The sequence below is a fragment of the Dendrobates tinctorius genome, unplaced genomic scaffold, assembly GCF_039654945.1.
Source record: "Dendrobates tinctorius isolate UK_male_01 unplaced genomic scaffold, ASM3965494v1 ptg000216l, whole genome shotgun sequence".
NCBI classification, from domain to species: Eukaryota; Metazoa; Chordata; class Amphibia; order Anura; family Dendrobatidae; genus Dendrobates; species Dendrobates tinctorius.
Genome location: NW_027361883.1, coordinates 50,465 through 194,643, shown reverse-complemented (window position 1 = coordinate 194,643; position 144,179 = coordinate 50,465). Strand labels below are relative to the sequence as shown.

The window sequence follows — 144,179 nt, the reverse complement described above, 5'->3', positions numbered from 1 at the left end:
AACCCCAGGGCAGTGTGTAGGCGCAGGTAGTGTAAAGGATGATACCTAGATGTAGCGGTGCTGATGGTGTTGGCGCACAATGACTGGAAGACACCAGGGCCAGTAGCTCCTCCAAAGCTTTACTCACAGTTTGTGGTACACACTGGTGCCTGCCTCCGTGCTGTGTCCTCCGGGGTAGAGACTCGATCAACCTCCCGGGCAAGTCAGGCTTCTCTCCAACACTCCGCCAACATGTACCTGTCCTGAACGACTCCTGTTATGAATGAGTCACCGTAGGAGGCAAAAACAGAAATACTAGCTAAGTCCAGAAAACCAGAAAAGTTGGCAGCTATCGGATTGCAGACCCCTGAACCTATCAACAACAACTAGCAGTAGCCGTGGGGGGTTCCTACGGTGCCCTAGACCCCTCGATCACAGCCGGAGAACTAAATAGCCTAAAGACAGAAAGAGAAATCTAAACTGCCCCAGAGCAGACCCCAAAGCAATAGGCAGCCCCCAACATATAATGACGGTGAAGCAAGATGAATAAACACTCACACAGATAGAAAGATAGGCTGAGCAAATGATGGGGCCCAAGCTAACTAAACAGAACAGGATAGAAAAGCTGCTGTCTGCAATCCGCCAAAACCCTATCAAAACAAGAGCCAACAGACTGATAGGGAAAAAAGCCCTGAAGACGCTAGGCTTCAAAAAGACTATATCAGTACTCAGGTATTTTCTGAAGACAGAGCAAAAAGGAATTCAGCTCACCCCAGCAGGGAATGCCAGAAATCCAGAAAAACAAGGCAAAACAAAAAAAAAAAACACAAATGCAAAAAGCAGAGCAGAAGACTTAGCTTTTGAGGAGCAGGAATCAGACTGGTCTCCTAGAATCCCTCAGAGAATCACCAGCAAGGCAGAAGGGCGTCGGCTGCCTTATATTCAGTCAACAATTCCAGTCACCCAGTCATCATCATCCTGCTCAAGTGCTTGGTAATCAGCCTCACTACCTTCCTTCACCAGAAGAGGGAGTTCATCAGACCTCAATGGTGAAGGGGAAAATGAACTCACAACAGAATCCTCTATTGCGCCTTTAGTGTGAAGAGCTCCAGTACCGTGGTACTCTGAAGTTCCTCCTGTCAGATGTTCATAACAACTCTTCCTTGTACAGCAGACAGCTGTAGCCTACTTCGGGGACTCCCTTTCTCCTGAGTCCTGGCTCTCTATACAGATGCTGTTGTGCCCCAAGTCTTGGATGGGAGTAATGCATTTACAGCCAACGACTCCACCGGTGTCTGCTGCAGAACCATAAGTGCCATACAACCTCGGGGACCGGGCCCCGGCCTTGCACTGAGAACCTATAGGCAGGGTTCCTCTTCCATCCCACAACTCCTCTCTGTTCTCCTACTCCTTCATTCCGCGCTGTTCCTTCTCTCTCTTATGGAAGCTTAGGTTGCAGTTCTACGTCTTTCTCCTTCTGTTCCTTTCCCGTGCCAGCTGGCTCAGATCACTGAGGCAGCTGCAGCACTCCTTTTTCTCTCTCCTCTCCTAGGGAGCTCGTTCCACTAAGACCAGTCCTCACCCTCGCCTGACTGTCTTCCTCCACCTTGAGCTCCCCTCAGGCTGACCTTCTGTCAGCCTGCTCTCCTCCAGACTAATCTGTAATTCTATACCTTCCCACTCTTATATATCTCAACTCCACCCACCTCCCAGCACATCTCGTGTTACAAAGCAAGGACCCACGAAAGGTGCTCTGCTATCCTCTAAGCATGGAGCAGCAATCTGGTCCATTGCTGAACTATCCTGTGTGTGGGTGCAAGTGTTGGAGTGTGGAAAGGAGTTCCCAACTTACCTAGTTGGTGGGGCACTACACCTTAGGAGAAGGTGCAGTACCTGTGTGGCGACTGAGCCTCAGGGGCGCCACACACTCATGTAGCACCAGAGAAGCAGGGTGCAGAGGGGAACATGGAGGTCGTCCATCAGGTCCAGCAGCCTCAAATAACTCCCTCTTCAGCATCACTATCTGTATCTGATGACTGGAGCATTAATAATAATAAAAGGAAGAAAAAGAACACATCCTCCCGTAAACCTGAGGCAGAATATGACACTGGTCAGAGTGCTAGTAAGAAGGTTTATAATTCTGCAGGAGTGATGGTTGTGTCCAACAAGTATGGAGTTTTATCTGAGTCTAAGGATGATGATTATGAGGAAGAGTTGAGGAAAGTTGATGCTGAGTGTGACAGGGACATAGAGGACCACACCCCCCAAAGCGGAAGCCCTTATCTGTAGACCCTCAGGTAGAGTCTGACATGGACACCGGTGGTGGACAGAACATCTGACTCATGATGATGGCTGTTACTCTGCTCCTTCTATATTGTGTTGTGATGGCGGGGTTCTCATTGACATTGAAATCGAGTAATGTGAATAGCATTAAGCTGAGGAGGACGAGAAACGTGGTGTATGAACATCTCACATATCAGGACACAGATGTCATCTTCCTGCAGGAGACACAACTGACATCTCTGGGGCTTATGAGAGAGGCTGAGAGGGAATGGCGGTCTGGTCCTTCTTTCTGGTCACTGGCTGTGGAGCCTTATGCCGGGGTCGCTGTCCTGTTTAACACCAATGACGTGACTGTGCATAGGATGACGGAGGCGGTCATGGGAAGATGTCTGGTCCTGGAAGTCACTATCCATGGTAGGCAACTCTGGCTTATTAACATCTATGGGCCACAGACGGTGACTGACAGGATCCAGCTGTTTAATGACGTCAAGCCTTACCTCTTCACTTCTCTTCCAGTGGTGATGGCGGGGGACTTTAATGCCATACTGACATCAGGCGACAGTTCCACAGGCAGGACAGTGACCAGGGACGGGAAGGTCCTACATAACGTCATAATGCAGGCAGGACTGACTGACGTTTTCACACAGGGTGGTCGACAGGCAAAATTCACGTATTCATGTTCCAACAGGAGCAGTAGGATAGATTTTGTTTTTGTGAGTCCTACTGAGGTTGTCAGCGTCCTGAGTGAGAAGGTAGTCCCTTACTCTGATCACCTCGCCTTGTGCTTCTCTCTGGGGACCTCTAACCGTCTGGACATTGGTAGAGGGTTGTGGAAGCTCAATTGCAGTCTCCTGGATGATGCCTATGTTCAGAGTTGTGTTCACTCCCTTATCCAGCTTCATCTAGACAGGGTTGACTTCTATGTCAACATGACCGACTGGTGGGAGGACGTCAAGGAGGATATCAGATCTCTCTTAAAGAGACTGTCAGTTAATAAAGGGAGAAATAAGTACAGCCAGTACCTAAAGCTGTGCAAAGAATTGGAGTCACTGTATTTGGCGTGCGGGGATGACAAAGTGAAGATCAACCGGCTGAAATCTGAGATAAGGCAGTATCAGTATAACAGGTATACCTCCCTGGTTCTTGATCGGGATTATGGGTCCTTAGGGGCCCCTGATTCCTTTGAGAATTGCAGGGAGAGGGTGGCCAAAAAAATGGTCACGGGTCTCATTGACTCGGAGGGTGTATGGCAGGATTCACGGGAGGGTATCCTGGAGGTGGTGAGATCTTACTATGCTGACTTGTTTCAGAGGAAAGTTTTGGATAAAGATAAGATGGCTCAATTCTTGGAGGCAACTTCAGTGCCTGATACTAATGATCTGGACTTTTCTTCTTTGACAGCAGAATTAACGGTGGAGGAAGTTAAGAATGCTATTGATAAATTATATCTGAAGAAGGCACCAGGTCCAGATGGTATAACGGCAGAATTTTATAAGAAATTCAGAGACCTCCTGGCTCCAATCCTCATGGATGTGTATAGAAATTGTCTAAAACAATCACCTGATGCCTCCATCCATGAGTGTCCTCATTAATTCTGCTGTCTAAAGGTAAAGAGCCGAGCGACATCAAGAACTGGAGGCCGATTGCCCTCTTGAATGTGGACAGGAAGATTCTAGCAAAGATCCTATTTTCTAGATTAGTCTGTCCCTGGCACTGTTGGCAGGCTCTCAGTTTGGCACAATAAAAGGACGGAACATCTCTGGAGCAGTCATCTCGATACGGGAGATATTTGAGAGATGTAAAGCTCTGCGGTGTGGGAGATATGTTGTTAGTCTGGACCAGGCTAAAGCCTTTGACAGGGTTGATCATGACTATCTGTGGGCCACTTTGTCAAAGTAAGGTATTCCAGGACAATTTGTTGATTGGCTGAAGACGTTGTACAGAGAGGCGGTGAGCTTTCCTTTGATTAATGGTTGGCAGGGTGACACTTTTGGAGTTGGGGCGGGTGTGAGGCAGGGCTGCCCACTGAGTCAGCTCCTGTATGTGTTTGTCCTAGACCCGTTTCTGAGGTTACTGCAGGAGTTCGATTTTCAGGGAGTGCCGGTCCCCCACTGCCCGCCTCTGAATGTTGTTGCCTATGCAGATGATGTGACGTTGGTGATCTCCAATCCTCAGGAGGTGCAGATGTTATCTGCATCCATCAGAAGTTACTCAGAGGCCCCCGGGCCACTGCTCAACCTTAAAAAGAGTCAAGCTCTGTGGACATTAGATACTGAGCCCAGTTTTGATCTGCCGCAGTTTGCCAAAGCCTCCACCCATATTAAGATCCTAGGGGTTAAATTTGGGAGGGATGATAATGCCACGCTAAATTGGGAGAAGAAATTGGAAACCGGAAATGCAAAGGTTCAGTGATGGAAGAACTGGAGGCTGACCTACAGAGAAAGGGTCACAATGTTGAAGACGTACCTGGTCCCCGTTTTCTTGTATGTCTCTGACATTTTCCCTTTGCCAGAATCTTTCTCAGCGAGGCTCCTCAGCCTGTTCTTCCAGCTCTTGTGGGGGAATAGGTTGAACCTAATAAAGAGGGGAATAACATACCTACGGCGGAGAGAGGGTGGGCTGGATATGTTGAATCCAAGGGTTTTCTTTGACTCCTTGTTTCTAAAGGTGAATTTTGGGAACATGGACTCAAACAGTAGCTCCCTGTGGGTAAATAGTATCAGGTACTGGATATTGCCTTTTTCAAAATCTTGGGAGCGAGGCGGCAGTCTCAAGAGGAGGAGATGGACAGGTGACCACCTCCCCCAGTATCTGGACTACAGTCTGAAGTGTGTTAGGAGGTGGGGACTGGAGAGGTCTTACTTTGAGAGCAGTACGAGAAGAGACCTGTATGCTCGTGTATGTAGGACTTTCTTCTACTCTCCACTGGCCCTGAGAGATTGTGTCACCACCACCCTGCAGGAAAGCCTTAGGTTCCTAAACGGGAAACGGCTACCTCCTAAACTATTTGATGTCACTTGGCTTTCACTGCATAGTCGGCTCTTTGTCAGAAGGAACCTGAAACATCTGTGTGTCTCTGATCGGAATTGTCCCCTTGGTTGTCAGCAGGAGGAGACTATGGAGCACTTTATATGTGATTGCTGGGGAGGGAGGAAGATCTGGGAGGAAGTGTCAGATAATCTAAAAATCCCCAGACTGCGGACCCTAAAGTATCCTGACATAATCTATGGTGTCCCCTCCACTGTTAGTAACATCAACAGAGAGACGATGTACATTATAATCAGTGTCATCAAATACTATCACTGGCACATGAGAACCCGGGTGTCACTGCACAATGAGCTGTTCGATCACACCGCTGCCGCCAATCAGGTTATGTCAGAACTCCGGTGGATAAAATCACTGGAAGTCCGAGAAACATAACATTATGGAGAAACGTAAAATTCAGTTAGGAAATATGATTTTTTTTTTTTCATATTTTCTTCTTCCCTCCCCAGGTGTGAACACTTTAATTTATTTTTGAATATGATCTGATTATTTAGTGCTGTGTATATATAACCTAAGTGATTTGTGTTTCGTAATACTGGATGATTTTTGTTTTATGATATTGTATTTATGTTTGGTTTTATAATAAAAATTGCCACATATGTACAAGAATATAACTACTATAATACTGCCCCTATGTACAAGAATATAACTGCTATAATACTGCTCCTATGTACATGAATATAACTACTATAATACTGCTCCTATGTACAAGAATATAACTACTATAATACTGCCCCTATGTACAAGAATATAACTACTATAATACTGCTCCCTATGTACAAGAATATAACTACTATAATACTGCTCCCTATGTACAAGAATATAACTACTATAATACTGCTCCTATGTACAAGAATATAACTAGTATAATACTGCCCCTATGTACAAGAATATAACTACTATAATATTGCTCCTATGTACAAGAATATAACTACTATAATACTGCCCCTATGTACAAGAATATAACTACTATAATACTGCCCCCTATGTACAAGAATATAACCACTATAATACTGCTCCTATGTACAAGAACATAACTAGTATAATATTGCCCTCTATGTACAAGAATATAACTGCCATAATACTGCCCCTGTGTACAAGAATATAACTACTATAATACTGCCTCTATGTACAAGAATATAACTGCTATAATACTGCACCCTATGGACAAGAATATAACTACTATCATACTGCCCCTATGTACAAGAATATAACTACTATAATACTGCCCCTATGTACAAGAATATAACTACTATAATATTGCCCTCTATGTACAAGAATATAACTGCTATAATACTGCCCCGTGTACAAGAACATAACTACTACAGTATAATACTGCTCCTATGTACAAAAATATAACTACTATAATACTGCCCCTATGTACAACAATATAACTACTATAATACTGCCCCTATGTACAAGAATATAACTGCTATAATACTGCACCCTATGTACAAGAATATAACTACTATAATACTGCCCCCTATGTACAAGATAGCTGCTATATAATACTGCTCCTATGTACAAGTTAACTGCTATAATACTGCCCCTATGTACAAGAATATAACTAGTATAATACTGCCCCTATGTACAAGAATATAACTACTATAATACTGCTCCTATGTACAAGAATATAACTAGTATAATACTGCCCCTGTGTACAAGAATATAACTGCTATAATACTGCCCCATGTACAAGAATATAACTACTATAATACTGCCTCTATGTACAAGAATAAAACTGCTATAATACTGCACCCTATGTACAAGAATATAACTACTATCATACTGCCCCTATGTACAAGAATATAACTACTATAATACTGCCCCTATGTACAAGAATATAACTACTATAATATTGCCCTCTATGTACAAGAATATAACTGCTATAATACTGCCCTGTGTACAAGAATATAACTACTATAATACTGCCCCTATGTACAAGAATATAACTACTATAATACTGCCCCTATGTACAAGAATATAACTGCTATTATACTGCACTCTATGTACAAGAATATAACTACTATAATACTGCCCCTATGTACAAGACTATAACTACTATAATACTGCTCCTATGTACAAGAATATAACTACTATAATACTGCCCCCTATGTACAAGATAACTGCTATATAATACTGCTCCTATGTACAAGATAACTGCTATAATACTGCCCCTATGTACAAGAATATAACCAGTATAATACTGCCCCTATGTACAAGAATATAACTACTATAATACTGCTCCTATGTACAAGAATATAACTAGTATAATACTGCCCCTGTGTACAAGAATAAAACTACTATAATACTGCCCCATGTACAAGAATATAACTACTATAATACTGCCTCTATGTACAAGAATATAACTACTATCATACTGCCCCCTATGTACTAGAATATAACTGCTATAATACTGCTCCTATATACAAGAATATAACTGCTATAATACTGCTCCCTATGTACAAGAATATAACTGCTATAATACTGCCCCTATGTACAAGAATATAACTACTATAATACTGCCCCCTATGTACTAGAATATAACTGCTATAATGTTGCCCTCTATGTACAAGAATATAACTACTATAATACTGCTCCTATGTACAAGAATATAACTACTATAATACTGCTCCTATGTACAAGAATATAACTACTATAATACTGCCCCTATGTACAAGACTATAACTACTATAATACTGCTCCTATGTACAAGAATATAACTACTATAATACTGCCCCCTATGTACAAGATAACTGCTATATAATACTGCTCCTATGTACAAGATAACTGCTATAATACTGCCCCTATGTACAAGAATATAACCAGTATAATACTGCCCCTATGTACAAGAATATAACTGCTATAATACTGCTCCTATATACAAGAATATAACTGCTATAATACTGCTCCCTATGTACAAGAATATAACTGCTATAATACTGCCCCTATGTACAAGAATATAACTACTATAATACTGCCCCCTATGTACTAGAATATAACTGCTATAATATTGCCCTCTATGTACAAGAATATAACTACTATAATACTGCTCCTATGTACAAGAATATAACTACTATAATTCTGCCCCCTATGTACAAGTTAACTGCTATAATACTGCTCCTATGTACAAGAATATAACTACTATAATACTGCTCCTGTGTACAAGATAACTGCTATAATACTGCCCCTATGTACAAGAATATAACTACTATAATACTGCTCCTATGTACAAGAATATAACTACTATAATACTGCCCCCTATGTACAAGATAACTGCTATAATACTGCTCCTATGTACAAGAATATCACTACTATAATACTGCCCCTATGTCCAAGAATATATCTAATATAATACTGCTCCCCATGTACAAGAATATATCTAACTAGCTGAAGAGCCCGGCACTGCCCGGGCATAGTAACTAACTGTGGATAGTTATAACAAATTATAATTATCCTCCATCCCATAGTCCCGTGCCCATATACCCATCATACATATTCGCCATCCCATAGTCATGTGCCCATATACCCATCACACATCCTTCATCTCATAGTCCCATGCCCATATACCCATCATACATATCCTCCATCCCATAGTCGAGTGCCCATATACCCATCACACATCCTCCATCCCATAGTCCCATGCCCATATACCCATCATGCATATTCTCCAACCCATAGTCCCGTGCCCATATACCCGTCATACACATCCTCCATCCTATAGTCCCGTGCCCATATACCCATCATACATATCCTCCATCCCATAGTAGAGTGCCCATATACCCATCACACATCCTCCATCCCATAGTCAACCATTATGACATCATAATGAGCGGCGGGGCTTGCAACCTATGACGACATCAGCGTCGCCATGGCAACCATTATGACATCATAATGAGGGGTGGGGCTTGATACGCACACACTTTTTCCCCATTATGTAGATAGGGGCATTATGACATCATAATGAGGGGCGGGGCTTGACGCGCCCACACTTTTCCCCCCATTATGAAGATAGGGGCAAAATTGTTTGGTGAATTGGAACGCGTGGGGTTAAAATTTCGCCTCACAACATAGCTTAGGACGCTCTCGGGGTCCAGACGTGTGACTGTGCCAAATTTTGTGGCTGTAGCTGCGACGGTGCGGAAGCCTATCCCGGACATACACACATACACACATACATACACACATACATACATACTTTGAGCTTTATATATTAGATATAATACTGCCCCCTATGTACAAGAATATAACTACTATAATACTGCCCCTATGTACAAGAATATACAAGTATTTGTGAAGTGTAAAGGAAATTATACTTAATCTGAAAATTGTGGTATGCATTTGTATTCAGCCCCCTGTAGTCTGATATCCTTAAATAAAATCCTGATTAAGCAATCACCTCTAGAAGCTAGATAATTAGTAGACTGAGTCCACCTGTGTGTTATTTTTTTCTCAACTAGTGCTTTTCTGTGAAGGCCTCAGAGATCTGTTTGAGAACATTATGGATCAAACAGCATCATGAAAACCAAGGAGCTCACCAGACAAGTCAGGGATAAAGTTGTGGATAAGATTAAAGCACGGTTAGGTTATAAAAAAAGCCCAAGCTCTGAACATCTCATAAAGCACTATTCAATCCATCATGTAAACATGGAAGGAGTATGACACAACTGCAGTCTTACCAAGACATGGCCACCCACCTAAACTGACATCAAAGTTCGAAGAATACTAATTAGAGAAATAGCCAAGAAGCACATGGTCAAACGGAAGGGGCTGCAGAGATCCACAGCTCATGGGGGAGAATCTGTCCACAGAACAACCGTTAGTTGTATACACCACAAATTTGGCCTTTATGAAAGAGTGACAAGAAGAAAGCTATACTTGAAAACAAGCATTAAGAAGTCCTGTTTTGAGTTTGCAAAACGTCACTTAGGAGACACAGCAAGCATGTGGCCGTGGTCATATGAGAACAAAGTAGAACTTTTTAGGCTAAATGCAAATTGCTTTGTGTGGCGAAAAACTAACACTGCACATCATCCTCAAAGCACCATTCCCACCATCAAATATGGTGGTGGCAGCGTCCTGCTATGGGGATGCTTTTCTTCAGCAGGGAAATTGGTCAGAGCTGATGGGAAGATGGATGGAGCTAAATACAGGGCAATCCTGGAGGAAAACATGTTAGAGGGTGTAAAAGACTTGAGATTGGGGCATAGGTTCACCTTCCCGGAGGACAACGACCCTAAATATCCTGCCGGAGCTATAATGGAGAGTTTAGATCAGAGCATATTCATGTGTGTGAACGGCCCAGTCACAATCCAGACCGAAATCCCATAGAGTTTGTGACAAGACGTAAATATTACTGATCACAGATGTCTCCATCCAATCTCACTGAGTGAGAGCGAGTGTGCAAAGAAGAAGGGGCAAAATGTCACCTCTAGATGTGCTAAGATGGAGAAACAGACCCAAAAAGACTGCAGCAGAGAAAGGTGGGAGAGACAGACCCCAAAAGACTGCAGCAAGAGGGGTCCTTAAAAGTAGTGACTGAGGGGGTGAACACAAATGCAACTCGCAATTGTTAGAGTTATCATTTTTAAATAACTGCAAAACCAATGTCTCATTTTCTTTACACATCACAAATACTTGTTACCGTATATACTCGAATATAAGCTGAGATTTTCAGCCCATTTTTTTGGGGGCTGAAAGTCCCTCTCTCGTCTTATATTCGAGTCATATACACCAGAGGGTCGGAGGGGGAGGGGGGTGGGGGTGTCAGGTCATACTTACCGGTCCTGGCGCTGCCTCAGCAGCCCCCAGCTTTTCCGCAATCTCCCTTCCTTCCTTCAGCGATCACGTGGTACCGCTCATTAAACTTATGAATATGCGCATATTCATGAGTTTAATCAGTGGTACCACGTGACCGCTGAAGGGAGACCGTGGGAGAACAGGGCTGCAGAGACCGCGCCAGGACGGGTAGGTATAGCGATATTCACCTGTCCCGTTCCATCGCTGCTTGCTGCTGTCTGGCACATCATCTGTCAGTGACGTTCAGACAGCAGAGGGCAAGGTGACTTGGTTAGTGCGCGCCGCGCCCCCTGCAGTCTGAACGTCACTGACAGATGACGTGCCAGACAACAGCAAGCAGCGATGGAACCCGGAGAGGTGAATATATCAGGTGCGAGCAGTGACACAGGCACCTGGCCCCAAACGACGGAGAGGTGAGTATGTCTTTTTTTATTTTTACATGCAGCGGCAGCACATGGGTGCATAATCTATGGAGCATCTTATGCGGGCTGTATATGGGGGCATAATCTATGGAGCATCTTATGGGGGCATAATCTATGAAGCATCTTATGGGGGCAGCACATGGGGGCATAATCTATGGAGCATCTTATGGAGGCAGCACATGGGGGCATGAGCTATAGAGCATCTTATGGGGGCAGCACATGGGGGCATAATCTATGGAGCATCTTATGGGGGCAGCACATGGGGGCATAATCTATGGAGCATCTTATGGGGGCAGCATATGGGGCCATAACCTTTATGGAGCAGCATATGGGGCTTTTTATTTTATGGAGCATCTTATGGGGCTATTATTAACCTTTGTGCAGCATTATATGGGTGTATTTTGTATGGAGCATCTTATGGGGCTATCATGAACTGTATGAAGCATTATGTGGGGCTTCTGATTCAATATGGATATTCAAAAACATTTAACCTACTGATGTCTCAATTAATTTTACTTTTATTGGTATCTATATTTATTTTTAAAATTACCAGTAGCTGCTGCATTTTCCACCCTAGGCTTATACTTGCGTGAATACGTTTTCCCAGTTTTTGTGGCAAAATTAGGGGGTCGGCTTATACTCGGGTCTGCTTATCCTTGAGTATATACGGTACTTAGTTTTAGTGTCACATAGGATCCCAATAAAATAAATTGAAGTTTGTGGGTGTAATGTGAAAAAACGTGGTTGTGAAAACTATTTCAAAGCACTGCACCTCCGTTCAGGAATATACCGTAAGTATGATAGTACTGCCCTTTCCACAGTCTGTGTTCTCATAAAGCGACGCTAAACTTTTTATTTCAGCCCCTTTAAGTTATATCTGGGGGTTATAGAATCATTTTCTTTTAGATCTAGCAAGGAATGCAAAGGACTTGGAAGCGTGAAAGGGTTAACCCGGTATGGAGTGCTCCATGAGTCCGCTATTTGCCAGGCAGACGACATTATCCCTTCCGCAAACACGGCTCAGATTGCTACTCTTTAAAATATACAATACGGCAAATGGAACATTTGCAGGGGTGAAAGTTAAACCATCTCCTCGGGAGAGTGAGTGCGCTGCGGATTAGAGAGACACAATTCGTATTCATGAGAGAAGGGCCGAGCAAACATCGCCGCTTATCGGGGGCACGGAGCTGATCAGACGCCGAACAGGGCAGAAATGAGGGAGAGACGAGTGTATCCGCACCGCGAGTAGTGGCCTCCAGCCCTGCAATATGTAATACAGGCAGCACTGTGCCGGTCGTTTAGATTGTAAGCTCTTCTGCCAAGTCCAGGATTCCGTACAGATAATTCAGCCCCAATTATAAAATGGTCTCATTTCATTCCTCAAGTGTTCTCCCTGGGCTTTATTGGACACAGATTTCCCTTCCATTCAAGAGAGCAGAGAAATGTGATTGGATGCGTCCTGGTCTCAGAGGGGTCGTCCAGCCAGAAAAACCTCAATATTTTACATTGGTTTAACACTGCGGCACGTAAAACATACTCATAGGACTTTCCTACAATTTACCGCTGTCAGCGCCGATCACGGCGGCTCCGCTTCCATGTTGGGTTCAGCAGATGAGAACGTCTCCTGTGTCGGCACACGACCAGTGATGGCCAACGATGCATCAACCATGACAGAGAAGGCCATTGGCTTACCTGCTAACCATCGAGCTCCTCGCTGCCAATGACCGACTCACAAATACACCGACGAGCAAAAGGGGAACAATGTTGTGAACTTTTGACTTTCAGGCTCCATATTTCACCATCCACTACTGCTTCCAACGTGAGACCACCATCATTTCATAGACAGACATCTTGGCTATTTCATACATAAATTTGACTTGTTACTATTTAGCTATGCAGATTCTTGTCATGTCACTGCATTGTTACTGTCTCGCCAGCAGGTGGCACATGTGGTTCGTGGACGTACTGTGCCACAGGGCCGGGCTTACCAATAGTGGTGTTGCTAAGTGGCTACCTGGTATTCACTAGAGCTCCTAATGGTGGAGTAACACTTGGGCTGCAGGTAGCCGCCAGGTACCAGTCCTGGGAAGTCCGCAACACTGTAGCTTCTGGTACAAGAGTGAGGTATGCTGACACAGGCTGGGCTCAGAGTACTTGGCAAGACAGGATTAGAACTCTGTGCAGACTGCACAGGTTCTGGATCCTCACCCAGAACAGATATTGACACGGAGGCACAGACAGGGCTGGATTGGGATCCTGGAACTGGCACTGAAAGGTTCTTGTACTGATGGAACAGTTTCAGGTTCAGATACAGCCAATGCGGTTTCAGACCTGGCCACACAAGGACCAGGGGTTCGGGCTTTGGCTGCAAAAGGACCAGAAATTCAGGCTTTGGCCGCACAAGGACCAGGGGTACAAGTTCGGGCCTTGGCCACACAAGAACCAGGGTTTTCAGTTCAGGCTCTGACCACACAAGGAGCAGAGGTTTGGTTTCAGGCTCTGGCCAGACATGGACCAGGGTTTCAGATTCGGGACCTGGCAACACACTAGTTGCACAAACACTCACTAATGGGACGACATTGCACAGGCATTTCCATTTTGGGGAGGGTGCCTTTTATACAAGATGCCTTCCAGCCGTTGGCTGGGGGCATTTCGCAATTGCGTGCGCTGCCACTTTAAGAGCAGGGGAGCACACACACACTTGGCGCTTTTGTAGGGAAGGTGACCTGATGGACGAACGGACCTGTCAGTATAGAGAAGTAAAGGTTTGCACAGTTCACATAGTTGTCAGTTACTACAGTGGGGAAATAGCTAGGAAAGTGTAGTGGACGTGCAGTACCTGGGTTGACCATTAGAGGGCAGGGAGGAGTGTGAGCAAAGGACTTGACATCAGCTTAGGGCTTAGGAAACCGTTGGTCATGGGGGGCGGAGTTACAGGGAACCAGGAAAGGTATAAATACTGAGGGAGGGTTCCAGAAAGTTCCAGTCCCCAGGGGGAGCTCAAGTTACAGGGGGACTACGACAGTCTGTGCACTCTGAGGAAAACCAAAGCAGGGGGAACTGAGGAGAGAGAGAACGTCAGGGGGGTGGTCCTGACAGGAAAGTACTGCAGAAAAGACGAGGCACTGAGGTAAAGCATACCGTATTGAGAGAGACGACTGTTCAGTAGAAGTACTGTTGGTTTACGGGCCTAAGGCGGCCACAGTGACGGATCTGACAGGAGCGTCGAAGAGTGAAGAGGGGACGGTGTATACATTCACGTCCCCAGTGTAAAGTACGGTGTGCGGGAAGCGGCTCTGGGAACGGAGGGCCGATAAGTAAAGTGAAGAAGTGCATTGAAGTGCGGTGTACTGCGGAGGCCGTCAAGTGGGCGGCCAGAGAGAATAAAACTTGAACCTGTTGTACCCGACATTTGCCTCCATCGTGTCTCTGTTACATCTCTGCGCGGTATATCGAGGGACCACCCCCCAGTCCGGCCCACCGACCCTACACTTTTTTGAGAAGACTCAGAGCAGCAAGAAGGGAATGAGGATGTGCTGAGCAATGGGGAGGAGACCGTGCAACCGCAAGTATGTCGGCGTCTCTGCAAGGAGGGGGAAGGTGAACTGTGCAGGGGTGCCGGCATGGATATTACAGTTACTGTTTTGCTCCTAAAAATCTAAATTAAAATTTTTATTTTGTTAGTATTTTGTAAATCCATGCTCTCGATCAGATTCAAGCATGTCTCCAACGAAATTTGATCCCAGGTCTCTTCTACCCTTTACCCATGTTGGTGTATAATGGTCACCTCACTTGGTCTGTATACAGCTTTTTCTTCAACCCTACCCACAAGTGTTGGGTTGGGTTGAGGTTTGGGATCTGTGGGGACAATCCAGCACTTCTACTTCATTGTTATTGAACCATTTCTTTGCCAATATCACCATATGCTTCAGGTCATTGTCCTGCTGGAACTCTATGTTGTCCTTTTCTTACCTGTAGTACTTGAGTGTACGAAGTATCTTATCTTGTAGGATACTCGCATATATCTCAGCAATGAGACCACCATCGATTCTCGTCAAGTATCCAGCGCCTTTGGCTGTGAAACAACCCCATATCATCAGACGTCCTCCACCGTACTTGACATTTCTTTCAATTTTTGAGTCTGTTAACCCCTTTTTCCCTTGTTTCTTTCAGGCCCATTTGCCCCCATCAGAGCCATCTATTGACTTTTGTGTCATCGCTCCAAATCACCCATTTCCAATCTTCGAGTTTCCACTTTTTGTACTTGATTACAAACTCGAGCCGATGCTTCTTATGACAATATTGAAGTTGAGGTTTCTTCACCTTTCTTTGGGCCACCATTCCAGATTTGTGTAACGTTTGTCCACGGTGCTTCCATGGACGTCTGTGATCTCACCATTATGAAGCAGTTGAACCTCCTCCACTGCCGTATTTGTCACTCCAGAACTGATGTGATGAGCTCCAATATTTTGCCTGGGCGTCCACCTCTTTACTTCTGAATCTATGGACGGACTTCATTTTGTATTCTTCCAGTTGTTATAGCGCTCACACGATGCAGTTTTTCTGAGATTGTTTGTGACTCCTGCATTGAGCAGTTGAACACGATGACCCCGGAGGTCCCTTCCTACTCCAACATTCTAGGATTCTATGAGGAACCCTGTATGGTTGATGTGAGAAAGGAAGATGGAAGATATACCCACGTCAAATAATGCCCAAAATAGTTAAGAACTCTGAGAATAATTGGTGGTGCTTTGAATTAATGCACAGGGACATCATTGGTCATCATGGGGTAACATCCCCCTGACTAAACATTATGGAAGAATTGTTGTGGATAAAAAAGGTTTCTGTTCTAGAAATGAACACAGAAAAACAGCTTGGCAGGAGCAAGAATCTGAAGAGCCCTGGAGAAGTGTCTGCGGCACAGCTAGCTAGTATTGGGGGTGAGTATCACTCACTATACATAGCACAATACTCCGGGGATGTGGAGGGGAGTACATAAGAGCAAATAGGAAGCTGCACTGTTTGTCCCAGGAAAGGAAAACCAACCCACTTACATGAAAGTACCACCATTACTAAGAGGATCCACAGGAGGAGAGCATAGAGGAGTGAGAAGTGGTAGCCATTTTACCATCAAGGACCATTGCCTCCTACTCTAAAGGCAATGGCAGACGCACCGGTGTCCAATAGTTACTACTAAGCTGCATTTAGAAAATGGGCTGATAGGTTCTTTTATAAATTGCCGTTGGAGAATTTGGGGCCCTTCTTACATTCCTGTACAGGGGCCCCTTCTTTTTCTGTTTGAAAGGAAATCAACAGCGATGACAGAGACAACCACGAATCTTCTGAACTTGTAAAAGTTGGAAGAAAGAAAGAAGACGTGACGAATGAATATTAAAGCTGGAGACAGCGGGAAGGTGGGGGGATTAGAGGACGGGGAGTAATCTACGTAGCCGCCAGGAAAGTTTTATCACACAGCCCTGGGCAACCCTCACCGGTTTTCTAGCGGTACAAAATGGCAGCACTTAACATGTGACTCCTTTCCAATTACCATCCTATAAGGTCAGTGCGGCCCCTACAGATAGACGAGTGGATGGAAAACAAAGCGACGCAACTTCAAAATATGCCACAGTCTAAAAACAAAATAAATTGAAGGAGGGAGAGATAAGAGCCCCGGGGCCCCGGCTCCCTATTTAACATTCATTGAATTGAATAATCAGGACTCATTATCTAACTTTCTCTGCATATTTGCCCTCAATATGCTAATTTAAGTTTGCTGGGAGCATCTTCAGTCTATTTTGACTAAAATATTATTTTCCTTTATTGTGCGTCCTGCCCGCGGGCGCCGGAGAGTTAACAAATTTCCATCAAATCCTTCTGTCTTTTTCCTAGGAAAACTCTATTCAGACGAAAGTAGATTCTGATTATTTGGGGCCTATTTTGCGTAGAAATTGGTCTTTCTGGGCATTCACGTGAAATTAAACGTCTTATCTGTCTCTCGTAGGGAATAAGCACGGCTTATCAGGCATCGGGTGGAAAGGAAATTCTGAAATGACATTAGCGGCTCAGCCGTTCCTGTGGCTCAGGGGTTAATATTACGTGTGCGCCGTCGGTTCCCCTCCATGGGCAGCAGTGAGGATGTCGGAGATTGTGACTGTAGAAGTTTGCTTTCTCTCTAGAGAACTCCGACTTTCGGGCTGAGACGGCGTCTCACGTCTTTCATTAATTTTTTGTGTTTCTTTTTCTAATTTTTTTAATCCACATTTTTGTTTTTTCTTTGGATTCAATTTCAGTCCCCTATAATTCTAAAATGAATGGACGCCACCTGTACCAGGAAATTGTATCACGCTGATCTACAACACAGCAAATCAGACACTTGTTTTGCAAACTTTCTGCTCCGAAGAAAATGAATCTACGGCCACGTTCACACGTTCAGTATTTGGTCAGTATTTAACCTCAGTATTTGTAAGTCAAAACCAGGAGAGGAACAATCAGAGGAAAAGTATAATAGAAACTCATCACCACTTCTGGATTTACCACCCACTCCTGGTTCTGGCTTACTAATACTGATGCAAAGAACTCACCAAATACTGATAGTGTGAACATAGCCTAAAGCTCGAGGTTGTGAAGGCAGAACCTCCTGACTTTTTCCTGATAGTTAATGTGGGGGGGAGATAAGGTCCAATTTACATCAGTGTTTTTTGGTTAGAGTGCGGTCAGTTTGGACACAGTGTGAACAGAATTTGGAGAGTGTGGTCAGAGTGTCGTCAGAGTTTGGACAGTTTGGTCAGTTTGGTCAGAGTGTCATCAGAGTTTGGCCAGAGTTTGGCCAGCGTGTCATCAGAGTGTGGTCAGCATGTCATCAGAGTTTGGACAGTTTGGTCTGTGTGGTCAGAGTGTGGCCAGAGTGTCATCAGAGTGTGGTCAGAGTATCATCAGAATTTGGTCAGTGTGGTCAGAGTGTAGTCAGTGTGTCGTCAGAGTTTGGTCAGAGTGTCAGAGTTTGGTCAGTGTTGTCAGAGTGTCGTCAGAGTTTGGAAAAGTGTCATCAGAGTGGCGTCAGTGTTTGGACAGAGTGTGGTCAGAGTGTGATCAGTTTTTAACATCAGAGTTTCATTTCAGTGGCCCTCACAGTGTTAAGTGTTAAGAGAATTGGAGGGATCCAATGGCTGGATATCCTTAAAGACAAAAATGTCCAGGAAGGATGGGAAATCTTGAAAAATGAAATTCTCAAAGCACAGTTGTTAACAATTCCGAAAAGAGGGAAGAATAGGAAGCATTTAAGGAAACCAGGATGGATGAACACAGAACTTAAGCACATGCTAAAAAGGAAGCAAAAAATGTTTATAAAATGGAAAGAAGGAGGCATATCTAAAGAAGAATATAATGCTGTCTGCAGAACCTGCAAGGCACAAATCAGATTATCTAAAGCTGAAAATGAATTGAGGCTTGCAAGAGATGTCAAAAGCAATAATAAAGGATTTTGGGGATATGTCAAAAGTAAAAGAAAAGTCAAAGATGCTATAGGATTTTTACAGGATGAAAATGATGAAATGGTAAGACAGGATGTTGAGAAGGCTGAACTTTTAAATTCCTATTTTGCATCTGTTTTCTCTCAGAAAGGAAATGTAACATCAACTGCTATTCACTGTCCTATTGAGGGAATAGAAGAATCCAGGATATCTATAAACAGAAAGATAGTGAGGAAACACTTAGCTAACCTAAATGTATTCAAGTCTCCAGGTCCAGATGAATTACACCCCAGAGTACTGAAGGAGATAGCAGAAGAAATTTTTGAACCCCTCTCCATAATCTTTGAAAATTCTTGGAGAACAGGAGAAGTGCCAGAAGACTGGAGAAGAGCAAATGTTGTTCCTATCTTCAAAAAGGGGAAGAAGGTGGACCCAGGCAACTATAGGCCGGTGAGTCTGACTTCTATACCAGGAAAGATCTTTGAACAAATTATTAAACAACATGTATGTCAATACCTGGATAAGAATGAAGTGATTAAACAGAGTCAGCATGGGTTTGTAACTAATAAGTCATGTCAGACTAATTTAATTTCCTTCTATGATGGTATTACTGATTGGGTGGATCAAGGAAATGCTGTAGATATAGTATATCTTGACTTCAGCAAAGCATTTGACAAAGCCTCTCATACAATCCTTATTGAAAAAATGACTAAGTATGGAATGGACAAGGCAACTGTTAGGTGGATTCATAACTGGCTTAGTGATCGGACCCAAAGAGTGGTCGTAAATGGCTGCACATCTAGTTGGAAGAATGTCTCAAGTGGGGTACCACAGGGCTCTGTCCTGGGCCCTGTACTGTTCAACATCTTTATCAACGATTTAGATGAAGGAATTGAGGGTAAACTGATTAAATTTGCTGATGACACAAAGCTAGGAGGGATAGCTAATACTAGAGAAGAGAGAGAGAGGATTCAAAAAGATTTAAATAAACTGGAGAAGTGGGCAGCAACTAACAGAATGGTTTTTAACAGGGAGAAATGCAAAGTACTACATCTGGGCAATAAAAATGAAAAAAGTATATATAGAATGGGAGGAATAGGGCTAAGTGACAGCACATGTGAAAAAGACTTGGGTATACTAATAGATCACAGACTGAATATGAGTCAACAGTGTGATGCAGCAGCAAAAAAGGCAAATGCAATTCTAGGATGTATTAACAGAAGCATACAGTCTAGATCACGTGAAGTCATTATTTCCCTCTACTCCTCTTTGGTCAGACCTCATCTGGAATATTGTGTCCAATTTTGGGCACCACATTTTAAAAAAGACATCAACAAACTGGAGCAAGTTCAGAAAAGAGCGACCAGAATGGTGACCGGTCTGCAAACCCTGTCTTATGAGGAAAGGTTGCAGGATTTGGGAATGTTTAGTTTGCAAAAGAGAAGACTGAGAGGAGACTTAATAGCTGTCTACAAATATCTAAAGGGCTGTCACATTGTAGAAGGATCAACTTTATTCTCATTTGCACAAGGAAAGACTAGAAGCAATGGGATGAAGCTGAATGGGAGGAGACACAGATTAGATATTAGAAAAAACTTTTTGACAGTTAGAGTGATCAATGAGTGGAACAGGCTGCCACGAGAAGTGGTGAGTTCTCCTTCAATGGAAGTCTTCAAACAGAGGCTGGACAGACATCTAACTGGGATGATTTAGCGAATCCTGCTTTGAGCAGGGGGTTGGACCAGATGGCCCAGGAGGTCCCTTCCAACTCTACGATTCTATGATTCTATGATTCTAAGTGCCTAGTCTGGCACCAAACGCAGTATATTGCCCCCCACAATACCTTAACACAGTTTTATGCCTGCATAATCATCTCATCCACAGTATAGTGGCCCTTATGGTCTTCCCTGCAGTATGATGCCCCCACAACCTCCCGAAGATGAGTCCCCACAACACCTCCCACAGTGCCTTATACTCAGTATGATGCCTTAACACATTATGTCCCCACACTTTCCCACAGTATGATGTTCTCCATGCAATATGAAGGCCACGCTCATTATGTTGCTCACACAGCCCTCAAACTGTATGATTCCCTACACATAGTGTGATTACCCCAACACTGTATGTTGCCCCCACATAGTATAATGCCCCCATACAGTATCATGCCCTCTCACAAATTATGATGGCCCTCACACGGTATGATGACCCCTCACACATTATGATGACTCCTGACCCACTCACCCATTATGATGCACTCCACCCAGTATGTTGTCCCCAACACATTATGATGCCACCCCAGCCCCCCACCCACACATTATGAGGCCCCCACAATATGATAACCCCCACAGTACGATGGCCTTCTCAGTCAACCCACACACTTTGATGGACCACAAAGCACCCCGCACACACTATCATGACTCCCCAAAGTTTCCATCCAACAAATACCTTGCCCCATTCCCTCAATGTGTTGCCCTGCTCTGTGCGGCATGTAGACTGAGACTCTGCACAGCAGGGATGATTTACTGACGTCATTGTACCTGAGACTCAGATGGACAGGCTTATTGATGGAGCAGGGAGTCGACGGCTCTCTCCTCCACCATGGAATTCAATGGTATCTGCATCCTGAGACTGCAAATACTACTAATACTGCTACTATAACTGTCTGCAGCAGGAGCCTCCCCCCATCTGCCTTCTATGCAGTAGCATAAGTAATTGCTAAACCACACCTCTTTGGCTATGGGGTACGACTTCTGCCTACCACTAGCAGGAAATGAAACTAGTCATCAAGAGGATATCATCTTTGTTCTCGGTGGTATTTCTACAGCCATGTTGGTATCAGTCATCTAGGATTTCGGGGAGAGTGGGTTGTTATAGCCACTTTGGTTGATTTCCGAGTATCGCGTGTAACTGAGGACGATCCGCATAACGCTATCGGTATAGGACGTCCATGTTCCTGGGATTTCCTGCTCTTCTCACTTGAACGTGGCCGGCTAACGTCACGGCGCTCCTGACCTTGGCGCTCGGCCCCATCTCCATCTTCCTCCCTATTTCCATTCTATTAGACTTTGCAGAAGTCAATCAATAGCCGCTAAGACGGTGAGAACGACGCAGATCTCCTCCCGCCTCTCAGGATTACAGGTTATTGAAGGGCAATTGCTTGAAAATTGCTCAAATCCAGCCTTAGTGATGCAATGATTCACTCCGGAGCTTACCCACAATCCCGCTGGCTGGATTAAATGACACATTTGGGATTCAGGCCTGGAGCGGCGGTGAAGCCTTGTTTGCGCAGGGCAACGAGGGCACGCAGCAAGATGTAATTGTATCAAAGATTAAGCAGCTCACGGCGGCCGGGACGTTCAATAGAAAGCTTAAATCCCTGTCATCAATGCAGGACGCGCTTCCCTCCGGCACTGACATTCCTGTTGACATTTCCTGGGAACACAGCTGGGGGCTGACAGCGTAAACGGTGCACCGCTGGGACCCCAAGAGTCGGGGACTGTGGGGGGCTGATTGCCTAAATGAAGCACTACTGGGCTCCCAAGACTAGGGACTTGTGGGGAGCTTACTGCTTAAACGAAGAACCGCTGGGACCCCAAGAACCAGCACTTGAGCGTGGCTGATGGACTTAATGTAGCACTGCTAGGACCCCCAGAGCTGGGGATTGTGAGGAGCTGACTGCCTAAACTAAGCATCACTGGGACCTCAAGAGCCAGGACTTGAGGGTGACTGACTTAATGTAGCACCGCTGGGACTCCAAGAGCTGGGGATTGTGGGGCTGACTTCCTTAATGGATCACCACTAGGGATGTTGGGTGGGAAGCTGACTACAAAAACAAAGCACTGCTGGAAACCCAAGAGCCAGGACTTGAGGGTGGATCACTGACTTAACGGAGCACGCTAGGACCCCAAGAGCTGGGACTTGTGAGGGGCTGACTGATTAAACAAAGCACCACTGGGACTTCAAGATCTGGTTGTTCTGGGAGTCTGACTGTCTAGATAGAGCACTGCTGGGATCCCAAGAGCTGAGAGTTCTGGGGGTCTGATTGCCTAAACTGAGCACTGCTGGGATCCCAGGAGCTGGGGGTTCTGGGGTCTCACTGCCTAAACTGAGCACTGCTGGGATCCCAGGAGCTGGGGGTTCTGGGGTCTCACTGCCTAAACTGAGCACTGCTGGGATCCCAGGAGCTGGGGGTTTTGGGGTCTCACTGCCTAAACTGAGCACTGCTGGGATCCCAGGAGCTGGGGGTTCTGGGGTCTCACTGCCTAAACTGAGCACTGCTGGGATCCCAGGAGCTGGGGGTTCTGGGGTCTCACTGCCTAAACTGAGCACTGCTGGGGTCCCAAGAGCTGGGGGTTTTGGGGTCTCACTGCCTAAACTGAGCACTGCTGGGATCCCAGGAGCTGGGGGTTCTGGGGTCTCACTGCCTAAACTGAGCACTGCTGGGATCCCAGGAGCTGGGGGTTCTAGGGTCTCACTCCCTAAAATGAGCACTGCTGGGGTCCCAAGAGCTGAGAGTTCTGGGGGTCTGATTGCCTAAACTGAGCACTGCTGGGATCCCAGGAGCTGGGGGTTCTGGGGTCTCACTGCCTAAACTGAGCACTGCTGGGATCCCAAGAGCTGGGGGTTCTAGGGTCTCACTGCCTAAACTGAGCACTGCTGGGGTCCCAAGAGCTGGGGGTTCTGGGGTCTCAATGCCTAAACTGAGCACTGCTGGGATCCCAAGAGCTTGGGGTTCTGGGGTCTCACCGCCTAAACTGAGCACTGCTGGGATCCCAAGAGCTTGGGGTTCTGGGGTCTCACTGCCTAAACTGAGCACTGCTGGGATCCCAAGAGCAGGGGGGATGACTGCTTTAACTGAGCACTGCTGGGCAGTGTCGGACTGGGATGCTAAGGGCCCACCAGTAACATTGACTTTGTGGGGCCCACTTTTCACCTGCATACAAATATGATCCTACCCTCATTCACAAATTTACCCATATCTCTATTTAATAATAAACTGGGTAGTTTGGTTATTGCATGATGAGATACAGCTTTTTACTGTAGAGAGGGAATCAATTGAATTATGCCAAGTACTGCCTATACAGTGGGGTCGGGGGTCCTGATCTGCACAGGGGCCCACCGGGTGATTCACCTGTTACCCTAAGGACCAGTCAAATGCTGCTGCTGGGATCCTAAGAGCTGGGGGGCTGACTGCCTAAACTGAGCACTGCTGGGATCCCAGGAGCGGGGGGGCTGACTGCCTAAACTGAGCACTGCTGGGATCATAAGAGCTGGGGGGCTGACTGCCTAAACTGAGCACTGCTGGGATCCCAGGAGCGGGGGGGCTGACTGCCTAAACTGAGCACTGCTGGGATCCCAGGAACTGGGGGGCTGACTACATAAACTAAGCACTGCTGGGATCCCAGGAACTGGGGGGCTGACTGCCTAAACTGAGCACTGCTGGGATCCCAGGAGCTGGGGGGCTGACTGCCTAAACTGAGCACTGCTGGGATCCCAGGAACTGGGGGGCTGACTGCCTAAACTGAGCACTGCTGGGATCCCGGGAGCTGGGGGGCTGACTGCCTAAACTGAGCACTGCTGGGATCCTAGGAGCGGGGGGGCTGACTGCCTAAACTGAGCACTGCTGGGATCCTAGGAGCGGGGGGGCTGACTGCCTAAACTGAGCACTGCTGGGATCCCAGGAACTGGGGGGCTGACTGCCTAAACTGAGCACTGCTGGGATCCCGGGAGCTGGGGGGCTGACTGCCTAAACTGAGCACTGCTGGGATCCTAGGAGCGGGGGGGCTGACTGCCTAAACTGAGCACTGCTGGGATCCTAGGAGCGGGGGGGCTGACTGCCTAAACTGAGCACTGCTGGGATCCCAGGAACTGGGGGGCTGACTGCCTAAACTGAGCACTGCTGGGATCCCAGGAACTGGGGGGCTGACTGCCTAAACTGAGCACTGCTGGGATCCCAGGAGCTGGGGGGCTGACTGCCTAAACTGAGCACTGCTGGGATCCCAGGAACTGGGGGGCTGACTGCCTAAACTGAGCACTGCTGGGATCCCGGGAACTGGGGGGCTGACTGCCTAAACTGAGCACTGCTGGGATCCCGGGAGCTGGGGGGCTGACTGCCTAAACTGAGCACTGCTGGGATCCCGGGAGCTGGGGGGCTGACTGCCTAAACTGAGCACTGCTGGGATCCCAGGAACTGGGGGGCTGACTGCCTAAACTGAGCACTGTTGGGATCCCAGGAACTGGGGGGCTGACTGCCTAAACTGAGCACTGCTGGGATCCCAGGAGCGGGGGGGCTGACTGCCTAAACTGAGCACTGTTGGGATCCCAGGAACTGGGGGGCTGACTGCCTAAACTGAGCACTGCTGGGATCCCAGGAACTGGGGGGCTGACTGCCTAAACTGAGCACTGCTGGGATCCCAGGAACTGGGGGGCTGACTGCCTAAACTGAGCACTGCTGGGATCCCAGGAGCTGGGGGGCTGACTGCCTAAACTGAGCACTGCTGGGATCCCAGGAGCTGGGGGGCTGACTGCCTAAACTGAGCACTGCTGGGATCCCAGGAACTGGGGGGCTGACTGCCTAAACTGAGCACTGCTGGGATCCCGGGAGCTGGGGGGCTGACTGCCTAAACTGAGCACTGCTGGGATACCAGGAGCGGGGGGGCTGACTGCCTAAACTGAGCACTGCTGGGATCCCAGGAGCGGGGGGGCTGACTGCCTAAACTGAGCACTGCTGGGATCCCAGGAGCGGGGGGGCTGACTGCCTAAACTGAGCACTGCTGGGATCCCAGGAACTGGGGGGCTGACTGCCTAAACTGAGCACTGCTGGGATCCCAGGAGCTGGGGGTTTTGGAGGCTGACTGCCTATACGGAGCACCGTAGGGAACCGAAAGGCCAGAGATTGGGAGGGGCTAATTGCTTTTTTTTAGCATCTCTCCAGTGTTGTTGTAGCGTCTTTTGTCTTTTTTGCTCACTTGTGTTTTCCGGATTCTTTTTTCTTAATGTCCATTCAGCAATAAAAACTTCGCCAATGATTTTTCAAGCAAAAGATGTTGACAAAAAGTGTAGTAAGACCTCCGGGGGGGAGGTCCAGGCCGCCTCTGAGACCCCCTGCTGATTTTTACTGTCCAGTACAGAGTGACTTCAGAGCGGACGTGACCTAACGAGACGCCCGGTCGGCTCTTCTAACCGCTTGGCATCTTTGGAATTCCGCAATGGTTAAGAAACCGCTCAAAGTTTGAATGTACGAGCAGTAAGACGCTTTATGAAGAAATATTAGACGGTGCTGAAAAGGTGCTGTGCGCTTTACCACCCTCACACCCGGCGATATTATCTGATCTCATGCGTCATATTCTCAGCTCTGCTACCCAGCACTTTGCTACATCCCTCGAGCTCAGCTCTTCTATTATCCCCATAGCTCAAAACGTCAACATCTGACAAACTCCGATCTGCCGCACTTGGTAAAGTCTAACAAACTCACTAGCTCAAGAAACACAAGGATGAAAAGAGTACCGTGTGAATGAGAATTTAGAAATCTGCTACTTTTGGTTTTGTATTATACTCCAAAATTAGGGTCGACCTTTTTTAAATGGCAAAAAAAAATATTAAAATACAATTAAAATAAATTTATTAAAAAAAAAAAAAAAAAAGTGTTATCAGGTATGCCCAGTATACCCATCAATCAGGTCAGGTCTTATAGGTTGGTGATACAATGCTGCCCCCTGGTGACAAAATGGAACAAGTAAAGTAAATATTGTATTTAAAGTTTTCAAGCAGCTTCTACTGCCACCTTGTGGTCATGAGTGGTAGTGCATATAGATTTCCTTTATTTCCAGATTTTATAAGTGAAGTGTAAAATAACGAACAGGAGAAAATTAGGAAATTGGACGTCAAGGAGGACAATAGATTGTGGCCAGGGGACAGGAGCAGGTGAGTTTACTGACCCACCAGGTAGTTATATAATTTTTTGCACATTTTCCAACATATCTTGAAATTGTTTATTATTCCTCCAACCTCTCGTGATCTCCCTATTATGATGCCAGATCCCAGACATGGCCTTCATTATATGAGGTCATTAATGGCCAATAATAATAGGTTTCCTTTCATCCAGACTATTACTGGATCATTGTCAGCAAGCGCTGCCACCTTGTGGCCACAAGCAGTACTATTATATTTTAAAGGCGGTTTCCAGTTTTCGTTTTTTGGGCTATGTGCACACGGACTCCAAATCTGACAGTTTTCCCGCTGCAGGAAATGCCTCTTCTTTCCGGAGTTTTTGGTAGAGATTTTCATTTCCTAAATTTCTTTCCTGATGCATTTTTGCAGCCTTTTGATTGGACAGATCCCATAAGGAAGGGCTTCAAAGGAGAGAGGTGCACTTTCTTTTTTCCCAACAGGCGTTTTTCAAAACCTGAAGTGGAGAAACGCTCAAAATGACCGAACCTATGTACAGGAACAGCAAAGAATAGGAAGAGTCAGGGGCCACACAGAGGACCCCGGTGCGAGAGCAGTATATGGGCCCCTCCTGATGTCGGGGACAGAAGCTGCTTCCTGCCTAGGAGGTGGATGTGGCCCCTTTACCTCTTGGGCCCCATGCGAAAGCCACCACTGTCCGTCCCCGGGAAGAGTCTTTCAATCATTGCATGATTTTTCAGACATTTTTGGGAGTGGACCTGCACCAAAAACTCTTAATAAAACTCGGTGTGAATTCACACAACGTCTTTTTCTGCCATTTTTTTTTTAAAAAAATGCAAAAAGATCACTGAAAAGAATGATCCTTACTTTCTATGGGACGGCAGCTCGCTGTTCATAGGTTCAGGCTTTCAGAAGATGACCGTTACACCCACCGCTGGCACTCGCCTGCGCGTCCCTGCTCTCCAGCGCCTCCCCCGCTCTACAGCGTGTCCCTGCTCTCCAGCGCCTCCCCCGCTCTACAGCGTGTCCTCGCCCCCCAGTGCGTCTCCACTGCTCCCCACCTGAGGTCTCAGCGCATCTGTACTTCCTGCCTGCGCAGTGGCATTCCTCCCACCGCAAGGGTCCCTGGGAACACTGACCCGATGGCTCCGCCTCCAACATGGCAGCACCCACCGGGTATTTCTACACGGCGTCTGCATAGTTAAGACGCCCGATTATCCTGGCGGTTAGCGCTAGCGTTCTTGCGCCTTGCACCCACCATCTCAGACCCCTTAGCTTTTCAGCCTTGTCTGCTCTGTGCCCCGACTGTGCCTTTTGGTCCTGTGTTTCTTTCTTGCCTGCCTGCCCTGTGTCTCTGCTGTGCCCGTCTGTGCTCCAGTGTCTTCTGTAGTGTGTGGTTACTCCCGGCACTGCCCCGTAGCATCTCCTCTACTTTGTTTCCCTTTTTCCCCTGCAGCTCAAGCCCCGTGAACCCTGGTCTCTCTGGTGTTGCCGCTGTCCCTGTACCTTCCCTTCCCATGCATCTCCTCCATTCCAGCCACCCCGTCCTCCTTCATACCATCCCTGCTCTGCCCTGAGTCCCCCCTTTGGCTCCGGCTGTTGTGGTTCCATCTCCCTTGGGCTTGCCCCTAACACTCCCTGTAAAGGGGGAGGCATCACCTGGTCTGCTCGCCCTCGGGGGCTCTGGAGCCACGACCCAGAGAGTTCCCTCTTGGGTCTTCCACTAAAGAACCCTTACAATGACAAGCATTGATCGGAGGTTGGGGTGTGTTCACACTCAGACTTCTTTGCTGAGTTTTTGTTCCGGAAACTTTCAAAACTCCCTGAAAAACGTGGAATTTCTGCTTCGGTTGTAGTCCAAAAACTCCGCCAAAAGACTCAGTGTGAACAGGTGGCATCTGTCTCAGCTGCACTGGACCGGCCTGGAAAACACGCTAAAGGATGAGCATGCACACAGCAATGTCAGGACGACTCGTACATACGTTCCATCTCGTCACTTCTTTCAACCGCGCCATGAAGTGGCTAAAAGTAGTGATCGGACCGTTGTCGTCGCGACTCCTGACACTATTTTATGCAAAAATGTAGAAAAAGTGGCAAAGCAGAAGTCAAAGACGTCAGAAAAAATGCCTCAGCCGCTCAGTGCTCTCCTGAAACGCTTCGCCTTGTAACACTTGGTGCAACTTTTCTCTGCAGTCCCGTCTTTTAATTGCTTCACAGTTTCTGAAGGTGTTAAAAAAGGACAAAACACTGAACTTGAGCGCCACAGTCACCTTTTACATTACTTTGCCATTTGCTCAGGTTTGCTGGACTTTTTCAGGCTGATTTTTCTTTTTTCTGAAGCTTTTTTTTTTTTAAGCTTTTTGATTGATCGATGCCTTATTTGCGGTGGATTCTATCAGCAGCTGCTAAAAGGAAGGGACTTTTGGCTTTTTTTTTTAATCAGAAACTTTCAGAATCCTCCTCTAAATTCGAAAACTCCTCAAAAATCGACAGTTTATTCTCTGAAAACTCAGCAAAAAGACTCCGTTGTGCGCAGAGCCGTTCACTTTATCTTCTCCCCCCAGGAAAGCAATAATAAAGACTCCTTATATGAACGGCAAAGAGGATTTCTCATAGCAATGAATAGGAAGAGTTTTCTGAGCAATTTCCAAGGGATTTTGGAGATGATCTGCTCCAAAGCTCCCCAAATAATGACATGTGCGAATAACTTTGGGGTATGTTCACACTGAGTCTTTTTACTGAGTTTTCATAAGCCGAGACAAAACTCCAAGTTTTGAAAAGTTTTGAGAAGGATTTGAACGTACCCTAAAACCCCAATCCTCCTGTAAATGAAACACACTTCTAAGGACTGTTGACACTTTGCGCTTTTGATGAGTTTTTGGAGGAGAAACTGAGCGGAAGCCCTGAAAATCCTTCTCAAAACTCCTCAAAAACTCTTAATTTGCTCCATTTTTATCCTATGGTTTGGGGATTACTTTATCATTTAAGAATAAGGCCTGAGCTACTGTAGTAATTTGTCATTGACATGATCGACTGGCACAACAGCCAAGGAGGAGCAAATCACAAACAGATGTGGGGAACAGTGTTTGCCCCCTTCCTGATCTCTTATTCTTTCCCATGTTTGTCACACTTAAATGTTTCAGATCACCAAACAAATTTAAATATCAGATAAAGATAGCAGAAGTAAACACATGATGCAGTTTTTAAGTGAAGGTCATTATTTTTAAGGGAAAAAGAAATCCAAACCTACAGGGCCCTGTGTGAAAAAGTGATTGCCCCTCCCCCACAAAAACATAAATTAACTGTGGTTTATCACATCTTTGGGAAACTGAGTTCAAATTCCCTAGCCACACCCAGGCCTGATTACTGCCACACCTGTTCTCAATAAAAAAAAAATCACTTAAATAGGACCTGGCTGGCAAGGTGAAGTAGACTAAAAGATCCTCAAAGCTAGACATCAAGTCTTCAAACAGAGGCTGGACAGATATGTCTGAGATGGTTTAGTGAATCCTAAATTAAGCAGGGGGCTGGAGATGATGACCCCGGAGAAGGTCCCTTCCATCGTTAGCAATCTAGGATTCTATGATTCCAGATATCAAGCCAAGATCCAAAGAAATTCTGGAACAAATGAGAAACAAAGTAATTGAGATCTATCAGTCTGGAAAAGGTTAAACTATTTCTAAAGCTTTGGGACACCAGCAAACCATAGAGAATGCCATTATCCACAAATGGTGAAAACATAGAACAGTGGTGAACCTTCCCAGGAGTGGCCAGCAAACCAAAATGACCCCAAGAGCGCAGCGACGACTTATCCAAGAGGTCACAAAAGACCCCACAACAACATTCAAAGAACTGCAGGCCTCACTTGCCTCAGTTAAGGTTAGTGTTCATGACTCCACCATAAGAAAGAGACTGAGAAAAAATGGCCTGCATGGTAGAGTTCTAAGACAAAAACCACTGCTGAGCAATAAAAACATAAAGGCTCGTCTCACTTTTGCCAGAAAACACCTTGATGATCCCCAAGACTTTTTGGAGAATACTCTGTGGACTGACGAGACAAAAATTGAAATTTTAGGAGGCGAATGTCCCATTACATCTGGCATAGAAGTAACACAGCATTTCAGAAAAGAAACATAAGACCAACAGTAAAATACGGTGGTGGTATAGAATCATAGAATCGTCGAGTTGGAAGGGACCTCCTGGGCCATCTGGTCCAACCCCCTGCTCAAAGCAGGATTCGCTAAATCATCCCAGTCAGATGTCTGTCCAGCCTCTGTTTGAAGACTTCCATTGAAGGAGAACTCACCACTTCTCGTGGCAGCCTGTTCCACTCATTGATCACTCTAACTGTCAAAAAGTTTTTTCTAATATCTAATCTGTGTCTCTTCCCATTCAGTTTCATCCCATTGCTTCTAGTCTTTCCTTGTGCAAATGAGAATAAAGTTGATCCTTCTACAATGTGACAGCCCTTTAGATATTTGTAGACAGCTATTAAGTCTCCTCTCAGTCTTCTCTTTTGCAAACTAAACATTCCCAAATCCTGCAACCTTTCCTCATAAGACAGGGTTTGCAGACCGGTCACCATTCTGGTCGCTCTTTTCTGAACTTGCTCCAGCTTGTTGATGTCTTTTTTAAAATGTGGTGCCCAAAACTGGACACAATATTCCAGATGAGGTCTGACCAAAGAGGAGTAGAGGGAAATAATGACTTCACGTGATCTAGACTGTATGCTTCTGTTAATACATCCTAGAATTGCATTTGCCTTTTTTGCTGCTGCATCACACTGTTGACTCATATTCAGTCTGTGATCTATTAGTATACCCAAGTCTTTTTCACATGTGCTGTCACTTAGCCCTATTCCTCCCATTCTATATATGCTTTTTTCATTTTTATTGCCCACATGTAGTACTTTGCATTTCTCCCTGTTAAAAACCATTCTGTTAGTTGCTGCCCACTTCTCCAGTTTATTTAAATCTTTTTGAATCCTCTCTCTCTCTTCTCTAGTATTAGCTATCCCTCCTAGCTTTGTGTCATCAGCAAATTTAATCAGTTTACCCTCAATTCCTTCATCTAAATCGTTGATAAAGATGTTGAACAATACAGGGCCCAGGACAGAGCCCTGTGGTGCCCCACTTGAGACATTCTTCCAACTGGATGTGCAGCCATTTACGACCACTCTTTGGGTCCGATCACTAAGCCAGTTATGAATCCACCTAACAGTTGCCTTGTCCATTCCATACTTAGTCATTTTATCAATAAGGATTGTATGAGAGACTTTGTCAAATGCTTTGCTGAAGTCAAGATATACTATATCTACAGCATTTCCTTGATCCACCCAATCAGTGATACCGTCATAGAAGGAAATTAAGTTAGTCTGACATGACTTATTAGTTACAAACCCATGCTGACTCTGTTTAATCACTTCATTCTTATCCAGGTATTGACATACATGTTGTTTAATAATTTGTTCAAAGATCTTTCCTGGTATAGAAGTCAGACTCACCGGCCTATAGTTGCCTGGGTCCACCTTCTTCCCCTTTTTGAAGATAGGAACAACATTTGCTCTTCTCCAGTCTTCTGGCACTTCTCCTGTTCTCCAAGAATTTTCAAAGATTATGGAGAGGGGTTCAAAAATTTCTTCTGCTATCTCCTTCAGTACTCTGGGGTGTAATTCATCTGGACCTGGAGATTTGAATTCATTTAGGTTAGCTAAGTGTTTCCTCACTATCTTTCTGTTTATAGATATCCTGGATTCTTCTATTCCCTTAATAGGACAGTGAATAACAGTTGATGTTGCATTTCCTTTCTGAGAGAAAACAGATGCAAAATAGGAATTTAAAAGTTCAGCCTTCTCAACATCCTGTCTTACCATTTCATCATTTTCATCCTGTAAAAATCCTATAGCATCTTTGACTTTTCTTTTACTTTTGACATATCCCCAAAATCCTTTATTATTGCTTTTGACATCTCTTGCAAGCCTCAGTTCATTTTCAGCTTTAGCTAATCTGATTTGTGCCCTGCAGGTTCTGCAGACAGCATTATATTCTTCTTTAGATATGCCTCCCTCTTTCCATTTTATAAACATTTTTTTCTTCCTTTTTAGCATGTGCTTAAGTTCTGTGTTCATCCATCCTGGTTTCCTTAAATGCTTCCTATTCTTCCCTCTTTTCGGAATTGTTAACAACTGTGCTTTGAGAATTTCATTTTTCAAGATTTCCCATCCTTCCTGGACATTTTTGTCTTTAAGGATATCCAGCCATTGGATCCCTCCAATTCTCTTTCTGAATCCCTTAAAATCTGCCTTTCTGAAATCTAACCTTGACGTCTGAGTCTTCACAGGTCTTCCACCTCTAGTAATCCAAAATTCTAAAATAGCATGGTCGCTACCTCCTAGGGTCCCAGCCACTTTTACCTCCTCAACCATTTCCTCCCTGTTTATAAGGATTAGATCCAAGGTAGCAGTTCCCCTTGTTTTCTCCCTTACCTTTTGGAAGATAAAGTTGTCAGCAAGAGAGGATAAGAATTTCCTTGACCTGTTAGTTTTGCCCGAGAGAGATTCCCAACAAATGTCTGGATAGTTGAAATCTCCCATGACAACTAAGTCATATTTTTTGGAGAACTTGGCCATCTGATGCATAAAGAGTTCATCTATATCTTCGGCTTGCACAGGCGGCCTGTAGTAAATGCCTACAATGGTGTCCTTTCCATTGTTCTGTCCTTGTATTCTTACCCAAACAGTTTCCACAGAACTCCCAGTCTCTGAAGCTTCAATCTCTGTGCAGATATACGCGTTTCGAACATACAATGCGACACCCCCTCCTCGTTTATCAAGTCTGTTTCTTGCAAATAAGTTGTATCCTTCTAGTCTTGTATTCCAATCATGTGTATTGTCCCACCAAGTTTCAGTGATTCCAATTACATCATATTTCTGTTCCTGTGTTAGTAGTTCCAATTCTCCTTGTTTGTTGCCCATGCTTTGTGCATTAGTATAGAAACATTTTAGTTTGTGATTGGTTTCTCTTTCTCCAATATTTTTATTAATTAGATTCTTTCGTCTTTGTTCTTCCTTTCCACTTCTAATAGCAGAGTTCTCAATAGCATTTGTCAGGTGTATGGCTTTTTCTGGTCTTTTGCTTCCCTTCCCATGTTGTTCTAGTTTAAAGCTCTCCTTACAAGTGTAGCAAGGCGACTTCCAAATACATGCTTTCCAGTCTTCGTAAGGTGCACCCCATCTCTAGCAAGTAGTCCATCGTATAAGTAGTTCACTCCGTGATCCAGAAATCCAAATCGTTGCTGACGGCACCATCGACGTAGCCAGTTGTTCACCTGCAGAATCTTATTCCACCTCCTTGTTCCATGGCCATCCACTGGGAGGATGGAAGAGAAGACCACCTGCGCTCCCAGTTCTTTCACTTTCTTGCCTAAGTCTTCAAAGTCTCTGCAGATGGTTTCCAGGTCGTTTCTTGCGGTGTCATTTGTCCCCACATGTAGTAGCAGGAATGGGTAGTCATCTGTAGGTCTGAAGAGTCCTGATATCCTGTCAGACACATCTTTAATTTTTGCACCTGGAAGACAGCACATTTCTCTTGTAGTTATATCCGGTCTGCAGATAGCGGCCTCTGTTCCTCTCAGCAGGGAATCCCCCATGACCACCACTCTCCGTTTCTTCTTCACAACATTTTTCTTTCTCCATCCAGGAGGACTCTGAAGGCGTACAAGGTTGCTGTTTGTTGGCAGAGTCTTATCCTGATGTATTTCTTCATCGTTTTCCTGCGTGAGAGCCTGGTACTGGTTTCTGAGCAGTATGGGTGCTGACTGCCTCCTGATCCTCCTGCTTCTCTGGGTCACATGTCTCCATTCCTCTGTTTCTTCAGGTGCACTTCGAATTTCTTCTCTTTCTGTAACATGAAGAGATAATTCTGCTCTGTCCAAGAACTCTTCACCTTCCTTAATGATCTTCAACGTAGCTAACCTCTCTTCGAGATTTTGCAACTTTTCCTCCAACAGGGACACAAGCTTGCATTTGTGGCATGTGAAGTTTGGCTTTTCCACTGGTAAATCTGTGAACATGTAGCAAGAAATGCAGCTCACCAAATGGCTCCTGGCCTCTTCCATCTTGAGATTTCTTAAAAACGATGAAAGATGAGCCAAATTTCGCGCGCCTCTTTTCAGCTGCAACCGCCAAAACCCAGTGATCGTTGAGCTCGCGGAGACTCTTCACTTATCCCAGAAGGCACTGGGAATATGCAAATGATCTCCTCAAGACTCTTCCCCTGGTTTTCCGATTTCCTCTTTTCAGCTGCAACCGCCAAAACCCAGTGATCGTTGAGCTCGCGGAGACTCTTCACTTATCCCAGAAGGCACTGGGAATATGCAAATGATCTCCTCAAGACTCTTCCCCTGGTTTTCCGATTTCCTCTTTTCAGCTGCAACCGCCAAAACCCAGTGATCGTTGAGCTCGCGGAGACTCTTCACTTATCCCAGAAGGCACTGGGAATATGCAAATGATCTCCTCAAGACTCTTCCCCTGGTTTTCCGATTTCCTCTTTTCAGCTGCAACCGCCAAAACCCAGTGATCGTTGAGCTCGCGGAGACTCTTCACTTATCCCAGAAGGCACTGGGAATATGCAAATGATCTCCTCAAGACTCTTCCCCTGGTTTTCCGATTTCCTCTTTTCAGCTGCAACCGCCAAAACCCAGTGATCGTTGAGCTCGCGGAGACTCTTCACTTATCCCAGAAGGCACTGGGAATATGCAAATGATCTCCTCAAGACTCTTCCCCTGGTTTTCCGATTTCCTCTTTTCAGCTGCAACCGCCAAAACCCAGTGATCGTTGAGCTCGCGGAGACTCTTCACTTATCCCAGAAGGCACTGGGAATATGCAAATGATCTCCTCAAGACTCTTCCCCTGGTTTTCCGATTTCCTCTTTTCAGCTGCAACCGCCAAAACCCAGTGATCGTTGAGCTCGCGGAGACTCTTCACTTATCCCAGAAGGCACTGGGAATATGCAAATGATCTCCTCAAGACTCTTCCCCTGGTTTTCCGATTTCCTCTTTTCAGCTGCAACCGCCAAAACCCAGTGATCGTTGAGCTCGCGGAGACTCTTCACTTATCCCAGAAGGCACTGGGAATATGCAAATGATCTCCTCAAGACTCTTCCCCTGGTTTTCCGATTTCCTCTTTTCAGCTGCAACCGCCAAAACCCAGTGATCGTTGAGCTCGCGGAGACTCTTCACTTATCCCAGAAGGCACTGGGAATATGCAAATGATCTCCTCAAGACTCTTCCCCTGGTTTTCCGATTTCCTCTTTTCAGCTGCAACCGCCAAAACCCAGTGATCGTTGAGCTCGCGGAGACTCTTCACTTATCCCAGAAGGCACTGGGAATATGCAAATGATCTCCTCAAGACTCTTCCCCTGGTTTTCCGATTTCCTCTTTTCAGCTGCAACCGCCAAAACCCAGTGATCGTTGAGCTCGCGGAGACTCTTCACTTATCCCAGAAGGCACTGGGAATATGCAAATGATCTCCTCAAGACTCTTCCCCTGGTTTTCCGATTTCCTCTTTTCAGCTGCAACCGCCAAAACCCAGTGATCGTTGAGCTCGCGGAGACTCTTCACTTATCCCAGAAGGCACTGGGAATATGCAAATGATCTCCTCAAGACTCTTCCCCTGGTTTTCCGATTTCCTCTTTTCAGCTGCAACCGCCAAAACCCAGTGATCGTTGAGCTCGCGGAGACTCTTCACTTATCCCAGAAGGCACTGGGAATATGCAAATGATCTCCTCAAGACTCTTCCCCTGGTTTTCCGATTTCCTCTTTTCAGCTGCAACCGCCAAAACCCAGTGATCGTTGAGCTCGCGGAGACTCTTCACTTATCCCAGAAGGCACTGGGAATATGCAAATGATCTCCTCAAGACTCTTCCCCTGGTTTTCCGATTTCCTCTTTTCAGCTGCAACCGCCAAAACCCAGTGATCGTTGAGCTCGCGGAGACTCTTCACTTATCCCAGAAGGCACTGGGAATATGCAAATGATCTCCTCAAGACTCTTCCCCTGGTTTTCCGATTTCCTCTTTTCAGCTGCAACCGCCAAAACCCAGTGATCGTTGAGCTCGCGGAGACTCTTCACTTATCCCAGAAGGCACTGGGAATATGCAAATGATCTCCTCAAGACTCTTCCCCTGGTTAGTGTGATGGTCTGGAGTAGTTTTGGTGCTTCAGGACCTGGAAGAGTTGCTGTGGTAAATGGAATCATGAATTCTGCTGTCTATCAAAAACACCTGAAGGAGAATGTCCGGCCATCTGTTCGTGACCTGAAGCTGACGAGCACTTGGGTTATGCAGCAGGACAATGATACAATACAGCAAGTCCACCTCTGAATGGCTTAAGAAAAACAAAATTAAAACTTTGGAATGGCCTACTCAAAGTCCTGACTTTTATCCGATTGAGATGCTGTGGTGTGACCTTAAAAAGGAGGTTCATGCTCGTTAACACGCTCATCCAATAAGGCTGAATTACATCAATTTTGTAAATACAAGTGGACAAAATTCCTCCAGAGCATTGTAAAAGACTCATTGCCAGTTAGCGCAAACGCTTAATTGCAGTTGTTGGTGCTAAGGATGGCCCAACCTGTTATTAGGTTTAGGGGACATCACTTTTTCACACAGGGCACTGTAGGTTTTCTTTTTCCCTTAATAAGGACCTTCATTTTAAAACGGCATTTTGTGATTACTTGTGTTATCTTTGTTTAATATTTCCATTTGTTTGGTGATGTGAAACATTTAGGCTGTGTGCCCACGTAGCGATTTTTAAGCGTTTTTGCCGCGATTTTCGGCACTAAAACGTTTAAAAATCGTGCACAAAACGCCCCCATGCATTCCTATGGCATTCCGCACATGCTGTGCTAATGCTGCGCTTTTTTCCGTGGCGGAATCGCATCGCGGAAAAAATCGCAGCATGCTCATTCTTTTGTGCGGAATCGCAAAGAATTGCCGCGATTCCGCACCCATAGGAATGCATGAGAATCGCTTACTTCCCGCATGTGGCTATGCCCACCATGCGGGAAGTTAAGCGTCTCATGTACGGTTGGTACCCACGGTGTGGAGGAGAGGAGACTGTCCTCCAGGCCCTGGGTACCATACCCCTGTAAAAAAAAGAATAAAAAATAAAAAATCGGGGTATATTTACCTTCCGGCGTCCGGCGCTGCTTTCCTGGCCTAAGCGTTCCCAGTAATGCCTTGCGGCAAGGCCCTGTAATGACGTAGTCTCGCGTGACTCTAGTGGTCTCGCGAGATCGCTATAGCAACGTGAGACTACGTCATCACAGGTCTCGCAAGGCATTACTGGGAACGCTGTGGCCGGGAATGCAGCGCGGGACGCCGGAAGGTAAATATACCCCGATTTTTTTATTTTTTTTAGCATTTTAACATTCTATCTTTTACTATTGAAGCCGCATAGGCGGCCTCAATAGTAAAAACCTGGTCACACTTGTCAAACACTGTTTGATGAGTGTGACCAACCTGTCAATCACTTTCCAAGCGATGCTTCAAATCGCTTGGAAAGTGCTTGAATATCGCACCCGAAAATCGCGGCAAAATCGCAATCATAATCGCAGTGAAATCGCGCGGAAAAAAACGCGCGATTTCTGGGAAGGAGTCCGGTTTTTAGTGAGCGTTTTAAAACGCTACGTGGGCACATAGCCTTAAGGGTGACAAACATGCAAAAGAACAGGAAATCAGGAAGGGGCAAACACTTTTCACACCACTGTACAATAGCTAAGGAGGAGCCCGCCACATATAACAGCTATGGAGCCTGTCACATACAACCGTCATGGAGGAGCATGTCACATACAACATCCATGGAGGAGCCTGTCACATACAACAGCCATGGAGTAGCCTGTCACATACAACAGCCATAGAGCAGCCGGTCACATACAACCGTCATGGAGGAGCATGTCACATACAACATCCATGGAGGAGCCTGTCACATGCAACAGCCATGGAGGAGCCTGTCACATGCAACAGCCATGGAGCAGCCGGTCACATACAACCGTCATGGAGGAGCACGTAACATACAACATACATGGAGGAGCCTTTCACATACAACAGCCATGGAGGAGCCTGTCACATACAACAGCCATGGAGCAGTCGGTTACATACAACAGTCATGGAGGAGCACATCACAACAACCATGGTGGAGCCCATTACATACAACACCCATGGAGGAGCTCGTCACATGCAACAGTCATGTCGGAGCCTGTCACATACGACAGCCATGGAAGAGCTCGTCACATACAACAGCCAAGGAGGAGGTCCTCACATGCAACAGCCACGGAAGAGCCTGTCACATACAACAGCCATGAAGGAACCCGTCACATACAACAGCCATGAAGGAACCCGTCACATGCAACAGCCATGGAGGAGCCTGTCACATGCAACAGCCATGGAGGGGCCCTTCACATACAACAGCCATGAAGGAACCCGCCACATAAAACAACCACGAAGGAACCAGTCACATAGAACAGTCATGGAGGAGCACGTCACATCAACCATGGTGGAGCCCATCACATACAACAGCCATCGAGGAGCCCGTCACATGCAACAGCCATGTCAGAGCCTGTCACATATGACAGCCATGGAAGAGCTCATCACACACAACAACAATAGAGGAACCCATCACATACAACAGTCAAAGAGGAGGTCCTCACATGCAACAGCCACGGAGGAGCCAATCACATACAACAGCCATGAAGGAACCAGTCACATGCAACAGCCATGAAGGAACCCGTCACATACAACGGTTATGGAGGAGCACATCACAACATCCATAGTGGAGCCCATCACATACAACAGCCATGGAGGAGCCCGTCACATGCAACAGCCATGTCGAAGCCTGTCACATACGACAGCCATAGAGGAGCCCATCACATACAACAGCCATGGAGGAGCCCATCACATACAACAGCCATGAAGGAACCCATCACATGCAACAGCCATGGAGGGGCCTGTCACATGCAACAGCCATGGAGGAGCCCATCACATGCAACAGCCATGGAGGAGCCTGTCACATACGACAGCCATGGAGGAGCTCATCACACACAACAGCAATAGAGGAACCCATCAGATACAACAGTCAAAGAGGAGGTCCTCACATGCAACAGCCATGGAGGAGCCCATCACATACAACAGCCATGGAGGAGCCCATCACATACAACAGCCATGAAGGAACCCATCACATGCAACAGCCATGGAGGGGCCGGTCACATGCAACAGCCATGGAGGGGCCCATCACATGCAACAGCCATGGAGGGGCCCATCACATGCAACAGCCATGGAGGGGCCCATCACATGCAACAGCCATGGAGGGGCCCATCACATGCAACAGCCATGGAGGGGCCTGTCACATGCAACATCCATGGAGGAGCCCATCACATGCAACAGCCATGGAGGAGCCTGTCACATGCAACAGCCACGGAGGAGCCCGTCACATACAACAGCCACGGATGAGCCCGTCACATACAACAGCCATGAAGGAACCCATCACATGCAACAGCCATGAAGGAACCCGTCACATACAACAGTTATGGAGGAGCACGTCATAACAACCATGGTGGAGCCCATCACATACAACAGCCATGTCGGAGCCCGTCACATGCAACAGCCATGTCGGAGCCTGCCAGATATGACAGCCATGGAAGAGCTCGTCACACACAACAGCAATGGAGGAACCCATCACATACAACAGCCAAGGAGGAGGTCCCCACGTGCAAGAGCCACGGAGGAGTCACTCACATACAACAGCCATGAAGGAACCAGTCACATGCAACAGCCATGAAGAAGCCTGTCACATGCAACAGCCATGGAGGAGCCTGTCACATGCAACAGCCATGGAGGAGCCTGTCACATGCAACAGTCATGGAGGAGACCATCACATACAACAGCCATGGAGGAGCTTGTCACATGCAACAGCCATGGAGGAGCCTGTCACATACAACAGCCATGGAGGAGACCATCACATACAACAGCCATGGAGGAGCTTGTCACATGCAACAGCCATGGAGGAGCCTGTCACATACAACAGCCATGAGAACCCATCACATACAACAGCCATGGAGGAGCCTGTCACATACAACAGCCATGGAGGAGCCTGTCACATACAACAGCCATGAAGGAACCCGTTACATGCAACAGCCATGGAGGAGCCTGACACATGCAACAGCCATGGAGGTGTTCATCGGGTGCAACACCCTTGGAGGAGCTAATCACATACAAAAGCCATGGAGGAGACCGGCACATACAACTGCCATGGATGAGAGCATCATATGCAACAGCGGTGGAGTACCCCTCACTTACAACAGACTGTCACGTGTACCTGTCCTGTGTGACACAACCCGCAGGTCAGTAACTGAAACAACAAGACAAAGGGGAACACCGGGGAAACAGTTACAACGGTGGGCCCTGCAATAAGGAACGGGGACATGGAGACCTCCTGCACTCCCCTGAGGCAGTGTCCCTAAACACTCCTAACGTTCCCTATACAGGCTCTTCACCTGTCACCGACCAGGACACCTAAATCCCTCACTAGCCCTGCACCTATCCCTCACTAGGGAACTGGCTAGTGCGGACGCTGGTCCCACCGCTGCACTAATACACACGAAGGAAAATACACCAAACGGGGGAAAACAACAAAACACTTATCTTTCTCTGCTGCAGTCACCGGGCAGCAGAGTTCATCACCGCATTAGCTTTCAGCAGTGGCTCTACACCTCAGAGCCAGCTGCTACCTTCACCATCTTTCTCTGCTGCAGACATCGGGCAGCAGAATTCAGCACCAGATCAGCTTTCAGCAGTGGCTAAACACCTCAAAGCCAGCTGCTAACTTTACCGTGGTTGGAATCCACCAAGGACCTGCTATAATCAAACCCAGCTGATACACCACGTGACCTTATATAGGAAAGGGGAGTGGTCACAATCAGTAGAGAAATCGACATGTAATAACCCCTGTGGCCACAGAGGGCAAAAACCCATATTAAGCCCCAAAGGCCTGAAAGGGAAAAAAAAAAAAAAAGAGGTTTAAATGAGCGAATCCAGAATCTGACACAGATCCAAGAATTGGACTGTGATAGTACCCCTCCCTCAATGAGGGGCCTCCGGACCCTCAACACGATACTTCACTGGAGACCACCTACAGTGAGGACACCTTGTTCCATCAGAGTTCACTTCAGCAATCATCTGACACTCCAGGTCATGGCAAGAGAGGGCAGATGGAGATGACGACTTTTACTCCGGAGGCACCACAAATCTCCAGAGCACCGACCTGGGGAACGAGCTAGGCCTGGGCATAACAAAGGGTAACTCCAGTTGATAACTCGCTGGCGCGTGAATGGCAGACATCCGTACAAACACGTACACACCCAGGTCCGGACCTGAACGTTTATTGTCATTCACTCTCTTGCCACTAGATGGTGAACTCCTCACAGAACTGACAACAGAGGCGTCCCCCAGTGTCGTAACACACACCCCCACAAGGCTCAGAGGTAACCACTCCTCTCTGCCTCCCCTCCTAAGAGGACTCCGGCGCTGAGGCGCAGTTTGTGGTGAGGGTTGTGACTTGCCCCTACTTCCTGGCAGCACCCCTGCTGCCACTACTGGAGGAGAAGGGGATGGGAATATGGAGGAAATATACACTCCTTGGTCGTCTTCCTCCACACGACCAGGATGGGACGGCTTCTTCAAAGGTATAGAAGTTTCGGCGTGAGCCCTGCGGACTAATTCATCAGTCTGCTCACTACAGGGACGTGCCCCCTCACCACGGGGAACAACAGGCAGCACATCGGTTCACCAACTCCTCCCACCTGCCTGGGTGCGTCCACGTGTATGAGCAAGTCCTGCTCCCTAGCAGGGACTACAGGGGGCATATTCGCCAAAGCCGCAAATTGGGGTTCTGATTGAGCCAGAGGGGAGGCCCTAGACCCCAACATACCGTGCAGCACCTCACTCTCCTCAGTGAGGACCAGAAGCAATTGGTCACAGGTCTGAACTTGGCCCATGGCTCACCAGAAAAAATGAGTGGTTGGTTATAAACTGTCACATGTACCTGTCCTGTGTGACACGACCCCGCAGGTCGGTAACTGAAACAACAAGACAAAGGGGAACACCGGGGAAAATGTTACATCGGTGGGCCATGCAATAGGGAACAGGGACGTGGAGACCTCCTGCACTCCCCTGAGGCAGTGTCCCTAAACACTCCTAACGTTCCCTATACAGGCGCTTCACCTGTCGCCGACCAGGATACTTGAATCCCTCACTAGCCCTGCACCTATCCTTCACTAGGGAACTGGCTAGTGTGGACGCTTGTTGTGAGCTCATCTGTTCATTCACCTTTTGTGTGCGAGGATCTCTCTCTTCTGGTGAAGGAAAGTAATGAGGCTGATTTGGATGAAAGAAACTAACCACCTGATCAGGTGGATTGTGATTGGATATCAGGAACTTCAGACTGGATATAAGGCAGCCGACGCCCTTCTGAGTGGCTGGTGATTTCTCTGCTGGATTCTTGGAGAATAAATGAATAGCAAGGGTAGTGAAATCTGGTATATATAACATGTGGGGCAAATAACTTTAATGAAACACATATATATGTATAGATACCAAAAAATATATGCTACCAACATGTATTACCTACGGACTATAATTGACCAGTTGTACTATATAACATGACAAAAGGGAGGGGGGGGGGGGGGAGGACGAATCCAAAATACAACCAATGGTCATAGTAAAATTGCTTTATTAGTGGGGTCAGGCAAGGTACAAAACAACATGCTGCAGTGCCATAAAAATATAAAAACATAAACACATGGGGACACAGAAACTACAGTTGCCACTGCTGTGCATAACAATAAGGACATATTAAGTACAGGCAGCAATCAAATGTATACATTCACATGAATTATAAGTTACCTGGACATAATGACATCAGGCTAGTGCACTCAATGGAATGACATAATAAGTCCTGGCAACAATCTATGATATATAATTACATGAATCGTAAGTTACCTGGACAAAGTAACAAAGAGCAGATGGCAGACTGGGGGTCCCTGTGACCGCCCCAACGCGCGTTTCGGAACACCTTCGTCAGGGGGCGCAGCAGGTAGCATGACAAGCGCTGTTTAAATAACGGGCAGAAACCGGAAGTAATGCTGACGTCAAAACCGGAAGTCATTATCCGTTACCATGGTGACGCGCATAACATCGCTATATGGCTTGTAGAGCCAAGCGGCGATGTAAACTAATAACAGGGAGACGCCCACGCCATCCCCGGCATGACAGGAGAATGTGACGCCCAGAAACAGCGGGGCCCCGCAGGACTGGACGCCCATAAAACCTGACGTCAGCACAGGAAGTGCAGTGGGAGCCGCACATATGAAAAGAGATTGCACTAACAGAGGTTCCACCATGTTGGATACTGGCAAATGTGTATAGATCTCATAGATCAATGATAGCAGCTGTACACACAGAACAAATAATATGTCATATTTATATAAGCTCAAGGCTAAAACACAAGACATTATAAGAGATATCATTGTTATTATTCCAGGCAGCAATAATGGGGCTAATACATGTACACGTGTCTAAATAAAGATATACGCTACTATGTCATATAATGATAATCCAATACCAAATAGATCAAAGACTGATATATATAGCCCCCATATATGCACATATGCACACCCATACACACATGCGCACCACACGATCTGCACATGCACACACATACATCTGTCCACATGCTCATATATGTGACACAAAATTAAGCCGTCCCATACAATAAGAATGAACAGCAAAGGCCACTCATATAATACTTACAGTATCATATAGACACAAATGCACAGAAAAGATGATGGTAACAACAATAATGAACCAAAAGAGTATATATAAGTCCATAATGCCATATAGAATGTTCATAGACATGCAGCTGTAGAGACTCCCGGCGCATCACCAGTAGAGAGGAGATACTTCATAGCTATACACGTCCACACCAATGGATTCATCAGAAAGCCCGTAAAACGACAGGATCAAACTAAAACAATAAAAAATAAATAAAAAATATTGAATATACATAAAATATATAGGCAATAAAGCAAGGGGAACTCCGCAAATACCTATTCCAAAAAAGCGGCAAAACTGAGGTTTTCATTTAACCCCTGGGGATGCACAGTCCTTAAAGTCCAAATCCAGCGGGATTCAAGACGTGCTAACTTAGTAGAGAGCTTACCTCCCCTAATACTGACATCAATAACGTCAATGCCCCTGAATCTAATCAAACTACTGTCACTCCCATGGAAAAGCTTGAAATGATGAGGAATCGTCTTTAATAAGGATACATCTACCTGGCCAACTGATGCCTCAATGCCCAGAACATGTTCCCGCACACGCACCTTCAACTGACGTGTGGTGAGACCCACATAGATAAGGCCACATGGGCATGTTGCATGATAAATAACATATCGTGTTACACATGTGATCGATTTCTTGATATTGTAGATCCCACCACTGGAGTCAGGGAAGGTGGTGGTGCGATCCATGTTCGGGCAGGCGACACAGTGGCCACATGGATAGCTACCATGGCGCAAGACCCTACTGTCAAGAAAAGTAGTCCTTGGCTCGCCTACATAGAGGCTGCGAGTAAGGGGATCTCTCAAATTTCTCGCTCTTCTGAAAGATAATGCCGGTCTCTCAGGTATAATCTTTGATAAAATAGGATCTACCTTTAAAATATGCCAAGATTTCTGAAGGGCTTGCCGCACCCTAGATGCCTGGGAGTTATAGCCAGTTACGAATCTCACTTGTGATTCATTAGATGGATTAACACCACCCCTGTCACCATAGAGGAGAGACGACCGTAAACTATACTTAGCACGATAAGCCCTTTTAATAGAGCGCCGGCTATATCCTCTATCCAAAAAACGGTTCTTCAATTCTTCAGCTTGTCTCTCAAAATCTGATTCAGAGGAACAGATCCTCCGCAAGCGGAGAAACTGTCCCACTGGAACCGCCCTAATGACATGTCCAGGATGGCATGAAGTGGCATGAAGGAGTACATTAGTGGCTGTCGGTTTGCGATAAATATCTGTTTGTAACATGCCAGTTGTATCCTTCTTGACAATGGTGTCAAGAAATTCAACTTTCTCACAATCATATACAAATGTCAATCGGATATTAAGATCATTGCTGTTTAGCTCAGAAAAAAATGAAGAAAGATCACAGGGGGATCCCTGCCAGATCATGAAAATGTCGTCAATGAAACGGGTCCATAAGAGGAGTGGTCACCATCAGTAGAGAAAGCAACAGACATGTAATAACACCTGTGGCCACCGGGGGCAAAAACACATATTAAGCCTCCAGGTCTGAAAGGGAAGAGAAAGGTTTAAATGAGGGAATCCAGAATCTGACACAGATCCAAGAATTGGACTGTGACACAGCCATGGAGGAGCCAGCCACATGTAACAGCACAGGAGGAGCCCTTGGAGGAGCCAGTCACATAAACAGCCATGAAGAAGCCCATCACATGCAACAGCAATGGAGGAGCCTGTCACATGCAACAGCCATGGAGGAGCCAGTCACATGCAACAGCCATGGAGGAGCCCATCACATACAACACCAGTGGAGGAGCTCATCACATGCAACACCCTTGGAGAAACTAGTCACATACAATAGCCATGGAGGGGCCCATCACTTGCAATAGTCATGGAGGAGCCCATCACTTGCAACAGTCATGGAGGAGAATTGGGGCATCAATATCCTCCCACAATCTCTTTTATGGGTCAAATCCTTTCCATTTCACTAGGAAAAATGTTTTACCTCTCACCCTCTTCACTTAGCCATGCCATTCCAGTGTAAACGGCTACCTGGTTTTCACTAGAGCAACTGATGGTGGAGATAGGCTTGAGCTGCAGGTAACCGCAAGAAATCACCCCAGAGGAACCCCCGGTACTGCGGTAGCTGACTCCAAGGATATGAACCACAGAAAAGTATTCGGAGTTGTAGGTAGGATGGACTCTGGAGCTAGTTCAGACTGTGTGGAATCTGGATCACAGACAGAATGAACACTGGTGCTGGTTCAGACAGTGCAGATTCTGGATTACCAGACAATGGACACTGGTGCTGGTCCAGACAGTACGGATTCTGGATTACCAGACAGGACGGACACTGGTGCTGGCTCAGGCAGTCCAAATTCTGCAAGGTTGAACTGGTACAGGTTCTGAGAACCCGGACAGGTACAGGGTTAGGGATCTGACAACTGACTTAGCAGTTTGAAAACTAACTCAAGACTAATGTTGCTCAGGCACCTCCCTACAGGGGAAGGTGCCTTAAAGACATAAAACCTCCCAGCTATTGGCTGGGGGCATTTCCAGGAGTGTGTGGGGAGCACGTGTATGCCTTAAGAGCGCTGCCGGGAGACCTGCGTGATCTGTGCAGGCCATGGGAGCAGGAAGCTGCGATAGGAGAAGACACCACAAAGTGGCCATTGTGGTAATTGGCGTCCCAGCCAGGAGGAGGGAAAGTCACCATGCAGGGATGCTGCTGCTGGAGTTACAACTTCCTTCTCCAGCATCACATTTTGAAGGCGTTAATTCTTATTGTCTTGTTTCTTTATCATTCAGATTTTGCATCCACATGTTACAGAAGAAAACACTAAACTATAGTACGCACGAGCCGTGTCTTCATCACCAGTGAAATGTTTCTTGATTTGAAGATCTTGTTCAGTGACTTCATTATTGATTTGCCCATATAACTATTCTTCTATAGGTTTGTGGTGTTGCTGCTGCAATTTGAATTATCATCAATCCGAGTAGGTTGAAGTCCTTTACAACTTCTTTTACATTATCCATCTCAAATGTGTCCCAGTCATACCTGGCAGTAGTCAATATCTTTGTCTTCTTTGTATTAAGTATCAGTCCCATCTTCGAGCTTTCCATCATGTCACGCCGCAATAAGTCCTTCATTCCATCTATGCTGGCTGCCATCATTGTTGTATTGTCTGTGTATTTAAGATTGTTGGTGATTCGTCGAGCAATTGGGATTCCTTCTTTTTCGGCAAGTCCAACCTTCCTGAAAATAGCTTCTGCAAATAAATTGAAGCGAAATGGTGACAGAATACAGCCTTGTATGATACCTCACTCTACTCATCTCTGTTCGAGTCAGCCTTTTGATTCTTGCACGAATATTGCAACCATCAAGCTCATTGCCTTCCCGACAATTACTTTCTTGAACCACCTCTTGTATACACCTGTATCTGAGAGGGGAACCACTTTGTCACCAAGGGCCACAGTATACAAATTCTATTTAATGAGCCACTCCATCCCTCATGTCTTGTTATAAAGACATTAAATTACTTCCCTCCCCAACAAACCTCCTTGTGTTTTGCCTGCTACCTCATGGCCTTCACATTATATCCTCCCTTGATCCTTCTGCTCTATCTTGCCTATTCCAGAAAAAGTGGACAATGAGCGACTGGCCACATCACCACCTTGTCCCTCATGCCTGACACTCAAGCTTTAATTGCAGACTGCAAAAAATGTCCAATGCAAGAAAATAATAGTAGAAGATACAAGTGCACATAACTAGTTGCCAGGGCGGGTGTAGACCGCTGTCCCAGACGGCCATTACTGATCTGTTTCTGATTTAAATTTGTGGAAACCAGATCGTGGTGGAATTTATGAGGGAAAGAAGATCGCTCTCCCTAATCGCGGCAGAGGCCTGGGCACGTGGTCCATGAAGCAGGTGTTCCCTCAGCGAGGAGGCCATGAAGTGACTCAATAAACACAGTAATCTTTATTTTGTGACATTATAAAATGGTTAATTGCTCTTATTAAGCTAAGCAGCCATTCAGAGAGACACAGGCGGCCTGAAAGCCCCGGTCAGGTGCGTCATAAAACTAAGTTCACTCTATGCAAAGAAGCACAAAAGACCAGGAAAATGAACCGGCGAGCAGATGGATCCAGGAAGGAAGAGAACAAGTCAAAACAAAGGCCAATCTCCAAGACAACTTCCCATAGATCAAAGCAACAAGTTCCTCCTTCAAACAGCATCTTAAAGTCGTCAGGGATCCTCCACTGAGAGCAGAATTTTACATAAGCAGGTAACAACCTCCCAACAAGGCTGAAACCAGAGTACGCCCAGGGGCCAAAACCAGCAGAGACCACACAAGATGCTCCGGAGATTCCTGGGGTCAGGACATCAGAAGTCTTCACTACTTTCTAATAATTTCTGTATGAGCTGTCAGCAGTGTGGAATCGCAAAGCTTTTGGTAAAATACTGATGCAGTTTTTCATGCTGAATGCTTCATGTTTCTGAGCCAAATTCAGAAGTGGATCCAACTTGCTGTCATCGGGCAGCACAAGGGCTCAGTGGTTAGCACTGCGGTATGGATTATTACTATGTAAATGGCACAGTGGAGATATTATTATGTAAGGGGCACAGTGGTGGCATTATTATGTGGGGGCACAGTGGTGATATTATGTGGGGGCACAGTGGTGGCATTATTATGTAAGGGGCACAGTGGTGGCATTATTATGTAAGGGGCACAGTGGTAGCATTATTACTATGTAAGGAGCACAGTGGTGGCATTATTATGTGGGGGGCACAGTGATGGCATTATGTAAGGGGCACAGTGGTAGCATTATTACTATGTAAGGAGCACAGTGGTGGCATTATTATGTGGGGGGCACAGTGGTGGAATTATTATGTAAGGGGCACAGTGGTGGCATTATTATGTAAGGGACACAGTGGTTACATTATGTGGGGGGCACAGTAATGACATTATGTAAGGGGCACAGTGGTGACATTATGTGGGGGCACAGTGGTGGCATTATTATGTAAGGGGCACAGTGGTTACATTATGTGGGGGCACAGTTGTGACATTATGTAAGGAGCACAGTGCTGGTATTATGTGGGGGCACAGTGGTGGCATTATGTAAGAAGTACAATGGTGGCATTATTATGTGGGGGACACAGTGTTGACATTATCATGCAAGGGGCACAGTGATGGCATTATTACTATGTAAGGGCCACGATGGTGGGGGGGGCATAGTGGGGGGCACTGGGACCCTCTGCATGCTTGCACATGCTCCTATCAGGTGACGTTTGTATCATTTTACTACTTTTTTCTATGTGCTACATAGACCATTTACTTCCCATCTATTGGGTGTTGTATACTCTAATTATTCAGTGTTGTTTCACAACATGTCGCCTGGTTTATACATTTATGGCCTTAATGTGTTATATATAATTGCATGCTATGCCTAGGCATTTATATTCATGGTCCACTGTGCCCCTACATTTAGTATTGTGGTGGTTTTCTGGTATTTTAGCATATTTCACTGTTTCTTGCCTGTCCACAAATAAAGCAATTTTATATTTAAGACCTATGGTTGTTTTTATGTCTCCTTACCAGCCTGAGAATACCAGCCCCCAGCTGTGAGCTTTAGCAAGGCTGGTTGTCAAAAATGGGGGGGATCCCACACAGTTATTTTAATTATTTATTTAATCAATAATAAAAAAAACGGTGTGGGGACCCCTCTATTCTTGATAACCAGCCTTGTGGAAGCTGACAGCTCAGGGTCCCTGCTCTTGCGGTTATCAGTTGAATATAACTTTCAGCATTCTCTCCTGCTGATGCTGATCACCAGCAGAGCAGGGGAGAATGCTGAGAGCCATCTTCAGCACCCGGCGCCGGGAAGCAGTGCAAATTGTACCGCTGCTTCTCAGACGCTGGTGAGTGTCACACTGATTTGCTACTGGTAAAAACCAGACATGTCAGCGTATTTTTTGCCCACGGACACATGGCCCGTAGAAACACTCTGACATGGGCACATAAGTAAATGGGTCTATGTGTGTGTGTTTCCCTTATGTGTGAAAACTGTCAAGTGTACCGGGCACATGTCTGAAAGAGACACAGAGTATTGGAGCAGGTTCACTCCAAAAATGCCTGAAACATTGGTCCATAAATATTTCATAATCTCTTCCTATTCATTTCAATTGTAAAACCACTTTGTACAGGGGTGGACACAGCATTGGTGGAACCTGTGCAGCCGCTCTTAGGCTGAAGAGGTAGGGGGCCACGTAGACCTCCAAAGCAGGTGGAGTTGTGAGTTGTGAGGAGCTACTGGTCTGCAGAAGGACCATGTATTGTTCTTGTACAGTGGACCTTTTCTGTCTGTGTCCGCTTCTGACTTTGCTGTTCATAAGTTTAGTCTTTTGATTGTTTTTCCACTTCAGATTTTGCAAAGTGCCTGGTGGAAAAAATAAATTACATACAAGTGCTTCTCAATAAATTATATCAAAAAGTGAATTTATTCCAGTTCTTCAATACAAAAAGTGACTCTCCTCTATTCTATAGAGTCATTACATACAGAGTGATCTATCTCATGGGTTTACTTCTGGTAATGTTGATGATTATGGCTTACAGCCAATGAGAACCCAAAAGTCATCTCAGTAAATTAGAATAATTAACAATAAACACCTGTAAAGGCTTCCTAAGCGTTTATAAAGGTCCCTTAGTCTGTTTCAGTAGCTCCACAATCATGGGGAAGACTGCTGACCTGACCGATTTCCAGAAGGCCGTCACTGACACACTCCACAAGGAGGGGAAGCCACAAAAGGTCATTGCTAAAGAAGCCGGCTGTTCACACAGTGCTGTATCCAAGCAGATTAATGGAAAGTGGAGTGGAAGGAAAAAAGTTTTGCCCCATTTTGCTTTTGCAGGACCTTTGTTTCCCAGTGCATTGGACTTTTATGTGGACTGTGGTCATAAATCAGGTGAAAGGAGCTTAGAAAAAGACAGCAAAATGAGCTACAGACTCTCCCACTGGACAGTCAGAGGGAGCCCACTTGCAGATTCTCAGTTAACTTATTCTGCAGCAGCCAATATGTAGCTCAACACCGAGGCTGCAGAAAGCTGTGACTACTGATAGTGGGCGCGCCCAGGTGCTGCACATTTGCCCTTTATTGATTTAGGTAGTGCAGTACTTGACGGGGGCCATTATCAGTAGACAGAGCAGCCCCATAATTGGCTGCCGGCACCAAGGATAGCTGATCATTGGGGATGCTGGTGTTCCACGCCAACCAGATATTGATGACCTCTACTAAGGCTAGGTCATCAATGATAAAGTAGCGGACAACCTCTTTAACCCCTTTCCGACATTGGGCGTAATATTGCGCCCACATCAGACTCCCCTCCGCACCTTTCTGAGCCAATGTCAGCTGATCTGTACAGCTGACATGTGCCCACAACAACCGCGGGTGGAATCACGATCCACCCATGCCATTGTCAAGCTTTGACAGCAGCATTTAACATGCGCTTACTGGAATCGCGTCAGAAATCCTGCCCATTGGTGACCCAGTCACATGATCACAGGTCACTGATGTGTCAGCGTGACAATCAGAGGTTTCCAGCAGACCTCTATGGTTGTCATTGCTGGATTGCTATGAGCCCCACTCGGTGGTCGGCGCTCATAGCAAGTGATCAGATCGCCTGTGAGTAGCAGAGCCGATCAGGTTATGGCAGGTTCTAGTCTCCCATGGAGACTATTGAAGCATGCCAAAAGTAAAAATTAAAAGTTTTTAAAAATGTTAAAATTAAAAAAAAAAAAAATGTAAAATTTCAAATCACCCCTCTTTCATCCCATTCAAAATAAAACAATTATAAAACCAAACATACAAATATTTGGTATCGTCGCGTTCATAATCGCCTGATCTATTAATAAAAAAAGGACTAACCCGATTGATAAACGGCGTTACAAGAAAAAAAGTCAAAATGCCAGAATTATGTTTTTTTGGTCACCCCCACATTGCATTAAAATGCAATAACGGGCAATCATGCAAAAATGATGTCTTTAAAAACATCGGCTTGCAAAAAATAAGCCCTCATCCATCCCGAGATCACGAAAAATGGAGACACTACGGGTCTTGGAAAGTGGCACAATTTTTTTTTTAACAAACTTTGGAATTTATTTTCACCACTTAAATAAAAAAAGAATCTAGACATGTTTGGTGGTTACGAACTCATAGTGACCTGGAGAATCATAATGGCAGGTGATTCTTAGTGTGGCCAAGTGTTATGGATCCAGAATGACTTGGCTTTTGCTTTCCATGCACCCCAAAAGCAACCTGTAGGGTGGTCTATCTTTTACAAACACTTCCAGTGCAATGTGGGCAAGGAAGCATTGGGGGATTGGTCATTTCTTCACAATATCACATCTCCTGCTGTTTTACTTGGATAATCCCATTAACCCTATAGTTATTGCATTGCATATAAAATGTGGAGACTTTCATAAGAAGAGATATCCCCGAACCAACCGAGACGTAGAATACAAAACAAACGGTCTAGAAGGATTTCCGTCTCTAGAAAGACCATCATATCAGACTTCCAAAACAAACTGGCCAACACTATTGTTTGTGACCATCTAAGGAGTTATTGATGGCCTCAAGGCCTCTCTGTCTTGACTGAGATACTTGGCCCAGTTCCACCAAAACTAGAACTGTAATTATAGGCAGGAAGCAGAACCGTCCATCTGCAGGTAGAGAGGACATTACCAGAAGCATCAAGGAAATCTTGGGCTTTAATAATGAGCATTTGTGGGAGCAAATAAACCAAAACAAAGGGCCATTGTTGTGGTATTGAGAAAATCACAATGGAAAATGTTCCTCTCCGCATTACAAAGCTTCAGGATGAAAGGGTTTCAATTCCTATTTGTTGAACTGTTTTTGAGCGGTTAACTAACGTGCTGCTTGAGCCGCGTCCGGCTGGGACCAAACAGGTTAATCACATAAGGCAGAGGAGTAGAAAGCCTTTAGAAAGTTTATAGTCCAAAATTAGAACATTTTGGAAAGAAAACAAGATAAACAATTATTCTTATGTAAATGTAGACTGTACTGAAACGCGAAGAAAAGATTTGTAGCCATATCTCCATTTTCAATTTTCTTTTTACATTTATATAGTTTTTTTTATATATGTATGCATTACATTTTGCCTTCCCTTCATCCATTTTTCTACCAACATAGCATTCTGTGGACTTGTTATTTGCAGGACTTGTTATTTTCAATCCTATCGTTTATTTTGCCAAATAAAGTAATGAACAAAAAAAATTCCAAGTGTAATGAAAAAATGTAAAAATCCAATTCTGCGATCACTTCTTGGATTATGTATTTTAGCAGTTTATTGTGCTTTAGAAATGACCTGATGACATGACTTGTCTGGGTCACTATAATTACAGCGATTCCCAAGATTGTAAAGTCTATTTTGTATTTGAGTGATGAAAATAAATTCAGAAATTAAGAAAAATGGGAAATCGGTTTGTGTCCTCATTTTCTAAATATCTTTTTTTTCTTTAGTTTTCCATCGAGGGAGCTGCAAGAGGATTTGCTTTTTTTTGTGTAGCGAACTGATGCAAGTTACATTGCATTTTTTGTGTGAAATGATTGAACCATTTTGGAGTTGTGCTTTTTTTTTCGTTATATGGGTTAAATATCTTTATATTTTGAAATTTTGGTCTGTTATAGATGCAGTCTTATTAAATATTTTATTTCTAAACCTGGGAAGAGGGAAAATTCAAAATGTTATATATTTGTTTTTTAGATTTTTAAAAATATGAAATAGGTAAAATGATGATCTCCAATGAAGGTCTCTTTAGGCTGGACTTCACAGGAGTACCAAAATAACAAGCTCTTGGGGTTTATTAAAAGATGGGATTGAGGGAATTTTGTTGGAAAGACTTTTAGTAAAATAAAAGTTTATTCCGCACATTACAAAGTCATTGATAGTTTCACACAATTTGCATTGTTTTTTTTCCCCGACCATTGCGTCCAAATAGTATTTATTATCTTCTAGAGAAAAATATATATACTCAAGAGAAAGGTTTTTGAAAAAAATAGAAGAAAAGTAATAAAGAGAAAACAACATGGCAAAGAAAATAAAAAATAATGCAGTCAGGGACGAAGACAAGAAGCAAACACGAAGAGTCGGAAGACTGATGAGCCAATGTGTGTAAAGACCTAAAATGGCAAATTGGTGAATAGTCTGAAGAAGGAAGAGATATCACAACCAGATGTCACAATATGTTTTGAACTGGGGTCAAAATCTTAGCTCAAAAGTATTAAAGGAGACAATTACTGTCTGATATTCGTAACAATCTTTTAAAGAACTGTCTACCCCCCCAAAAAAAAAATAACTAAAAAGTTATAAAATAAAAGAAGAGGAAACAAATATTCTTATCTTACTGGTCTCCTATGAAGGATGGAGACCAGCAGGGAGTCTGGACAGTTCTTACAGTGGGATATTTGGGACTAGAAACCTGAATAAGATTTATTTATTTTTACTTTGCTAGCTGAGCGTACACTAGAAAGATTTACCGGTATTAGAGGTGTGAGCAAGCCAGGCGTAGTAAGGGGTCACATGCCGAATAGACGTGCCTACTTCTCTTAATACAGGTGCAGTGAGAGAAGCCGAATACTTCTAGAATGCTCAAGACCACAAGTATGAAAATCTCAAACATATGGTAACATGGTGGCTCCCTCACACCTTCAATACCGGAAAATCCTGACAGCCTACTATACATACACCAGACGCTGTCATCATTCAGAAGTCTGTGGTCACATAGCGAGACTGCAGACTTTTGTGTGAAGCCTGGGCAGTCGTTTTAACCGAACTCATCTGGTCTCATCTAATCATACCATTGTCTTGATAAAGTAATTTATACAGTTATTATCCAATTGTTTCAGCATGTTTCAAATCAACAAATCAGTAGCTGCAGCTAGCAGAAAAAGTAAGTCATTCAACAAACATTATAATATTTTTCAGGATTGGAAAACTTTTGGGAAAATTGCCCAAATGTCCAAAATTGGAAACATCACTCCTTTACAGAATTGTTACTGAAATGCTATAAATCAAAATTCTTGACGTACGACTTTTTTTTACCTACATTGTAGCATTACTGCCGTTATATACATTAGACTAACGTCAGCTGAACCCTGGATGAGCAGGCTGACCTATGGTCAGGAGAGATAATCATGCATTTCTCACTTCAGACTGCTGATCGCATTGTTCTCACTGAAATAAGCTGCAGGTCAACATGTCTGCTGGTGACTTTCTCATAGAGAAGCGGCCAAGTGAGTGCTCCTGTCTTTGTGAAAGTCGTCTTAGATGGTTGTCAGCAGAATGTTTGGCCAAAGAGCCGTTTAGCCGACAACCATCGATGGCCAGCCTTATGCTTTATGAGGGAAATCGCAGATAACTGCTTTTAACTCTACTCGTTACATGCCTTGTTCAGTTTGGTCACAAATGGCCAGTCTACTTGGACATCTTGAGACGCCGGTTTACTTTAGATGCAATCAGTCCAGACAGAGAATGGACAACTACTGAACTCTTGACTGAGTGAGATCCCTGTTCAGTAGCTTATTGGTTTGCTAATTACCTCATTGTAAGTAATTACTTATCAGCCCCATTGTGACCAACACTCTCAATAACAAAAGTCAAGGGTCTCCTCTGTCCTGGGAGGTGTGAGAAGAAAGGAAATGTGAGGGAAATGAGTACTCAATGCCATTATCTTAATTCATGAAGACACTGATTAATTACTAAGTGGAGGTAATGGTGGAAATTGTTGATTAGCTGTTGATGGATCAGAAATTAACACTGATTTCGGAAATCCGTGGCTAATATAACACAATGTATTATCACCTGGATTCAATTATTTTATCTAATTTCTGTATTAATGATTTTCGAAATAGCAGTGATCTCCAAATAACCTTCTCAGGCGCCTTTCACAAAACCATCTTGTGTCACTTGTGATCTAGCCTGATGAAGGGGCCTTCTTAGTCCTGAAAGCTTGCTTGCAAACATAATTTCTCTGGTTAGCCAATAAAGGTATCACACCTTGAATACTTTTCTCAATTTTTGGGGGGACATAAGTATTTACAACAAAACCATCTCAAAATTCTCCAGACTCTCAGCATTTACATAAGTGTAATGGCAAAGTAATGTAGTTTAGAATTTACACATCCCTTACACCAGTTTGCACAGGAAATGGAACAGTCTACATAGGGGTGAAAATTTAATTTTATTTCTTATAAATTACTCGCTTTATTCAGGCACTTGTGCTGAAAGTATAATTGACCCCTTAGAAAATAAGATTTTTTTTGACAACTAAATGGAATTCTTTGGCTATATATAGAACTAAACATTATTCAATGGAAGTAGTGGACATAAAGTTGTTAAGCAGGGTTGATAACCATAAACACAGGCAAACACTTGGTGCAACCATCCATGAACAAAGGAGAACACATAGTCCAACCATCCATGAATACAGGAGAGCACATGGTCAAACCATCCATGAATACAGGTGAGTACATGGTCTAACCATCCATGAATACAGGAGAGCACATGGTCCAACCATCCATGAATACAGGAGAGCACATGGTCCAACCATCCATGAATACAGGAGAGCACATGGTCCAACCATCCATGAATACAGGAGAGCACATGGTCCAACCATCCATGAATACAGGAGAGCACATAGTCAAACCATACATATATACAGGAGAGCACATAGTCAAACCATACATATATACAGGAGAGTACATGGTCCAAACATCCATGAATACAGGAGAGCACATGGTCCAACCATCCATGAATACAGGAGAGCACATGGTCAAACCATCCATGAGTACAGGAGAGCACATTGTCCAACCATCCATGAATACAGGAGAGCACATGGTCCAACCATCCATGAATACAGGAGAGCACATGGTCCAACCATCCATGAATACAGGCGAGCACATGGTCCAACCATCCATGAATACAGGCGAGCATATGGTCAAACCATCCATGAATACAGGAGAGCACATAGTCAAACCATACATATATACAGGAGAGTACATGGTCCAAACATCCATGCATACAGGAGAGCACATGGTCCAACCATCCATGAATACAGGAGAGCACATGGTCAAACCATCCATGAGTACAGGAGAGCACATGGTCCAACCATCCATGAGTACAGGAGAGCACATGGTCCAACCATCCATGAATACAGGAGAGCACATGGTCCAACCATCCATGAATACAGGAGAACACATAGTCCAACCATCCATGAATACAGGAGAGCACATGGTCAAACCATCCATGAATACAGGCGAGTACATGGTCCAACCATCCATGAATACAGGAGAGCACATGGTCCAACCATCCATGAATACAGGAGAGCACATAGTCAAACCATACATATATACAGGAGAGTACATGGTCCAACCATACATATATACAGGAGAGCACATGGTCAAACCATCCATGAGTACAGGAGAGCACATGGTCCAACCATCCATGAATACAGGAGAGCACATGGTCCAACCATCCATGAATACAGGAGAACACATGGTCCAACCATCCATGAATACAGGAAAGCACATGGTTCAGCCATCCATGAATACAGGAAAGCACATGGTTCAGCCATCCATGAATACAGGAAAGCACATGGTTCAGCCATCCATGAATACAGGAGAGCACATGGTCCAAACATCCATGAATACAGGAGCATATGGTCCAACCATCCATGAAAACAGGAGAGCACATGGTCCAACCATCCATGAATACAGGAGAGCACATGGTCCAACCATCCATAAATATAGGAGAACACATGGTTCAACTATCCATGAACAATAAAGTAGACATTATCCCTCTATGAAGACATGAGAACATTTAATTCAAGTAAGGACTGGGGGCAGTGAAAATGTTGAAATGGATGGAAAAATTGCTGATTTGGAAGGAGAACAGCATGGTGAAGACCCCTGGAAGCATCTATGACTTATAGATCGCTGCTGAGAACAATGGTGTCAAACTTTTACTCCACTTTAAAGACGGACAACAAAACTTTCAAAATATTAGAGAGCATGTTGTTTATAGGAAAAACGTGTTAAGAAACATTTTTTTTCCTGTATAAAAACTTATATATAATGAAAATTTTAAAATCATTTTAAAAAAATAATATAAGTAAACCAAAATTGAATTTTTGCTAAAAAAAAAGTAAATTTCAGTGTAATTTATGAAGAATCAAGAACTGCCAAAAATTTGATGGAAGAGGGACTCAGATATGCCCTGTATCATGTAGTGGTACTTCTTTACTCTTAAAGGCTATGCACTGAGTGCAAAGTGTAACAAATGGACGCGGAGGCACAGGTGTTTAAGTTCACGTTAGTTTTTTATTTTCAAGTGGAACCTCGGGACCTCGGTACGGTGGGGCTCCGAAGGGGGCGTAATTAGTGAGCCCCAGGTATCCGTAGTAAGATCCCTCAAACAAGACCAGATTGGCATACCTGGGGACACAGGTGGCTGTGGGGTTACCATACTGTGCTGTGGGGGCATCATACTGCGTGAGGAGCCTAAGAGTCATCATTCTGTATGTGGTAGCCATCATAGTGTTGGGAAGTTATGGGGTCACCATACTGTGTGGGGAGCTTTGGGGTCGTCATTCTACATGTGGCAGCCATCATATAGTGTTAGGGAGTTGTGGGGTCACCATACTGTGCTGTGAGCTGTGGGAGGGCTTCATACTGTGTAAGAGGACTGTGGGGCCATCATACTTCGTGATGGGTGCTGCTTAAGTACAAAGGCTGAATAACAAGAGCATATGATTTATAAACTTTATAAGAAGACATATATGACATTGATCAGCTGCTACAGGAAAAAATACAAGTTACAATAAGCCCTATCATAACATGCCGTTATGCCAAGAGTCAGAAGAATTAATTATTCTCAATAATAAGTGACACAACTAAAACATAAATTAAAAATAATGATAAATATAATTTAATATTGAGAAGAATTAATATCAGCAATTGGCTCTGCCCTCCACAATAATCATGATATTTCATTTGACCCATCGGGAAAATTAAGAGCCCACCCATGCATTGGATAAACATTGGTGAACCTTCTGATTTTGGTGGGCTTGCTTTACAGTCTATTATGTATGGGGTCTTCCCAAATTCCCGACAAATTTTCTGTTCTCCAAAAGCAAGCAGCATCCACAAGAGTTTGACCAGGCTTTCTCATAAAGAACACGGGAGCACTCGAGCTTGAAGAAAGAACTGCTGAATGACTGGCTGAACCATTATCAGGCTGACACCTATCTATTCGGTACGGTGATCAATATGGCGATGAATGAATCTGCAGAGATTCAAATCCAGGAAGTCGCTTGGATTTGGAAATGAAATTTGACCTGCATCTGATCCGTTCTGCCACCTCAAGCCACCACTCAGCCTCTTCTCTATGCCTCCAATGTTGCATAGGTTTTTTGGCCTCCTCTACTCTCTGCTGGGGTTTTTTTTACACCGAGTAGGCTGCTGGCATTATGGCACACACCCTGTAATTGTGGCACATGTGCTGAATTCACAATATTATGATGTGCCTTACTCAAGGCGCTGATTTGGCTTCTGGTACATCACGTGATAATGTGGTCACATAGCGACAAGTGCTTCAATATTACATTGTGCCGTCAGATGCCGAGTCAGCTCTGCGAGCCCCAGTATAGAGTGAAGAAGGTTGAAGACGACGTTACACAATGGGGAAAGATGGAAATAAGAAACCAGAGGGCACAGAGGACTGGATTGTGGGCTGCAGAGGGACAAGGGAGCCGCAAGGTAATTGTCAGGATCCTAGGACTTTCCGGTCTGTTTTGAATAAACTTTTGCCCTTGGTTAAGATGGAGTTTTCGGTCCTGTCGCATCACTTCCTCTTAGCTGCCCTTAGTTAAGATGGAGTTTTCGTTTACATCACTTCCTCCCCAGCTGCATAAAAACCCGCCCCTAAGCACAAGCAAATCGCTCGAGTATATTGATTCCTGGTGTGCTCCTGCCCTGCCACTCTCCCAGATCTTGTGACTCTGGAACAACCCTGCTTGAAACTTCACCTCTCTGGACCTCTGGATACTGCTGGACTTCTGGCTACCGTAACCGGTTAGAGTTTGTGCCCACTGAAGGTCCCCTTACTGGATCTCCACCGGACTCATCATACCAGAGGCTCGCTACAACTGGACTTCTGTTTGCTATACTGGTTAGTAGCTGTTACCCGGTGCCCGCTGAACATTATCCTGCTGGACATTTGTTATACTCTGGACTTTGCCTGCAATACCCAGTTATATTCCGTACTCAGTGACTCTTAATAACTTACCATCTTTGCTGAACCTTTTGCTATGTGCTGCTGTATGTCTGTGCTCTGAACCCGTTACGTATTTCCACGTTTATTGTGCACAATTATATATAAATCACTTCCTTCACTAAGCGTGTCTCTGCCGTCATTGCCCTACGCCATTGAAGTCCTTATTCCATACATAAGTATTACATTATACTCGAGCCCTTTTAGAGGACTTCGCTGGGGCAATGTCAGAGGCACGATTAGATCAGCTATAATCCATGATCCACTCCTTACAGCAGGACATGGATGCTGTGCACGCCAAGCTTGGAGATATCGAGGGACGGCTGAATCATAACCACCAGTTCCTGGGTACAGCTATGCAGGAACTACAAGGCAAGGTGGAGGCTGAGGTGGCCGACCGTACATCGCCCGGATTTGCTCCCAGTATGCCTAAATTACCTCCCTTCCGCTTTAATGGTGAGCGCAGTCAGTTCCGTGGCTTCATTAATCAGTGCATGCTATTCTTTGATGTGAATACGGACTATTACCGATCGGATCGATCTAAAGTATTATGCATAATCATGATGCTGACTTCACGTGCCCTGGCCTGGGCTAACCCGATGATTGAGACCAGGGACGTGCGGTTGAACTGCTTAGAGGATTTTCTAACAGCTATGGCACTGATGTTCGACGATCCGAACCGCCGTAATACTGCTGAAACGGCTCTCCTTTCCTTACGGCAAGGCAAGCGGCCTGTGATTGAATATGTCACCGACTTCAAAAGACTGGTGGTGGACACTGACTGGGGTAACAATGCGTTGTTGTCGGTATTTAAAAAGGGACTGTCCAGTGCCATCAAGGACGAGTTAGCCCGTGCCGAATCACCCGATGATCTTGACCTGTTCCTTCAACACTGTGTGCGCATTGATACCCGTTTAACAGAGCGCAGACAGGAAAGATGGGCAGCACTTAACAGAGTACCTGACTTTCCGTCACCTACCAGGGAACCTGTTCCTAAGACACCACGAGAGCCTGTGGAGGTTCCCATGCAAGTCGACTCTGTACAGAACCAGGAACGCCGCGAACATCGGCTCCGTGAACGGCTATGTTTTTATTGCGGCAAATCAGACCATTTCCTTATTGACTGTCCAAGGCATCCTAATCGTTCCAATAAGATCTTGGCGGCTGTAGCCGAATATGATAATACCGACATAGAATCCGAAGCTAGTTCCCACCTGGATGTGGTATTTCCCTCCACAGTACTATCCACTGCAGCTAAGGACTCTGAAGGGAGATCCACCCACTGCTCGCTCCCTATACAAATAAAATGGAAGAAACAGCTAATTCCTACGGCTGCAATGATTGACTCTGGGGCTGGGGGGAATTTCATGGATCTCTCTTTTGCTAGGAAACACGGTATCCCGTCTCAACAGAGAGCATCACCAGTTACCATGGAAACCGTGGACGGGTCCCCATTGACTTCCGGACCCGTGGATAAAGAGACTGTACCCCTCGAATGTATGATCAAACCAGGTCAGCAGCAGACCCTTGTCTTTATGTTAATTTCATCTCCACATTTTCCAGTCATTTTAGGAATCCCCTGGCTTCGGGCTACCAATCCAGTCATCAACTGGGAGACAAAAGAGATTTCCTTCCCATCCCAGACTGCTCCTGCCGTAAAACCAACTGAACCGGCTCCAACAACGCATGCTATGGAGGACAATGTACAGGTACCCGTTCTGCCACCGGTCTATCATGACTTTCTTGACATCTGCAATAAACAGAATGCTGATCAGCTCCCCCCACATAGACCTTACGATTGTCCTATAGACTTACTACCCGGAGCGGAGATACCGTTTGGACATGTGTACCCGTTGGTGGCCCCTGAACTACACACCCTAAAAGAATATATTGATGAGAACCTTGCCAAGGGTTTCATTCGTCCCTCTACCTCACCCGCAGGGGCACCCATCTTCTTCGTAAAGAAGGAAGGAACTCTGCGCCCTTGCATAGATTACCGGGAGCTCAACAAGATCACCATTCGGAACCGGTACCCATTGCCTCTGATCCCCGAATTATTAGAAAGGGTCCAACAGGCTACAATTTGCACCAAGTTAGATCTCCGAGGGGCGTATAACCTGCTCCGTATCCGTCCAGGGGACGAATGGAAGACAGCATTCAGGTGTAGATACGGACACTTTGAGTATTTAGTCATGCCCTTCGGCCTTTGCAACGCCCCCACAACATTCCAACACTTGATGAACGATATATTCAGGGACATTATGGACCAGTTCATGGTCATCTACCTGGACGATATTTTGATTTATTCTAATTCTTTGCAGGAACATCAAGAGCATGTCAAAACGGTCCTTGCTCGCCTACGTGATAACCGCCTGTACATCAAGCTTGAGAAATGTGAATTTCATTGTACTAATATTCAATTTCTAGGGTATGTCATTTCTCCACAGGGTCTAAATATGGAAACCAGCAAGATAAAAGCAATACTGGAATGGCCGGTACCGGGTACCATCAAAGAGGTGCAACGATTCGTCGGATTTGCCAACTTCTACAGGCGTTTCATCCGTAATTTCTCAGAAATTGTCCGCCCTGTTACCGCATTAACCAAGAAGGGTCAGAGGTTTGTGTGGTCCGTCCAGGCTCAGGAGGCTTTTGACCATCTCAAGGTTTGTTTTACATCAGCACCAATTCTGATTCACCCAGACCCCTCACTTCCGTTCCTTGTAGAAGTCGATGCCTCCGATTATGCTCTGGGAGCAGTTCTGTCCCAGAGAACTGGGGACAAAGCTTTACTGCACCCATGTGCTTTCTTTTCTCGACGGTTGTCCCCTGCGGAGAGGAATTATGATGTTGCAGACAAGGAGTTGCTAGCGATTGTGTCTGCTTTCAAAGAATGGCGGCACCACTTACAGGGAGCGGCACAACAAGTGGTGATACTCACAGATCACCGCAACCTGGAATTTCTGAAATCTGCCAGATGTCTGTCCCCACGGCAAGCCAGGGGGAGCCTTTTTCTTAATCAATTTAATTTTGTTGTCACATTTCGACCAGGTTCCCGTAACGGAAAGGCTGATGCCTTATCCCGTCTCCACACCTCGGACCCTGTGCCTTCATCATCTCAAACCGTGTTGTCTGATTCCAACTTCATCGGAGTGGACCAGGACTTATGGAAGGACATCAAGCAGGCCTATAATGGTGATGTATTCCTTGCTGCCCCCCCGAGCGATGTGGCACTTGTTCTTCGGAATGGTGTGTGGTTACGAGAACGTCGCCTGTATGTCCCGGAGGCTGTAAGACTTCGAGTCCTTAAATTGGTTCATGACTCCACGGTGGCAGGCCATAGGGGAGTACAAAAAACTCAGGAGTTCTTGACCCGGTTCTTCTGGTGGCCCACCTGTATGAAAGACGTGAGAGACTACGTCACATCATGTGTGATCTGTGCCCGGTGCAAGGTCCCTCGTATGGCTCCTACAGGCCTCCTCCAGCCTTTACCCGTGCCGTCTCGCCCCTGGGGGTCCATCTCCATGGATTTTATTGTGGATCTGCCTCCATCAAGTGGCAGCACTACTATCCTTGTAGTGGTAGACCGGTTGACCAAAGCCGCCCATTTCATCCCCTGTACTGGCCTCCCCTCGGCCGCAGAGACTGTTGACCTGGTAGTACGGAACGTATTTTGTTTACACGGGGTCCCGGATCAGATCATCTCTGACCGAGGTGTTCAATTCACCTCTAGGTTCTGGAAGGGGTTTTGTTCTGCACTCCAAATTAATGTGTGTCTATCTTCTGCCTACCATCCTCAGACGAATGGACAGACGGAACGGACCAACCAGACCCTGGAACAATACCTGAGATGTTACGTGAGCCATCTACAGGACGATTGGGTGAAGCTCCTTCCTCTGGCAGAATTCTCCTACAACAACACCCAGAGTAGTTCCACGAAGGTAACACCCTTTTTTTGCAAACCTGGGTTACCATCCAAGTATTCTGCCTAGGTCACCAGTCGCAGTCCCTGTACCCGCGGTTGGAGACAGGGTGACGGAGTTGCAACGAGTTCAGGAGGTCCTGAAAGACACCTTGACAACTGCTCAGCGACGTTAAAAGGACTCGGCAGACGCTCACAGGCGACCGGCACCCTCGTACCAGGTAGGGGACTCTGTTTGGTTGTCCACCAAAAACCTGAAGCTTGGTGTCCCTTCACAGAAGCTGGGGCAAAAATACATCGGCCCATTCAGGATATCAGAGATTGTGAACTCCGTGGCCTGTCGGCTGAAGTTACCACGGACTATGAAGGTACACCCGGTCTTTCATGTTTCTCTGCTCAAACCGGTAACTCCTAATACCTTTCAGGGACGTGTTGTACCACCGCCTCCCCCGGTGATGGTAGATGGCCAAGAAGAATTTGTCGTTGAGGCCATTCTCGACTCCCGTCTCCATCGGCGACAGCTGCAATACCTGGTTCGCTGGCAAGGCTATCCACCCGAGGACGACTCCTGGGAACCCGTTGACAACATCAACGCATCTAGGAAGATTGCTCAGTTCCATCGGAGGTACCCGGACAAGCCCGGTCCTGTTCCGTCCTGAGGCCGTTTTTTGGGAGGGATGTACTGTCAGGATCCTAGGACTTTCCGGTCTGTTTTGAATAAACTTTTGCCCTTGGTTAAGATGGAGTTTTCGGTCCTGTCGCATCACTTCCTCTTAGCTGCCCTTAGTTAAGATGGAGTTTTTGTTTACATCACTTCCTCCCCAGCTGCATAAAAACCAGCCCCTAAGCACAAGCAAATCGCTCGAGTATATTGATTCCTGGTGTGCTCCTGCCCTGCCACTCTCCCAGATCTTGTGACTCTGGAACAACCCTGCTTCCTGCTTGAAACTTCACCTCTCTGGACCTCTGGATACTGCTGGACTTCTGGCTACCGTAACCGGTTAGTTTGTGCCCACTGAAGGTCCCCCTACTGGATCTCCACCGGACTCATCATACCAGAGGCTTGCTACAACTGGACTTCTGTTTGCTATACTGGTTAGTAGCTGTTACCCGGTGCCCGCTGAACATTATCCTGCTGGACATTTGTTATACTCTGGACTTTGCCTGCAATACCCAGTTATATTCCGTACTCAGTGACTCTTAATAACTTACCATCTTTGCTGAACCTTTTGCTATGTGCTGCTGTATGTCTGTGCTCTGAACCCGTTACGTATTTCCACATTTATTGTGCACAATTATATATAAATCACTTCCTTCACTAAGCGTGTCTCTGCCGTCATTGCCCTACGCCATTGAAGTCCTTATTCCATACATAAGTATTACAGTAATTTTTTTTTAATCAGCTCTTTTCCCACTCCTGCTAAACAGCGGTCAGCTGGCCACCATTTTCCTGTATTTACACAAAGTGAATTGCAAAAAATCTAAATAAAGGGAAAATCCAACTTTTTTTTTTTAAATTAATGGCAAACTCAATTCACCTCAATATATCCAAAAAAAGAAGGCCTACTAATAATGGCACTTCAAACTCAAATACAATCTACCCCCTTGGACGAAGCTGTGGCGAAACGCGCGTCGGGGATAACACCATACAAGGTTGTATGTTTCCTCAGTGTACTCTGCACTCTTATGAACCTTGCTTATCAGTGTGGGGATTACATGGTGACTGTTTTTTACAACATGCCCAATCTTTAGTGAGGGCAGTCATTGCTCACACTAGTCAGACTGAGACTATATTTACTGACTACTACTGGGTGAAATAGCTGCTTTTTTTTACACCTGGGAACGCCTGTGTCTGCATATTATGCATTAGTGCCAACTTTGTGGCATAACTGTTTCTGACCAGTAGATGGTAAGTCAGCTATAATGGTTTGGGCAAAGATGTTAATTTTTAGGACAGTCACACATTAAGTGATATATATATTGTATACATTTATTACTTTCATCTTGTGTTGCACACTGAGGACTCAGTATGTACTCTGCAGGGTATGCTGCATGGGTAGTTACCACTTAGGCATTTGTAGTTTTGATCTCCCTGCTGTGTACATTCTTCCATATAGGATTAATATTTGCATATTTCCTTGATTGGTGTATGGATTGGCATCTCATTTTATCGGTTGTACACATTGGTTTAATAAAATTGTAATTTTATGGCTGAACTTCTTTGTCTAGTCAATTCACCTCAAGTCCATTAGTCTCTGCTGCCTTACCTCCACCTATGTTTACTTTAATGGAATATTTTTTTAAAAATCTTTATAGCAAAAAAAAAATAGAAAATTGTAAAAAAAAATAAAAATCATTAATATAATAATAATACTCTTTATATAGTGCCAACATATTCTGCAGCGCTTTACAATTCAAAAGTCATAAGTAACAACGTGAAAGATAATACAATAATTAAGGCAAAGATAATCTATAATAAACCCTTCGTGATGAAATTTCACTCTAATAAACAGATTCTTAAATTGGGTTTATTGTCATTTCTGAATAAAGACTCTTCTGGGTCATTATTCCATTGGAAATTATCAATATTCTACACAGACTAAATGCTATTAAATCTAATTAAAAAAAATGGTGGAACATCAATTTTTTTTTTTTTTTTTTACATAACCGCATGAACTGCACGGCTGCAATTTTAATGTAGTGATAAACTGTTCCAAAGGCAAAAACATCTATACACATAATTATATTACTAATACGTTTTTATTATTATTTAGGTATTACCGTCAAAGTAAAATGCTAAATAATGGAAATAAACAAAATGATCGTTGCTACGATGTCATTTGATCCATCCTGATTATAAAATTTGTGACTTAATTGTGAAATCATTTCTAATTTTTTTTTCTAATTGAATCCTTTTTTTTCTTGCAATCCTTTGTGTTATTTTTTACCTCCCTACTCGTTCTAAATAATATTTTGTGTCTTCGGCTCTTTCCTTCGCTTTTGGTTCAAACTCTTATCTTTTGCTACTTTTGTATTTTATTAATAAAATTATTTATTCTAAAAAAAACTTTTTAATCTCATGTGAAATCTAAAAAAAAATGTTTCTTCTCCAACATTAATAATTCCGATCATCATGAACAGATAAGTTCATATAAAATTTCTACTTTTTATTTTGACATTTTGCTTTTCTTTTCTAATTTTTTTTTTCTTTAAAAAACTACATTTTGCTTAAATAATTAACTTCATATCAATAATATACAAGATTTTTAAAGGAAGAAACATTTAGAATGAAAGCACTGAATACAATTTCCTCTGTGGAACATTCGTTCATCTTTTCCTTTGCGAAGAAACAACCTATACAAGAAGTCATGTTCCCTCGGCTGATATTCTTTTTGCTTTACATCTTGTAAGAATTATTTTATAGACTTTAATGCTAATTCAGATTCGGCACAAATCTGTTGTAATAACCACAAAATCTGCATATTTTTTTTTCAAAATTTTGTTAAAATTTACATTGCAGAATTTTAGTGCAGATTTCCTGCCACATTTTTTACATTACATGTCAATTCATCTTAATGAAGTGATGAAAACGTGAATATGATTTTATTTTATTGCACTTTTGTAGTTTGGAAAAAAAAAATAAAAATTGAATATAGAATATTTTTTTTTTTCCCCCTTTTGGATTTTATGGTTTAGGTTGTAAATATTGATGCATAATTCTGACCAAACTCTAAGTCTACTTTGAATCTGGTGCAGATTTTTTGAGCGGATTTTCTTTTTGTAAAATCCGCATCATTTTACAGAACTGGTAAAAAGGATGGATTTTAAGTTCATCTCATCCACATGATGAGGATTTTATTTGAAGGTGAAAAATCTACTTGGAAATTGTTTTGGGGTCGTTTTTAATTGTTCATTGTGAAATTGAAATCCGAGGGTAAAACCTCCGGTCTACATTGCTTTGTTGCACTTTTTGGTGCATTTTCTGCAACAAAAAAAAAGGCCTGAATAAGTGCAGAGAGCACGCACAGATTTTTATACAAAAGATACGAATTTCAGGTTAGAAATCATTGTGTATAATGAAAAGTGTGAACAAAGCCCCCGTATCGGCCGTACAGGCTGGATTCACAGTCTCTCTCCATTTTCTGCTGTTTTATTGTCCTTCTTTCGTAGTGATTGTTCTCGGGGTAAAGTCTACAGTAGAACATTGTACATTCTCTCTCCGCAGTTGCACTTTTATTTCCCGATCTGGGCCGGTCCGGGTATAATGTTATCTGGATCCTTCTACATAGATTTCTCTATGGTTTATAAACTCCAGAAAATGAGTGTATGAGATTGGAAAACACAATATTCATCTCCCAAATCCCCGGCCACAAATGTTCTGAAAACACGGAATTTTCTGCATTTTTTTTAATGCCTTTTAAAATGTTGCGAGAAGAAGCCGAGTAGAGACGGAGGAGAAGATCTGGTCATTGAGGTCGGCCGACACATTTCTGTATCATCCGGTATCAATTCTGTTAATAATGAATACAATTTATCTCTTTCTATGTTCTTGTTCTGGTGCCATTTCCTCCTCCTGCTCAGATCACCACCATCGCTGCTCCTTGTGGTGATACTACGATACTCCGAGTGCCCTTTATTAGTAGGAAATACGACTGATAATAACTATGGAAATAATGATGAAATAATAGATTTATAAGTGAGAACATTTTTCTTGTCGTCGTTGCAGTTTTTTTTTTAATCACTACTGTACCAAAAACTACTCCCTCAATCCCTGCTGAATCCAGGTAATTATTCCCCCCAAAAAGAGGGCAAGAGTAGCATCTATGTAATCTGTAGTTTAAGTTATATTTTTATTATCTTTCTCTTTCCTTGTCTTTCCATTTTTCCTCACTTCTTTTTTTCCCTCTTCCTTTCCTTCCTTCTCTCATTCTCTTTTTTCTTTATTATTACATTATTTATTTATATTATTTTTTATTATTCAGACCTATTTATTAAGTAATAAAACAAAAAAGCTCTAAATATCTATGATGCGTAACAAATTCACCTACGCAAGGCAACAGCCCCCCAAAAATGAACAACACGCTGATGTCATCCATGTGCCTCTCATATTGTACTGGGAAGGAGAAGCGAAGATCTTTTTTTTTTCTTTGTTCTACAAAGCGAAATATAACGGAGATTGTAGGAAAATGAATTCAGCAGAAATAAAAAAAAAAAAAAAATGTGCAAACGCCCTAATGAAAATGCATCATTCATTTATTTTTTATCATCGGTTTTAATATATTTTTATATGTTTTTTAAACTAATACATAATATATATATGCACTTAAATAATTTCATTGTAAAAAAAATTATAATATTTTTGTACAATTAAAAAAATGTATAAATAATTAAACACAAATATATAAAAACAACATTTTATTGTTGATAGGAATTTGTTTAGTTGTATCTATTCTATCATTTAGGTATAAAAATATTGCTAAGACTAATAATAACCTTCACATTTATCCTGTTGTCTTTCTCTATTCATTATTGGTGATTATTATTTTTATATTTTATGGTTTACATTATTTTCTATGTATTTAGACGTTTTAATTTTATAATTTAGATTAAAAAAGTTGCTTAATAAATAAAATGTAATTAATCTTTATGTATATTTATGATTTTTTTCAATGTTTTATTATTTTATACATAATTAACTGAATCTGTTATTTAATTTAGCATATTAAGAGTAATACCATCCATATAATTATTCTCTCTTCATTAATGTATTTATTACATTCATTTTATGATTGTTTTTTACTTTTTAGTTTTAATTATTTTATGTACAATTTAAAGTGTCTTACCTGTTAAATGACTTCAATGTTTTTATTATTCTTAGCAATTTTTTGTATTTTAGTATTATTTATTTTTCTCATTTATATCACGCCATTAATTCCGCAGCGCTTTACAGTTTGCACACATTATCATCACTGTCCCCAATGGGGCTCACAATCAATCTAGATTGGAATCTGCCCTATCACTATGTCTATGGAATGTGGGAGGAAACCGGAGATCCCGGAGGAAACCCACGCAAACACGGGGAGAACATACAAACTCCTTGCAGATGTCGTCCTTGGTGGGATCTGAATTATATACCCGGTAACTCTACATATAAAATACAAAAATCAATCAAACAATGCAACACATGGAAAGATTTAAAACAAAGGTAAAAAAAAATGAAAGAATAATGAGACCATTTTAATTTTAGAGATGCTATTGTTACCCTTAGTATTTTTTCTACCACTACATTACAATTCTTATAAAATTATATTTATATATTCTTTACATTGTTATTTGATTTTTTCTATTTCTGGGATTTTATATAGACTGGTATATTTAGTTTTACATATCTAATATATATCCATTTTATTTAGTTTTTTTAAATAATTTTTATTTTATTTTCCTTTTATTTTATTGTATATTTTTTTTTATTTTATATATTTTTTTTATGACATGTTAATCATCCCTAATGAAGTCCCGGTCCTTCCTAGGTCATCGCCTCCAGGAAGTTTGCGCGTTTCGGGTACACACCATTATCTGACTGTGGACTCTTCCTAATAGCTGTGTGTTTCTACATGGGGATGTCAGAGAGGGGAAGCTGCTTGAAAAGCTGGAGCGGCGGCTTCATAGACCGAGGTCCTGGCAGTGTTTGAACTTGTTAAACAAGAAAGAGATGAGAACATGCAGCCAAAGGGATGAGGACAATAGGAAGTGGTCTGAGGAAAGTTTGCTGAGCTGTATGGAAGGGTCTTACATGACAAAAAGGGGAAAGTTGTGTGTAATGAGACAAGCCGGACTCGGAGAGGAGGGGGGACGCTGCCTTTTCATCCCGGGCTTTTCAAGTCCTTAATTAAGAACTAATTATTGCAAAGCTGGACGGCAATGCAAGGCTTTCATCTCTGCCTTAACCGTTTCGCTGGGACTCAAGGCACCTGCAGCTGAAAGGGTTTCTGGGATTATCAGGGCAAAACAGAGTTTATCACAATAAAAAAATATCCATTGGGTTACTCAATCTATTCTTCAGTAGAGAAGGAAGCTTAGATGCTCTATAGGTCATTAAGACGGAGACAAAGCTCCCCAGCCATGTCTCCTTAAGTAATTCTAACCTTCGGAGTTAGAGGCCTTACCAAAGATAACACAGAATACCACTCTCATTGACCACAATCCGTAATTGAGCTAAAGGAGGAGGAATCCTTCCATATTCCCCAGGGAACATATTGCAAAAGTTCAATCATTCTCAAGGCATTCAGATGTGTCGCTCCATAAGTTCAAAGAAAATGGTGGACTAAGCAGAAAGGTCCTCGAAAGAATATGACGAGGATGGACGGGGACTGTAGTCTTGGATACATTGTAGAGAGTAGTTAGAGAAGAGGTCAGGCTCCAGGAATGAAGCATCGGAAGGGAATGTTTGATACTATAGCGGGTTTACGTAGGGCGCTCATCTTGGACATAAATGAATGTTAAAGTGAAAGGACTTGAGAAAAGGATGACATTGAGAACTAGGGAAAAAGAAAAGTATCCAAGAGCTGAACGGAGTCCAGGTAGGATATTTGTTGGGTAATAAATTTCATCCTTTTCTGATAGACAGACCGATATCTCTCGCTTCCTTTTATTTGACAATTTAACTATTTTATCCCTCCAGCTTGGTAGAGAAACACCACAGGGAAACTCATGTCAAAACCAATCCCATAGATTTTTAGAGATAAGCAAATCGATTTCTGCATGAAATTATTATTTATTATTATGCATTTATATACCGCCATTTATTCCATGACGCTTTACATGTGAAAAGGGGAAATATAGACACGTATAATAAACATGTGCAAGACAAGGGACACACAAGTACATAAGGAGAGGGGACCCTGCCCGCGAAGGCTCACAGTCTACAGGGATGGGTGAGGATACAGTAGGAGAGGGTAGAGCAGGTCATGCGGTGGTTCAGTAGACCGAGGATCATTGCAGGCTGTAGGCTTGTCGGAACAGGTGGGTCTTCAGGTTCTTCTTGAAGGTTTCCGTTGATGGTAAGAGTCTGATGTGTTGCGGCAGAGAGTTCTAGAGTATGGGGGAAGCACGGGAGAAGTCTTTTCATTATTTGCTTCTCCAATAATTCTAAGGAATATGAATTTTTGAGGATTCAGTTTACTGGCTGCCATCTTGCAGGATTCAGATAACATGGAAAAGGTTAAAATATAACCCTTTATACTCACGGGGCAGACAGACAAAAGAGGGCCCTGAGCCAGAGTATACCGGCTTTTTGCCATCTAATAGGTCATTATAATGCAGAATTTGATGTGCTTTAGAGGTAACAGGGGGCACTCATGTACTGTGGCACTGTGTGGCCCCAGATACTCAACTCTACTTGTCCCTTCCCATACCTGTCCTGCCGCTGGCCCTCCAATTGTTCCTCTCCAACCACTTTCTCATTATTGGCCTCCAGCACTGCTGCTCTTCACGAGGTCTCATATTTTCATGCAATTGACATAATGATCTTCGTCCCCACCCCAAGCGGCAATGTGCGGGGCAATGCATGTCAATAATGTGAATGACATGCGTCGTGCTCATCTTGACATGGGGCTAATTGAAGAGCTGCAGTGCTGAAGACTCGGAATAAGAAGAGAATAGAAGAGGAAAGAGAGAAGAGATAAAAGGAACCAATTAGAGGACCTGCGACAATGGAGAGATACATGGAGGGCCAAGGAGAGGTGAGTAAATTTAATTTTCAACCCCTTTCTGGCAGATTCAGTTAACAATGAATCTTTTTCACTGAGAAGCAAATTTTTGAGCCAAATTTGAGTGAGCCTGCTGAATTTGAATTCCTGGAGATACCCTGGACATCTTCATATTCAGACCTGTCGTGCTCTGTACGGCATCAGACCCCTTAATCTCCAGGATGAGGAATCCAGACAAGTTGATAAAAACAAAGTTCATTTTACTTGAAAACAAGCCTAGGTAAGAAGGGTAGCAGGCCGTACACCTCAAGAACTCTTCTGCATCATACAGAGATACATTTATAATGGATTCTGGCGACAGCACTATACTTGCGAACGTATCAAATGACCAACACGGCAATAGAGGTGACTCCATACTCTAGTAAGTAACGTAAGGGAGCTCTTGCTAGCTACCACCCTAGTAAATGCATCAATAGCCTCTCTGAATCCATCTTTTCTTCAAGGCTGTTCCACAGAGCCCAGATACTACTGCAGTATTACAACAGTTTCAGTCACAGAGTACCCCCTCTCTCCTGCTTAAGAGAACTGTCACCACTGTAAGTTCATCTTCCCTGTCCTTATCTGCTCTCTGAAGGTCTCTACAACACACCACCAAACTGAAAACCAACTCTTTCTCTGCACTCTAGACCCTCCCATTGGGAGCTAACCCTAGTGGTTAACTGTCTATGACCCTGCAGTCTGTTGCTGGGCAGATTTAACCTTTCACATGGCAATTCACAACATTATGCAGGCAGACACTAATGCTATCTTGTGGTACTGTCACACTTAGCGATGCACAAGTGATCCCGACAACGATATGGATCGCTGGTGCATCGCTAAGTGGTCGCTAGTGAGCTGCCACACAGGCAGATCTCACCAGTGACATAGCAGCGGTCGAGGGTCGTTACTTACCTGTCAGACGCGGCGATTCTGACGTCCTCCTGCCCGCGACCACGCGTCGCTCGTCGGCGCTACAGGAAGCCCAGCAGGAAGCGGACGATGAGAAACGGCCCAGGCAGTTATCACGTGATCAACGATAACCAGCGGGGAGCCGGTTGAAGGTAAGTATCAGACATAGCGTCGCTAGCGATATTGCTGCTGCGTCACAAAACCAGTGACATGCTAGCGATATCGCTTAGTGTGACGGGGCCTTTAGTCTATGCCTAGCAAAGCCCATTTAAACATTACACATCACAATTCTCATTACATCAATACAATTGGGGTATTGAGGGGGGAATGTGGCAGTCTGTCCTCCTCCTTACAGGCTCATCGTCTTATAATTTCCACCAAGCCTCTTCACGTTAGGCGGGGACTTCTGGTAAGGCCTGGCATGTAATGTCACATCATGACGTTATGACCTGTGCAGTGATCTTGTGTGAGCATTTGAGGAATCATTATGAACCTCATCAAAGCCAAAAGTCTCAATGTAGCAGTGATAAGAAGATTCACTGAGGACCAGATGGGTGACAGAAAGAGGTTGAGGGGCCAGAAAGGTAAACAGTAGGGCGAGTATAAGTGTGTGGCTTTTAACCTTTTGATGGCCTTTTACAGTCCAACCTAATGGTGGCCAGTGGATTCCATTTTGCTGAATTTGCATGGAAACAAATTACAGAAAATTTGCCTTTGGGTAAATGTGGATTTTTTTAATATTTGAGTAGAATTAAGTTCCACTTTCTCATCTCTGGTAACAAGTTAATTGGCATTTTAATAGGAAAAGAATATGAAATGTCTCCAGTAAACGTACATAGAGTCTGATTTAGCATCTTTACATTGTGCGCCAAAGAGAAATCCAATGTCCGTTCCAAAATTGTTAAATGTAAGAGACCTTTGCTTCGATATGAGGTTAGATGAGAACTGGAGCTGCTGTAACAATGACCTCTATGAGCGGAAGTAGAAAAGAGCGGTACAATATGAGATAACTAGCATGCAGTATAATTGGGTCTGGCTGCTTAAAAATTGTATAGAAACTTCCCATAAAGACCAGATGCTCCAGACACTGCTGTTTTTTATAAAATGTGAAGCAATGGGTAAAGCTCATCCTAACATCTTCTTATTTCTGCCCCACACAAACAGGCATACTGCTATATAGTGACAAGATTATGCTGCCAGGCACAGTCCATATTATATAATACCACCATAAGGCATCAAGTAATAACCAGTATATAAATAACATTCCCCCAGTGTTCACACATAATACAGCCACTTAGATCCCACATAATAAAATAATCTAAATAATACCACCACATAAAACCAAGTAATAACTTCACTCCTCAACAATGAAATAACACCAAGAAGGAAAAGTGCTGGAATGCCGGAAATCATATGATGGAGACTTCACTGATCTGCAACTGGTGAAAAAAGGAAACAACATTTTTCAAAACATTTCAATTTATTTAGTATCGCGTATGAGGCAGATGCAGAAATCCCGCACCTCCAGACTCTGCTGCCATCACTGAAGTTATTAATGGTCGTCTGAGGAACATTCTCTATTCTGAATGTACTGGGGCAAATGGAGATCTGCTGCTCTTGCTCCTGTGTGATCTGTGACCAGTGAAGTCCCCGATGTGCTCAATGGGATACAAGTCCAGACACTTTGCAGCCACAGGAGCACGCACAGGCTGTTCACAGTAGCACCGGCATCAGGCAGATGCCAGTCTGTTTTTAATTTTTTGACTGGAAGAAACCTTGCTGATGCAGTATAACTACCTTGTGTCTAGTTGCTGCCCTCAGTCTAATTATCACCTGAATGGTTTAATTGGCAACTCATACACTTGACAATATAAACAGACAATCCCTGACTTTCTGCCAATTTACCTAGAAGGACTAATCCTCTGTTGAAGAAAAATATTGATTTGATTTATAATGCTCTTAATTCATTTTGCGTTTTAGTAATTAATAAAATTAAACTATAAACATGTCTATTTTTTTAATGCGTTCCTATTGTGCAACATTTTTCCCCACACCTGCCTAAAACTTTTGCACCGTAGTGCAGTTCCGAAATAATATTACAATACAATATACAAATAATAATAATGCCGCATAGTTTCCACGTAATACTGCTATACCCTGGGATTCCTACAACACTACACAATATGAGACCCTATCCCAGGCTGAATACATGGCAGATGACACCTAAGTGGAGGTCCAGTGTCTCTTCAGCTGTCAGTGTTTGGAGAGACAGAATATTGGAGTGGGAGATCTCACAGCTTTGGGGAGGGAAGTGTCACCTGACTAACTATCCGGACACCTCTGCCTAATCTGGGGGCAGATCCAGTAATTGAGGACTGAATGTGACTTGACACCTTGCTTTCTTCTTTCCCATTAACATCGATTTGCCTCCCCGGAAAACAAAGCGCCCCTTACAGATGATATACAAATATTGACTCTTTACTGAAGTTGGGTCCTCGGCTGCTCATAAAATGGTTTGTCATTGTCTTGCTACATTTGTAAGTGTGCTCAGAAACATAGCACCTCATCTGTTATTGAAAGTCGCCCTCCTCCCGGGGCCAATACCGTCCTATGGACTATACTGGTCCAGGCTGTTGATCTTTCGTAGACTTGCATTACTTCTATCACTTTCTTTTTCGGGCACATTGACTCGGACATGCTCTTCTGCTTTCTTTAATGACCTTAGTAAGTGATGATGTCTCCTTTATCTGACATCAGTGATGAGGTTTTGTCTCCCTGATCTCATTTCCAGGGGCTTTACTCCAAGAGTTAATTTCTTATAATCTCTCGCTCCTGGCTTTTTGACATACCGGATCAACACAAGGAGATATTTGCACATGTCTGAACCTTGGCTTGTTTTCCCTGATGTCTTATTTCCTCCCCAGTAAAAGGAATGAAGGGTTTGACTTCTTTGAATGTGACTAATCCACCTCATGCAGGGCCATCCACCGAGGTGTGACTTTTCCCAGCTCATTAGAACATGATGTTAAATGCTAGGCCTTAAAATTAATGGGCATATGAATGTCATCAAGTGAGCATTTAACTGAGCTGACAGCATGGAGGAGGATATCATCTCTCTGTTCAACTTAGAGGAGTCACTCAAGATGTGCCAGAAGTTAATATTTTAAATTTTTCCATATTTTTTTCTGATAAATCTGCTATTCACACTCTCCCTTAAAATCTGGAAGAGATGAAGATTGCTTGGACTTTTTAAAGAATTTGCAGATCTTCCATGCTCTGCTAAGACTTCTCAAAACTTTCAGGAAAGTGCTTCTGGACAGTTTCTGAGGACTGGTGCCAGGGTGCTCTGTGGTCAGATGCATCCATCCACATATTCAGGGGGCAGGAAACAGACTATCAAACGGGCCTGGCATTTATATATGCCACATGGTTATGGAAAACAGTTTTTAATAGTTCCTGCCACATTCTGACATTTCTCACAGATCTTATCACTGGTTTACCATGACATAAAGGAGCCAGAAGACAGCAGCCTCCGATTTCTCCTAGTCATGCACCGATTAGAAGCACTTTACCTTCATATTAAGCAGTGAAGATTTCTTTTAGAAGTCAAGGGGTTAATCTGCTCAGTTGAGAGCTCTTGGAAGGTTTCCTGCATTAAGGCTCTCAGCTGTGCACTTTTAGCCACTCATCTCCTATATATTCTAGACCCTGGCAAGCACTCATTGCCAGAGTTAGCTTGTGCTGAATGGTTAGGAGATGATGGTCTGTGGTTTGAGAAGATGTTTGGTGGATTTATCTGAGAATGTTGCTAGGTTTTGGGTGTGTGCCAATTCCCCTTCTTCTCTTACTTTGGTTTTACCCCATCCTCCACTCCCGTGTGTTTACCTCTGTTTGTGTAAGTATATTTGTATTTCCTTTATTCCTATTTGTATTACCTTGTTAGTCTGGTTGGTGTATTACAGTACACTACTACTCCCTTCTTCCCTGGGTGGGGTAAGGGTACAGACTGATGGCAGATTCAGTATGGAAAGGTACGTGGCCCCAGCGTCTTCATCATCAGAAGTAATCCGGGGAACATGGCGAGCTAGGGCACTCCTAGCGTTACGGACAGGGAAGGAACCCTTGGTCCTGGGACACCTAACAGAGTAGAGACAGATCTTCTTCCAAGAGTTGACAAGTTTGCTTAAGAAGTTCTTTATAACTTAATGTTTGTAAAGAATGTTCTGTGAAGAGAGAAGGTGGACATGATGGGACAATATCTTCTACAAAATAAATCCATATTTAACAAACTTAATTTATTCTTGTTGCCCCCTTGTGCTTGTTGGTTCCGTGTTGCGTTGTGCCTTTGGTGGGCTGCATTTATTATCATCCCAAAAGGCTTACTGCTGGTCAACAGGAAATGGAGTTTCCTGGATTCTGTTATGGATCCAGGAAGAACCTGATACATAGACAGCATTATGGAGCAGAGTATAGTAGTGCGGCGCTAACTAGAGGAGCAACCTGGATGAAGTGAACACATCAGATGGAACCATGAAGTGTGGTAGAGATTATGGTTGTAGTCAGGAGGACTTGGTGTCAGTGTCGTAGAATTATATGATCTCATCCAGCCCTAGTACAATGCACTGGAGACAAATGTGAGACTCATATCCTGACAGCAAGGGATAGTGAGAATTTTAGGCTGCCGAGACATGATAAAATTTTCTGAACTGAGACCAAGAGGACTTAAGCCCTGGAGCAAAACAGAAGTTTATCCCAGTGTGTGTTAACCAGTAAGAAAAGGGGATAATTCCTGGAAATGTCACTATAATTGTAACTTGCGTCACACATCTAGTAATACATTCAAGTTGTATTGCAATTTAGTTGTGTGGTTCTTAAGTGATGTCAAATTGTGTTGGCTTGGCTTTGAACTATTGGTACACCGTTTACGCCTGGGAACATTCTGTAGGTGACGTATATATACTACATAATGAGCACTTTTCAGGCTTTATTTTTGTCCAGGGTCCACGAGAGGCTAAAAGGTCACAAGTACCCACAGTATTTCCCGGCAAGATGACTGTTTTACCCCCATGAGCAATGTAATCTCTGGATAGAGATTAGCCTCTTAGAGACCAGAGACCAATACTAGCATGCTATTACAGGCTTTGTGGCCCACAGTCACTTTGGCACAAGCTGACCTAATGCTTATTCCTGTGAAGCGGAGATCCCACAATCCTAAAGTTTAGACTAATTACGGGGTGTAAAGATTGAGAGTTCGAACATGGGAGGGACTGATATTAGATTAAAAAAAAAAATGAAGATGTTGAATCCTGCCTGGTAGGACTGTGACTCATTTGAGACAGAAAGCAACAAATGGCTAGTTGAAAAGGATTTCAGTCTACTCTGATCAATGATCACACAAGATGCAGCGATGACACCGACATTCCCCCCCTCTCCCCAGCATGGACGCTGATTTATCGCCTCCTCCTGCTGCTGCTGCCAAGGGTCTGTGCATGGCTTGCAGATTCTTGGGCAGTGCAAGTCATCTTAAAGTTTCCCCAGCCAATGACTGGGAGATATTTAAGGCACCTCCACTTGTTGGAAGGTACCTAAGCAATGTGTTATATCAGTAGTCTGCATTTTTGCCAGTTCTGAGGTCCCCAATACCCGCAAGTCAGTATACTTGCCCTTATCTGTCTGCCTGTACTTGCCATGTGTTCCTGTATTCTAGCTGTACTCTCCAGCACCTGCCTCTGTCGAGCCAATGAGTACCTTCCTGCTAGTACATAAGCCGTGCCCACCTGCACTTACCTGCCAGTATATCAGCCATGCCTGCCAGCATCTGCCCGCCTGTATATTAGGCGTACCAATCAGTATACCTGCCACTCTTGTTCGCACCTGCCATTGCCTACCTGTACACCAGGCTTACTTGCCTGCACTTGCTGTTACAGCTTCCTGCCCCTTTTGGGTTTCAGCTGCCATGTGTCCGTGGTCTGTCCTGGAGTAATACCTGGCATCTATCCAGAGACAAGTCTAACCCCACCATCAGGAGCGCTAGTGAAGAGTCGGGTATTCGCTTAATCACGCTCCTCCAGGCTCTCCTTGGTCCACGGCACAGTGGTTCCTCCACCCAGCCTGATTCAGTGGGTATGGGCAAATCAACAATGAATTCACTGGACAAGGTCTTCAAATAGAGAAAAATTTTACTGGCGACAAAGACACGGCTCGTACATAGTTTGTTTTTTTCTGTGGTAGCATACGGATATGAAACTTGGACGATAGGAAAACAAGACAGGTGAAGAGTCGACGCTTTCGAAATGTGGTGCTAGAGAAGGATTCTATCATTACCAAGGATGACAAAAAGAGCAAATCAAAGTTAGAATAAACCAAGACAGACATGTCACTTGAAGCAAGGATCACCAAACTGTGACTTGCCTACATTGCTCTCTCCGTATGATGTGGCCAATCACTGTAGAAGGTTGTAATGGTCAGAAGAATAGAAGGAACAAGGTGGAAAGGTAGAGAATCAACCAAATGGCTTGATGATATCAAAATAACAGCGTAGAAGACCCTGGTGCACCTATCTAGGCTTGCAGAACATTAGTTTTCCTACAGATCATCCATCCATCAAGTCACCATGGTTCAAGATCGAGTGAAGGCCATTAAATAAGAATAGTTAAATAATGGGGCAGTCTGTATCCTCATGTAAACGGGCCTCTATAATATTCAAATATATGGGACTGAACAAATGTATTAAAAATAATTTGCTCCACATTTCCTTGGAAAAGGGCCTTCAAACAAGCGCACATCAGATATTTTTGATAGGTATTCGTTGCCCTTAGTGGGTTCTGCTGAATCGGGAGAGACTTGCTGACAAAAAAAACCTGACTGTGGAGACCTGTGTGTCGTAACCAGTGCCTTCGCCCCTCCCTCCAATCCCGTAATGAAACACAGACAATCCTAGGTGGGTTGAACAGGTCGGTCACAGTTTATTACATAATCAGAGAAAGGCAATTACACTTCCTAACGGGCGGCTCGTGCCGAGATCCTGTCCGCATTCGACAGACAAGTTGGCCCAATGAGCGGTTACGAACCTTTGCCCACCTCTGCTTCTCCTGTCACGGAGGATCCTGTGTATACGCTACACGGGACTCCGACCCCCACCCATCAGCGTTAGGGCCTGTTCAACCCCCTCCTGTAAACCAGTCAGAAAAATATCGAGGCCAATGTCCGTCAGGTGAACTCCGTCCGGTCTTAATAGTTTTGTGTTATCCGGTTGCAGATGGTGGTGACGAATTACGATACCGCCTTTTCTTCTCACAAATTTCGGCCGTTGAATTTTCTCCTTGTGCACTCTATGGCTTTTTTTTATCTCTTGTGCCTCGCCAGACGGCCCGTGGTATCATCTCTGACCACACCAGTATCATATTTGTGAATAAACAGGGGAGCCGTTCTATATCAGTTGTCATCCATATATACAGATCCGCCACCTTTTGCTTGCCAAGATCATTGCCACCTGCGTGTACCACAATTATCACTGGGTGCTTTGCCCTCCTTGAAATGTCAACCATCTCTTTAAACACCTGCTTCCACTGGAGGCCTCTGATACCCCCCTCAAGTTAACCTCTAAGCCCGGGAGGTAAAGATTCCTTCCTCCCGGACACAGTTTGGCCCTTTTTTCTGCCCAATAGACATAGGAATGTCCCACAACCCAAACTTCAACTCCTGCATGAGACAACATATGTTAATTCAGCAAATCAGGTCTTGTGTATCTGGCGAAGCATGCAGATTTCCAACGACCCATTCTCTGCACCCCAGCCTCAGACACTCCTGCCCTAGCTGCTTCTGTGGCTGCCCCGATACGGAACGAATGTGTCCCGTACTCTTTTGGATTTGCGCCGGTTTTCTCCAAGCATAGCTTAAAAATTGCCTGGAATTGGTACTTTGTCAGAGGGGACCCGTCTGTATGAGTGAAGAAAAACCTACTTGCGTGCTTTATTACGGCATATTAGTCGACGTTCTTTAGCGGGCAAACTGGGCCATTTGATGCGTTAACCAGAACCCATGAGCCCCTACCAGTGGGATCGCACTTGAATTTCCTCACCCGAATGCGCATAATGTTGCTGCATACAACTATGTCCTCATTAATTAGGCCACCTTCCGACGCATTTTTTGACCGTGGTAGTAATTCGCCGATGCGCAACGCTCCGAAAAAGGCGATTGCAAAGGCTGCAGATATGAGGACTGCCTCGTATTGTGTTCTGCAGACTGATAGGGATATGGTAATAATGTCATGCAATAGTCTCAGTGATATGGGGCGGCGGCATTCTTGGCTTGGTTGTAGCCTTTTCCATCCTTTAATGTCTTGCTTAACGAAAAAATACTTTGTTACATCTGCCCATCCCATTAATTGAAAGAAAAAGGCTAACCCCGATAATTTCCGTTGCGCCGACGTCCGACACCCCGCTTTCCTTCAGCCGCACTAGAAACTCCGCCGTCACTGAGCATCGTGTACGGTCGCATCTATCGACTAGCCTACCCTGAATTAATGAGCACCACTCCTCTCAAGCCTTACCATAGACCTGCCAGGTAGCCGGCGACACGGAGGCACGGATTAGGGGCATCAGTGATTGGCCACTATGTCCTACAGGGATAGTGGACACTGAATACCCAGTGTTTGCACGTTGGGATGCTGGATTCTGAAAGCCTGCCAATTGTAAAATAACAATGCGTTAATCATATTTTTGTCTACTTCCGCCACAATGGTGGCTCTACACCAAATATTGTTTTGTAGGCTTAGCAGCGCTAACCGATGTAATAGAGCAAGTATGGGTAGAGATGAAGATGACATGTGGTTTAGATACCTTGCTGTTTTCGTATTTTTTGTTTGGAAACGAATGCTGCTATTTTTTAACAGATTAGCCCATATCTCAACAACCGCCACTATTGCAAATATCTCCCCTAGGGCTGGGTCGCGACCCCAGCTTGATGTGGCCCATATCTCCGGCCATTCGTTTTTGCACCATTGGTTTTTGTAGATTGCCGCAAAACCCTGTTTTTTGCTCCATCCTATTGCCAGCCCCAAGTCCTTGCTTGCAGTCTCTCTCGCCATGACATGTGTGACCGTTGTACGATTGCAGGAACGTCAGCCATACTAGTAAATCTGCTTTTAACGCACTAGCGAGCCTAATTCTATGGCCCGGCTGAGAAGCGCCCTTAGTTGCCAATGATAATCTGTGCGAGAAAGCCCTGCCAACCGGCATTACGCGGCAGGCGAACGTCAGTAGACCCAATAATGCCTGCATTTGCTGGAGTGTTACCTTGTTAACTTTGCAGAAGCCTTCAAGCATCTGCTGCGTTTTTTGTATTTTATCCACCGGTAAGCGGAAAACCATCAAATTGGTGTCTATCTTGATGCCTAAAAAGGGCAAAATATTGCATGGTCCTTCTGTTTTTTTTGGGCGACAATGGTACGCCAAATTGCCGTGAGATAGCTTTGAATTTCTCAAGTAGGTAGTAGCAGAGTTTAGAATTTCTTGGTCCGACGAACAAAAAATCGTCGAGGTAGTGAATTAGGGATTTGCTGCCTGTTTCGTACCGAACTACCCAATCCAAAAAGGTACTAAATAACTCGAAATAGTGACATGAGATGGAACATCCCATTGGTAAGCACATATCAAAATAATAGTGCTGGTCCACTTTGCATCCCAGTAGGTGGTAACATTAGGGGTGCACCGGTAGTAACCGGAATGCCGATTCTATGTCAGATTTAGCCAGCAGGGCGTCAGGTCCGGCTGCCCGGACTAGTTCTACCGCCTTATCGCCTTATGCTATTTTTGGTCTATTCCTATCATAACCCCGTTCGTTAATTCTATCCACCGTTTGTTGGTCAGCTGATAACAGCGACCATATGTCAACATAATCATGGTTTCAGATTTTTTGCCTAGTCTCCTATCTATGTGAGCGCCTAGTGGGGTGATCCTGCAGAAGGCGTCTTTGTGAATACTAGCTGATTGTGTAGTTGTAGTGTTCCCCCCTTTAGGTGTAGAATTAGGTCCTTTATCGCTGAGGTTATGTCACGGGGGCTTAGTTCCACTAAGGCTGTAATACCCGGGGCCCCTGTGATGTCCCTTTAACTAGGGGAAACCCTGTCTGACCCTCAACCCAGGGTTTTTGCTGATGGTGCAAATGCCTGAGCCTCCAACCTCTCCTTGTCTCCTGCTCAGCCCTGCACTTAACCCTCCACCCTCCACCCAGTGAGGAGTCACACCACCAAAGCCCCCACACAAATTATGACAGACAGGGAGAACTTAAACTGCACTGCGCCGCACACACAGGAATATACAGTAATGTGAGCAGGGCACAAGTAAACACAAATATGGGAAGGAGAAAGGATAACAACGGATCATACGGCACCAGATACGAATCTCTCTCTCTGCAACACCTCCACTCCAGACCGGAACCACTTGGTATGAAACACAAGCTATAATCGGCGACGCCCATAGGCCAGCATGACTATTTAAAGACCGAGGGCGTGACTAACCATCCAACCTGGTCTCCAGCAGGATTAACCCCCGAGAGCCTGAAGATCAAGCCGGCGCCACTGAGGCTATAGTGGCTGGAGGTGGAACTACCTCTGCCTGCCGGACGCTGTGGTGTGAACAGCGTCCGACATGACAGGTTAGCTCCTCTTTCATGTTACCCCCATATTGTAATAGTTCACCACCAGTCTTTGAACACTCACCGCTGCGTGATCCTGGAGGAGTGAACACCGATCCTGGAGGAACCCCGGCTCACGCTGATGTTGACGGTGTGAGGTCACAGGATTGGGAAACTCTGGCACCCGCTATAGCGGTGGACTGGCCGAAGTGTTGTCTGGAAACCAGGGAAGCTTGAGAAGCACATTCCTGGTTGTTAGCAAATGATGGAGCGCATGACGGACTGTCATGCGCTTGAGGCTGATTACAACCATATGATGGCGGAATTACGGCTCCTTCCCGTGCGACTGCATGGTAGCTGTTGTGGCTGAAAGCCGTGGTGGATGGTTCTCCCTGGCTGATAGCCCTGGAGGGTGCGCGCGACTTAGTGCGTTTGCCGCATACCCGATATCGGCCTTCTGGGCTCTGGGACTGGGATGTGTGGGACTCTTCAGATGTAGATGAAGAAAGCCATCCTGAGGCCCGCAATCTGCGGCTGCTCCTATGGGAGCTGCGTCTGCGTCGGTAATGGGAGGGGCGTTTAGAGGGGTAGCGGGAATGGCGACGGGGGCTGCTGGAGGTAGATTGGGAAGACATGTGGCATCTACCCTTGCTATGTTGTGACTCGGAGGGGAATATATCATTGCAGGCAGGGGGGTTAGTGGCCGTAGAGGGTCCCGTCATGCTGGTTAGTAAGGGAGCGGTTAAGGGGTTAATGGACTCAGGGCTAGGATATGGCAGGCAGGGGTTAATGGGACACCTTTATTAGGTACTTGGGCTGTTGGGGGAGGTGTAAATGTCAGTAGGCTTTGTGCCACTAGTGAAATGTTACATTCATCTATATTTTGCAGTTGCGGAGCGCTCTGATCGGTCTGGTTGGACCGAACAGGGCGCTCCCCAGCTGCTGCAGTATGCGTCCTGCAGGTCTCTCGGAGGCCAGAGCAGGCATAGAGGCTGCGGCTGCCAGGGGTAGCATGGAGACCTGGCCAGGACTTCCCTGATGCTCCGGAGACCAGACCTGATGTAACTGTGTGGGCAGGGCTTGGCGGTGGGCGGAGCCAGCCAGAGCTAGGGACCAACGCTTCCTGGCCTGCTTCCAGGAGGTGCGCGGCGTGGTGAAGGCTGCATTCCCAACCTGCAGGCGAATCGGATGCTGGGGGTGCCGCCTGGACCTGCGGCGCTGAGGCAGAACCACTCGGCACCACGATCTGCACCGGGGGGTCGTCTTCATGCAGCTGATCTACCAACAGCCTGGGAGAGGGGGCCTGGACCGGAAGACCCGGGTGAGTGTAAGGCAGGCAGGTGGGTGGAGGTGCGAGGGACAGGGACCCTATCAGGGGAGGATGGCACGGGGCTGGGCCTGCTAAACGCTGTGCCGGGGCTACATGCGGTGATGCTGGTGAGCTGTAGAGCAGGGGGGAGTACTGGGGAGGCAGGCTGCGTTGCTGTGGCAGGGGCAGGCGCAGGGAAAGGGATGGCAGAGCGCCCAGGGAGGAGAGCGCTAATGCTGCTAATAAAAGCTTGGGTCCATTGCTCACCTTCCTGCGCAGCTCTCTGCCATAGGGCCTCAAACAAATCGTCGGACATGCTGGTAGGACAATAGCACGATCGCTTCCAGGTGTCCGCCGGGAGGGAAAGAGGGAGTTAATGGCACGGACACCTGGCTTTAACGCCTGTAGGTGTGGCCGTAGGACCCTTCCCCTTTAAGAACCATTGGCCGGCCGGGTCATCTCAATTAGTGCATCAACAAGGGGATTGGTGTGAGGGGGAGACTGGGCACTGGCAGTATTGTATTGTTGTTAGATGGGCTCCACAGTCAGAGGCGCAATCCTTATACAGTTCTGCGCCTGCCATGATCAGCATGAACTGTCAGTCCTTAAAGTGAAAGAAGACACACGGGCTGAGCTAAGATATGGTGACAACTAGCTACTTGCAGCCAGCTATAAACCACAAGAATCCGTCATCTATTGCCGTCTTTAAGGTCACCCATCATTCGCAACCAGCCTTGGTCATACCTGTATCGAGAACCAGTGATTGCTTATGTGTGACTTTACATAATGGGACCTAGACCGTCTAAAGGTGAGTGTGGTACATACGTCCCTAGCCCAATAAATATGTAACTTGATATTTTTCACAAATAAAAGTATTGAAACATCATTATTATTTCGGCAAAGTCCTTTTCTTCATGATCTTTGCCTATTAGTTGGTTTAAAGGGAATCTGTCACCCCCTTTTTTGAATATGAACTGCTGGCACCGACATCAGGGGCTTATCTACAGCATTCTGTATTGCTGTAGATAAGCCCCTGATGTAACCTTAAAGATAAGAAAAAAAGTTAGATTATACTCACCCCAGCGTCCGGTCCGTCTTCTTCTTTCCTTTCTGTCGTGTCTCCTGCGCAGGCGCACTGCTCTGCCCTGTTGAGGGCAGAGTAGAGTCCTGCAGTTCGCAGGCGCCAGGAGACGTCTGCGCCGGAGCCACGACAGAAAGGAAATAAGAGTTCATCTTATGAAGATGGGAGGCGCCGGACTGCAACACCCATCGGACCAAGACCGGACTGCCTCTGGGTGAGTATAATATAACTCGTTTTTCTTCTCTTTCAGGTTACATCGGGGGGCTTATCTGCAGCAATACAGAATGCTGTAGATAAGCCCCTGAGGTCAGTGCCAGCAGCTCCTATTCAAGAAAAGGGGTGACAGATTCCCTTTAAAGCTAAACATTTCACTTATCAATTTAGATGCAACTGCATAGTCCCAGGCGTGATGTGCAAGGAAGTGTCACTTTGGTAAATGGCTATTGATTAGTTAATTGGATCAGCATGAATAAGGATAATTAGGTGATTGAGGGAAGGAATAGATACAGGACTGTGTAATTCAGCAAATTACACCACTAATGGAATGTGCTAATAGGACAATGGGCTCCAGAGTGACGGCTTCACCCGTTTTTATATTAACTTTTTGTCATTGACTGAATAAGAAACATAAAGTCATGTTTTCTACTCCCCGGCATTACAATTTCTAATACCTACTGTATTTAAATTAATTAATATTCTTAACCCCTTCACCCTCCAGTCAGTTTTCACCTTCCTGATCAGTCGAATTTTACAATTCCAGAGGACTGTCACTTTATGTGGTAATTACTCTGGAACGCGTCAACATATCCCAGTGATTCCAAGATTTTTTTTTGCACCACATTGTACTTAATGTTTGTGGCACATTTAGACTAATATTTTTGGCATCTATTTTCAAAAATATTGGAATTTCAGAAATTATATTGGAAATTAAGAAAAAAAATGTACAGTTTTCAAACTTGTAATTTTTATGCCCTTTAACCAGACACTGTAGCTATGTCGCACAAAATAAACATTTCCCACATGTCTACTTTACATCAGTCTCATTTTTTAAACTTTTGTTTGCTAGGACGTTAGAAGAGTTAAAAGATGAAAAAATTCACACTTCTTGATCCCGCAAATTCCATTAAAGCCCTTTCAGATGAACTAGAAAAATTCTCTAGAGCATCCTATTTTAAGATAAACCCACACAAATCCAAACTTATAACTCTAAACATTAAACAATCCGAAATTAACGAAATAAAGACTCAAACCCAGTTCATTTGGGAGGAGAAAGATTGTCTATCTAGGGATTAGAATATCAGGATCAATCCAAGCCACAGTTAGGGCCAATTTAGACAGCATTATAAAGACTATTACAGGCAATCTATCCTTTTTGGCTCAGTTAGAGACTTCCATTTTTGGGAAGATACTGGCAGTCAAAGCCTTTATCCTTCTCAAAATTTTATACATATTTAGGACTTTGCCAGTTAGCTTTCCACGCCAATCCATTGATAAAATTCAAGAGCTCATCCGACTATTTATTTGGAAAGGTAAGAAAGCAAGAATATCTGCAGACTTACTTTATAAAAATAAAAAACATGGGGGCGCAGGACTGCCCAACATATACGCTTATTATCAGGCCTCACTTATTAAACAGAGCTGGCACTGGTTTATGGAAAACATGACACATCCGGCTTGGTATGGCTTGGAGAGAGATGCTAGCGATAGAGGTTCCACGCAAAAGCTTTTCTTTTACTTCCTTCTGCAAAAGCCCAGTGCGAACTCATGGCATCCTATATTTCGGTCGATAATCTCAGCCTGGAGGGAACTCATTAAGCCGACTAAAAATATCAAAAAAGCGGAGCAAATCTTAAAACTACCCTTATCTTCATTTGCACTGATGGATGATCTCCTGATGCCGGTGGTATAGGGGAAATCTGGAATCATAAAGGTGGGGGATGTTTTTAGTGGAGTGGAGTTCTTGAAATTCAGTGTGATCAAGGCTAAATATAATCTACCGTCATCTGAGCTGGTCTTTTTCACCATGTTGAAAGACAGAATTTTGAAAATCATAAAAGGGAAGACTTTAAATTATGAAATGCTAACTTCACTGTTGTGCAACCTTAAAAATAAAAACCTCTGGAATCTGCGTAATCTGTATAGATCTGTCGTCAAGGACCTAACGAGCCACAAAAACATACATGAAGAGATAGGAGTCCGATTTAGGTGCCGATATCCGTCTCGAGAATTGGAACGATGCCATCAAAATCTCTTACAATTCCAACATATCAATGGGTCTTCACGAGGGTTATTTTAAACTGTTAAATAGGTGGTACTATACCCCAAGAGGCTGTGGACATCAAGGGAACCTCTACCATATATTTTAGGGTTGTTCAAAAATCAAAAACCTCTGGTTCCAGGTCACACAGCACATTAACCTCATTGCTAAGGACTTCACAACTACGCCTGAAAGAGCACTTCTTTCATTAGACATGGAACAATTTGATGATTCGGTAAGATACATCATTATACACATCCTCTTCGTGACTAAGGCCATGTTAGCACAATGGTGGAAGAAAGTCGAGGTTCCTAAGTTTTCGGACATACTTGATAAGATAGGCCAACAGCGATTTAGAACTCAGATTTGCGATTAACAATCACATCCACAAATATACAAAAAAATGGAAGACTTGGAACAACAAATTCCATATCAAATAGACCTATTAAGAGGTATTATATTTTGAGGCCTTAGCATGGCCGATGTAGTACCGGGATGTCGTATCTCCTTCCAAGAATGTTACCCCATAACAAGGATTGGCGATTTTCTTTTCCTTTTATGTTGTTATTTGCTATATGCTATTTAATGCCTATTTGTGGGTTCTCTAGTTTTAAATTTTTTCCGTACCTGTACAAGGTTCTTTACTTCCCATTCCCTTTCCTACCTTCCTTCCCTGTTTAATTACTGAAAACCAATAGCATTATTTAAAAAAAAAAAAAAAAAAAAAAAAAAATAATAATAATAGATGACAAAATTCACAAAACACATTTTTGAATGGAACATTTCAAGTCACTTTGAGGGGTCTATATGACAGAAAATACCCCAAAGTGACACCATTTTAAAAAGTGCACCCTTCAAAGTGCTCAAAACCACATTCAAGAAGTTTATTAACACTTCAGGTGCTTCACTGGAATTAAAGCAATGTGGAAGGAAAAAATGAAAATTGTACTTTTTCACCACAAAAATGTTGATTGAACCTCAAATTTTGCATTTTCACAGGGGTAACAGGAGAAAAGGGACAATATAATTTGTTGTGAAATTTCTCCTGAGTATGCAGATACCCAATATGTGGTGGAATACTACTGTTTGGGAGCACAGCATGTTTCAGAAAGGAAGGAGCGCCATTTCACTTTTGGAATGCAAAATTGTCTGGAATTGATAGAGGACACCGTGTCATGTTTGCAGAGCCTCCAATGTGCCTAAATAGTAGAAGTCCCTCACAAGTGACCTCATTTTGGAAACTACACCCTTCAAGGAACTTATTTAGATGCTTTGCAGAATTTTGGAACGTTGAGCCGTGAAAATGAAAAAAAATACGTTTTTGCACCAATTTTTTCATTTTCACAACAGTAACAGGAGAAAATGGACCATAAAATGTGTTGTGCAATTTCTTTTGAGTACACAGATACCCAATATGTAGCGATAAACGACTGTTTGGGTGCACAGCAGGGCTCGGAAGGGAAGGAGCGCCATTTCACTTTTGGAATGCAAAATTGGATGAAATAGATAGACGCCATGTGACATTTGTAGAGCCCCTAAACAAGGAAAAGGAACAGCATCCGGTCTGGGTGAAAAATTGTATCAAAAATTTATTCTGCCAGTATAAAATACAACGTTTCGGCCATATTGTGGCCTTTTTCAAGTATAACATAACAATACAAATGGTGGCCTTTTATAGTGTGGCACAGCCAATCACCATCAAGGTAACACCCATCACAAAGAATCTATACATAAAATACATATAAATACATCCATCAATTACATGTATATTTAATATCACTGCTTGTCTTATCGTTAGCAATGGTAATCATAGTCATATTAAAGAAATTACAGAAAACATCTCATATATAAACATCAATCCCCAAATCTGCCCACCAATGATCATAATGCATCAAAGGTATCCATAGAAATAACACACCAATCTCTTGCAGTAATACATATCCATATATGAACCACCAATCCCTAATCACATAATAGTGGCGCCAACCCCAGTGGACCAATCCTGCGTGGACTCACAAATCCCTATATCGGCAGAGTTCCCTCTCCCCACATGACTGCATCAGCTAGAGCCAGGTCACATCCGGAGCGCAGCCTGATGACGCGCGCTACAAGGCCACAGCGAGCGCGCCGCCCAGCCCCGCCCAGGCCCTGCCCCGTGAAGACTCCATCACCAAACACCGCGCATGCGCGGTGCTGTGTGAGGACTCAGCCACGCGACCCGCCCACCGGGGAGGACCGCGCACGCGCCGAGGCCCAGAGCGCGCGGCCACACGCAACACTCCTCCGTACAACCCCGCACATGCGCTGGTAGCTTAAAAGCAAATGTAAAACCACATTTGAATAATGAGTCCACACGGATAGACCAAAAATGCTCCCAAAAAAGACATTTAGAATCAAAAAACCACATCCATGGTAAATTTGGGCGGTCCTCCCCGGTGGGCGGGTCGCGTGGCTGAGTCCTCACACAGCACCGCGCATGCGCGGTGTTTGGTGATGGAGTCTTCACGGGGCAGGGCCTGGGCGGGGCTGGGCGGCGCGCTCGCTGTGGCCTTGTAGCGCGCGTCATCAGGCTGCGCTCCGGATGTGACCTGGCTCTAGCTGATGCAGTCATGTGGGGAGAGGGAACTCTGCCGATATAGGGATTTGTGAGTCCACGCAGGATTGGTCCACTGGGGTTGGCGCCACTATTATGTGATTAGGGATTGGTGGTTCATATATGGATATGTATTACTGCAAGAGATTGGTGTGTTATTTCTATGGATACCTTTGATGCATTATGATCATTGGTGGGCAGATTTGAGGATTGATGTTTATATATGAGATGTTTTCTGTAATTTCTTTAATATGACTATGATTACCATTGCTAACGATAAGACAAGCAGTGATATTAAATATACATGTAATTGATGGATGTATTTATATGTATTTTATGTATAGATTCTTTGTGATGGGTGTTACCTTGATGGTGATTGGCTGTGCCACACTATAAAAGGCCACCATTTGTATTGTTATGTTATACTTGAAAAAGGCCACAATATGGCCGAAACGTTGTATTTTATACTGGCAGAATAAATTTTTGATACAATTTTTCACCCAGACCGGATGCTGTTCCTTTTCCTTGTTTTGGACTATTGTTCATTTGGGTCCATGAACCTTTGAACTGGCATCCAATCCTCCGTTGTGCTGTCGGCTGCTTTTTGCTGTTTATTTGTAGAGCCCCTGACATGCAAAAACAAAAAAAAAAGTGATGCCATTTTGGAAACTACACCTTCCACGAAATTCATCTAGGGGTGTTGTGAGCATTTTTATTCCTCAGGTGATTAACAGAAATGTACAACATTAGGTTGATGATGAAGACACCACAGGGGAATAGTGCGATGAGGTAACGTTTCGACCCTATGTCGGGTCTTTTTCAAACCTCACTAAAGTGCCATGTGTAAAAGTACGGTCTGGCAGGGACCAGGCTGAGGTCCTTAGATGAGCTGGAAACGTGGGGCAGCATGCGCCGTCTGTGGTGTAGACACTGCACAACAGACGACGTTTGCTGCCTCACGCTTCCAGCTCATCTCAGGACCTCTGCCTGGTCCCTGCCAGAATGGACTTTTACACATGGCACTTTAGTGAGGTTTGAAAAAGACCCGACATAGGGTTGAAACGTTACCTCATCGCACTATTCCCCTGTGGGGTCTTCAATAAAAATTTTTTTTTTGCATTCAAAATTTCCCAGAGTGCAGCTGTTTTCTCTTCACTGGATGACCGTCTGGACTAAGTTCCAGGTTCAGCTTGCACCTACCTCATATCCACAGAGTGCACGCCTTGTCTGTATCACTAACATTAGGTTGAGTCATTGGAAAATTATTATCTTTTCCATTGAAATGTTGGTTTGGCCCCAAGTGTTTAATTTTCAAAAGGGATAATGGGAGAAAATGGACTGCACAATTTGTGCAATTTCTCCAGAGTCCCGAAGGGAAGGAGATCCATATTAGAGTTTAGATTTTTCTGGAATGGCTTGAGGGTGCCCCTGAGGTGCCAGCACAGCAAAAGTTTTTGCTTCGTCATATTCTGAGAGCTATACATTTTCTATATTTCTACGGACAGAGTCATGTGTATAGGCTTTGTTTTTTGCAGGATGAGTTGACATTTTTTGATCGCTTTCTATTCTGATTTTTGGGAGGCAGAAAGAACAAAAAACAGAAATTCAGGAATTGTTTTTTTTTCCTTATTTATGCCGTTCACCATAAGGTAAAAAGTAATGAATGCTTTATTCTTTGGGTCAGTACAATTATTTACGACATTATGCAATTTTTTACTTTTTTTTGCTTTTACACAAATATTTTATGGAAACATTTTTTTGCATCACTATATGCTAACTTATTTTCTGCTGACAATGGCTTGTTTTTTGTGGGGACAAGATGATTTTTTCAGAGATACCATTTATGTACATTTGACTTTTTGCCACTTTTTTTTTAGTGTGACAGTTTTATAGGTTGGGTCATTCGAGACGCGGTGATGGCAAATGTGTATTTTTTGTTTACCTTTTTTTTACATCGATATACCTATTTATTGATTAAATATTTTTTATTTTTTTAATAGATTATAATTTTTTATATTTTTTTACCTTTTTACTTATTCCTTCTATGGGACTTTAAATTTTATTAGTCTGATCGCTGGTATAATGCATTTCAATGAATTGTACCTGTCACAAGCCTCGGACAGAAGCCTCAAACCATGCTAGAGCATGGTCTAACAGGCTTCGCATGGCTAACTAACCCGGAGGTCGTCATGATGACCTTGGATAGCTTTAGCTGTGATCGGGCCCTAGTGATGTCGTAGGGCTGCCGATGTCTGAACTGAGAGGGAGCCTCCTCCTCTCTCCCTGCCTTCTAAATGTTGCATTCGCTATACATCACAGCATTTAGGGGGTTAAAAGGCCCAGGGCAGTGCAGGCACTGTTCCTGGCAGCGACAGCAGAGGCACAGCTTTTACTTAAGCCGAGCTCACAATGGCAATTGTGCTGGCACTGCTGATGTGCCCGCATAACCGCCATGATGTAATTACATAATTTTGCGAGAACCCCTTCCCGACCATGACGTAAGCTTGTGTCAAATGTTGTGAAGGGGTTAAGGGTTATAGATTAAAAACTCTTGGGTGAAGTACTTATGCTTCACACCTGGCACACTACATGAAAATGGGGGTGGGTCTTGGCCTGGCTGGGTGTGTGAACTTTGGCTATAGGGGCGCTACGATCTTACTGACTGCATGATGCCAGTGACTTTGGCTGGCCAGGACCAGATGTTGTGGAGTTCAATGAGGTAGACCACCTCTCAAAAATAAACTTTTACTGAACAATACTTTTGGGAGAAATATGTACAGTGGATGGTGGGTACAAAACTTGGTGGACTCTTCTCTTAGAGCATATGATGTTTTCATACACATTCTGTGACTTCTTGAGCTTGATCCGCTCTCTCTGTCCGTTCGCCTCTCTAGCTTCACGACCACCCAGCACAGCTTTTGGCGACCTTTCCTAGTCTCCAAGAACAGCACCACTAACCACCAAATGAAAGTCTGAGTTTTCAACCCACGGTTCCACATCCTTTATTCCGTTAGGGGAGCGATTTGTTCCACTATGGCCGATAGTTAACTTCTTCGCTTGCCGACACTTGGAACTACCACATGGGGCACTCTCTTCGTCAGGTTTTCCTTCTTGGCACTGCTCCATCATTTTGCGGTCAAATAACCCTGTAGCGTCACGTAAGGCTGCATGCCTTCGATCTAATCTCTGGAGAATCACTCACTCCTTCTAACACTTTTCCTTATCTCCACTCTGAATCATGGTATCCATTGACTCGATATCTGCTCACTTTAGGTACACCCAATTCATGTAGTTCTGCTAACTAATCAGACCCAAGGTCTGCTCTAGCTGGAAGCTAGGCCCTATCTGCCTTCCCCTATTTTACTTTAACCACTCCCACTCTGGGTTAGTCCCAATCTTTAATTCTACTTTTTCCTATCAACTATCTGTAGCGGGCAGAACACCTTTCATTATCATTACAGATTATTAATCATTAAAATGTCATAATGAATTGCAACAATATACATGTCATCATGGGGGGGGGGGACGTGGGCAACACCTCCACCTTCTTACATACATCTTTTGTGAAAAGGGTCATGCAAATTGACATTACAGATTGCAGAACCTCAAATTAATTCATGACTTGGCCCAAACTACAAACATAATGTAGAACCCTTTCCAGACCCATAAATTAATTTAGACATCAAAATGTATTCAGACCACAAACCAGACTCCAAAAGTCATCCAAACCCCAATTCAGACCTCAAAATAAATTCAAATCTCAGACCGGACATAAAAATCAATTTATGCGTAATACTAGAGTACAAAATAAATTTAGACCCTAGAACAGATCAGACTCCTGAATCAATCTATCCCCCAAAGTCTATCCATATCTGACAGGAGATTCCTACGTTTTGCTCCCAGTCCTTACTCTTGGGTCCTGGATCCTGACTTTTTGAAGCATCTAAACGCATCAGGATTCAATGTGCCAAATGTGATGGTGTCAGAATCTGAAACGGTCTAACAGAGAGGACCAGTAAATATGTGGTGGAGGACTGTAGAAACCTGGTCCCGAGTAGGCTCACCTAATGTAAACTACATGGAAGCTCTATGGGTTCCCTGGTTTGGTCAAAAATAAAACTTCTGCAACCTCAATAGCAACAATGCTGGCAATATCATAAGACACCTGAATAATTATGGATGGTTTCAAACATCTATGAAACATTGTGCTCTGATCTGAATATTGTCCTGACCACCGGGTCTCCTGATCTCAGCTTAGAACTCATAGGTATGTATGAGGTTGTCATCTCATGACATGGGACCTGGCGGATAGACAGTTTTGTTACCTGAGCAAAAACAATATTTCACAAAATATGTGAAACTGATCTCAGCATGGTCCATGAATACCCAAATCTGTGGGAATGATAGTTACACAACTGATTATCGATTATGTATCTTTGGACATACGGTATTCAGACAACATGGAACAGAAATCAAAAACACATGCATTACTCACTGTATATACTGTATATAATTTTTAATCGCACAGCTTCAAGACCAATCAAGAGCAGCAACTGAATCAACAGGTAACACTGATCAACCCTAAAGAAATCAAGATTGGATCTGGAGTTAGTTTCTGTACCATGCAGAAGGTAAAAAACTGGATACAAGAAAAGAGTGGATCTTTGAAAAGATCTCTAAAAGAGAGGGAGGGAGATGGAAGATGAGAGAGAGACGGATGACGAGAGACGGATGACGAGAGATGGATAACGAGAGAGAGAAGAGAGGAGAGAGAAGGATGACGAGAGACAGATGACGAGAGAGAGGAGAGACGCATGATGAGAGAGAGATGGATGACGAAATAGAGAGATGGATAACGAGAGAGAGACGGACATAATGGACTTCTGGGTTGCCCGCCAGGGCAGTGGGGTACTGGGTACCGGGCCCGTTGGTTTCAATGGGAGTTGTCACAGCGGCGGTGACCCGGTCCGTGGCCCTGGGCACCCATGTAAAAGGGATGGTGTTAAGCGTGGCTGATTAAAGTTTATAAGTGGATGATACGTGACGCCACCTGTGGTGTTCGGCCAAGAAGATGTTAAGCCGACGCTGCAGACAGATCCTCTGGGACAGATGGTGTGGTGCAGCAATGATGTTGTGGCCCTCCACAGGTAGGGCTGTAGTCCCAGGGCAGTGTAGATGTAGAGCTAGTGAGGAGAGCGTAATGGTGCAGTGTTAAGCACAGAGATGTAGCAGTGCTGAGTGGGTTGGCACAGGAATAAGCTGAGGACACCAGGGCATGTAGTTCCAAAGCTTTACTCACAGTCTGTTGTGCATACAGGTTCCCACCTTGGTGCTGTATCCTCCAGGTCAGGGGCTCAGCCAACCTCCAGGCAAGATGAAGTACTCCGTTCCAACACTCCGCCAACATATGCCTTTTCTGAACGTCTCCTTTCTAGCGTTAGTAATGAAGTACTTGTGGTTGTGTGTTAAACCCATGTTCCTCCTTTAAGATGTTCCTTTGAACTCTACTTGTACGGCAGACAGCTGTAGCCTGCTTCGTGGACTCCTTGCTACTAAGTCCCGGCTCACTCACGTTGCTGTTGTACCCCAAGTCTTGTGTGGTAATAATGTGGTGACAACTTCTATTCCTCCGGTGTCTGCTGCAGGACCATTAGTATCCATACAACCTCGGGGACCGGACCCCGGCCTTGCGCTTAGAACTTGAGGAAGGGTTCTGCTCTGACCCTAGTCCTTAGTTCTCCTCTTCTCCTTACGTTCTGTACAAATCTTTCTTCCTTATGGAGAATCAGGCTTTCTATATCACTTTCCAGTGCCTGCAGCTCCAGGTCACAGGAGACTGCTGCAGCACCTCCTTCCATCCTTCCCACTCAGGGGATCTCCTCTCAGACTGACCTAGTACTAATAATCTCCCGCCCTCTTGTGCAGACTAAGCGCCACCCACCTCCCAGCACTCTTCGTGTTCCAAGCAGGGAGCCATCAAAGGTGCTTTGCTACACTACTATGTTGTGTGGGATGCAGGTGTTGGAGTATGGTCAGGTGTCTCCACCTTACCTGAATGGTGGGGTACCACACCTCAGGAGGAGGTGAAGTACCTCTGTGGCGACTGAACCCTCAGGGGCGCCACACTTCTATACTCCACCCTGGACATGTCATTTTCATCTTGTCAATTCAATTCGAGTGAGCTTTATTAGCAGGACTAAGTACATGTTAGCATTGCCAAAGCAAATGGTAAAAGTAGGGTGCATATAGTGGTCCAGAAGTCCATGATATATCAGGCTCCTCTTAGCAGCAGAATATGTCAGTGCCTGCCACAGACTAAGAGGAGCCTTATATGTCATGGACTTCTATACCTCACCCTGGACAAGTGTAGGGGGGGGAAGAGTCCCCACTGTGTAACCGGACCGGAACCAAGGAGACTGTCACCAAGGTTCCTAGGGAAACTGTTTCTGGGGGACATAATTAGAGGACTGATCAGAGACAGTTCTAGAAGGAGTGGGGGCAGAGCTGATATAAAAGAACTGGGAACGCCAGCAGGGGGACTCAGAGCGGGAGAGAAGGAGCAGGAAGCCTAGGTGGTGCCAGAGAGCCAGAGCCAGAAGGAATGAGCGACAACCAGAGAGAGACTGGGCAGCACCAAGGAGCCCAGCCGAGGGACGCCGACCAAACGACCGCCCCCCGCTCCCATCACTCCAGCCCGCTGCCACCCACGGCTGCCACTGCCCAATTCCAACCCGAGACTCCGGCCTGCCCGATGCCACCCGCGGCCTCCACTGCCCGATTCCAATCCGCCTGCCGCCACCCACGGCCACCCGACTCCAGCCCGCGGCAGCGGCCTACACGTCCAGGGCCCCAGCCACCGCCATTCCACAACGCAGAGGAACTCTTCAGGGGCCTGTTGTGCCCACGCTGCACCTGGGCGTAGGAACGCCAGAAGCTTACGTCAACTCCTCGTCGGCTGGGCCCAGAGGAGGAAAAGTGATACGTGGAGTTGATCAAACGTAGTTCCTGGACCCGTAGTCGGCCATACCACGGCCTCATAGTTACTGGTTCTGACTGGGTAGTTATTATCGTCTTACCTGTGTATTATTGTTCTGATCCCTGCGAGGATAACTTATTAGCTTGTTGGTTGCTCGAGATAGCCCCTTAGAGATATATATATCATTCTCAGTTCACTCCGGCTCCCATCTCGTCACTGAATCCCGCGTACCTGCATGGGCAACAAACAAGGAGAATTGGAACTACTAACACAGGAAAAGAAATATGATGTCATTGGAATCACTGAAACTTGGTGGGACAATACACATGATTGGAATACAAGGCTAGAAGGATACAACTTATTTGCAAGACACAGACTTGATAAACGAGGAGGAGGTGTCGCATTGTATGTTAGAAATGCGTATATCTGCACAGAGATTGAAGCTTCAGAGACTGGGAGTTCTGTGGAAACTGTTTGGGTAAGAATACAAGGACAGAACAATGGAAAGGACACCATTGTAGGCATTTACTACAGGCCGCCTGTGCAAGCTGAAGATATGGATGAACTCTTTATGCATCAAATGGCCAAGTTCTCCAAAAAATATGACATAGTTGTCATGGGAGATTTCAACTATCCAGACATTTGTTGGGAATCTCTCTCAGGCAAAACTAACAGGTCAAGGAAATTCTTATCCTCTCTTGCTGACAACTTTATCTTCCAAAAGGCAAGGGAGAAAACAAGGGGAACTGCTACCTTGGATCTAATCCTTATAAACAGGGAGGAAATGGTTGAGGAGGTAAAAGTGGCTGGGACCCTAGGAGGTAGCGACCATGCTATTTTAGAATTTTGGATAACTAGAGGCGGAAGACCTGTGAAGACTCAGACGTCAAGGTTAGATTTCAGAAAGGCAGATTTTAAGGGATTCAGAAAGAGAATTGGAGGGATCCAATGGCTGGATATCCTTAAAGACAAAAATGTCCAGGAAGGATGGGAAATCTTGAAAGATGAAATTCTCAAAGCACAGTTGTTAACAATTCCGAAAAGAGGGAAGAATAGGAAGCATTTAAGGAAACCAGGATGGATGAACACAGAACTTAAGCACATGCTAAAAAGGAAGAAAAAAATGTTTATAAAATGGAAAGAGGGAGGCATATCTAAAGAAGAATATAATGCTGTCTGCAGAACCTGCAGGGCACAAATCAGATTAGCTAAAGCTGAAAATGAATTGAGGCTTGCAAGAGATGTCAAAAGCAATAATAAAGGATTTTGGGGATATGTCAAAAGTAAAAGAAAAGTCAAAGATGCTATAGGATTTTTACAGGATGAAAATGATGAAATGGTAAGACAGGATGTTGAGAAGGCTGAACTTTTAAATTCCTATTTTGCATCTGTTTTCTCTCAGAAAGGAAATGTAACATCAACTGTTCTTCACTGTCCTATTAAGGGAATAGAAGAATCCAGGATATCTATAAACAGAAAGATAGTGAGGAAACACTTAGCTAACCTAAATGAATTCAAGTCTCCAGGTCAAGATGAATTACACCCCAGAGTGCTGAAGGCGATAGCAGAAGAAATGTTTGAACCCCTCTCCATAATCTTTGAAAATTCTTGGAGAACAGGAGAAGTGCCAGAAGACTGGAGAAGAGCAAATGTTGTTCCTATCTTCAAAAAGGGGAAGAAGGTGGACCCAGCCAACTATAGGCCGGTGAGTCTGACTTCTATACCAGGAAAGATCTTTGAACAAATTATTAACCAACATGTATGTCAGTACCTGGATAAGAATGAAGTGATTAAACAGAGTCAGCATGGGTTTGTAACTAGTAAGTCATGTCAGACTAACTTAATTTCCTTCTATGATGGAACCACTGATTGGGTGGATCAAGGAAATGCTGTAGATATAGTATATCTTGACTTCAGCAAAGCATTTGACAAAGTCTCTCATACAATCCTTATTGAAAAAATGACTAAGTATGGAATGGACAAGGCAACTGTTAGGTGGATTCATAACTGGCTTAGTGATCGGACCCAAAGAGTGGTCGTAAATGGCTGCACATCCAGTTGGAAGAATGTCTCAAGTGGGGTACCACATGGCTCTGTCCCGGGCCCTGTATTGTTCAACATCTTTATCAACGATTTAGATGAAGGAATTGAGGGTAAACTGATTAAATTTGCTGATGACACAAAGCTAGGAGGGATAGCTAATACTAGAAAAGAGAGAGAGAGGATTCAAAAAGATAAATAAACTGGAGAAGTGGGCAGCAACCAACAGAACGGTTTTTAACAGGGAGAAATGCAAAGTACTACATCTGGGCAATAAAAATGAAAAAAGCATATATAGAATGGGAGGAATAGGGCTAAGTGACAGCACATGTGAAAAAGACTTGGGTATACTAATAGATCACAGACTGAATATGAGTCAACAGTGTGATGCAGCAGCAAAAAAGGCAAATGCAATTCTAGGATGTATTAACAGAAGCATACAGTCTAGATCACGTGAAGTCATTATTTCCCTCTACTATTCTTTGGTCAGACCTCATCTGGAATATTGTGTCCAGTTTTGGGCACCACATTTTAAAAAAGACCAACAAACTGGAGCAAGTTCAGAAAAGAGCGACCAGAATGGTGACCGGTCTGCAAACCCTGTCTTATGAGGAAAGGTTGCAGAATTTGGGAATGTTTAGTTTGCAAAAGAGACGACTGAGAGGAGACTTAATAGCTGTCTACAAATATCTAAAGGGCTGTCACATTGTAGAAGGATCATCTTTATTCTCATTTGCACAAGGAAAGACTAGAAGCAATGGGATGAAACTGAATGGGAGGAGACACAGATTAGGCTAGTTTCACACTAGCGCTTTTGAGCGCAGCGACGGCTTGCGCATGGCTGCCGCTAAGCCCCGCCCCCTGCCGCGCCTCCGCCGGTAGCTCCGCCTACCGGCGCATGACGCTGCATGCGTCCTGCGTTCCCTATCTTTGTCACTGGGGGCGCAGGCTGTGCGCAGTATGCATTTGGCGGCGCATGCGCCTTTTTGATGGTGCGCCGAGCGCAACCGAACTGCAGCAGGTTGCGTTTGGCGCAGGTCGGCGCACCGTCAAAAGGACGCATGCGCCGCCAAACGCATGCTGCGCACGGCCTGCGCCCCCAGTGATAAAGATAGGGGACGCAGGACGCATACAGCGTCTTGCGCCGGTAGGTGGAGCTATCGGCGGAGGCGCGGCAGGGGCGGGGCTTAGCGGCGGCCGTGCGCAGGCCGTCGCTGCGCTCAAAAGCGCTAGTGTGAAACTAGCCTTAGATATTAGAAAAAACTTTTTGACAGTTAGAGTGATCAATGAGTGGAACAGGCTGCCACGAGAAGTGGTGAGTTCTCCTTCAATGGAAGTCTTCAAACAGAGGCTGGACAGACATCTGACTGGGATGATTTAGCAAATCCTGCTTTGAGCAGGGGGTTGGACCAGATGGCCCAGGAGGTCCCTTCCAACTCTATGATTCTATGATTCTACTACACATGTCACTATCCCCCGACTAAGAGCCTGATACGACATGGACTCCTATATCCAACCCTGGAGTTGCCGCCATCCTCTAAAAGGAGCCTAATATATCCTGGACCTCTATATGCACCCCTACCCCTGTCCCCCTATTTTTACCATTTTCTTTGGCAATGCTAACATGTACTTAGTCCTGCTAATAAAGGTCATTTGAATTGAGTTGACAAGATGACAATGACATGTCCAGGGTGGGGTATAGAAGTCCATGACATATCAGTCTCCTCTTAGTCTATGGCAGGCACTGACATTTTGCTGCTATGGCCGCTGGACTTTCTTCTTCACCCCAGTATTATATGCAGTTTCTCTTCCTCCTCCATGGATGGACTTATGACTAGCAGTGTCAGCTCTCTTTTGGAGAATGTAAGCTCTTGTAGCAAGCATTGTCCTCTCTTTTGCTCTCTTATTAGTCTCACTCTCTTGCCATCCATCTTACTCTCTCTCTCTAGTCATCTGTCAGTCATCCTTGTCATATATCATCCTGATATATCATGGACTCTTATACCCAACCCTGGACATGCCCCTAGAGAGAAAGAGAGCCCGCTGACCATAAGAGCTTACACCCTACAGGAGAGAGAGGACCACGCTGACCATAAGAGCTTACACCCTACAGGAGAGGACCCCACTGACCATAAGAGCTTACACCCTACAGGAGAGGACCCCACTGACCATAAGAGCTTACACCCTACAGGAGAGAGAGGACCACGCTGACCATAAGAGCGTACACTCTACAGGAGAGAGAGGACCCCACTGACCATAAGAGCTTACACCCTACAGGAGAGAGAGAGGACCCCACTGACCATAAGAGCTTACAGTCTACAGGAGAGCGAGGACCCCACTGACCTTAAAAGCTTACACTCTACAGGAGGGAGAGAGCGGACCTCACTGACCATAAGATCTTAAACAAATTGTGCCCAGGTTTTACTCTACTAATGGTGGTATCTTCAGCCCCACATGATTGCGAGCACCGTGTGTGGCGCCCCTGAGGGTTCAGTCGCCACAGAGGTACTGCACCTCCTCCTGAGGTGTGGTACCCCACCATCCAGGTAAGGTGGAGACACCTGACCACACGCCAACACCTGCATCCCACACAACATAGTAGTGTAGCAAAGCACCCTTTGGTGGCTCCCTGCTTGGAACGCAAAGAGTCCTGGGAGGTGGGTGGAGCTTAGTCTGCACCAAAAGATTGGGAGGAGTTTAGGATTCAGTCAGTCTGACAGGGTCAGAAGGAGAGAGAAGATCCCCGGAGTGGGATGGACGAAGGAAGTGCTGCAGCGGACCTCAGTGACCTGGGTCTGCTGGCACAGGAAAGAGACATTGATGGAAAGCCTGACTCTTTATAAGAAAGATAGTTTTGAATGGAACGTAAGGAGAAGAGGAGGACTGAGGATTAGGGTTAGAGGAGAACCCTTCCCAAGTTCACAGCGCATGGCCGGGGTCCGGTCCCCAAGGTTGTATGGATACTAATGGTCCTGCAGCAGACACCAGAGGAATAGAAGTTGTCACCACTTTATTCCCACACAAGACTTGGGGGCACAACAGCAACGTGAGTGAGCCGGACTTAGTAGCAAGGAGTCCCCGAAGCAGGCTACAGCTGTCTGCCGTACAAGTAGAGTTCATAGGAACATCTGACAGGAGGAACTCCAGTGTAACTCAGTTCTGAGAGTACTTTACTATAGGCGCAAATAGGGAGACGTTCAGAAAAGGCACATGTTGGCGGAGTGTTGGAAGGGAGTACTTCATCTTGCCTGGAGGTTGGCTGAGCTCCTGACCCGGAGGGCACGGCATGGATGCAGGCACCTGTACCATCACAGACTGAGTAAAGCTTTGGAACTACATGCCCTGGTGTCCTCCACTTATTCCGGTGTCAAAACATTAAGCACTGCTACATCTGTGCCTGGCACTGCACCATCTACGTCTCTCCCCTCTCTTCATCTATACTGCCCTGGGACTACTGCCCTACCTGTGGAGGGCCACAACATCATTGCTGCACCACACCATCTGTCCCAGAGGATCTGTCTGCAGCGTCGGCTTAACATCTTCTTGGCCGAACACCACAGGTGGCGTCACGAATCATTCACTCAAACTTTAATCATCATCCACACGTTCAACCATTCCCCTTTTACAATGGACGCCCAGGGCTACGGACTGGGTCACAGCTGCCGTGACATCTCCCATTGAAACCAACGGGCCCGGCTCCGAGTACCCCGCCGCCCTGGGTGAGGGCGATCCACTTGCATTATCAGCCCTCTGACCACTGATCGGTATTATACATTTCTGGGATTTTTCTTCCTCATCCAGAGATGGTCATTGTATTATATCCTATAAATCTTCGCTGTTTAGTGCAACTTACAAGGTGCCACAAATTTCTCCTTCACATACAAGTGTCAGCATGCATTTATGAAGCCGGCTTCTTCCTCTGTGACCCGACTTTTTGCTCATTTTGTCCCATATGTCATTTTTACTGTATTGTTCTGCAACCGTGCACATTGATCAGGTAACCAAATGAAGCCCCATTAACAGACCCGGCGGACGCAATAAAGCGCTTTCCTTGGAAAAATTTACACCTGTAGTTTAACTGTGCGCAAATGTCGCCTCTTTTTAGCACCGGAACCTGATAGCATTGAAACCTAAGAAAGTGACTTATGGCTCCCAAGGCAGAGCCGGCCCTCCCTGGCTACCTGTTAACACGGTGGCGGGTTTGCACTGAAATATTGGACATTGGTTTTACAGATCTTTGTTTGTGAACCTTTTGATCTTGCAGAAGACATTTATAAAATCTCCATTGCATTACTGGTAGAAGTTTTAGAGCTCATCATCCATGAACCCAACATGACTGCTAAAACGTCACCAAATTGAGACCTTATTTTTGATTTCCTCATTTTAAAGCCTTCTCTACATCTATAGGGGAGCATTACCAGCCCCCAGAGGGGAAAGCGGATTGCAATGAATGATACAGAGATGCCACCAGTGTCAGACTCCAGGGCCCCATTTTTAAGCTACATGCAAATGTAACATTATCCTCGATAACAAATCTATATAACAATGAACTAAGCAGATTGTTAGATGAATAAGATGCCGCCTCTACTTTATGTGCGCATAGTGATTCCTGATATGATGCGTCACAGAAGGAGGAAAAAACAAAAATAATAGCTAAGTCCAGAAAACCAGAGAAGTTGGAAGTTATCGGATTGCAGACCCCTGAACCTATCCACAACAACTAGCAGTAGCAGTGGGGGGTTCCTACGGTGCCCTAGACCCCTCGATCATGGCCGGAGAACTAAATCAGCCTAAAGACAGAAAGGGGAAACCTAAACTGCCCCAGAGCAGACCCCAAAGCAATAGGCAGCCCCCAACATATGACTGTGAAGCAAGATGAAAAACACTAACACAGATAGAAAGATAGGTTGAGCAAATGATGGGGCCCAAGCTAACTAAATAGAACAGGATAGAAAAGCTGCTGTCTGCAATCCGCAAAAACCCTATCCAAAAATGAACCAACAGACCTATAGGAAAAACAGGCCCTGAAGACGCTAGGCTTCAAAAAGACTATATCAGCACTCAGGTATATTCTGAAGACAGAGCCAGAGATCAACAGATCAGAGACAAAAATGGAATTCAGCTCACCCCCGGCCGGGGATGGCTGAACTCCAAAAAACAAGGCAAACAAAACCAGAACTAAAGAGTACAAAAAGCAGAGCAAAATTTAGCTTTGAGAAGCAGAAATCAGACTAGTCTCCAAGAATCCAGCAGGAAAATCACCAGCAAGGCAGCAGGGCGTCGGCTGCCTTATATCCAGTTATCAGTTCCTGTGACCCAGTCATCATCTACCTGCTCAGCTGTTTGGTAATCAGCCTCACTACCTTCCTTCGCCAGAAGAGGGAGTTCATCAGACCTCACTGGTGAAGGGAAAAATGAACTCACAACAGATTCCAGTACATAGTGCCAAGTACTACTCATATAAGAGGGTGGTGGTACACTCTTGCACAAGGGCCCACCGGTGGATTCTCCTGTTCGCCCGTGGGCCAGTACAAGCCTGGATGCAATAAAAGGGGGGGCAAGCAGAAAGAAAATGGATTTGTAAGTACAAGTGATCAATTGGGGGGCTCACCGGGTCATTATTAATAGTAAGGGAAACATTCTTAATAGATCCCATCAAAGTCTAAGAAGTTGCTGGCCTACCTATATTCAATTGGGACAAAGGGATAATTAAAAAAAATTCAATTCAAAGCAACAGTGAATGTAGGAAAAAAAAAAAATTTAGATGCACACACACTTTTTCTCTCTTTCTGATCTTTTCTAGTCTCATTACAATTAAAATAGAGAAATATTTAACAAATTGATTTGTCTCGGGATCGCAGCCATGTCCTCCTCATTCTGTGTGTAGCTGTGTAAGGAGAGGACCCGGATCAGGCCTACCTACTCCGTGACGGGTCCGGAACTGTCGGGGCCGTCACCCAGGCTTCATGGGGGAAACCTTAAGGCCCCGGACTAACCTCTGTACCTAGGAATAGGGTGTGTGGCTAAGATAAAAGGGCCACAGCACGTGGGAAATCAGTGAGCTTCCGCGGGAACGTGCAGCGCGCAGGAGGGCAGTGTCAGGTCTTCTGTAGAAAAGCCAACTGCCAGAGCAGGCCTAAACCAGCAGAGGCTAAAAGTTGCTAACAGACTGCCGACAACGATGTACCTGGTCCCCGCTGACCATGAGTGACAGGACGCCCAGTCAGGACATAAGCGCGCGCACGCACTGACGGGAGAATTGGGACACCCGCTGTGAGGGATTTCCCTTTGTACCTGAATTGAGTCGCTCGTTGTCTCTGTACGCTGACAGAGGGAAAGACCGCTCTGTCCGGCTCGTCGTTTCCTGACACACCGATCACCAACCAGACCACAAAGAATCACCGTCGACGCCAGGAGCCAAGACCTCATCTTTTCCAGGACTACACCGTACCATGAGGAATCACCACCAGGATCCAGGACGCCATCTTTTCCAGGAGCATACCAGACCCCTAAGGCTGTGTGCACACGCTGCGGAAAAGGTGCGGATTCATCCGCGCGGATTTTGTACAATCCGCAGGTGAAACCGCAGGTCAAAAGACCTGCGGTTCTACCTGCGGATTGCTCTGCGGTTTTGCCCTGCGGTTTTTCATCTCCTCAATGGAGGAGATGGCAAACCGCAGGAGAATCCGCAGAAAGAATTGACATGTCAATTCTTTCTGCGGATTGAAAACCGCAGATAATCCGCGCGGAAAATTCCGCACCGTCTGCACTGCGGTTTTTGATTCCCATAGGGAATCATTGTACTGTACACCGCAGCACAAACTGCTGCGGGTCCGCAGCGGCCAAAACCGCTGCGGAACCGCAGCAAAATCCGCAGCGTGTGCACACAGCCTTATGCACCACTGCTTTTGCGCTAACATCCACATCCTGAACAAACCGCATTCTGATGTCGTTGGACTGATAAATTTGCTAATCTTGAACTTCCTACCCTATTCTTCACACCCACTTCCCTGAGTTACCTACCCTGTGTTCCTTTATACTGTTATCCCCGTTTTCTCCCTGCGAGGAGAATACCTGTTAAATTAAACCCCTGGTTAACGCTTGCTCTGCATCTTCCTACCAGCTCACAGCTGTAAGACAATTAGCTGCAGCAGGAGCCTCTCCCTTCTATTCTGTCTGCAGTAGAACGAAATGTCACCAAGCTACATTCTTTGGCTGAGGACGGTGAGCATTAATTTATCTATCTGCCCAAAAAGGAATTGATGAGAATTATCATCCATGTATTCCCCTTCTTCAAAGCTGCAAAAGGTTTGGCCCTGGCCAGGCAGATGTGCAGTCTAAAATATTCAACTCCAGCAATGAAGTAACGAATTTCCTGGCTGGGTTTTGAGGTCATAGTGTTCACAATTGTTGCCAAAATTTGGTAGACTCGCTTAGAGAATTGTAGCATAATCACTAATGTAGCAAGGGGGTCATCATCGGAAAAGAAATCTGAAAAGAAGTCTCAGCCTAGCTAAAGTGGTCCAGGTAGTCGGCGATCGCGATGGCAATTAGAACTGGCAATGATGGTGAGAAGCGGAGAGGCCGGAGCGATGAGCAGTGAGGGGAGTAGAAGGATTTCTTTTCATTTTAAACACTATGATAGTTCTTCTTGGTTCAGTGGCCGCCGTTGTGCTGTATCCATGCAAAAATAAATTACAAACAATATCTGCATTTTGGTGAATGAAGCTTTTGGTAAAATTCGAATAGAATTAAATTCCACTTGACTATAAGTCGCTCATCTCTAACCACCAGCCAAGGCTGGAGCATGGACTGCTCAAATGTTTTCTTGTAGTCCAGAAACTCGGGAACAAGATACTGTTTTAAAAACTGACTGATTTATCTACATCCCCCTGTGCTTATATACGAAGAAAGGGATATGACCGCTCTCCAGCATCTCCTGGTCTGTTCTCAAAGAATGCTTTTCTTTTGCATCATATTCCTCACATATATAAGCATAAAATCTATAGGCCATTTATCTGTAATGGACTAACAATATTATTCACCCCATCACTAACATATTTCACTGGACCTTTTAGCTTCTGGGAATATTGGCCACTTTCTACTACTTTGTGAAATACAATGCAAAATCTGAAAGTGTAAGACTGAAATTGCTAGCGGCTGAGGGCTTCCCTGGTGTCCACGACTTGTCAAGGAGACCATAGGATGCCAAAAACTAATGTGCACAGGTTCATCCGCAGGGGCCCGAGTGGTAGCCTGGTTTTAGTCCTTGCTGCAGTTCCTGTAAGAGTCAGACTTAAGGCGCCCATGCGTTATATATAGCTGTTGGATGAATCCGCAATCAGCCATCTCCTGATTTCTTCATATGTGGTGCCCCTGAGGATCCATTCACCACAGAGGTACTACACCTCAACCAGAGGTGTGGTACCCCACAACAAGGTAAGGTGAGTGCACCCGACCAGATTCCAACACCCACACCCCACACACACTAGTAGTATAGCAGAGCACCCTTTATGGCTCCCTGCTTGGAACACAGAGTGCTGGGAGGTGGGCGGAGCGTAGCTTAGAGCGGGAGCAGGATAGAAAGGGAGATCAGATCCCTCAGGTGGCGTCACAAATCACTACATAAACTTAATCCCCATTCAACTCAACCTCTTACCTTACAGCCTGAGGCCATGGACTGGGTTCTTGCCACTGACATTTCCCATTGAAGTTAATGGGCCCTGCGCGGAGTACCCCATGGCCTCTGGGGCGCGTCACATACACAATCATTTGGCAATATCATTGTGTCTTTGCAATGGCGAAAGTGGAAAGAGGCTGCCACACTCTGCTGAATGCAGTGATCTTTTGTCCTAATACAGCCAGGTCAGAGAGGAGAGGTTCCTGCTGCAGCCAGCGGTCTTACAGCTAGGACAATGAAAAGGACATGGCCGAGCTCTAAAACTACTGTTATGAAGAGGTCGCCGAGGAGGATGGCAGGAATAGACTAGGCCACCAGGAAATCAGAAAGGTTGGTAACTTAGGATTAGGGGTCTGCAATTCGCTAACACAACTAACAGTAGCCGTGGAGCGTACCTATGATGCCCTAGACGCCTCGACACAACCAGAGAGCTAACTAAGCCTGAATCAAGAAAGGAGAAATCTAAACTGCCCCGGAGTAGAACCCCAAAGAAATAGATACCCCCCAAATATATTGTCAGTGAGACCAGATGAGGGACAAACACAGGCAGAAAATAGACTGAGCAAATGATGGGGTCCAAACTGTCTAGATAGGATAGGAAAGGAAAGACACTGTCTGCAATCACGCAAAAACCCTAAAAAATCCAACACATCTGATGTACAAAAAAGACTGAGGTCTCACGACCTCTCCCCCACTATATCAGCATTCTGGTGCAAACTGGCAGCAAAGCAAAAGAGACTAATATAACAGGGGACTGAACAAACTGACGCAAGCTGTAACATATGGACCGGGGTCCAGCACAGCCCCAGCAGAGAGCACGCTGAACCCGCACAGCAAAGCCGTAAGAGGCAAAACTAGATCAAGAGCAAAGGATTAGCAAATGAACAACTTAGCTTAAAAATGCAGGATCAGGCAGAAGACAGCAGACCTCAGGTTGCACAGGAAGAACTAATCACCAGCAATAATTTAGGGAAGCCTGCACACTTAAATACTCCCAATCAGTAACGCCAGATTTCCAATCGTCATCGTCAGGTGACAGACCTCTGTCAATCCAGCCAGCTCCACTACCCACAATAACCACCAGATGGAGCCCTGATTCAGAAGTAAGAGAATTCACAACAAAATACTATCAGAGAGAGAGAGAGAGATGGAATATTTTAGGAGAACAAAAGAATGAACATATCAGGACAGAGTTGGGATGAACTTTCGTGTAAAGGGGCCTATACAGAAATGAATTGTGAACATGGGCTTATCGTAGTCCAGTCTACGCAGAATAAGACTTTACAAATAAATCCTTAGAATACTACTACTGCTATATGTTAGCATTATGTGGAACGTCCAACAGCACTGGAGTCTTTTACGCTACCAGACCCTCGACTAACCATGAATGGTAGAAAGTGAAGAACTTCAAGGTTGCAGCTATCAGTCATGACAAAATTAACGGTCGGTTTCTAGAAAAGCCCCCCACTCTAATCTATGAAATTCTAAGTTAATAAAGGAGAGTCCTCATCTCTTGGCCAGAGTGAAGATCGGTTGCGTAGAGCATCTCGGACTCTGGAGGATCCATTCATTCCTGCATTACACACGTCATAACAGTGATATAAATGAGTGCTGTGTAATGTTTCCTACAGCCTGTGGTGGTGCTGCTGAAAAATGAAATACCATAGGACCACAGATAACAAGCAATCACTTTGGATCCGTGGGACACTTTGCAATCTACTTGTCAAGAGACCTTTATAAAAGAGTGGCCAAAAGTTAGAACCTCTTTAAGTAGAAAACTCCCCTCCAGAGATGCTTATGCTCACCTATATTTGACCCCTTACAGTAGGATAACCAGCCTCACCATCTCAGACCCTTTTACAAGCAGCCAGTCCCACCATGGTATAATTTAGTACACTCATAAATACAGAATTAGTCAAATCAAACAGCCTACTGTGCGCCGGCCATGGAAGCTCGATAGAACAGCTGTGTAATCGTTTGAACCTGTTCAGACGACCGTTTATCTCAGTAATCTGCTTGTTTCATAATCCCCTTCTGTCTCCTTGTACCTCTCCTGGATATCAACCATGCAATGTTGCACAAACTCCATAAAGTGTTTAGAAAACTTTCCCAGAGCATTTGACATTCCACACCGTAATCCTTTTCTCCCTGAACATCATGCCTCTTCAGCTTAGAGAAGCCTACCGTGCTCCTGGCAGCTCCGAGCCGGCCATTGACCAGCCAAGAGCTCATTGACTCATCTTGGGTCTTTCTCCTTCATGTGAGTCAGCTCATGCCAACAGGGCAAGCAGCCAAACTTGTGGAATTAGCCCTATTACAAAGTCTATTGAAGGTCTGAACAAAATGACAGCACTATATTGAATTATTAAACGAGTCATCTAGGCAAAAGGCGTTAGTTACCGGAGGCTTGGAGTGATCATACTCCCTAGTTGTCATCCTCATGTATCCAGGGCCGTTCTTTGGTCTTTGCCGGCACTGGATGCATTGATGTCCGAGTTTAACCAGCCAGAGGACTGTTCTGCTATGACTTGTAATAGTCGATATTAGTCTGGTGACTTCAACAGTGTTTCATCAGAAAAACATCAATGATTTGCAGTTCAATTCACCTGTGATTGGCTGCAGTGGTCCTCCCGCGGGTTCAACTATGTCATCGCTTCCAGTACAGTTGCACACAGTGGATCGGCCTACACTGGGTTCAGGAGGATGACAGCACAGCAGATGAGTAGGATTTATTTAATTTTTAGGCAATCCATCCCCCAGCTATCCAGAACCTTTGGCCTGAACATGCCCTATACTTGTGAGGGACCAGTCTTGTCAAATTATTCTGACCATCATCTATTGAGGAGGTACGTCCTAGATTGGATCGGGAAAGATCATGAAAAATGATAATTTATTCCAAAGTTTTTTGATACTTTGTCACATAAAAGGTTTAGATTAGTAGGTTTTATAGAAGGTGAAAATGTGCATAAGTGGCCCACAAAATCAGGCTGGCATTTAGTGGCACATATTCAGATTTGGTCACAGATACTACTGGGAAACCATAGACATAGTATTGGTCACTGTTATAATGAATTGATAGCCATGGTAGGTATAATATGCTCCGTGCATAGTGTTATAGGATGTAGTGTGCATCGGTAATGTTACTGATCTAGAAGTACTGTAAAGGTAATGCCTAGTGTGAGTAATGTACAGCATTGGATGATATAGGTATTAGGCCCCTGTATCTGGTCCTAATTTTTGGGACTAGCCCATACTGGGAGGTGGGTTCCAGTAAAAGCAGAGCACTTCTTGACAGTAGATCAGATAGCCATAGAGTTTGTGAATGACAGTGACAAGGTCAAGTTCAAGGTGCATTGGCTTGAAAGCAAGCACTACCACATGTAGTTCAGGGTGGTATGAGGCATTACAAAATTCCCTGCCGACATTCCTGCAATGTCCGTAGCCCAAGACTCAGTACAGATGCCAAGGAGAATGCCTTAACCCTTCCGTACAAAGGCAAATGGAACCATGTGTGGGAAGACTAACAAATCTCGCCAATACTACGGAACTGGACAGGAAATCCCTGTGGCTGAAAAGACCTGTTAAAGTCGGGATAGTCCAGATACAACGGAAAGATGTTGGAAATGTACTGTACTATGGAAACAAGAAATGGAGAGAGCTGTGTCTAAAACTGCGTGTTACAATCTGTTGAACTTGAACTGTCCAGTTAACTTTTATGTATTGGAACGAACCACGTGTCCCCGGATCTGTGTGTGGGTGTGCCTTGAGTTCTCCAACTTCAGGAAGTCTCATTAATACTATGTAATGGAAGACCGTGCAGGCCTCCGGCCCACAAGTGAGAAACGCGCCATACACATGACGGCACACTGGGACTGGAACATGATTTTCCTGTAAAATGCTAGGGCATCATGGAACAGGGGCTCGCCCACGACTACCGGTCTATGGCACCTTACACATATAAAGATGTCATCTACAGTGGGGAAAAAAAGTATTTAGTCAGTCAGCAATAGTGCAAGTTCCACCACTTAAAAAGATGAGAGGCGTCTGTAATTTACATCATAGGTAGACCTCAACTATGGGAGACAAACTGAGGAAAAAAAAAAATCCAGAAAATCACATTGTCTGTTTTTTTTCATTTTATTTGCATATTATGGTGGAAAATAAGTATTTGGTCAGAAACAAGCAATCAAGATTTCTGGCTCTCACAGACCTGTAACTTCTTCTTTAAGAGTCTCCTCTTTCCTCCACTCATTGCCTGTAGTAATGGCACCTGTTTAAACTTGTTATCAGTATAAAAAGACACCTGTGCACACCCTCAAACAGTCTGACTCCAAACTCCACTATGGTGAAGACCAAAGAGCTGTCAAAGGACACCAGAAACAAAATTGTAGCCCTGCACCAGGCTGGGAAGACTGAATCTGCAATAGCCAACCAGCTTGGAGTGAAGAAATCAACTGTGGGAGCAATAATTAGAAAATGGAAGACATACAAGACCACTGATAATCTCCCTCGATCTGGTGCTCCACGCAAAATCCCACCCCGTGGGGTCAGAATGATCACAAGAACGGTGAGCAAAAATCCCAGAACCACGCGGGGGGACCTAGTGAATGAACTGCAGAGTGCTGGGACCAATGTAACAAGGCCTACCATAAGTAACACACTACGCCACCATGGACTCAGATCCTGCAGTGCCAGACGTGTCCCACTGCTTAAGCCTGTACATGTCCGGGCCCGTCTGAAGTTTGCTAGAGAGCATTTGGATGATTCAGAGGAGTTTTGGGAGAATGTCCTATGGTCTGATGAAACCAAACTGGAACTGTTTGGTAGAAACACAACTTGTCGTGTTTGGAGGAAAAAGAATACTGAGTTGCATCCATCAAACACCATACCTACTGTAAAGCATGGTGGTGGAAACATCATGCTTTGGGGCTGTTTCTCTGCAAAGGGGCCAGGACGACTGATCCGGGTACATGAAAGAATGAATGGGGCCATGTATCGTGAGATTTTGAGTGCAAACCTCCTTCCATCAGCAAGGGCATTGAAGATGAAACGTGGCTGGGTCTTTCAACATGACAATGATCCAAAGCACACCGCCAGGGCAACGAAGGAGTGGCTTCGTAAGAAGCATTTCAAGGTCCTGGAGTGGCCTAGCCAGTCTCCAGATCTCAACCCTATAGAAAACCTTTGGAGGGAGTTGAAAGTCCGTGTTGCCAAGCGAAAAGCCAAAAACATCACTGCTCTAGAGGAGATCTGCATGGAGGAATGGGCCAACATACCAACAACAGTGTGTGGCAACCTTGTGAAGACTTACAGAAAACGTCTGACCTCTGTCATTGCCAACAAAGGATATATCACAAAGTATTGAGATGAAATTTTGTTTCTGACCAAATACTTATTTTCCACCATAATATGCAAATAAAATGAAAAAAAAACAACAGACAATGTGATTTTCTGGATTTTTTTTTCTCAGTTTGTCTCCCATAGTTGAGGTCTACCTATGATGTAAATTACAGACGCCTCTCATCTTTTTAAGTGGTGGAACTTGCACTATTGCTGACTGACTAAATACTTTTTTTCCCCACTGTATATGTAAAATACAATATAAGAACAATGCAGTGACATTAGGGTGCTGCAAAAATAATGCTGCAGAGGAACTATGGGGCTGAACACTACGACTCAATGGGAACTTGTCAGAACCTTCTATATCCCCAAAATATTTGTATGCCTGTATTTCCCTTTAAAAAAAATTAGCAAGTTGAACCCAAAAGTTATGCTCCAGCAGAGAGAATTGGCATTTTGAAATTCTGTATTTATGTGTCTGGAGGTGCATTGTGGTACGACAAAGCATTTTACAGCTCCTCAGCCTCACGCTGTTTTTACTGTTGAGTATCCAAATCAATGAACTGTCAATCACCTAAGGGAGAGTGGTGCTAGACAATGCATACAGCGTGAGGCTGAGGAGCTGTAAGTGCATCTTCCTTCGCACACCAGATGCATATACACATGACACGCCCACCAGGGCCGTGGGGTACTCGGAACCAGGCTGGGAAGTTCTTTGGGGAAGTCACGGGCCGTGGTCCCACTCAATGGCCATGGCAGTGCCGTAAAATAGGGAATATGTATATGGGATTTAACGTGACGCACCTGTGGTGTTCAGCAATGAATGGAAGACGCGAAAGGAGACCGCTGGGGCTGCTGGTGACACAGCAGGGATGGTTGTGCTCCGCACAGGTGTAGCGGGACCCCAGAGCTACCGGTTCCATTTATGTCAGGCTTTGTGTACCTTGTGGTGCAGGACTCAGGGCGCAAGAGATCACTGGAGGACACAAGGGCTGTAGTTTTCTTTTCCTTTACTTGATGGTTGATAGTACAGACCGGGGCACTGGTAACAGATCGTAATGGAAAGCCGGGTAGCCTGGAAGCAATTTTGGATACACCTGGCCAGGTAGGTATGGAGGCCTTCCTTCGGCGTTGTCCTCCCTTTTTCCTCACTGCCTAACAGCTCACCCTCCTGCTGCTGTCTCTCTGTTTAAAAACAAATTGTTGCCCGCATGGCAGGCAGCTCAAGCCCATCACAGGTGCTGCTCCTTTGTGTCGACTCCAGGCTCCAGTATGCTGCTGTGCCGCCAGGTATTAGAATGGGCCAGGAGACCTGCAGTCCCCTGCTCTCCAGATTTGGCTGCCGGGAACAACCACGGACTCCGGTATCCGGTTCCTAGCGCTCAGCTCTGGGGCGAGTTTAATCACAGCTCCACTCCCCAGGTTTTGCTTGACTTCTCTGCTACCGACACCTTGTAAGGGGACCCCTCCTTGCTCCCAGGCATGACATTACTCCCTGTGAGGGAGGCAATTCCACTGTGGCAACTCGACTCCTGGGGTGAAGAACTACAGAACTTCAAAATGTGATTTCTCACTGCTGGATCATCACTTTGGAGTCATAAAGGGATCAACTTGCTCATCTTATACATTGTTTAGGGCTGTAAACGTTTGACAGGTTCCCTTTAAAGCCCATTTAGATAAATTGATAATATTGGCCTTGTACTGTATATATCCTATAATATGGGTCCTATAATGCTTGCTTGACAGGTGATTGTATCGTCATTATTACCTGCACCCAGTGTTCCCCATAGTTTTCCGGCTCCTGCTGTGCCCGGCAATTAAGTCCATGTATTGACCGAATATGAGTAAATAAATCCAATAGAAGACTCATTTTGTCTGATACTTCTGCCATTACCTAGAATCACAACATCAAAGAAGAGATGAGCGACGCTGACATCTTCCCATACAAGATTATTTCACAGCATTTCCCTTCAGATCATTCCGGTCTCAAGCCCACGACCGGTGTCCTAAGGAGCAGATCGGATTTAGTTTATGGGATTTTTGTTGGCTACCTGAGGAGGTTAAAGGGTCTGTAGTCTTAGCCAATGTCATGTTATGTAATCTTGTTAAATGGATGGAGGAGCTTTTCTTGGTAAGAGGACATCTGTCAGATAGATATGTTGGGATTTTAGCATTTAATGGTGATTCCAGCTTCTTTTAAGTGCAAATCTCATCATAAAGCAATCTAGAAGATTTTGAGTCTTTGGGAAGCATTGTGACATTTCACATCTTTTCTTCTTGAATTGAAGCTTTTCTTACACGGTTGTCATCCTAAGGGGTTAAGGAGCAGACGTAAGACTATTACAAGGATTTCCTCAAATTAAAAGTAGCTATATTCGGTATACATCACATATATTCTTAAAATTAGAAAATTAGAGCCAGATAGGCAGACATCTCTGCTCCATTGAAGTTGACTTGTCTGCTCAGCGGCTCAGAAGGACAATTCTATGGCCACTCTAAATTCTCCATCTCCCTTCACATTTTGGACCTGGTTACTAGAGGCAGAATTTCATAATTACAAAAAATATCAACTTTGGCCCAGTTTATGACGCTCCACCATCACTTTTTCCCATTCAAGCATTTTGGTAAAATTTTGGGGGGGGGGGACTTCAAAATAGCACCAAGAACAAGATCCACCAAGCGCCAAGATTTTTATTCGAAGAGAAGAAGAGACTGATGCATCACTCACAGTTACACCAGTAATAATATATCTACGAAATTGTGCAAAATTAAAAAGAAAGTGTTTTGGGAAGCGCCATCCAAATTGGGTCTAAGTAGATGGACCTGTCACCTAGTTGACTTTGTCTTCCTCACCCACAGATACGGTATAGAATAGACAGAAGCCAGCAGTTGTTTCAAAATATTCTTTTAGACCAGTTTCAGCCAAACATATCCTGCGTACACTTGTGTGCTTTTAATCACAGATGTAAATTTTGGTTTGACCCCAGGTTTAGTGACCAAAATTGCCAGCTTCATAGAGATCTGTGAAGATGTCAGTTTGGGTCTTTAAAGTCACAGTCAGGTTAGAACTTGCAGCCATAATTTCACCTCTCTCTGATATCACCACAAGTGGTTGGGTCTTTTTTGCACTTCCTGGGACTTTTATTTTGCATTATAAATATTAGCATGGTCTTTTTTTTGCTTTTCAATACATTTAAGTACAGGAAGAAAAAAAATATATTTTTTTTCCTTTTCCATTTTTTCTTTTTGTAAGAAAATAACGTTTGTTTTGGGTCACCATAATCTGAGGGCCATAACTTTTTCCATCAGCAGAGCAATGGAATGACTTGTTTATCAGTTACCATGTACTGATAAAAAAAAAGTTGTATGCACCCCAATGTTTCACCTTTTTAAGTTTGGGGAGGAGGGATAAATCAAAAATTGGCAATTCTACACTTTCAAAATTTTTTTTACTGTATTTACTGGATGATTAATAGGACACGTTAACTTTACTCTGATCATCACTATGAATATTTCGATAAATTGAAATTTCCCCCCCCCCCAGGTTTTACTGCTTTTGTATAAATATAAAAATGGTCGCTACAGTCCAAGACCAATGATCATTTTTACTATTCCACCAATTAAGCTAAGGAAGAAGCACTCGCGATACGCGCGTCAGGGTCAGAAGGTTCAGCTCACTTGGCATTGCATTTTTTGAGAGGCGCAGATTCAGGCAATATGTACACGCAATGGGGTATTGGACCCCTCTTATAAGCGCAAGTATTAGTGATACACTGACGGCACTTGGCAGTACGGTGATCCACACAGAAATAAAGGCTCTGTCATTGATTAATTTCCCTTTCACTGCATTGCATAAGTATTGCATTCTTTTTTGCATGTGCAATTTAATGCAGCTGGTTAATATATGTAGACAGAGTTTAAAGTTCAGATCCTTGTCTGGGTAGGTGGCAATTTGGATCAGTCTTCCTATGCACACACGGATATATTTTATGCAGCTATAGGGCAACAGTTTTGTTCAATGACTATTATAACAGTCGGTATTTTCATGACGGCATTTCAGCAACTGCCTGAGATGGCCTATTTCATGCATTGTATTTCACATATGTATTTGTAAGGGAATGGAAAATGTTATTCTTCTATCTTTTATCTCTTTCTCGTATTTTACTGGTACACGTTCATGTGTATTACCAATATGTGTGTGTCACACAGGTATTACTACACTATTCTGTGTATTACCTTAAGGGATAAAAGGTATAATGTATATTTATGTTAATGCTTTGTATAACTACAGTTATAGTTGTAGGGAAATCGTAGTACCCCAGTTAGGCCACTAGATGGGGGTGGAGTGCATACTCAGCCTGTAAATAGTTAAAGTAGGAGGAGCTAATGGCCATTAAGCTGAGGAACAGCTGAGATTTGAATCAGTTGGGCCGGAGCGCCCAGCCGTCCAGGCCCTGAGGGCCACAGATGACAACACTGCAAAACACAGCAGCGCAGATCACAGCTGCACGGTTCACAGTAGCGCAGAACATAGCAGTGCAGATGACTACACTACAGATGGTAGCGAGACAGTTGGCAGCAGTACGGCAGCACAGATCGCCAATTATGAGGCAGCTTGCTACGTGGGCAGATGCATTTTTGTCTGGGGCGAAACAGACAGGGAAACGCCCAAAAATGGTGAAGATGGACAGAGGATGCTGTGATGCTGAACGGGACGTCCCGGAGATATGCTGAAGAAAGATAGTGAGAGCATAGGGAAAGTGATAGAATTGTGCACTGTGGAATCTGAGGTAACCGCTGCAAAGAAAATGGATGTGCTGTGTACAAAAATGAGTAAAGCTGTTATTGTTAAAGCTGAACGGGACTGTGATCCTTTGTTCCACATTGTCTGAGGAGAACGTGCAGCACATTACAGAAAGCCCTGAGAAGAATGGAGCTGCAGGTATGCTAACAGGAAGCGGTCATGTCTATGTGAGGGCAGGCCAGGACACCATTACCCTGGAGTCCTCGGCCATGACTATGGTCCTGGTCGATCCTTACACTTGGCGTAGTCGGCCGGGTGCCGAAGTCGTGCAGCGTGGGAGTTCTGTAGAATATGAAGTCGATGTGACAGGAAAAGATGACACTGATGTGACAAGAAAAGATGAGACTGGAGATGTGAGAGAAGTGACAAGTGCCTCAGATGCTATGAAGACTCTGGAGAATTTGATGTGGATTGCTATACTGTCTTGTGGAGATGCTGCAAAGAGAGTAGAGACTGAAATTCAGAAAGTGACCACTATATTGGAAATGCCTAAACCTTTATGTGGGACTGAAAATGCCTCAGTGACAAAGATGACAGTGCGTGGCGTCATGAGAGAAAACTGACTCCGCCCTTCGTGGGCATGTCTTAGAAAGAGCGCAAAAGCCTGCCTGCCAGTCGTCGCCAACCTGCCCATGGTGGGTGTGGCTAAAGGAACGAGGACCACACCCTCCACTTTCGAATGCTGCAAAATGGGTGGAGTGGATGGAGTTGACCCAGCCCAGAAACGGGTCGGGTGCAGCTAATGTGAGTGGAGTGGTGAGTGCACCCCAGCCCCTGACCTTGGATTAATGGTCGCTGCCACGGGCCTCAGTTGCAGAAGCTGTTGTTCGGCCCTTTTTCTTGGAAGAATAGTCCTTGCCCCAACTCCATGTCTCTGAGGCTCAGTCTCCCTCTGCCACTGTGAATGCTTTTTTAAAATTTTGGATAACTAGAGGAGGAAGACCTGTGAAGACTCAGACGTCAAGGTTAGGCTGGTTTCACATTTGCGTTTTTTAGCGCTGGAAAAAAACGCTAACCTGCGCATGCGTTTTTTCCCCTATATTTAACATGGGTGCGCATACCTGCGCGCTTGTAAGCGCATGTATGCGATTTTCATGCGCTGCGTTTTTTTGGGGTGTGCGATTGGATTTTCCAGACGCATCATGTTGCATTTTTTGGCCCTGCAAAAAAGCGCATGCGCACATATGCGCACGTTTTGCGCTAAAAATGGCCATTATAGCCTATGGATGCGCATATGTGCGCACTGGCATGCTCATGTAAGCGTTTTTTTTGCATATGCGTTTTTTTTTTTTAACCATGGAATTTAGGGGTTTGGGTTAGAGTTAGGGTTAGTTAAGGGGGTTTAGGGTTAGGGTTAGGGTCAGGGTCAGGGTTAGGGTTGGGTTTTGGGTCAGGGTTAGGGTTAAGTATGGTTTGGTTAAGGGTTAGGGTCAGGGTCAGGATTAGGGTTAAGTATGGTTTTGTTAAGGGTTAGGGTCAGGGTTAGGGTTAGGGTTAGGGTCAGGGTTAGGGTTAGGGTTATGGTTAGGGTCAGGGTTAGGGTTAAGTATGGTTTTGTTAAGGATTAGGGTCAGGGTTAGGGTCAGGATTAGGGTTAAGTATGGTTTGGTTAAGGGTTAGGGTCAGGGTCAGGGTTAGGGTTAGGGTTAGGGTCAGGATTAGGGTTAGGGTTAGGGTTAAGTATGGTTTTGTTAAGGGTTAGGGTCAGGATTAGGGTTAAGTATGGTTTTGTTAAGGGTTAGGGTCAGGGTTAGGGTCAGGGTTAGGGTTAAGTATGGTTTGGTTAAGGGTTAGGGTCAGGGTCAGGGTTAGGGTTAAGTATGGTTTTGTTAAGGGTTAGGGTCAGGGTTAGGGTTAGGGTCAGGGTCAGTTAGGGTTTAGGGTTTGGGTTAGGGTTAAGTATGATTTGGTTAAGGGTTAGGGTTAAGTATGATTTGGTTAAGGGTTAGGGTCAGGGTTAGGGTTAGGGTTAGGGTCAGGGTTAGGGTTAGTAAAGTCATGGTTTGGGTAGTGTGAGGGGCCACCTAAAAATGTTGGAAAAAAACGCAAACGCGGTAAAAACGCACTAAAAACGCATACAAACGCTTAAAAACGCTGCGTTTTTTTCATGCATGCTCATAAAAATGCTTGAAAAAAATCGCAGCAGTTGTATGCTTTTGTATGCGTTTTTTCAATGCGTTTTTTTGCGGGAAAAACGCGCTGCAAAAAAAAGCAAGTGTGAAACTAGCCTGAGATTTCAGAAAGGCAGATTTTAAGGGATTCAGAAAGAGAATTGGAGGGATCCAATGGCTGGATATCCTTAAGGACAAAAATGTCCAGGAAGGATGGGAAATCTTGAAAAATGAAATTCTCAAAGCACAATTGTTAACAATTGTGAAAAGAGGGAAGAATAGGAAGCATTTAAGGAAACCAGGATGGATGAACACATTAAGCACATGCTAAAAAGGAAGAAAGAAAGGTTTATAAAATGGAAAGAGGGAGGCATATGTAAAGAAGAATATAATGCTGTCTGCAGAACCCAAATCAGATTATCTAAAGCTGACAATGAATTGAGGCTTGCAAGAGACGTCAAAAGCAATAATAAAGGATTTTGGGGGATGTCAAAAGTAAAAGAAAAGTCAATGATACTATAGGATTTTTACAGGATGAAAATGATGAAATGGTAAGACAGGATGTTGAGAAGGCCGAACTTTTAAATTCCTATTTTGCATCTGTTTTCTCTCAGAAAGGAAATGTAACAAACTGTTCTTCACTGTCCTATTAAGGGAATAGAAGAATCCAGGATATCTATAAACAGAAAGATAGTGAGGAAACACTTAGCTAACCTAAATGAATTCAAGTCTAAAAGGTACAGATGAATTACACCCCAGAGTGCTGAAGGAGATATCAGAATAAATTTTTGAACCCCTCTCCATAATCTTTGAAAATTCTTGGAGAACAGGAGAAGTCCCAGAAGACTGGAGAAGGGCAAATGTTGTTCCTATCTTCAAAAAAGGGAAGAAGGTGGACCCAGGCAACTATAGGCCAGTGAGTCTGACTTCTATACCAGGAAAGATCTTTGAACAAATTATTAAACAACATGTATGTACGTACCTAGATAAGAATGAAGTGATTAAACAGAGTCAGCATGGGTTTGTAACTAATAAGTCATGTCAGACTAACTTAATTTCCTTCTATGACAGAATCACTGATTGGGTGGATCAGGGAAATGCTGTAGATATAGTATATCTTGACTTTAGCAAAGCGTTTGACAAAGTATCTCACACAATCCTTATTGAAAAAATGACTAAGTATGGAATGGACAAGGCAACTGTTAGGTGGATTCATAACTGGCTTAGTGATCGGACCCAAAGAGTGGTCGTAAATGACTGCACATCCAGTTGGAAGAATATCTCAAGTGGGGTACCACAGGGCTCTGTATTGTTCAACATCTTTATCAATGATTTAGATGAAGGAATTGAGGGTAAACTGATTAAAATTGCTGATGACACAAAGCTAGGAGGGATAGCTACTACTAGAGAAGAGCGAGAGAGGATTCAAAAAGATATAAATAAACTGGAGCAGTGGGCAGCAACTAACAGAATGCATTTTTCCCTGTTAAAAACCAAAGTACTACATCTGGGCAATAAAAATGAAAAAAGCATATACATAATGGGAGGAATAGGGCTAAGCAACAGCACATGTGAAAAATACTTGGGTATACTAATAGATCACAGACTGAATATAAGTCAACAGTGTGATGCAGCAGCAAAAAAGGCAAATGCAATTCTAGGATGTATTAACAGAAGCATACAGTCTAGATCACGTGAAGTTATTATTGCCCTCTACTCCTCTTTGGTCAGACCTCATCTGGAATACTGTGTCCAGTTTTGGGCGCCACATTTTAAAAAAAAAGACATCAACAAACTGGAGCAAGTTCAGAAAAGAGCGACCAGAATGGTGACCGGTCTGCAAATCCTGTCTTATGAGGAAAGGTTGCAGGATTTGGGAATGTTTAGCTTGCAAAAGAGAAGACTGAGAGGAGACTTAATAGCTGTGTACAAATATCTCAAGGGCTGTCACATTGTAGAAGGATCAACTTTATGCTCATTTGCACAAGGAAAGACTAGAAGCAATGGGATGAAACTGAATGGGAGGAGACACATTAGATATTAGAAAAAACTTTTTGACAGAGTGATCAATGAGTGGAACAGACTTCCACGAGAGGTGGCGAGTTCTCCTTCAATAGAAGTCTTCAAACAGAGGCTGGACAGACATCTGTCTGGGATGATTTAGCGAATCCTGCTTTGAGCAGGGGGTTGGACCAGATGGCCCAGGAGGTCCCTTGCAACTCTATGATTCTATGTCTCTGGGTGCCTCCCATTTCCACCAGCCTGGAGAGGGCCCTTTTCTTTGCCTAGTCAGGCCGCCTGGATCGAGAGTGTCATCAGGCGCAAAAAGCAACATGAGCATGAGGCAGGAGCATGAGGTCTGGGTAGAGTTGCACCACAGAAGGGAGGACGCTATGGCAGACCGCCACAGTAGTGGGCAGCTAGTTTACACCGACGAGGGCCGCGGCTATGGTTTTATCTGTGAAAATGGGGACCAATGCCAAGGTCTATGTCAATATGGCCTCAGTCAAATTTGGCTGGCCCCGGCGTTAAGGAGACTGGGTTACCATCTTCAAGGAAGATGGCCCTCGTGGCTACTACACTGTGGCTGTGGAACTGCAAAGTGAGGACTTGGAGCTATATGCAGGCCCGGAGCGGGCTCATTTTGATCCTAGTACCCAGGATACTGCCCAGCTAGGCCCTACATCTTGATTCCCCGAGGAAGCTATGACATCTGCGGCTGCAGAGTCATTGAATCGGGCTCTGCACCCAAGACATAATGAACCGGCATAGGACGAGTGCCAATGAATTGCTACTTCTGAATAGGGACTGTTCCGCATCCCTATGGGTGGAGAAGCCCCAATGCGCCCCATAGCTGGGTGCGGTATGGCCGGATGGCCTCAAAGTTGATGTTTGTTTTTTGTAATTGTGCCCTTTCTACTGGAAAGCAGAACCATGCCCTAGGACTGTAGTCCAGATTACTTGCAGCTGCAGCAACAGACTTTTCAGGACAGGCAGCACACATGAAATAAAGGTCAATGCCATCCTCAAAGGAAGGCTGAGCACAACCCCAAATACTGTGGATCTTATACATGGAACACTTGTACAGTATATATGTTTACGTCCCATGGATAAACAGGACCGGAGTTCAATGAACGTTGTCGAGGAAATAGACTTTTCTTACCACAGATAGTATTATTGGACTGTAGGTGACCTGGAGTACTGTGAGCCAGGCACCTCTGATAAGAAAAGTGAAAGAGTTTAATAAGAACATTGTTCATGTTGAGCTAAGTTGAATTATTTTTAAAATGTCTTCCTATGCGAGTATTGACTGTAAAGAATAAAGTGGGTATGGAATGGTCAGGGACAACCATTGTTAAAGGAAGGGAGAATCTAAGGGAATGGAAAATGTTTTTGGTCTACTTTTTATCTCTCTCATATTTTACTGGTACTGCTATATGTTCATGTGTATTATCATTTTGTGTGTCACATAGGTACTGCTACACTATTCTGTGTATTAACTTAAGGGATAAAAGGTGTAATGTATAATTATGTTAATGCTATGTATAACTACTGTTATAGTTGTAGGGAAAGCATAGTACCTCAGTTAGGCCACTAGATGGGGGTGGCGCGCATACGCAGCCTGTAAATAGTTAAAGTAAGAGGAGCTAATGGTCGTTAAGCTGAGGAACATCTGAGATTTGAATCAGTTGGGTGGGAGCGCCCTAACAGGGCAGTCAGCTCTGTAACGTTAAAGACACGGGCCCAGCCATCCAGGGCCTGAGGGCCACAGATGACAACACTGCAAAACACAGCCGCACAGCTCACAGCAGCGCAGAACATAGCGGGGCAGATGACTACACTATGGTTATACAGAGTGTACAATATGGTTATACACAGTACACTCTGAAGACAGTGAAGAACGGTGGTGCCAGCATCATGATATGGGTCTTCAGAGAGTACTGTGGTTTGAATGCAGAGATTGGGGGTCATCTGACGAACTGTCTTTGTCACTTGGACCCAAAAAGAACAATTTTACTTTCATCAGTCCACAAAATGTTTCTCCTTTTCTCTTTATGCCATTTGATGTGTTCTTTGGCAAATTGTATCCGCTTCAGTACATTTTTTCTTTTTTTTTTTAGCAAGAAGTCCTGGCAAAGTAACACTAAAGAGATTTCCTTCACTCAGGTGTTTTCTGTCACAGTCTTCACAGGTAACTTGAGACTGTCTGTGATCATCCTGGAGCTGATCATTGGCTGAGCCTTTGCCATGCTGGCTATTCTTCCATCCATTCGAATGGTAGTCTTCCGAGAGACATGGAAGAAAACGGGTTTAGCTTCCCATTATAAAGCATTGGATCACTGTCTGCGCTTCTTTATAAGTTTTTCCCTCTTCAATCAAACTTTTTAATCAAATTACGCTGTTCGTCTGAACAATGTCTCATACAACCCATATTTCTTAGACTTTCAAGGAGAAATACATGTACAACATGTCCTGGCTTCACTCTTAAATAAGGGCCACCTGAATCACACCTGTCTCTTCACAGAATGATTGATCTTACCAATTGAGCTCCACACTGATTATTGTGATCACACCGTGATCTTTCAATTAATTATTCTAATACACAGACTCAGAAACCTGCAGATCATGTGTTAGGAGTCGGATTTCTGCGTTTACTCTGCAGGGATCCAGATCCTCACATTCTGCACTCTCCTCCTATTTTTCCACTGCAGAGGAGATTGCCTTGCAGCAAATCTCTCCTGAGGCTAAGTCCCTCTGTATTCTTACTGGGCATGCTCATAGGACGATCTCCCATTGGAGATCGGGAGTCATGTGCTCAGGTCCCGCTTCAGTTCTTATTGGTCCATCTCGGAGATCTGGAAGGTCCCGGCTGCTATAAAAGGCGCACATGGCTGTTCCGCCATGCGCTAGTATAGACTATACTTGCTATGTGTGAATGGTGACGGATGTATGACTCTGGTAACTGACTCATTTGAAACCCCTTCCCTCTGATATTACGCATGGTGATAGGGAGTTAGTTTAGCAGTCAGCGCCAGTCAGTGGCAAGCCTTAAGCCACTGTGCGCACCACTACGCTAGCGTCCGACATCGCGCTTTCTATCTGGCTTTGTCGTCGAGCGGCAGTGTCCTACGCCACGCTGCAGTTGTAGCCCTTCTAGGCGTTCGCAGCAGCGACGTGGCACACACGGTAGGTCTAGAGGGACGCAGCTCCTCTGTCTTAGGTCCTGCTCCTGTGACCAGATACCGTGTGCGCATCTACCTGAAGCCTGTGACTAACAGGTTCAACGTTTTATGTGTTTTTTGTTGCGTCACCTCTGTGTGTGAACAGAGGCCGCTCTGCGCACTCCGGGTGAAGTTGAACCCGTGTGCATCATACCGCCATATTGATCCCCTGTCATCACTCAGCAGCGGTTGTTACACCTACTGCACGGTGGACCCCGAGCGGCGAACACACTTTATTTTTATTTAGTGCGTTCCACCGTTCCTAACATCATGAATGCGGAGTCTGGTGGTTTTTTTTAGACCAACTGGTAAATTGTGTGACGTGTGGTAATATAATTTATACCAAAAACAGGGATTAATATGGTTAGTCATACTGGACTGCTATTTTGAGCTACTGTATGAGATCTGGGGTCGGGGACGAGCGGAGGATTGGGTACAAACTTTCCATGGTAGTACATCTTTTATCTGCAATCAGGACACATTTCGTTTGCATTGAATAATTTATATGTAAATCTATTTCTCCGGCATGTGACAGATTTGATCTTCTCCATCTACAGATTTCCTGGAGATCTCATTCTTCTTGGGTCTTGTTTTCAGATGATCTGACACAGGTTCTCTATGGTTTATAATTATAACTTCATATAATGCATCCTAAGGATAAAAAGAACATTGAGGTGGAAATACCAAATGTGAGAGTTTTATAATTATTTATTAGTCCAGATGTGAGGGTCTTAAAGCCCCATGAAATTTCACTAAATTACTATTGCTGTAAAGGAAGGGGATTTATAAAGAGGTTATTTAACCTTAAAGCCCCCCGCAGATCCACATTGTCTGGCGCTCTTGTATGGCCGGTAGGATTACTGTCGTACAAGATGCCATCTTACTTGTCTCACTTGTTTTCACTGATCACTCATATTTGTATTATTAGGAAAAGCCAAGAGAGGTCCCGAAATCCAGGAGAACCATCTCTGATGTGATCAGGCTGCCCCCAACTTGTGATCCCTTTGTGGATGTCTAGCCTCAGGCTCGGAGAGTCTGGGAACCTGCTAAGAAAAATCTCCAACTCATTAACATCCCAATTAAGAGGGGACAAAGCAACAGCAACTACAGAGAGGGGGAATAAGAAGCCGAGAAAGGGAGAAAAGATAATTACTAGGAGCGGTGGGGATTATACCCCATCATGAATGCACCAGCAATGGAGAGCAGGTCTATGACTCCTAATTAATGTGACATTAAAGGTTTCGTTGTGATATCTCTTCCAATAACACCATAACAATACAAAACGAAGGGGGAGGGGGTGTAATATCCGTCTATAATGGTCCATGATACCCAACAGTACGGTAACGCCACGCTGGATTCCAGCTGTTCATCGTGAAGAGAAAGACATTCATATATTTGGTAAATTATTAAAATATTAATTTAATAAAATGTATTAATCTGAACTTAGCATCAATATTTCTCAAATCTATATGATGGCTTCAATTTAGAGGAATAAAATTCTTTTTAAACATTATGACATTAGTGTGTTTCATTTTTAAGGATCGGTAACGTTTCTTCCCCTTGGATATACCGGATCATTACACTTCATCATTTACATTGCCTAATGATTGATGATCGACAATTAAATAAAAAGTTTAAAAAATCTCAGCCGTCATTAGAACAAATGTATTTCTACCTAATAAAGTGAATATTCATTCCTCCTAGCGCGGGGACAAGCCGGAGTTTAGTTTCTTACATTCAAAGGTGACTCCAGTGGGGACATTTCCTTTCCTCCTCCGGCTCCTTCATCCTCCTGAGGACACAGATTAGGAGACTCCAGAATAACGTCCGGTAAACTTTACCATCGAGGCTCCTGTACAGGGAATGTAAGAAATCCCATCCATGTGTGTCATCATCATCATTAGCAATTTAATCTCATCACAACATCTCCTCTTAACAAAACTACTCCGCTTCTCAAGCAAATTATTAACTTTAAATTTCTAAATTTATTTTTTTAGAATGTAATAATTCTTCTAGAAAGTCCCTAAAAAATTTAAATAATTTATCAGAAGCCCATTAAACTATTAGACTACAATAATATGAATAAAAGTAGTAAATTCATCAGTACGTGATGGAGGACTTTTTGTTTTATAAATATTAAATTTTTTTCTCTTTTACACTTTCACAAGATGCTTTTTTTTTTTGTTTGTTTTAATGTTCATAGCCTGATAAATCAGGTAAATGTGATGGATCTGAATATTAATCAGTTGGGTTCAACCGGATTCACTAATGGAACTGTCAGCAAGCACCGACGCTCAGAGCTTCACGGCGGCCAATCATTTATAACCCCCTTCCCACCGGCTTATTTCCTTCTATTGCCACCACTCCCTTATTTGATTGACAGTTCTGTCTTCATACAAGGGGAGAGATAGAGGAGCAACAAGCAGGTAGGAAGGTGTAGTTATAGGATTGGCCGCACTATGAAGCGCCGAGCTCCTGAATTTTGTCAGTGCAGAATGACTGTTCAAACAAAGTCCCTTTAAGATTCTGAAGGCCATTTTCCTACCTGCAGATAACTATCAAAAGTTGGGGGAAAATCTCCTCAAAACGTAAGGATCTTGGCTGTAACATTTTGCTATAGAGTAATTTCTTAGATTAACACCTTGACTTTTTTTTTCCACCAAAGCGTTGAGCAGTGAGACGAGAACGGTGAGGAATTTCACCAAGACATTGCAGCTACGGGGAAAAAATAACAAGTAAAATGAAATCCATCAATGCTTGCAGATTACAGTTAGATGATTGTATTATATGATCCGATGCAGAAGTACAAGAGACAAGCAAAAAAAAAAAAAAGTTGTGACTGAATGAGGAGCAAATGTTGTAGACCAATTTCTGTAACTGTTCATCATTTGCAATAGTTGAATTGTTGCAAAGTTTCCTCTAAATATCAGAAAATTGGCCTAAAAAATATTCTGCATCTTTATACTTGCAAAAATAATGTTTCAAAGTACTTAAACTTTATGCATTAATTATATATAGCAGTAAAAGGAAAACTTTGTGATCTTAAAAAAAGAGAAAACTAGAAAGAGTCATTGCCAGATTTGAATTTACTAGGTCAAAATCATTAAGAAATGGCTCATTTCATAACTGAACCCGACAACGTCAAGAAAATAAATAGAAGAGTGTAAATGTTAAGGGGTGTGAAGCACAAGGACAAGAAAGGGTTTACCTCCTCTGCCCCATGCCTGGAACCATTTAGCTGCACAGTAGGGTTGCCAGGGGGAAGACTCTTGGACGTGGACCGACTGCATCATGGGCCTGTCAGTAGCAGTGAGGAGGAGGAAGTGGTGCTGCACAGGAAGGAAGCAGAGAGCGGGAAATGTGGGCAAGCAGACCTCAGAGCAGCTTGGGCAGCGGTCAGGGCAGGATGCAGCTGCGCTCGGGAGAGTAAAGAGAACTCCCGTTTAGAGGACCGACACGGGTGGACTGCACTGGGAGACGGCATTGTGTGAGCATGTGGAACCGGAGTCTGCCGTGACAGGAGAGGTGCGTCCTGAACCCCGTGCAGACAGTGCCCCGTTCAGAGAGTGGGGCCTGTGCAGAGACCGCGACCCCAGCGCGTAGCCCCGGTACCCGCGGTGCTAGTGCAGAGCCCCAGATCTCCGCTGAGAGACCTAACAAGGGACAGAGTGTTTCACCTGGGAGAGGCTGTTGTGCTTAAACAAAAGACTCAGAGCAGAGGGGAAACAGTTTGCCCAGTACCCCCTCTGCCTTTTGCATTAACCCTTGAGACCCTGGCGGAGGATTGTTAAGACCACAGAGATCACAGGGACTATAGACAACAAGTGCCGTTGTTGTTCGGCGCCAATGTTGGAGAAGACGACTCTGCAAGCAAGTCCCCCTTCAGACTGATAAGTTCTTTCCAGGAGAACCCGTTTATGACTGCTCATACCGTTTGCCTCTCTGATAACCTGTTTCACTTTTCCAATACTCACACTGTTATATTACCAGTTTACATCCCTGAAAGTACACCTCCCTTTCACTGTTGGTCCATCTGTTCCGTGGTGACATAGGCCGCACCTGCACGTTATTACATAATCAGTGATCTCATTCTGCGGTCAGCAATAAAAAGTGTAGCACCGAGGCCATAGAAGGCAAAAGGAGGGGAAAGTTTTAATACAACTCAATTGCAAAAATAATTTTTATTCAAAAATACCTGGAATTAAAAATAAAAAGGTTGTCACTTTCCATGGAAACCCCTTTTGTGAAATTGTATTCTGCACTTTGTTTTTTTTCCCCCTATGGTAGCAAAATCAAATTACAGCATTTTAAGGATAAATAAACCGATAAAAAAAAACAACTGCTGAGCACAATTGGGGCACTTTAGGCCACTTATGAATCCCAGGTCCAAGTATTAAGTCAAATCAATGAATCTTATCAGCCCAAATATTTTCCATTTTGCAGGTATGAAAAAAAGTTTTCCCTACATTAAATAGAAACCCTACATGAAACTGCTGCCGCACCACGACCAGAATAATGCAACATAAAATATACACATTAACAAAAAGTGGTATAGGGTCCCTCCAATCATCATCATCATAGAGGGTAAGTGGTCCAACCATCCGTCCGTCCATATACAGTAAATCCATATATCGGTATACACAATACAAAACTGTCTCAGGCTCATTAACTCCTTATGGACCAATTTTTTCACTTTTTCTGCTCTTTTTTTCTCCCCGTCTTCTAAGAGCTGTAACTCTTATATTTTCCCGCTGACAGTCATGTGAAGGCTTATTTTTTGTGGTACCATTTGCATTCATGAAAGACACCATTCAAAAATTGTAAAAAAAAAAAAAAAAGTGAAAAAAAAAAAATTAAATGCAATTTCACAATTTGTTTTGGGCGTTAATTCTGCACCAGAATGACCTGTAAAAACAATTGTCCAGGTCAGTATGATTATGACCACATTTGCTTGGTTTTATTTTTTTTTTTTTTTTTTTAAATGGTGAAAAAAAAAAAAAAAAAATTTTCAGCACTTATTGCATTTTTTGTGGCGTTCTGGCAACCAAAAACTGGCGATTCTGGATTTCTGTTTTTTTTTTTTTTTTTTTTTTTTTTTTTAAACTTTACAACTTTTACTGAATGGGTCAATTTTAATTTTAGGTAGAGTAGACTTTTCTGGACACATTGAGGCCAAATATTCATATTTTTTACATATCTTTAATTGTTAACAGGGGAATAGGGGGTGATTCGAATCTCTATTTTTTTTACATTGTTAAAAACTTAATTTACTTTTTACCCTGTAATTCCCCTCAGGGGATTTGAACCTGTGATAATCTGATCATTTATGTTATATACAGCTACAGTGGGGGAAATAAGTATTTGAGCCCTTGCTGATTTTCTAAGTTTGCCCACTGACAAAGACATGAACAGTCCATAATTTTAACGGTACGCTAATTTTAACATTGAGAGATAGAACATCAAAAATAAAATCCAGAAAATCACATTGTATAAATTTTATAAATTTATTTGCATTTTGCAATGAGAAATAAGTATTTGATCCCTCTGGCAAACAAGGCTTAATACTTGGTGGCAAAACCCTTGTTGGCAGGCACAGTAGTCAGATGTTTTTTGTAGTTGATGATGAGGTTTGCGCACATGTCAGGAGGAATTATGGTCCACTCCTCTTTGCAGATCATCTCTAAAACATTAAGATTTTGAGGCTGTCGCTTGGCAACTCGGAGCATCAACTCCATCCATAAGTTTTCTATGGGATTAAGGTCTGGAGACTGGCTAGGTCACTCCATGACCTTAATGTGCTTATTTTTGAGCCACTCCTTTGTTGCCTTGGCTGTATGTTTTGGGTCATTGTCTTGCTGGAAGACCCAGCCACGATCCATTTTTAATGTCCTGGTGGAGGGAAGGAGGTTGTCACTCAGGATTTTACAGTACGTGGCTCCATCCATTCTCCCATTGATGTGGTGAAGTAGTCCTGTGCCCTTAGCAGAGAAACAACCCCAAAACATGTTTCCACCTCCATGCTTGACATTGGGCACAGTGTTTTTTGGATCATTGACTCATTGACATTTCTCTTCCTCCAAACACGGCGAGTTGAGTTAATGCCAAAAAGCTTAATTTTTGTCTCATCTGACCACAGCATTTTCTCCCGATCACTCACAGAATCTTCCAGGTGTTCACTGGCAAACTTCAGACAGGCCTGCACATGTGCCTTCTTGAGCAGAGGGACCTTGCGGGCACTGCAGGATTGTAAACCTTTATGGCGTAATGTGTTACCAATGGTTTTCTTGGTGACTGATCTCTCACCTTCCTCATGATAAAGGATACCCCATAAGGTGAGATTTTGCATAGTGCCCCAAATCGATGTTGACTGACAATCATTTTGTATTTCTTCCATTTTCTTACTATTGTACCAACAGTTGTCTCCTTCCCACCCAGCGTCTTACTTATAGTTTTGTAGCCTATTCCAGCTTTGTGCAGGTCTATGATCTTGTCCCTGACATCCTTAGAAAGCTCTTTGGTCTTGCCTATGTTGTGGAGTCTGACTGAGTCTTTGGACAGCAGTCTTTTCTAAAGGTGACTATGTAAGACAGCTGTATAATGCAGTTAACGAGTTGATTCGGAGCATCTAACTGATCTGTAGGAGCCAGAACTCAATGGTTGGTAGGGGATCAAATACTTATTTCCCCCACTGTATGTACTTCTATGATGCCCAGCTGAAGGAGTCATAGGAGAGATCACATGACAGTCATAGGGTGGAGAGGGACGTTAAGCCAGCACCCGGCTTTCATTGCATCCTATCGGCTCCCTGTGATCGCTTAGCAGGGACGCCAATGGCTGTCCAAACTTACATCTGCGTGAACGCCGCTGGATTGCGGTGCTTAAATGACGCCGTCAGCAATTGACAAGGACAATTCAGACGTCAACTGCTGCTAAGGCGGATGTCATCTACATAAATCAGTCGGCATTTGCCCCCTCTGGAGCCAGTGTGATCCGCATCCACTCTAAAGTCGCTGACACGTTCCATGATTTAGGAGTCCTTGGGATTTTAAATTGTTAAATCCCATTTAAATAAGTTCCATAGTGTAAGTATTAAAGAATGAGACATGAAATATATTTCTAAATAACATTCATAAAAGATTAATGTGTCCCTAATAAATATGAAGAGCGATTAGGCCATAAGTGCATCAAATCAGTAGAGTAGCTACAGGGGGCAGAGAGTGTGGTCGCCCCTTGCTCACTTGGAGCTACTCTAAACTGTATCGGCAATCGCAGTGCGCAGATACCGCTATACTTGCAGTTGAGCTGGGAGCCTGCAGTCTACAGAAAAGCAGGGCGACATGATGACATCATCCAAGGCCTCCGCGTACTCTGGTGCGATGACATCACTTCACTGCTCTGCCTTAGTTCTGTCTGCCAAGGAACTCCTCAGGATTCATGATTAAGTAGATGTTCTTATTTTTAGTGCTTATGAGGGGCGGGGGGGCGGGGGGGGGGGACTACTGGGCCCCTATATACAGGTGGGGGGGCCTATGCAAAAAGTCTTGGGGTGCTACTGGACTACTGGGACCATGAATAGAATGTGAGGGAGCTACTGAAGGCCATGCACACAGTGTGGGGGGGAATTACTGGGGGCCATGGATACAATGTTGGGGGCTACTGGAATTCCGGGGGCCATGCCTACAGTGTGGGGGGCACCTGGGGGTCATGCATACAGTGTGGGTGGGCTACTGTAGACCATGCAGTGTGGGGGCCTATTATAATACTGAGGGCTATGCATACAGTGTGGCGGAAATACTGAGCGTGTACGTGTGTAATAGCAAAGCGAGTATAATAAAACTTAACTTTTAATAGATTTTATACACCACTAGAGGAGTACAAACAAACGAAATTACCTTTTTTTTCAATATAAATAAGATTAAATGAGCAGACGGCCACAGTGGACAGCTACGGACCGTTTATGCATCACTGTGGCAGTCTGATTTCTTTTTAGTTCGTACTACCTTAGTTTTTCTTTTTTATATGTCTATTAAAAGTTAACCATAATGATGTCACCGCCAGTCACAAGCAGTCATAGTAACATAGTAACATAGTTTTGAAGGCTGAAGGAAGACCTTATGTCCATCTAGTTCAGCCTATTTTTAGTGCAGCTGTTCTGCATTGTTGATCCTGGGAAAGGCAAAAAAACCCACAGAGTAGAAGCCAATTTTCTCCATAGGGAAAAAAATTCCTTCCCCTAAGCTGGGTCAACCATCTACCTATAATATTCTGTTATTCGTAACCTTCTATATTGTTACTCACAAGAAAAGCATCCATTCCTTTCTTACATTCATTCAGTGAGTTGGCCATCACCACTTCCTCAGGAAGAGAATTCCAGAGCCTCACTGCTCTTACCGTGAAGAACCCTCTTCTATGCTGGTGCAGAAATCGTCTTTCCTCCAAACGAAGAGAATGCCCCCTTCTTCTTGTCTCAGTCCTTGGTACAAACAGTTCATTGGAGAGATCTCTGTATTGCCCTCTGATATACTTGTACATATATATTAGGTCTCCCCTAAGTCTTCTCTTTTCTAGAGTAAATAGACCTAATTTTGATAACCTTTCTGGGTATTGTAGTGAACCAACTCCATTTATCATTTTAGTAGCCCGCCTTTGAACCCTTTCAAGTTCAGTAATGTCTTTCTTGAGCACCGGCGTCCAAAATTGCACACAATCCTCCAAGTGTGGTCTGACGAGTGATTTGTACAGAGGGAGAATTATGTTTTAATCTCGCGTCCCCAGACCTCTTCTAATGCATCCCATCACCCTATTTGCTTTGGTGGCAGCTGCCTGACACTGGGCACTCCAATTTAGCTTCTTATTGACTAAGATGCCCAAGTCTTTTTCCATGTCTGATTTCCCCAGCAGTTTCACATTTAGTAATTGTACATCTGTTTCTCCTTCCCATGTGCAGAACCTTACACTTATCTGTGTTAAACCTCATTTGCCATTTTTCAGCCCAATTCTCCAATTTACTCAAATCTGTCTGTAGTTGCAAACTGTCCTCCTTTGTGTTAACTACCTTACATAGTTTTGTATCATCTGCAAATACTGATATTTTACTGTGTAAGCCATCCACTAGATCATTAATAAATATATTAAACAGTAGGGGGCCCAATACAGACCCCTGTGGTCCCCACTAGTAACCCTGGCCCAATCTGAGGATGCCCCATTAATAACCACTCTTTGTTTTCTATCACTAAGCCAGCTCCCTACCCATCTACACACATTGTCCCCTAGCCCAAGCTTTCTCCTCTTATTTACCAAACTTTTATGTGGGACAGTGACAAATACTTTAGAGAAGTCGAGATAAATGACATCCAATGATTCTCCTGGGTCCATTTGAGAGCTTACATCCTCATAGAAGCTGATCAGGTTAGTTTGACAGGAGCGATCCTTCATAAATCCATGTTGATACGGAGTTAAACATTTATTAACATTGAGATATTCCATAATGGTATCCCTTAGAAACCCTTCAAAAATTTTACCCACAACAGATGTTAAGCTTACCGGCCTATAGTTTCCAGGTTCCCTTTTACACCCCTTTTTGAATATTGGTACCACATTTGCTTGCCGCCAATCAAAAGGAACAGACCCTGTTTCTATAGAGTCTTTAAATATAAGGAATAGAGGCCTGTCTATCACATTACTTAACTCCCTTAATACCCGAGGGTGAATGCCATCAGGGCCTGGTGATTTGTCCATTTTCATCTTACTAAGGCGGTTCTGCACTTCTTCCTGGGTTAGGCAGGTAATACTTAATGGGGAGTTTACATTATCACTCTGCATTTCCCCTTGCAAATCCTATTCCTGTGTGAACACTGTTGAGAAAAAAGTAATTAAAACATGTGCTTTTCCCACATCGCTCTCTATGATTTCACCCTCATTGTTCTTTAAAGGGCCGACACCATCCATTTTAATCTTTTTACTGTTTATACAATTAAAGAATAGTTTAGGGTTTATTTTACTTTCCTTAGCAATGAGTCTCTCAGTTTCCACTTTTGCCAATTTTTTTTTTTTTTTTTTTTTTAAACACATTTTATTTTTTTCTCTATAACTTTTTAATGCTTTTTCATTGCCTTCTTGTTTCAGTTTCTTAAATGCCTTGTTCTTGTTATTTATTGCCCTTTTTACATCCTTATTTAGCCACATTGGTGTTCTCCTGTTCCTAGCCCTTTTATTTCTGTACGGTATGGCTAGCTCGCAGTGGGTGTGTAAAACTGATTTAAATATTTCCCATTTATTTTCTGTGCACCTATTTTTGAGGACATTGTCCCAATCAATTCGGGGAAGGTCCTCTCTAAGCTGATCACACTTTGCTTTCCTGAAATCCAGCGTTTTTGTAACCCCCTTCCAGGGCACCTTACTGAAGGACAAGTGGAGTTGTATTATATTGTGGTCACTGTTCCCTCGGTGCCATCGACTCGGACTTCTGTTATTCTATCTGGCCTGTTGCTTAACATTAAGTCCAGAAGGGCTGTCCCTCTAGTTGGGCCCTGCACAAGTGGTGACAGATAATTATCCTTGGTCACTGACAGAAATTGGTTTCCTTTCTGAGATACGCAGGTTTCAGTTTCCCAGTCTATGTCGGGGTAGTTGAAGTCCCCCATAATAATCACCTCATTGGGATTTGCTGCTTTGTCTATTTTTTTCAATAATACATTCTCAGTGACTTCTGTTATATTTGGTGGCTTATAACAAACCCCTAGGAGGATGTTATTACTTTTCCCTCCTTGTATCTCCACCCATAGAGACTCCACCTCTTCATTTCCCTCTTGTATATCTTCTCTTAGTGTGGGCTTTAAAGTGGACTTTATATATAGACAGACTCCACCCCCTTTCCTTTTTTACGATCCCTCCTAAACAAATCATATGCTTGCAAGTTAGCCGCCCAGTCATAGCTGTCGTCTAACCATGTCTCAGTACATTACCAACTCCAGATCTTCAATCTTATTGGTCAGGCTTCTTGTGTTGGTCAGCATGCAGGAAAGAAGTTTTGCTTCCTTTTTCTTAGCTTCCTTCTGAGTTCCCTGTCTTGGGTCCTCTGTACCACATCTAGTATCCTTGATTAGTTTGTCCTTCTGCTGCATGTTCTTGTCTGCCGTTTTTCCTCCCATCCCCTCTTCTTCCAGTTTAAAGCCCTCCTGATGAGTGCGGCAAGTCAAGTTCTTATGCTCCACTCAGTGTGTCTTGGATGCCGGGCTGAGCGGTTCACATCATGCCACCGCTCAGCAACGCATCCAGATGTAACAGAGTTAGACCTCCTCATGGGACAAATGGATTGTTAGTAGAAAAGTGAGTAGGTTTGTCTTAATTTTAATTTTTGTAAGGAAGAGCAGGGCATAGTGCCAGAATTGGCGCATCTAATGGTTGCACCTTTTCTGTTCCAGACTGCTATTTTTCGGCTGGGTAGAGCCAATATCCATGGCCCTTTCCTAGTCTGAGAATACCAGCCATCAGCTGTCTGCTTTAACATTGGCAGGTTCTCAAAAATAGGGGGACCTCATTTAAATAAATTTAAAAAAAGGCATAATTTAAAAAAAATGGTGTGGTGCACCCTTCTATCTTTGATAATCATCGCTGGTAAAGCTATCTGCTGTAAGCTTTACCTTGGCTGGTTATCAAGAAGACTGGACCACATGGTTTATTTATTTTTGTACACAGTTCACCGCCAGACAATCACAACCATGTCAATACTTGACATGGCTGTGATGGGGCCAGACGTGGCCATACAGTAAGAGCTTGTTGATTAGCTGCACTATACCTTTTCAACAAACTTTGTTCAGGCTGCTGAAACCAAACAGTAACATGGACTTCTGGGAGAAGTCAGTGTTCGGGATCCATGCACGGACACTAGGTGTCTGGTTGGACGCCAAACGATACTGTTCGGGTTCGCCCAGCACTAGTATCACAATATGGCAGTAATCTCAATCTTTGTAAAGAGATTTTCAGTATCAGCCATCTCCTGACGTTCCCCTATGCCTATTGTAAGATGGCTACCGGACAACTCCTTGAGGGGAGATGTGTGTCATCGCGGCTGTTAGCTGCGGTGATGTGACCTCAGAAGCATGCTCCACATAGTGCTGAGAGTTATTTTGCCATTCCAGGGCCGAGTTTTATGAACAGTCATAAGAGATAGGTGGGAATGACCACTCACATATCCCCACCCCGAGCTGAACCCCTAGCTATGCCTCTGCCTCAAATAGCCTAAAGATTACATTGAATGATTCATTATAGCCTGAGATTTATTTTAAACCAGATAAGCAATATTTAGCAGCCCACTGCTCTGCTGTCTGCGACCACATCTGACGCGCATTTCACCTCGGCTTCTTCAAGTAACCGATGTGTTTTTTTAAAATTCATTATTAAATATATGTGAGCAATTATTGAAATTGTTTACATGATGTACAGATGCCATAGATTTCCTAAAGGAAGGAGACAAGTGCAAGTCCAACAGATTGGACAATTTTCCCCACCAAGGTGGTGACTGAACGCAAAGGTTTTGGCACAACTGGACAAATCCCTAGTGTGCACAATCCCCCAATATGTACTTAGTCACAAAATATGTCCAACTCTTGGTCATCATGAGAGACACGCTGCTCCCTTGTTCTCGGGGAGAGTGCAAGGACTGAAACCCATATAACATCGGTCACAGATATAAGTAAACCTGTTAAATTATAAACTTGTACTGGATTATGGAAAAATCTGAAGCAAAGTTTTACAATTTCAGACTCCTCAATGGTTGAGATGTATTAATGAGTAATTGGAGTATTCCGTTCTGGGCATCTGGCCATTTGTTACCATCTTTTCAGTTAGCCATTATAAAAGGTATCAACCACAGAGGACTCTCAAATCTTAATATTTTCTATCTACTGGCTATCACGGTACAGAGATAGATTTTTCCCAGAACTAAAGCTTGAAAATTACTGAAAAGTTTAAGAATTTGTTGATGTGATTGGTCGGCACAGATCACTGTTGGGGATGGAAGCTCTCTCCACATAATAGGATGGTTTATTGATGGTAGAAGATTCAACACATTTCTTCATTATCATGGCGGTCGCGATTAAAGGAGGAGACACTGAACTAGACACTTCTGAATATACAGGACACAAAAGCTTACTGGGAGGTGAACATCAACCCAAAGAATAGAATGAATGACAGAGGCCAGGAGGAGACCGTACACACCTGAATCCAACCTACACAGGAAAACTCACCTCTACCATTCACATGGTAATGAAGACCTTGCCCAGCAGCCCTGCAGCACCCCATAGGGCTGGGGTTACTCGATACCGGGTCGGTCAGTTCTTAAATTGGATGTCACAGCAGTAGTGACCTGGTCCGTAGCCCAGGGCATGCAATGAAAAGAAAGAAGGTGTTCTGTCCCCACATGAGGCGAATGGAGGTGTAGTTGATTGGGGCTGGGAGAGATTCTTACCTTCCGTTTCCTCAATGCAGAGCAGACAGGACCATTGTTGCTGTTTTGCGTCTGGAGAGAGGATACACACCAGGTATTATGACGTCCAGACTTGTTTATTGGAAATCTAGACATACAGAGTATGATTGGTTATGCAGTACTTCTCCAGAAATGCAGATGTAACAATCCAGGTGGTACAGCAAGATGATTCAGCAAGTTGTGTGAGCAACGAAGTGGTGCAACGAAGTGGTCAAAAAACTGATGCCTTCCACAGCCTGGTAAGCGTGTCTCTCCCGGGTGAAGATGAATCTAGTAATGGCCACCGGCAGGAAGAGAGGGAGTCACTGACCAGGAAGTTGAAGGCATGTAAAAGAAATAAGCTGCAGTCTGATATACAGAAAAAGGACAGCAGGTGGCAGCAGACCAAATGCAAAACTTAACATAAAGAAAGGTAACATGACAACTATATAAGCATACAATCATAATCTTAGATGGACAGCACACTCCCCATCTGAAATTCCGTAAGGGATTTCACTAGTTTTTTTTTTCCTTTAAAGTTCAATAACCTAGAAAAGAAACATGAATATGCATGCAATAATAACTTCAAAAACAAGGAAGATGACAGTCAGTTCCTGAGACAATCCAATGGTACCCATCTCCAGATCGGAGAAGCCGCACTAGGCCAAACTGTCTCTGACCCAACAGTAATCCAATGGACGAAATAGTAGGGCAGTGTTCTGTTCGTGGTTCATCCTACCGGAACGTACATGGTAGAGAGTGGTTTGTGGCAGATGTGCCAGCCATGACAGTCTTTATCTCCAAGTGAGTTGAGATAAGATCTCGCAATGTGGACTAACCTTGATACAGTCTTAAGAAGTTTCATCCCATTGGAGAAGTATTTGAAGCACTGGCAACCGAGGCTGGAGGTTGGTTTAGTGTTCGTCGCCAATGCACTGACCTCGGAGCGGACTTCTGGATCGCCATCCGGATCCTGGATGCTGAAGACCTCCTGGACACATTCACTTCCCTTCTGTTCCAACAGAAACTTAGGACCTGAAAGCCAAGAAGAGTTAGCAAAGGACCTTATAGACATAATCCAGCTGACCATGCCACTAGATCTAAGTTCAGATGGGATATAGTGCCATTGTTCAGGCTTGGAAGACCTCCTTATTCTCTCGATGCGGTTACTGATGTACACGTAGAAGCGCCTTGTTTGGTTGTAGATGTAACCTATGACAACCTTACTGTCAGTGTAGTATTGCACGTCATCTATGTTGGTGTCCAGCTTGTGCTGTATAAAGTCTGCGAGTTCTACTGCAAGCACGGTTGCACAAAGTTCAAGCCTGGGAATAGTATGATCAGGCTTGGGAGCCAACTTAGCCTTGCCGAAGATGAATCCAAAGTGATTTTGATTGTCGGATCCCATCACCTTCAGATAGGCGACTGCTGCAATGGCCTCTGTGGATGCATCCGAGAACACATGGAGTTTCTTCCTAGTACTAGCAGCAAGTGAGGTTCTGGTATAGCATCTCGGTATGTGGATCTCATCCAAGGCACGCAAAGACTGCTTCCAGGTTTCCCATTTTGGTTCCTTCTCAGGAGGGAGTGGGGCATCCCAGTCCTTGACGGTTTCGGAAAGCTGTCTCAGAAGGGATTTACCTTGTATGGTAATTAGTGCTACGAACCCCAGTGGGTCATATAAGCTATTCACCACTGACAGGCCACCACGTTTAGTGAATGGTTTGTCTGCACAGTTGATTTGGAAACTAAAGGTGTCAACTGACAGGTTCCACTTCAAGCCTAAGCTTCTCTGCACAGGCGGACAGTCTGGTTCCAGGTCTATGTCCTTGAATCCTGGTGCGTGGTCACTTGAATCACCACCCAAATACGTGCACCCTCATGTGATACTCCACCATCTCCTTCCTGGGGTCATTGTCCTTGTACCACAGGAACCTGAGGAAATTCCTGTGGTCCTCTCTGACTATGAAACAGTGGAACATCTGTTCAATGTCGGCGGTGATGGCGATGGCCTCTTTCCAGAACCTCATCAACACTCCTACTAGGTTGTTTGTAAGGTTAGGACCAGTGAGGAGGACATCGTTGAGAGATACACCTTGATGTTTGGCGCTTGAAATCAAAGACAAATCTAATTTGCTTAGGTTTCCGTGGGTGATATACTCCAAATGAGGGTAGGTACCAGCACTCCTCGGGTTCCGGAAGGCTTTCCGGGATGCGCCGCCGGTGCTCGGCGGTCTGGGGCGGCGCGCGGTACCCGGGGAGGGGGGGGGGGGGACGGAGCATGTGGGGGGGGGGGGGGGAGGTGCCGCGCCAGAGCCCTGCTGACCCGGACACTGTGGGAGGCATTAAAAGACAGGAGGTGACGCTGCTGGGGTGCTTCTGAAGGCCCAGCAATGGATTCGACAGAAGCCCCCACAGAGCAGCAGGACGAGGCGCAGGAGCGCCCAGAGAAACAGGCCACAGTGAATTCACAGGCGAGTGGCCAGCAGAAGAAGAAACGGACGGGCGAACAAAGCCACAGAAGTTCCTCCAGGCTAAAGGACCCTCCTGCCTCCCTCCGTGACCCGGTACCTGCCTCATCTGCATGGGTAAGAGATCTCCGTGAATGTACCCTGATGCAGTGTTTTATTTTTGTTCTTTCGCAGGCAAGGAAAGCTACGGGGAAGCAGAAGCACAGGGAATGTGCCCTCTGTAATTGCCCTTTGCCAGACGGCCACCCTAAAAAGTTGTGTCAGCCATGCGTGCGACAAACGGTAGGGGTTGGATAGGGGTACCCTAGGGGTAGATTGACAGGCCCTTACACTCTTCCCCGTCCATACAGGTGGCGGAAGAAACACCGGACTTCACCACAAGCCTGAGGGAGATAATCAGGACAGAAATGAAGGCCCTATCTAAAAAAGACTCCTCTAAGGGAAGAAATGTTAACCTCTCTGGTTCAGAGTCCTCGGCCGCACCTGGAATAGATATCTCCTCAGATTCCCCGGCCTCCACT

At 44.4% G+C, this 144,179-nt stretch overlaps 1 long non-coding RNA gene across 3 annotated transcripts; it reads right to left on the bottom strand.

The window, feature by feature from the left end:
- Positions 1 to 43,667: 43,667 nt before the first annotated feature.
- Positions 43,668 to 131,809, bottom strand: LOC141058860 (uncharacterized). 3 transcript variants are annotated; one of them, XR_012222338.1, is made up of 6 exons: positions 130,268 to 131,809; positions 129,458 to 129,574; positions 117,354 to 117,895; positions 99,626 to 99,756; positions 97,045 to 97,130; positions 43,668 to 44,977 (listed from the first exon to the last, which is right to left on the bottom strand). It is a non-coding gene; the product is annotated as an uncharacterized lncRNA (long non-coding RNA). The 3 variants fall into 3 exon arrangements; XR_012222339.1 differs by lacking the exon at positions 97,045 to 97,130 and having other exon boundaries at positions 117,354 to 117,479; positions 117,637 to 117,895; positions 130,268 to 131,801; XR_012222337.1 differs by lacking the exon at positions 97,045 to 97,130 and having other exon boundaries at positions 130,268 to 131,806.
- Between the last annotated feature and the right edge of the window lie 12,370 nt (positions 131,810 to 144,179).